This window comes from Malus domestica, chromosome 05, assembly GCF_042453785.1.
Source record: "Malus domestica chromosome 05, GDT2T_hap1".
Classification (NCBI taxonomy): domain Eukaryota; kingdom Viridiplantae; phylum Streptophyta; class Magnoliopsida; order Rosales; family Rosaceae; genus Malus; species Malus domestica.
Window position 1 is genome coordinate 39630845 of NC_091665.1, and position 139764 is coordinate 39770608.

At 38.7% G+C, this 139764-nt stretch overlaps 15 protein-coding genes, 1 long non-coding RNA gene and 1 other non-coding gene across 24 annotated transcripts in view; 8 read left to right on the forward strand and 9 right to left on the reverse strand.

The window, feature by feature from the left end:
• LOC103435619 (nuclear transcription factor Y subunit A-7-like) overlaps positions 1-1454 on the forward strand; it is a 4906-nt gene extending 3452 nt beyond the window's left edge. Inside the window, exons 4-6 of the mRNA XM_008374007.4 lie at positions 234-338; positions 462-626; positions 722-1454. Of these exons, the coding sequence (XP_008372229.3) occupies positions 234-338; positions 462-626; positions 722-907 (456 nt within the window). The 3' untranslated portion in view covers positions 908-1454. The remainder of the gene's footprint in view (positions 1-233; positions 339-461; positions 627-721) is intronic.
• Positions 1455-18267: 16813 nt separating this feature from the next.
• On the forward strand, positions 18268-24930 carry LOC103435615 (homeobox-leucine zipper protein HOX32-like). The gene is made up of 18 exons (XM_008374002.4): positions 18268-19487; positions 20790-20949; positions 21086-21201; positions 21295-21385; positions 21499-21594; positions 21677-21790; positions 21900-21983; positions 22096-22251; positions 22330-22404; positions 22492-22598; positions 22720-22909; positions 23033-23221; positions 23357-23437; positions 23530-23664; positions 23762-24087; positions 24196-24307; positions 24392-24541; positions 24637-24930. The coding sequence occupies exons 1-18, from the start codon at positions 19258-19260 to the stop codon at positions 24781-24783; spliced, it is 2559 nt and encodes an 852-aa protein (XP_008372224.1). The 5' UTR covers positions 18268-19257; the 3' UTR covers positions 24784-24930.
• A 6147-nt stretch (positions 24931-31077) lies between these two features.
• Positions 31078-33241, forward strand: LOC103435616 (kxDL motif-containing protein LO9-177-like). The gene is made up of 3 exons (XM_008374004.4): positions 31078-31305; positions 32147-32299; positions 32723-33241. The coding sequence occupies exons 1-3, from the start codon at positions 31190-31192 to the stop codon at positions 32820-32822; spliced, it is 369 nt and encodes a 122-aa protein (XP_008372226.1). The 5' UTR covers positions 31078-31189; the 3' UTR covers positions 32823-33241.
• Positions 33242-36707: 3466 nt separating this feature from the next.
• On the reverse strand, positions 36708-39969 carry LOC103435617 (DNA-damage-repair/toleration protein 111-like). Its single transcript, XM_008374005.4, has 2 exons — positions 38745-39969; positions 36708-37222 (listed from the first exon to the last, which is right to left on the reverse strand). Exons 1-2 carry the CDS (start codon positions 39588-39590, stop codon positions 36926-36928), a joined length of 1143 nt encoding a protein of 380 aa, XP_008372227.1. The 5' UTR covers positions 39591-39969; the 3' UTR covers positions 36708-36925.
• A 1733-nt stretch (positions 39970-41702) lies between these two features.
• LOC103435618 (uncharacterized) lies at positions 41703-50686 on the forward strand. Its single transcript, XM_008374006.4, has 19 exons — positions 41703-42088; positions 42965-43068; positions 43754-43840; positions 43931-44006; positions 44108-44182; positions 44317-44370; positions 45390-45449; positions 45596-45712; positions 45997-46091; positions 46184-46386; positions 46576-46673; positions 46899-47002; positions 47083-47248; positions 47377-47499; positions 47659-47741; positions 48021-48162; positions 48774-48803; positions 48946-49016; positions 49587-50686. Exons 1-19 carry the CDS (start codon positions 42050-42052, stop codon positions 50188-50190), a joined length of 2331 nt encoding a protein of 776 aa, XP_008372228.1. The 5' UTR covers positions 41703-42049; the 3' UTR covers positions 50191-50686.
• A 397-nt stretch (positions 50687-51083) lies between these two features.
• Positions 51084-63505, forward strand: LOC103435642 (30-kDa cleavage and polyadenylation specificity factor 30-like). Its single transcript, XM_008374038.4, has 7 exons — positions 51084-51709; positions 52096-52470; positions 54212-54374; positions 54483-54593; positions 54994-55062; positions 62019-62105; positions 62440-63505. Exons 1-7 carry the CDS (start codon positions 51303-51305, stop codon positions 63241-63243), a joined length of 2016 nt encoding a protein of 671 aa, XP_008372260.2. The 5' UTR covers positions 51084-51302; the 3' UTR covers positions 63244-63505.
• A 695-nt stretch (positions 63506-64200) lies between these two features.
• LOC103435605 (U3 snoRNP-associated protein-like YAO) lies at positions 64201-68096 on the forward strand. Its single transcript, XM_008373991.4, has 7 exons — positions 64201-64771; positions 65287-65629; positions 66363-66587; positions 66889-67117; positions 67232-67410; positions 67506-67571; positions 67905-68096. Exons 1-7 carry the CDS (start codon positions 64350-64352, stop codon positions 68001-68003), a joined length of 1563 nt encoding a protein of 520 aa, XP_008372213.1. The 5' UTR covers positions 64201-64349; the 3' UTR covers positions 68004-68096.
• A 176-nt stretch (positions 68097-68272) lies between these two features.
• On the reverse strand, positions 68273-70698 carry LOC103435607 (accelerated cell death 11-like). The gene is made up of 4 exons (XM_008373992.4): positions 70390-70698; positions 70098-70270; positions 68928-69073; positions 68273-68505 (listed from the first exon to the last, which is right to left on the reverse strand). Exons 1-4 carry the CDS (start codon positions 70570-70572, stop codon positions 68399-68401), a joined length of 609 nt encoding a protein of 202 aa, XP_008372214.1. The 5' UTR covers positions 70573-70698; the 3' UTR covers positions 68273-68398.
• On the reverse strand, positions 68548-68880 carry LOC139196554 (uncharacterized). The gene is made up of 2 exons (XR_011581598.1): positions 68768-68880; positions 68548-68702 (listed from the first exon to the last, which is right to left on the reverse strand). It is a non-coding gene; the product is annotated as an uncharacterized lncRNA (long non-coding RNA).
• A 1873-nt stretch (positions 70699-72571) lies between the features above and the next one.
• Positions 72572-88744, forward strand: LOC103435608 (187-kDa microtubule-associated protein AIR9-like). 2 transcript variants are annotated; one of them, XM_008373993.4, is made up of 39 exons: positions 72572-72842; positions 73020-73098; positions 73320-74181; positions 74351-74422; positions 74580-74645; positions 74791-74862; positions 74932-74997; positions 75129-75191; positions 75286-75351; positions 75589-75688; positions 75842-75943; positions 76385-76617; positions 76711-76825; positions 76970-77090; positions 77624-77799; positions 77976-78111; positions 78294-78394; positions 78496-78543; positions 82197-82381; positions 82481-82598; positions 82927-83054; positions 83324-83492; positions 83734-83852; positions 84095-84263; positions 84402-84486; positions 84599-84672; positions 84750-84869; positions 85050-85245; positions 85336-85457; positions 85813-86020; positions 86196-86269; positions 86408-86546; positions 86812-86993; positions 87197-87352; positions 87431-87562; positions 87680-87738; positions 87844-87876; positions 87978-88109; positions 88335-88744. In XM_008373993.4, the coding sequence occupies exons 3-39, from the start codon at positions 73354-73356 to the stop codon at positions 88509-88511; spliced, it is 5142 nt and encodes a 1713-aa protein (XP_008372215.1). In that variant the 5' UTR covers positions 72572-72842; positions 73020-73098; positions 73320-73353; the 3' UTR covers positions 88512-88744. The 2 variants fall into 2 exon arrangements, with proteins under 2 accessions (XP_008372215.1, XP_008372216.1); XM_008373994.4 differs by lacking the exon at positions 73020-73098 and having other exon boundaries at positions 72624-72842.
• A 530-nt stretch (positions 88745-89274) lies between these two features.
• On the reverse strand, positions 89275-92220 carry LOC103435609 (cationic amino acid transporter 1-like). Its single transcript, XM_008373996.4, has 2 exons — positions 91878-92220; positions 89275-91196 (listed from the first exon to the last, which is right to left on the reverse strand). The coding sequence occupies exon 2, from the start codon at positions 91178-91180 to the stop codon at positions 89381-89383; it is 1800 nt and encodes a 599-aa protein (XP_008372218.2). The 5' UTR covers positions 91181-91196; positions 91878-92220; the 3' UTR covers positions 89275-89380.
• A 576-nt stretch (positions 92221-92796) lies between these two features.
• LOC103435610 (cationic amino acid transporter 1-like) lies at positions 92797-96793 on the reverse strand. 2 transcript variants are annotated; one of them, XM_008373997.4, is made up of 3 exons: positions 96634-96793; positions 96063-96477; positions 92797-94600 (listed from the first exon to the last, which is right to left on the reverse strand). In XM_008373997.4, the coding sequence occupies exons 2-3, from the start codon at positions 96475-96477 to the stop codon at positions 93171-93173; spliced, it is 1845 nt and encodes a 614-aa protein (XP_008372219.1). In that variant the 5' UTR covers positions 96634-96793; the 3' UTR covers positions 92797-93170. The 2 variants fall into 2 exon arrangements, with proteins under 2 accessions (XP_008372219.1, XP_017187942.1); XM_017332453.3 differs by having other exon boundaries at positions 96063-96492; positions 96634-96773.
• A 2797-nt stretch (positions 96794-99590) lies between these two features.
• Positions 99591-106042, reverse strand: LOC103435611 (cationic amino acid transporter 1-like). Of its 2 annotated transcripts, none has more exons than XM_070822751.1 (3): positions 105788-106042; positions 104214-104628; positions 99591-101147 (listed from the first exon to the last, which is right to left on the reverse strand). In XM_070822751.1, the coding sequence occupies exons 2-3, from the start codon at positions 104626-104628 to the stop codon at positions 99718-99720; spliced, it is 1845 nt and encodes a 614-aa protein (XP_070678852.1). In that variant the 5' UTR covers positions 105788-106042; the 3' UTR covers positions 99591-99717. The 2 variants fall into 2 exon arrangements, with proteins under 2 accessions (XP_070678852.1, XP_017188070.1); XM_017332581.3 differs by lacking the exon at positions 105788-106042 and adding an exon at positions 104729-105237.
• A 4308-nt stretch (positions 106043-110350) lies between these two features.
• Positions 110351-120817, reverse strand: LOC103435612 (cation-chloride cotransporter 1-like). The gene is made up of 13 exons (XM_008373999.4): positions 120382-120817; positions 118637-118783; positions 117865-117943; positions 117458-117549; positions 116974-117088; positions 116299-116399; positions 116065-116126; positions 115018-115236; positions 114212-114326; positions 113702-113896; positions 112362-112762; positions 111840-112001; positions 110351-111660 (listed from the first exon to the last, which is right to left on the reverse strand). The coding sequence occupies exons 1-13, from the start codon at positions 120561-120563 to the stop codon at positions 110570-110572; spliced, it is 2961 nt and encodes a 986-aa protein (XP_008372221.1). The 5' UTR covers positions 120564-120817; the 3' UTR covers positions 110351-110569.
• Positions 120818-123002: 2185 nt separating this feature from the next.
• On the reverse strand, positions 123003-126891 carry BZIP22 (BTB/POZ domain-containing protein At1g30440-like). The gene is given in 4 exon segments (NM_001293930.1): positions 123003-123775; positions 123981-125207; positions 125455-125524; positions 126306-126891. Coding segments are annotated over 4 exon segments (1905 nt in total). The 5' UTR covers positions 126365-126891; the 3' UTR covers positions 123003-123226.
• Positions 126892-133346: 6455 nt separating this feature from the next.
• On the reverse strand, positions 133347-133449 carry LOC114825282 (U6 spliceosomal RNA). Its single transcript, XR_003773924.1, has one exon. It is a non-coding gene; the product is annotated as a U6 spliceosomal RNA (small nuclear RNA).
• A 1821-nt stretch (positions 133450-135270) lies between these two features.
• The window catches only part of LOC103435614 (protein ALTERED PHOSPHATE STARVATION RESPONSE 1-like), a 4497-nt gene continuing 3 nt past the window's right edge, over positions 135271-139764 (forward strand). The window contains exons 1-7 of one of the 5 annotated variants that reach the window (XM_070822756.1): positions 135419-135520; positions 135645-135743; positions 135854-136760; positions 137078-137262; positions 137375-137598; positions 138132-138556; positions 138905-139764. The exon at positions 138905-139764 is cut by the window's right edge and continues 3 nt beyond it. In XM_070822756.1, coding sequence (XP_070678857.1) covers positions 135983-136760; positions 137078-137262; positions 137375-137598; positions 138132-138556; positions 138905-138924 — 1632 coding nt within the window. In that variant the 5' untranslated portion in view covers positions 135419-135520; positions 135645-135743; positions 135854-135982 and the 3' untranslated portion in view covers positions 138925-139764. Of the gene's footprint in view, positions 135744-135853; positions 136761-137077; positions 137263-137374; positions 137599-138131; positions 138557-138904 lie in introns of all 5 variants that reach the window. The other 4 variants (XM_070822752.1, XM_070822754.1, XM_070822753.1 and 1 more) reach the window with 4 other exon arrangements.

Below are 139764 nucleotides of genomic sequence, written 5' to 3' on the forward strand. Positions count from 1 at the left end.
TTAGTGTATAAATAATTGACTGTGACTACTTTCACTATTTGTTTGAAACTATTGACCTTGTTTGAACAAATTGGTTGCTGTAAGTGCTTCTGTAACTGAATAAACAGCATATCAATGTTCTGGTTCTGCCTAGTTAGATATACAACTTAGAGAGCAAAACAGAGAAATTATCATCTGTACCAAATTGTATTTCAAATATTTTGATACATTATGCTTCGCTTGTCTAATTGAAGGCACCAGGAGCTTACCCCTATCCAGACCCTTACTACAGAAGCATCTTTGCTCCCTATGAAACACAGCCATATCCTTCACAGCCCTATGGGGCCGCACAACCAACGGTATATCTTCCCCGTCTTTTAGATACCATTTCTTGATAATAGTACTTGAATATGGCAAGATGAGACCACATTTTGCTTATGAGCCTGAAATTTATTGTTATTACCGTGTGTGTTTCATTTCAGGTTCATCTTCAGTTGATGGGAATCCAGCAAGCAGGTGTTCCACTGCCGTCAGATGCAGTTGAGGAACCTGTGTTTGTAAATGCAAAACAATATCATGGTATCTTGCGACGTAGGCAGTCTCGTGCTAAAGCAGAATCTGAAAATAAAGCTCTTAAGAATCGTAAGGTAGTATTGTGGATTGCAAATCCTTGCATCTTGTGTTCAATGAAACGTTTAGTTAGGCTTCATTTATTCATTGGCACTTCAAACTACTCTTGCAGCCATACTTGCATGAATCTCGACACCAGCATGCATTGAGAAGAGCTAGAGGATGCGGGGGTCGCTTTCTTAATGCAAAGAAAAATGAGAACGAACAGGATGAAATGACATCGGGTGACAAATCCCAGTCAAATATCAACTTGAACTCTGATAAAAATGAGCTTGCTTCCTCTGATCGAACGTCCTAAATACTTCAGAAGCAATTGCAACACCCAAGGGGCCACAGGAAGCATTTATTCTTCAACAACCGCCCGGACGGAGGTCCCAATACCAGCTTCGTTAGTCTCGGTAGTGCTTCACTGTGGCTGGACACTTGAAGGTTCATTAGCAATAGCATATGTATAGGTTCTAAAGTATTAGGCTTGTAGGGATGTTGCGAAAGACGAAGTAGGCAGAGTCTTATTGAAGTAGAGTGATATAACCTTGTCGACAACGGGTTTCGTTTTAACCCGATGCACTTTGTTTCCCGAGAGGGTGACGGTTAAGAATGCTGTGTGGTGTACGCTTGAACTTAAACCTGTTTGTGAGGTTGGAAACTCGTAGGACAAAATATAGAGTTGTGTTGTTTGGTTTGGTAATGCTTCATTAGATCGGCAGAGAGATTAGGTTGGCTGCTGATTGTGTCTTAGTAGTAGAGTATTGGTAGTAGTTATATGACTTGTATTCGTTTGTTATCGATTCGGACAATAAGTTTAATGGTTAATGAAATTGGGTGCATCCTTTTTCCTTTGTGAAGATGAAGGGTTTACTAAACGGGAATTGAATTCTGCACTCGTTTTCACCTTCTGGACTCCTCCCTGTCGTTAAGCGATTTTAACTGACAATCGAGCGACAGAATTAAGGGGAGGAGTGCAGAAGGTGAAAAGGTTAGTGCGTAAGTTGTTCCCCTTGCTAAGAATGATCAAGCTATGAGCACGAGCAGGTTGGCACTCAGGGGGTGTTCGGGCGGGGAAGAACGGTGCAATATGAGATGGTGATCGATCTCTATTCTAAAATTAAAGGGAAGGGGCTGGGCTGGGCTGCCTATTCATTCAATACTCGACCGCCCGGTGCCATTGGTGCGGGTTGTAAGACCATATTCAATGGAGAGAGCTAAAGGTTCAAAAGTTAAAAAATGGTCTAATTTGTTCAAACTTTCATCTTCAACCGATGGTTGTGCTATAATTCTATGGAGCCCACCAGGTGTCATTATTTGGTCAAAGGGACATCAGGCTGGCCAAATATAGCCTCTTTCTTAGCCCCTTTTTAGGGCCCCAACTCCTCACTTGAAATAATTGATTCAAATTGAACGTCTAATGTTAAAAACATTCAACGATAGTTTAGTTAAATTAACAAATAAATTTGAAGTATAAATTTAAAACTAATAAAGTATTGAGGGGGCTATGTTTAGCCCCTTTTGGTTGGAGATGATATATGTGACAGCCCGTCCCTAAAAATTGTAGTTTTTATAATTTTTAAAGTGTTAAATTACAAAAATGTCCTAGAAGTGAAGGTGTTGACTTTCATTGACCAACGCGTAGTGAAACGTACTAAATATTCTTTTAATGTATTCCTGAAGTATTCGACGATACAAACTCGTAAATGCAAGCAGAAGTGAATTTGGAGTTACAATTAAAGTTTTATGGAGCTACGAACCGAATGTATTTTGAAGAAATAATTTATTCTAAGAATATTATATTATTTTGTACTAAATGATTGGGCCACATGGGTGTGGCTAAGAAGGGGGAATCGGGAAGAAGAAGAATCAAAGGAGAAGGAGAGGGCTACTGCCCAATCAGAAAGAAGAAATAGATGAGACTAACCAACCAGAGAGGAGAGAAATGAGGGAAATGAGGGAAGGTGAGTAGAAGGGGAAGTCGGGTCTTCTCCTTAACCTGCGCGACCTGGCCAAGCTTCAAGGCCAAATTCGTTCATTTTCTTGCCAATTTTTGGTGAATTGTCTTGAACCACTACCTAGAAACACCACCCTAGCCCTCCATCTTCCATTTCCACCCAAAATTTGAAGGAATTTGGTTGAAGTTTGATGGAAAAACCACCATGGGTGCCGCAGGAAGGATTGCTCGAGATCGACCAAACCTGAAACAATTTCATTCAATTACCACTACCAAAACACTCCCCTAGAGCAAGTTTGGAGGTCGAATCGAATCACACCCAATTCTAGGGTTTTGTACTGTTTTAGCAAAATTGGAGCTTTTCCTGTCCAAATTGGCATTGGCCGCAGGTATAAGGTTTGCTCTACTCTTTGAGAACTTCAATTCTGTAATTTTTGAGAATTTTTAGAAATAGTTGAATTTTTCGGCTAGCTGGGGCGGCTGACCACCACCTGCGACGGCGCATGGCCAAGGGGCCGTCGATGTTATTCTTAGGCTAATTAGATACCTTGAGTTCAGTTTTGGTAGTTGTATGATGTAGGTTGATTGTTGAAATCTAAATTCTCTACGTTACGTTAATAGGTCATTATATGAATCGACGATCCGACCGTTGAATCGTCACCAAACTTTAATATATTATAGTACGTAATGTTTGAGAACCATAGGAACTTACGGATTGGGAATCCGACGTACGGATCTTCTCGAATTGGATTTGTAAGTTCATAAAATAAAATGTTGACCGCCACTTGATTTTGGCAATTGGCGGAGATCCGACATTTGGATCATAGTGAAACCTTAGGATGTTATTCAAGAAGTATAATATGGATCTTTGGAAGCAACGGATCGGAAATCTGTGATGCTGATCTTCCGAATTGAATTGCGTAGGGATGCGTTTTATGTAAATTATGTATTTTATCGATCAGAACTCTGAGATGTGATTCGATAATTGGTTATAGGCGACGATGGTTCATGATGTCTCGATATGCATGTTAAGGAGTCGTAGCGCGGACCTTAGGTGAGTGGGTCTTTTCCTTTCTACTTTATATTATATATATATATATATATATAATTGACAATTCCATAAATGTTTATAAATTGATTATTGCTTATGATTACTGTGAATGCTTTGAAATACTATTGCGAACTACGAATAGCTTGATCTCGGTTTAGGGTACGTAGGCAGTCTAACGAAATGTTAGATGCAACCATATAATAAATGAGAATGAATAATCGAGACAATAGCCTAGTTTGGTAATGGGGCATTACAGTTTATGCGTTATAGACCATTTGTTTATATGTTTATATATCTGGAAATATTATGATATGTTGAATTTTAGACTTACATCTTGGTATTTCTATATGTATATTCCTTGCACATAATTATTGTGAACGCTCCAAAGTGCAAAGGTGAACGTAGGACACACAGGTAAGTTCAGGTAAATTCAGGGAAGTATATGGTATTAGTTGAATTAATGGGGTAATGGTATGACTACATTTATGTTTTAAGCAACTCCGACACTGTTGTACAGGTTGCAATAGTAGGCAACTCCGGCATTGTCGTACATGTTGCATATAAATCGTACATGTTATATTAGATACATTTAAAGCTCATAAACATGCACCTTGGTGTTAGTGCTTCCGCCCGTGGCCAGGGCACAATCCTTCACGTAATGTTCACCTCCCGCACCATACGCTTACCTTGAATTCAACGTAGGTGCACAGGCTTGTCGTACAGACCACTATAGATGGTTCCGACTCGTAGGTGACTCTTCACGTGATCGTAGCACTTGAGCGTATTCGTTTACACCCAGTTTTTTCGTACAGACCACTACAATGGTTTCGACTTTTGTGGCGTAAAGCCGTATAGGTCACTATAAGTGACTCCGGCTAAATTGATTGATGAGATATGAATAAGCCGTATAGGTCACTATAGGTGACTCCGGCTAGATTAACTGATGAGATATAAATATGCCGTATAGGTCACTATAGGTGACTCCAGCTAGATTGATTGATGACATATGAATATGTCGTACATGTCACTACAGGTGACTCTAACTTATATGCTAGTAATGATTAATGATATATTAATGAGATATGGATAAGTCGTACAGGTCACTAAAGGTGACTCTCGACTTATGAGCTAGCATAAGTGATGAGATATGGATAAGTCGTACAGGTCACTAGAGGTGGCTCTCGACTTATGAGCTAACATATGTGATGAGATATGGATAAGTCGTACAGGTCACTAGAGGTGACTCCCAATTTATGAGCTAGCATATGTGATGAGATATGGATAAGTTGTACAAGTCACTAGAGGTGACTCCCGGCTTATGAGCTAGCATATGTGATGAGATATGGATAAGTCGTACATGTCACTAAAGGTGACTCCCGACTTATGAGCTAGCATATGTAATGAGATATGTGATGAGCTAGCATATGTGTGAAATATGTGATGAGCTAGCATGTGTGATGAAATAGGTGATGAACTAGTATATGTGATGAGATATGGGTAAGTCATACAGGTCACCCTAGGTGACTTTGACTTGCGTACTAGTATGAGTTATTAATCGCATGATTATTTGATACTACTGATGAGATGATATGTTGTGATATATTATGATTTTTCTGGAAATTATATAGGTGTTACAGTGAGGAGTTATAATGTTTTATATGGTTTCTTTTAAAATCTTATTTACAGGGCCACTTACCCTTGTCTTGTCTTCACCCTCCAGGTTTTATCAGCTGAGCTTTCTTATCGTCGAAGATTCATGGCAATTCTTAGTATTGGAGATTATTTCGAGGGTACGATTCTTAATTCACTATTTTGTACTTACTTATGCTCTAACGTCACGTGTGAAGTGGGTTTATTCTCACTCACCAGTGCACTATGGTATTTAGGCACTCTTAGGTTTAAATTTATTCCCAATTTTTCCACATCGTCAGACTTTATGGCTTCATCACCTACCAGGTGTCGGCCAGCACAGCTCGATTCGGAGTCCTAGTGGACATTCCGGGTCGGGGTGTGTCAATATATGAGTATGGCCTGGTACTATTTATTTAAAAAAAAATATTTTGCAGGGTTATAATTTTAGATGGGGCTATGTTTAGCTCTTTCAGTTGGATATGGCATTTTCAGGGCCAAAGGACCATGTTTAGCCCTATAGTGTCGCAACTCGGCCCCAACCCCCACCACATCTAGGGCTCGACTTTGCCGTAGCACGATATTGTCCGTTTTGGACACCAACCACGCCATCACGGTTTTGTTTTTGGGAACTCACACGAGAACTTCCTAGTGGGTCACCCATCCTGTGATTGCTCTTGCGCGAACTCGCTTAACTTCGAAGTTCCGATGGAACCTGAAGCCAATGAGCTCTCAAAAGGCCTCGTGCTATAGGGAGGGAAGTATGTACATATAAGACTTCAAGAATTCACTCACCTGGGTGATGTAGAATGTTACATATAGCCCTACAAGAAATTATTTTTTAACGAACAATGCTAGCCATATTTTATACCATCTCCAACCGAATGAGCCAAATGACCATAGGACAAAACATAGCCCTTTGACAAAAAACTCATCTCCAACCAAAATGGGCTACTTTTTAGCCCGCTCAATAATTTATTATTTTAATTAAATTAATATGGTTAATTGAATTAAACTACCATATTAAAATAAGATTTTCCGACATATTTTGAGTGTCACTTGTCTCTAAGGTTTTCAGACATAATTGAATTAAACTACCATATTGAAATAAAATAAGATAAGATAGTATGAAATGGTGAAAAGAATGTGAGAAATAGTGTAAAAATGGCTTAGGTATTTATAGGAAAAAAAATTAGAAATTTTTTTATTTTAAAAAATTTCATCTAAACAGCTTTGTAATTTATCGTAAGATTAAATTATGTTAATGCCAAATTCACCTAACAAATGGCGCTAGAACAAACCTCTTCATAAAATTAAGCTTTGCTATTTTATCGGAAAATGGAATGGAGCTGCTTTGGGAATTTCAGGCTGGAAAATGGAATATAATCAATAAATGGCGCTGGCTAGGCTACTGTATGGGGCTGACTGGCTGGCTCATTTTGGCCACCCCCGCTGGCTTGGTGTTTGATTTTTGGTCAAGTGGGGCCTATAAGCCTTTTGGCCTAGCCTTCGGTTGGAGATAGTTTTTGTGTCAAAACGAGCTATATTTTGGCCTATGGCCCTTTTGTCACATCCCGACCTGGGCCCCCACCACATCCTGAGCTCAATTTTACCGTAGCACGATATTGTCCGCTTTGAGCCCCGACCACACCCTCACGGTTTTGTTTTTAGGAACTCACACGAGAACTTCTCAGTGGGTCACCCATCCTGGGATTGCTCCTGTGCGAACTCGCTTAACTTCGGAGTTTCAATGAAACCCGAAGCCAATGAGCTCCCAAAAAGCCTCATGCTAGGTAGAGATGAGAATATACATATAAGGCTTACATGATCCACTCCCTTGCCGGTCCGGGCCCCCATCACATCCTGGGCTCGACTCTACCGTAGCATGATATTGTCCACTTTGGACATCGATCATGCCCTCATGGTTTTGTTTCTGGGAACTCACACGAGAACTTCCCAATGGGTCACCCATCATGGGATTGCTCTTGCACGAACTCGCTTAACTTCGGAGTTCCGATGAAACCTGAATCCAGTGAGCTCCCAAAATGCCTCGTGCTAAGTAGAGCTAGGAATATACTTATAAGATCTACTCATCTAGGCGATGTGAAATGTTACAATCCACCCCCCTTAGGGGCCCAACGTCCTTGTCGGCACACTTTCGACCAGGGATTGGCTCTAATACCAAATTGTCACATCCCGGCCCGGGCCACCACCACATCTTGGGCTTGACTCCACCGTAGCACGATATTGTCCGATTTGGGCCCCGACTACGCTCTCATGATTTTGTTTATGGGAACTCACACGAGCAGAACTTCCTAATAGGTCACCCATCATGGGAATGCTCTGGCCCATTCTCGCTTAACTTCATAGTTCATACGGAACCCGAAACCAGTGAGCTCCTAAAAATCCTCGTGCTAGATAAAGATAGGAATATGCATACAAGGCTTACATGATCCACTCCCCTGGGTGATGTGAGATTTTACACCTTTGGCCTAGTCGATTAGAGATAGCCTAAGGAGTCAATCAATCTTTGACCTCTCAGTGTCCCTCCTAGACCATCTCCAACCGAGCCGGTCATAGGGCCATATGTCAAAGGATAACTCTTTTTTGACACAAAACCCATCTTCAATTTAGGTCTGGGCCAAAAAATCTTGGGACCCACCATACCAAAATCTAGCCATATGGGCATCGGGCTGGCCATCTTTAGTCAGCCAGGCAGCCCTTTTAGTTGGGCTCAAATGGATTTTTATTTTTTACCTTTTTAAGACGAAATTAAAAAAAAATTAAAATTCTAATTTTTTTCCTATACCTAAGACATTTCTACATCATTTCTCACATCTTTTTCACTCTTCCATACCATCTTACGTCATTTTATTTCAATTCTTCACATTTTATTCACATCAATCACTCTTTTCATACACACACATCTCTTACCTCTTTCAATAATATTTCCTTTAATTTTTTTCAATAATTTTCAACTAGTCACATCTACAAGTGGCACTTCAATGATGTACGAATGTTTATTCATTTAGCGACAAGTGGCACTCAAATATGTTCGGAAACCTTATTTTAATATGGTAGTTTAATTCAATCAACCAATAAAATTAAAGAATAAACTTAAAATAATAAATTATTGAGGCGACTAAAAAATGGCCCCTTTCAATTAGAGATGGTGTATAAATATGGTCTAACACTATTTATTAAAAAATAATTTCTTGCAGGGCTATAATCAAGACGGGGGCTAAACATAGCCCATCCAGTTGGAGATGACCTTAAGTTATCTCTAATGGAAAGGGCCAAAGGTTCAAAAGTCAAAATTTGGTCTGATTTGTTCATAAACTCATTTTTAAATGATGATTGAGCTATTATTCTATGGAGTCTACTAGACCATTATTTAGCCAAATGCAGCCCCCTCTTAGCTCATTTTTAGGGGTTCAGCTCATCAGTTGCAATAATTGATTCATATTCAACGCTAGATTTGAAAACATCCAAAGGTCGTTTAATTACCTTAACCAATAAATTTAAAACTGATAAATTATTTAGAGGGCTATGTTTAGTGTCACATCCCGCCTCGAGCCCCCACCACATTCCGGGCTCAACTTCATCGTAGCACGATATTGTCCTCTTTGGGCCCCAACCACGCCCTCACGGTTTGGTTTATGGGAACTCACATGAGAACTTCCCAATGGGTCACCCATTATGGGATTACTCTCGCGTGAACTTGCTTAACTTCGGAGTTCTGATGGAACCCGAAACCAATAAGCTCCTAAAAGGCCTCGTGCTAGGTAGAGATGGGAATATACATATAAGGCTTATAGGATCCACTCCCCTAGGTGATGTGGGATGTAACAATCCACCCCCCTTAGGGGCTCGACGTCTTCGTCAGCACATTTTCGGCCAGGGATTGGCTCTGATACCAAATTGTCACATCTCGCCCCGGGCCCCTACCACATCCCTAGCTCGACTCTGCCGTAGCACGATATTATCTACTTTGGGCCCCGACCACGCCCTCACGGTTTTGTTTCTGGGAACTCACACGAGAACTTCCCAGTGGGTCATCAATCATGGGATTGCTCTCGTGCGAACTCCCTTAACTTCGGAGTTCCAATGGAACCCGAAGCCAATGAGCTCCCAAAAGGTCTCGTGCTAGGTAAAGATGAGAATATACATATAAGGCTTACATAATCCACTCCCCTACACGATATGGGATGTAACATTTAGCCCCTTCGGTGGGAGATGATATATAAGTATAGTCTAACACTGGTCATTTAAAAAATAATTTTTTGGAGAGCTATAATTCTAGACGGGACTGTTTAGCTATTTCAGTTGGAAATGATCTTAGAGTGAGTTGTAAGGAGTCGTGGTCTCAAGTCAAGTTTGTTGGTCTTTGTTTTTTTTATTAACGGGGAACAATGTATTAAAAGGTGGAGGTGTAGGCGAGGCGTTCCATAGATAGCCCCGCCTAGGCGTTAGGCGGCCTCACAAGACCTAAATAATTTAATATATATCGTATATATATATTTATATATTGAGATTAGAATACTAAAAAACTTGAATTTTGAAACAAATTATGGTTGTTTGGAGAAATTTGAAACAAATTGAGGTATGAGATTGGAGTACAATTGAAATATAGGATTGGGATTGAGAATTTAGGGTTTAAGGAATTAGGGAATTGGGGAATCGTGGAATTGGGGATGGGGTGAAATATAGCAAAGAGAATTGGGTATTGGTTGGTTACAGAGAAAATGGGATATTGGGTGGTGAAAATAATAGAGAATTGGCAGAGAAGAAGGACTGCGGTGATTATTAAAATAAAAAAAAGACTTAGCTAAAACAACATTGTTTTGGGCCAAGTCATTTAAAAAGAATAAAAAAACTTGTCCAAAACAACGTCATTTTGGGCCAAGTCTTTATAAAAAATAATAAAACCCTTTTTCTTCCTCGTGCGGTTGTTTTCTTCGTGAAAACGCCGCTGCAACATAGTTACAGAGCATAGAGTTTTCCAAAAAATTTTAGATTTCAAGCAAGATTTTGGATCACGGGAGTGCCCAGTCAACACCTTAGGCATGCCCCGATGAAACCTAGGTAAGTTTCCGCCCAATCCAAGAAAACAAAGGCGAAATTGCTGAAACCTCGCCTCCAAGGCTGCCTAAGCGCGCCCCGATGCACGTCTTTTAAAACACTAACGAGGAATGAGAGATTCGACTTTGAAATCTTTTCTAATATCAGAAAAATAGGTATTATTTGACTAAGAGCTAGCAGATGAGTCAGATGGGGTATAAAACGCATCAATGATGTTGGCTTCTCTTCTCTTCTCTTCTCTAAATTCAACGCATCACTATTACCTTCTTTTTAGTTTTCTACTTTCATATTACGTTATCTGATTCAAAAATGTTTCTTCCATGAAATCATTTCGCTTCTTGTCTGAAAACCCTAACGTTGCTTGAATTTGTCTTTTGTGGACTGCATGAATATTTTTTTTCAACTCATATATCAAGTTTAGGGTTGTTGGGAATGGACAACCAGCAAATGTGGAAATGGACCTGTAGTCATATGTATTGTTATAGAAGAGTGGTGCAATCAGTCGTGCATAGGCGCGAAAGCTTATTTTGGCTGTTTTTGCTTTGTGAATTTTACTCCAACCCTTCGTTAAATTTTGAAATGTTTAACCTAGAAATATGTTTTCTTCTCTAACCGTTTTGGGTTAAATTTATAGTCTGAGATTATTAAAGAATGAATTTAAGATTCTTAAAGTAACTTTAAAAAAAATTGTGTAGACTATAATTTAATTTTATGAACATTTTAACTTTAAAATATTTATATTTCGATAAATATTGAAAAATCACTAAACCGACACTAGAAAACTCGTAGTACAATATGAAAGAATATAAAACACATGAATTTTTTTTAATTTAGTTGTTAGATTTAAATTCTGACCATTAGTTTTTTATTTTTTTTTTGCGTTAGATTTGATCATATTAAATCTTAACTATTGAATTCAATAAACTTATAAATATAAAACTAAAAAACATACGCATATATCTGGGCCAACCCACTAACTCAGAAGGAATTCTGGGCTAAATTTGTCCCAAAAATAAGTTTTGGGTTAAAACTCATATTTGACTCCAAGGGTTTAAGCAAGTTAAAATAAATTTAAAACATTAAATTTGAATTTTACTTCAAAGGTTGGAGTAAGTCTTACAAGTATGAATGACCATAGTCAATCTGCACTCGCGTGTATGACTTATCTTACTATTTTTTTGTTCACATAATATATAGATAATCGAAGATGTTACTTCTGTTCAAACAGCTTATAACTTTGTTATGATATATAAACCACACCAGAACAATCCATGAATCATTTCCTTGGGAAACGCATGACAAGTTCCATTGTAATGTTTGGTGGAAAGTAAAATCATGGGTGCCAAAAATAAGGGGCAGCGGGCAGCTTATCTATCGAAACGGTAATTGAAGTCTCATATTATTACTAATTATGTACCACTATGAGATGACTATGTAGTTAGAGGAGAATTTCAAACAATATTTTGAGTACGATTTTTTTGTATTGGCGAATTACACGATAATGGTAAGAGAAATGTTGAAATGCCTTTGTGACTCGTGATTCTTCCCGGCTTTTGAAAGTGTGAACTGCCATGACGGAAGTCATCAACTGGTTTCCTTTAAAAAATAAAAAATAAACTAATTATGAGTTAATTGGTTAGCATACATCACTTCAATGTAGTTAACACGTCCAATCTTTGCTATTTTTTGCATTTGGCAATATTTGTAGTTGGAGGGGTTATCCACTTGTGCTTTCTTAGCCATACATCTATTTCTCTAATTCTATGAATAATATAATAAGACGATAAGAAAAGAAAAAAACTTTGTCCATATGTGTATTGCAACTGCAGTTTAAATTTCTCGAAGGATTAATTAAGCTTGTAAGTAGCTTGTACTTTAATTGTTCAAGAATACTTAGACCATCTTCAATCGAAAAATGATCAGATGGCTCGTTTTAGCCATCTAGTCATCCAAGAAATTAATATTTTAATGAACAGTGTATGACCATATTTCTTACCGTCTCCAACTAAGGGCCAGGCCAAGCATAGCCCTGTCATAAAAAACCATCTCCAACCGAGGGTCATAGGGTCAAACATAATTTATTATTTTAATTGAATTAATATGTTTACTTAAATTAAATTACCTCAATAATTTTATGTTATGGATTGTCAATAATTTTCATGTTGTTAAATGTTTTTAAAAATGTTGTTTAAGTTTCATGTTGTTAAATTTTTTTTATGTTGTTTAATGTTACTTAATATTATTTAATGTTGTTTAATATTGTTTAATGTTGTTTCATGTTACTTAATATTATATAAAACAAAAAACAAATATGACGTCAACATGTGGCCCGGCCTGACCTGGCTGGCTGGCTCATTTGGGCTGGCCGGTTGGCCCTTTGGCCCTTTTTTGTCTAGTGGGGCCCACAAGCCATTTGGCCTGGCCTTCGGTTGAAGACGATTTTCGTGCTATTTTCGGCCATCTGGACCATTCGGTTGGAGATGGTCTTACGTCCCTCATGTGCACTTGAGATCCTAGATACAGTTATATACTTTCATCTTAATTTCACATGCATATAAACAAAATAAGGAACAATTAAACTTCAGAAAAAGGTTCATATATATATGGATTAGCGTATGGATATACACACGGTTTTACACATATTTTGACACTTATTTTGTAGGGTTATTTTGTAATATACTTCAACAATCCGAACCGTCTATATTTTAGTACCTCATTCATAGATCATCCTTACAAAAATTTTAGACAAATCCAAAACCATTAAAACATTCATTTCTGGTAAAGAAATGGATACGATTCTACAAAGAAACACTAAAATCTAATCCATATGAATGGTCATATGATTTGGATTTGGGTGATTTTTGGTAGACATGCATAATCTTTGAGGTAAAACCTAAAAGATAGACAGTTGAATCGTTGAAAAACATTACGAAGTAGACCTCATTAAAACATGTGTCAAAAGCGTGTGCCTCCGACTATTAACATACATATATACTGCTCCAAGCTAATCAACCCAAAGAAGTTTCCGAAAATCTCAAAAACCACATATAGTGACAATTTAAAGACTGCATGGTGATCATTTTTGTCATGTTGGTACGCAGCTAATGATCATAAATGCCACTAGTATAGAGTCTCTCATTCTCACTCTCATCTCATGACTGAAACCCTTTTTGTTGTCTTTCCTTTTCTAAGGTTTTGACAAAAATATAAAATTCACATACTTTAATCCCACTCCTAATCATATCAAGTATATATTTATGTATAAAATTATATGATATTGTGCCATAATTATTAGCAAATTAATCATAATAAACTTTCCCCTCATCACATGAGAGCATATCCTATCAAGTTGGGTTCCTTCTCTCTATCGATCCATGTCAACCTTTACACCTCTTTAACTTCATGCATATGGACCCTCAACCTACACCTTCACACAAAAGAGAGAGAGAGAGAGAGATGTAAAATGGAAGCAAAGGGGTCGATCTTGTTTGTGAGTCTATTACACTCTTTTGATGCATGACAAAAAATGGGGTCATCCTCTCCACTCCTCCACCAAAGGAGAAAAAGGAGAACGAAAAAAAAAGGAGAAAGAAACTTTTGGGTCCCTTCAGATAGAGATGGGGCTGCTGGAAAGGGACCTCCAGTACCTTTAATATGTTGATTTTGCAATATCACGCAATGTGATACAGGAGCATGGCTCAGTGGGGGTTTCTGTGTGTCCCAAACCCTAAAAGCTTATTTGTTATATATATTGTATGCTCCTCTTCCCAAAAGGAAAAAAAGGAAAGCTAATTAAAAGAGAAAAAGGGAGAAGCAAAGGGCTTCATCATGATCATAATATAGAGCGCGCTAACTAAGGGAGACAGGAAGACACCAACTGAGTCTGTGTTGCTAGCCATTGACTCCTCTTTCAACTTCATCATAAACCCATTAAAGCTATACATCGACACATGTATGTACAGATTTATATGAGAGAGAGAGAGAGAGAGAGAGAGAGAGAGAGAGAGAGAGAGAGAGAGAGAGAGGAGAGGGAACTTAATTTGAAGGAGTATGTAGGGTTTGCAAGCTTTGGATGCTTTCAAAATATGACCCTTTATGTAAAATGTCAACCTGCGTGAAATCTAAAAGTCAATTACTTTTCTCATCCATCATCTCTCTCTCTTTTCTCTCTCACTCTATTGGATTCTTGCGAGTGAAGAGATAGATGTGGGAGACACCTTCAATTGTCGTCAAAAGGGTGTGTCATGGTTGGTGCTGATCGTCCTCTTAACCACAAAAGTGAAATTTAGGGTTTAGGTTCTTGCTTTGTAAATTAAATTGTTTCAGATAGGTCATAGTTGGTAGAATGTGAGCGTTCAACTCAAATTTAATGTTGGTTGACGTTAACCATAAAAGTGTGTTTAAGGGTTTAGGTTTTAGTTTTGAAAGTTTAAATTGCTTTAGATAGATAAGTACTAGAATGTGAGCATCCAACTCAAATTCAATGGTCATGAGACTCAAAACCCTAGCTACTATATATTATTCTCATGCCCGATTGGCAATTATAGTCTATAGTCTGGAGACGACTGTGAGCATGGATAATTAGTTAAGTTGGGTTAAGGTGCTAACACTTCTTATGAAACTATGACGTAGAGTGGTTACATCAGACAAAAATATGACCTCTATAGATAGGAGGTGGATTGTCTACCCTCCCATTTCCATACTTTTCCCATCCCTTCCTACTTGTGCTGTCATGTTTAAGTCACGTCAACATTTTATATTGATTTTTTTTATAAAAATAATAAAACAAAAAGTAATAAGAATATAAAATGTTGACGTGGTTTAACCGTGACCACACAAAACATGAGGGGATGAGAAAAAATATGGAAATGGGAGGGCAGACAATCCACCTCCCTATATATATGCACTTAGCCAGTACTAGGGTTCTTATAGATAATCAGGAATTGGATCCTCTCCTGAGCTCAGGATGGGGATCCTCTTGAACAACCTATTCGGGCCATTGAAATTTGACCCAACGGCTCCAAACAGATGACTCCTCTAAATGTTATAATAATTGCAATTGCTGAATCAATTTTGAACTGTCCGGATAAGCTGCTCATAAGGATCCCCATGTGATGTGATGTGAGGATCGAGAGTTAGATCTCTATGTCCAGAGCCGTCGGAATTGGAAATCTAGACCACTCAATTTATATCATGTGGCCCTTAATAATCCATCAATCTCACACAAAATCAAGCCCTTAAAAAGCTCAAATTTCCAAGTTCCGGAAACAGAGATTCAGACAGGATCTCAATTTGTGATGTGAACCCCTGCCACTTGTTAATTAATTTAATAAGAGGCCTCTTCATGCATGCTATAAAGTATATAAACTTTGGTTTAAATTTTTGTATACACTTTTGACAAAAATAAAAATTTGTATAAACTGGCATCCATCATTGAAGCTTGATAATCAAGTGTGTTTAAAGTTTTCTTATTTCCTTTTTCAGGTGGAGAAACTAAAACCATATCAATTAACCCTATTATATATATATATATATATATATATATATATATATATATAAACTATTATTGACTACCCTTCAATTTCATTAAACAATGCATAGATTTAAGGAAACTTTAACGAAAAGCTCTTGATACTGTTCACTTTAACGGAAAACCACATTTTTACACTAAAAAATCAATCATGGTACTATTCACTTTGCCATTTATTTTGTCCTTATCGTTAAAACTCAAAGTTTTCAAATCATTTTCATTAGTTTTCCTTAGATTTAATAGGTAAAATACGTGGTATATGGTAACTGTATAAAACTCTATCGAAAATGATTCAGACTTAAAACCTCTTTTGACAGTAATAAAATATCATTAGATACCGAGAGCTAGTTGGTCTCTTTTCACACTTTTAACTTACGATGCATGCACATTCACAATACGTGCCACATTTCTAGTGAGTTAATAAGTTAACTAGGGTATTATTGGCATGAAGAAATATGTATAAGTTGAATTTGAGGACAGCAAACCCCACTTGTAAATACAAACAAATATAATGATGATTTGAAATTGGTTAAGTTGAATTATCTTCTCAAATTTACCCCATTACGTCCATCCCGTGAGTTTTTTTCCCCTTTCCCTTGACATAACACTTGCATATCTGGCTTTCTCTACAAGTAAGTACCACCAACTACATATGTCCAAAACTAGATTACTTTGAAACTTATCCAGAGTTTTGGTTTGCATCACAATTTACCCTCATTAAGAACTAAGTTTGTATAGTTAATCAATTGTAGCAAATAAATAGAAATTTTTATCATATTTTTATCGATTCCGACTCTCTGTTTTTATATAATTCAAGGACTAAACCGTCTTTTTATTTTGTGCAAAAATGAATGATCTTTAAATAATGAATAATAATATAAACTTTCCAATCACAAACACAAAGTTATGTGAATAGACAACAAACTGCTTTTGCGTAAAAACTCCTCCATCATTTTTGTGTAACCAAGCATCTCTTTTTTGTCAAAATATGTAGTAAGTCCATGATAATGCAGACTAATTCGATTCAAACTGATTTGATCCTCCATGACACTTTCCAATATTTCTTCATAAATGACTTATTTTTTATTTGTTACTACATCCTTCTTGATTTTATTTGGTAGATGTTACGTGTGACTATTAAATGAACATACGCACACCTTCAGGGCTTTACTATATCTAATTATATAATGATGGATGGAGTGGTATATCATCGAAACAAGTCATTTTCTTTGCATCTTTAACGTGTTACATATACGTTATTCTGTAATGTATGTACTAGTGTTTACGCATCTATCACGTGTATTTCCTTACATGACACACATATATATTGCATACTACAAATTAGTTAAGTTTTTTTTAGATGCAGAGTATTATTGACACAATGTTCGTTAGGCCTCAATAACACAAAATAAACACTTGCATTTGCTTATGAGTTATGAGTCAAGCTGTTTAAATTCTAAGTAATACAGCTTGATGCACCAAGTGTAATAATATAATTAGTTAGGACCTTAAAGAAAAAATTTGTACAATATTACATGTGTACAAGACTATGTTCTCGGCAAACTGAAACATCTCTCGCCTAAATGATGGCCACAATTCCCTGTGAGTGGCCAATTTTTCCTTCATTCTTTACGATTTAAAAACAAAAACAAAACAAAAAACAAAAAAAAGTTTCAAAACCCTAGAATTTGGGCCTATTATTGAATTTACCTCTCAAGTTCCGGGTTAAACCGCCCAAGTAGCAAGGAACCCATATAACCAAGTAATGCAAGCGTTACTCTACTTTTGTCCATTTTCTCTCTCCCTTCACGCTTCCCATGCAACTCCCACTCCCCACAGTTTCCTTCTCACCCATGCATACATGCATCCATATGTTACACACATAACAACATCCATCCATATGCATGCATCCCATGCACATACATAATGTAGCTCTCATCATGGCCAAGCAAAAACATGCCACATTCAATTTACCGTTCATTCCAATATTATTAAAGCTATTAAGTATTAAGTATTTGTTATCAGAACTGCTATACTTATGACCATAATGTACTTCGGAAGCTCTTACTTCATGCTTCTCCAAAATGTAAAATCACTTTTAATTTTTCTGTCTCAAGATGTTTGTAGTGTTAAAACTCTTCTAAATGCAAATTTCAATCTGTTAAACATTGTCATAAGCACTTATGTGGTTGAGCGATGCTTTCAGTACTTCTAAGAACACCCCAACTAAACCCTCGTTACCTACCGTTGATTAAGTAGATTCTGAGATGAACAAGTTTTAAGATTAGACCACTTGAAATCAAATCAAAACATTAAACATTAACTAGATCTGTAAAAACGTCTTCTCTCTCTCTATCTCTCTCTCTCATCTCATCGGTGGTTGCCTTGGGTTTCCCTCCTCACTCTCACGGCCTGCAGGCTCATATCATATCATATCAGCAGTCAGCTCAGCAGCAGCAGCGCTGCCTTCCTCATTTATTTATTCTTTTCCCTTTTTTTCTTTCCTTTTCGAAATTGTTCACATCACACACAGTTACAGAGAATAAGAGAGAGAAAGGAAAGATTTCATATTTTTAATCAAGAAATACAAAATTAAAACAATTGGAAAAATAAATTTAGAAAAGCAGAGAGAGAGAGAGAAAAGGACAGAGTCGTAGACAGTTCACAGCTGCCGTTTGATTTGGCATTGAAGTGTTTGTTTTCTTGTGGCTTGCTTGCTTTGCTTTCTCTGTCGCAACATACAAACCCACAAACAAAGAAAAACACACATTCTCTCTCTTCCCCTTATCTATCCCTTTCTGCTATTTCTATTTCTGTGGGTTTCTCATTTTTCCTTTTTATTTTTTGAAAACAAAAAAACATAAATTCTCTCTCTCTCTCTCTCTCTCTCTCTCTCTCTCTAGAGAAAACTCTCGAGATTGGAGCCCCAAACCATAAGCAGGGCCACCCTTTAACCACTGTTGAACAAGCTAGGAGCTTTTTCTAACTTGGGTTTTTCAGTTTTTGAGTTCTTGAGAGAGAAAAACCAAAAGAGTTTTAGAGCGAGAGAGTGTGTGAGGGGAGAGAGAGAGAGAGAGAGAGGCATCTGATGAAGGTGAGAGGAGGCTCTCTTGGCGGAGAGAGCCTGCCCAGCTGCACTAACACCACCACCATCACCAAAGAAGAAGAAGACGAAGAACAACACCTAACCCAAAACCAATCATCTTTCTGAACCCACAAAACCAAACATTTCCCACCATTTTTTTTCTTCCCCCTCTACCAAAACAGCGAGCTCAAAGTCCGCATCTTTTCTGAGTTTCCTCCGTTTTCACCTGTTTCCCGAGATTTCCCACTTTTCGATTTGTGGTCTTTTCTGTTTTTCTTCACAAATCTTCCCTGTTTTTAGCCTCTGGATTTGTTGTGGTGTGTCCGTACATGGCACTGCTAATGCATCGAGACTCGCCGGGAAGCAGCAGCGGCGGGAGGCAGCAGATGGATTCGAGCAAGTACGTTCGGTATACGCCGGAGCAGGTGGAGGCATTGGAGAGAGTCTACTCAGAGTGCCCAAAGCCCAGCTCTCTGAAAAGGCAGCAGCTCATCAGAGAGTGCCCCATTCTCTCCAACATTGAGCCCAAACAGATCAAAGTCTGGTTCCAGAACCGCAGGTAATATTAACCATTTAATTTTTAAATTTTTTAAGAGCTGGGAAAATGGTAATTTGATTCTCTGGCCTCCTCTGTCATCTATTTTCTGCCATTTTTTCTCTCCCGTTTTTGTCATAATTTTTGGTGGAGAGATGGATCTCAAATTTAGTTCACATCTTTTCTGGAAAGTGATGGACTTTTATTAATTTGAATTGTTTGTGTAAAGGTGTAGTTTTGAAGAGAAAATGTGGGTTCTTTTTATCATTTCTAAAATGCTCTAACCGTTCTGTCTTTGGAAAAAGCTGAGTTCTTTATTTACAAGTACGACAACAAAGCTTTATCACACTCAGTTCTGGCTGTATAAATTCTAAAATGCCTTCGTTTTTGCGCTAAAGAATCCAAAAGAATCCATATATACATATATATATACACATACATATTGTTTCTCTGGTCTGCAAGACTGCAAATCTCAAGCTTCTGTCTTTTATTTTTTGGTAAAAAATTATTCGTATAGTGCAGTTTATGTCACAAGGAAATTTTTTTTTTTCTCTCTCTCTCTCTCTTGTTTATTTTAAGATAAATGAGAATTATCTGAACGACGATCTTCTTCCCAAAAAGGGTTCTGCGCTTCCTTACTTTAGTTAGCGATTTAATGGAAGTAAACGATAACAGTTGTTAAAAAGTGAAACTTTCACTTGGATTTTTGCATATTTAATCTTTTGCAGAAAAGTAAATGTAAAATTTATAACCTGCTTTTGCGTCCTTTGGACTTTTAATGAAGGATAATGACATCTCAATCCACTTTTTTTTATTTCTTGTTTTATTTTAGGGTTTTTTATTAGAGTTTTAACGAAATACTCTTTAATTTTAACGAAAAACTAAGTTCTTACCTTTTTCTGTACTATTCACTACACTTTTATTTGTTCTTTTTCATTAAAATTAGAGTTTTTTTTTTACTTTTCTTTGGTTTTCTTTTTTATTTATTATGTTCTTTCTTTTCCCATGATTCTTTTGAGCCAAGTGACACCTTTTTTGCTTAATTAATGCCATTTCTGGAGTTTGGAATTTTCTTCCTTTTCCCATGATTTTTATTCGATGTTTTATTGCGTAAATTATTTCCCATGAATTAATTTGCGCTTACCAAACGTAGCCTTTTACTTATCACGCAAGTGACATAATAAATCGGTTAGTTTCAGCATTCAAAATTGCCGATCTTTTTTGTACGTACATTAGTATTTGAGTTGCCGAATAAGGTTTTACGACCATCAACTGATAGATTAATCTCTAAAACTTGCATTTTGCGTGTTGTTCTTACTTGTGTAGATGCCGAGAGAAGCAGCGGAAGGAATCTTCTCGGCTCCAGACAGTGAACAGAAAGTTGTCTGCAATGAACAAGCTGTTAATGGAAGAAAATGACCGCTTACAGAAGCAAGTTTCTCATTTGGTTTATGAGAATGGATTTATGAAGCAGCAACTGCATACCGTAATTCCCCCCGCCTTCACTAAGTGCCTCTTCTGTTCTACGAAATGTTGCATGTTTTCAAACGAAATTTACTTTAAAAACTTATAAGGTTTTTGAGATCATGCATATTCTAAGCTGTTTTGATAATTCTATGCAGGCATCGGGAACGACCACAGACAATAGCTGCGAGTCTGTGGTCATGAGTGGTCAGCACCAACAACAGCAAAACCCAACTCCCCAGCACCCCAAAAGGGAAGCTAACAACCCAGCTGGGTGAGTCGTTAGTGTCTGTGGAACAATTAATTGAAGCTATTTAGTTTATGATTAAGTAAGCGAGCTTACAGTATTATTATTTTTATGTTTCAGTCTTCTTGCAATAGCAGAAGAGACCCTGGCAGAGTTCCTTTCTAAGGCTACTGGAACTGCTGTCGACTGGGTCCAGATGATTGGGATGAAGGTAGCTTCGTTTCTTTGAAAGCAATGGGCAAGCATGAGTCTATATTTTACAGTCTACTACTTTATATCTGCTGGACCACTTCGAAATGTAACTTTCCCTTCAATATTTTGTAGCCTGGTCCGGATTCTATTGGCATCGTCGCTGTCTCCCGCAACTGCAGTGGAGTAGCAGCACGAGCTTGCGGTCTTGTGAGCCTAGAGCCCACAAAGGTATGAATTGTCAGATGGCGCTTGAGAAATTTGTGTTTATGCATCTTTCTCTCGTGGTGTAAAATGTTCACTTCCATTATAGGTCGCCGAAATCCTCAAAGATCGTAAGTCTTGGTTTCGCGATTGTCGATGCCTTGAGGTATTAAGTCTAATCCCTGCGGGGAATGGTGGAACAATTGAGCTCGTATACATGCAGGTACGCTGTTTTAATCAATTGGTGTTCTATCACTATGCGTCCAGGCATCAAATATTGTGGCGATAATGTTGTTTTGTTTTCTAAATCTTTAAATTTTCTTTTGAACCAGACTTATGCACCCACAACATTGGCTGCGGCACGTGACTTTTGGACTCTAAGATATACTACAAGTTTGGAAGACGGCAGTCTTGTGGTAATTCAATCAGTGATTCCTTTCTTATCCTGAGATTTGGCTTACTATCTCTGGTTGTTCTTGGTGGAAAAATTATTGTAGTTGTCTCACCATCTCAAAATTACGTGTACAGGTATGCGAGAGGTCGTTGACTTCTTCTACTGGTGGCCCAACGGGGCCAACATCTGCAAGTTTTGTCAGAGCTGAGATGCTTCCGAGCGGCTATCTTATCCGACCTTGTGAGGGTGGTGGCTCCATTATCAACATTGTTGATCATGTTGATTTAGATGTGAGAGTATATCATTACTATTTCTATCTCAAATCTTTAGTTATTTGATTTCCTTATTAAGTGCCTTTTATGTCTTAGGCCTGGAGCGTCCCTGAAGTTCTCAGGTCACTGTATGAATCTTCCAAAATCCTTGCTCAGAAGACGACCATTTCTGTAAGAACTTTTGTGCAAATGTCACTATACATTGTAGTTTATTCTTCCTATCCGTTCACAACTTATCTTTGTTATTTTATTTTGTAGGCCTTGCGACACATACGACAGATATCTCAAGAGTCTAGTGGAGAAATTCAGCATGGTGGAGGTCGCCAACCTGCTGTGCTGAGGACATTTTGTCAGAGGCTGTGCAGGTATGCCCTCCGAAATCTAGAGTACCAAAAGGGTGGTTGCAATTTGAAGTGCATATGTAACCTTGGCCGCTGGAGTAACATATTTCTTGATTTACTGAGAATATTTGGAATTGGATTTCAGTGGGTTTAACGATGCTGTTAATGGGTTTGCTGATGACGGTTGGACACTTATGGGTAGTGATGGTGTGGAAGATGTAACCATTGCGATTAACTCATCTCCAAACAAAGTGCTTGGTTCGCAGTATAACACATCTATTTTCTCACCTTTTGGAGGAGGAGTGTTGTGTGCTAAGGCATCAATGCTGCTGCAGGTAATTCCCTATCAACTTAACCCAATTGCGGCTCAGTTCTTCCTTAGTTTTGTATATTTGTCCTTTCCCTTTTCAGTAATCTGGTTTCTATCATTGACTGATATCTTTCATTTGGTTAATCAGAGTGTTCCTCCTGCTCTGCTTGTTCGTTTTCTGAGGGAGCACCGCTCAGAGTGGGCTGACTATGGGGTTGATGCATACTCTGCTGCATGTCTCAAAGCTAGTCCATATGCAGTTCCTCTTGCAAGAGGTGGTGGCTTTCCTACCACTCAGAATATTTTACCACTCGCACAAACTGTGGAGCATGAGGAGGTATTTACTTTATCATCCTCTCCAAATTCATTTCAGTGACTGCATTTTCCATGTGTTAAACTCAATGCTGTTACTGTGTATTCACCGTGTTTAAAGTCAATTTTGTAGTAATTCGTGCCATTCACTCTTATGTAGTTTTTAGAGGTAGTTCGGCTAGAGGGTCCTGCTTTCTCTCCTGAAGATGTTGCTTTGGCACAGGATATGTACTTATTACAGGTTAGTGTACTGATTCTGCATATCGATTGGATCCATCTTGTGTTTGCTGTTGCTGTCAATTAACACAATTTTCCTATAATATACTGTTACAGTTGTGCAGTGGAGTTGATGAGAATGCAGTTGGTGCCTGTGCTCAGCTTGTCTTCGCACCTATCGATGAATCATTTGCTGATGATGCTCCTTTGTTGCCCTCCGGTTTTCATGTCATACCTTTGGATCCCAAGGCAGTTAAGTGACGTCACTAATCTTACTTACATCGCGGTATTTCTTGTATCCATCTGTTTTGATTATATCTGATTTCTTTTACTTGTTTCTTTACTGCAGGATGGACCTACTGCATCTCGGACATTAGATTTGGCCTCTACCCTTGAAATAGGAACCAGTGGTGCTCGCGCCGTGAATGACCCTGATGGGAATGGTTACAACCTTAGGTCAGTTCTAACCATAGCCTTCCAATTTACCTTTGAGAACCACTTGCGAGACAATGTGGCTGCTATGGCTCGCCAGTACGTGCGTAGTGTTGTAAGCTCTGTTCAGAGGGTAGCTATGGCTATTGCCCCTTCCAGGCTCAGCTCCCAAGTAGGGCCAAAGACCCTTCCTGGATCTCCCGAAGCTCATACTTTGGCACGATGGATTTTCCGAAGCTACAGGTGTCACTTATATTTCATCTCTTTACTTTAGTGTTCTATTTGCATATCTGTGTTAGCAATGTGTGGTCCTGTTTAGTTGCATAAAGCTGAACACATACGGTATTTCAGGATCCACACTGGGGGAGAGCTATTTCGTGTCGATATCTCATCTGGTGATGCTGTTTTGAAACAACTTTGGCGCCATTCGGATGCCATCATGTGCTGCTCTGTGAAAACAAATGTAATTCCTTCTCTCTTAGACTGTAGCCTAGTAACTACATGCTGAGCTCCCTATTCAACATGTTTGTTGGAAATTCAATTGCAGGCATCTCCAGTGTTCACCTTTGCAAACCAGGCTGGCCTTGACATGCTTGAAACTACCCTTGTTGCCCTCCAAGATATCACGCTTGACAAGATTCTAGACGAAGCTGGACGGAAACTTCTCTGCTCGGAGTTCTCCAAAATCATGCAACAGGTAATAGTTCCCCAAACCAGGCTCTTATTGTTTTTCTATCTTGAATCGTTTGTTCATACAACTTTCTAACGTGCTCTTTTCTTCCGAATTTTTAGGGCTTTGCATATCTGCCAGCCGGAATATGTGCATCCAGCATGGGTAGGCCGGTGTCCTACGAGCAAGCTGTTGCATGGAAAGTTGTTAACGACGATGATTCCAATCACTGCCTGGCATTGATGTTCGTGAACTGGTCCTTCGTGTGATTGTGACGATAGATCTCAACGAACACTTTAAGTTATCTGTTAAAGTTATGTAGTTCCTTCTTATAAGTGTACTTTTAGACCTCTGGAAGCCTGTATGTTTATATTTTGGATCAATATGGATATGGTTATGCAGTCTACTTCAACGTATCACAATGGTTTGTGAATGCCGAATCTCTCACAAAAGCATGCGATCCCTGTAATGTTTTGGTCGCGCTCGGTGTGAGTGTGATGGCTGCTCAAGTCAGTCAACACTACCGAGTTTCTCCCAACGTCATTGCTCAAGTCAGTCACATGGATCATTCTAACTAATATGAATAATATAACGATTAACTCGGCCAAATTGAAAATCACATCGACCATTTTAGCCATTTCGAACGTAGGAAAGCACGCACTAATTTCTTAGCATGTACATTGCCAAAAATGTCCGAAACCTTGAAGAAGAAAGTCCTGGTGCTCTTTTTTTATCTGGCACTGCAGACTGCAGTAAATTTCCAGTGAGATTTATTCACTCCCAGTCTCTTTTAAAATTGCAACAAAATACAACAGTTCACCAAAAGTGGAGGGTAAGATTGAATTATGGAATTTACCCAAGGGATCATGTAAAAATATTCCACAGTAGTCAATAACAGCGTGCTTTACAAATTGGTCCACTGACATGTTTTTATTTTAATTTTATCCTCAGAGAGTCTCTGCATTTTGCAGTGGTCTGTAAATACACGTGGAGAAAATAATTGAATTAAGGCAATTGAATGCAAAGGACAAGAGGGAGAAGAAGATGAAGATCCTACCCTATTTGCCAAAACTGCAGGAGACCTGCTAAATCCGTGAAATCTTCAGAATAATAAAGATATGGTGAGGCAAACCAACTCTCTCTCCCTCTCTCTCTCTCTCTCTCTCTCTCTGTGAAAGTAAGCTCAAACAAGACAAACATCTAACCATGGTGTACAAAAGTTGGATCATAACTTAGCTACAATTAGCTTAAACAGAATAAAACCCTACATGATGAAGATCATCTTTTTTCTATTTTTTTTTCATTTGATTACAATTTGTTTATAACATCTATTTAGGCATTTAACCTACAAAGACGACAAAACTAATTCAACCGTGTCATTCATTATCTAGAGAAATTACATTATTCAATTAGACAGCCTGGCCAACCAATTGCCGATAAGTTAATCTTACAGATGATTGATCGTATGTATTGAAAGTTGTACCTAAGCTAGACGAAACAATACCTACATACAATGAAGCATATTCCTATGTGAGATTGCTTGAATATCTACATGGTCACACTGCCATACCTAAGTTTTTGTATTTTATCTATTTTTTGTTCGTTTTTTGTGACTGATTTTTTAGAGCTCAAGTTTATACCATTTGATGTGATCCGACATGTGTCCACCCCTAACAAATAACTATTAAATACACATAAACGTGAAATTATGCTTTTAATTTGGATTTGGGACTCCTTAAATGTGAGATTAAACGTTTCATGGTATATATTTGAAATGGTTGCAAGAAAACCAACCAAGTACACGTCACCTGATGGATTCTGTGTAATTAGTGTGATGCTGTGGAGTATCCGAGTATGTCATGCTGCCGTACGACGTTGCATGCTGGTGAAGTCATTGGTCCCAGTCCTCTCTCACATTTTTTGTTGCACTTGCAACAGTTTAACATTAATTTTGTGTCAACATTATAAGACACTGCATAAAAAATATAAGGCGGCCGAGAGTTTATAAAAAGTTTTACTTTTGAAAATGTCTCCTAATATTTTTCACTTTGTATACACAACAACCAGTAAACCAACCGAACCGTAATGATTTGTATATGTAGTTTGTTTTATATTTCCACGCACATTGAGATTGTGATGAAAGTGCACCTAGCAAAGTTTGTAATAAAATATTGAAACATATAATTGAATTAAGGAGACTAGTTAGTAATCTTTCCATTGAATTGTTGTCCGATTGTAGATTTAAACTATTGATCTGAAGATTTTGTTAACTTTTTGGGTGAAACTGAAAGAAAAGAAACTAAAATGGAGCAAAAAAAAGAGAATAGCTTCTTGTATATCTATTCGATGTTATCTTAGTGCGAAACCGAAACCAAAATACCGGTCATATGATTTTTTATTTTTTTATTTTTTATTTTTGCAGGGAAAAGGTGAAATAATAATGTAAACTCACAACGATAACCTAATCACAACACTAGGTAAACAATGAATCTAAACTTTCTCATGGTGTTGAAAATACGCATAATTAAAAGCAAAAATAGGTTTTCTCCCTCTTACAAACATGACTTAGATTCTAACATCACAAACATTCTTTTTCACTAAACTAAAATCCTAAAGTTATGTTTTACTCCATAAATGGAAATTGCAAGAATCGTTATTTCTGTTGGGGGTTTTGAATCTTTGAGATAAGCGGGCCAAAAAGAATCTCACTTTGCTCAATGGCCACACCACACAAGTTTATAAATAGTCAAGGGAGTGGGATCGAGGGAGGGGGAATACAATCATATCTCGATTTTTTTTATGAGGATCTCGAAAATTACTTTATTGTGTTCGTTTATTTGTTATCAAGCCAATAAAAATTATTTTAAATTATTTTATAAAAAATTAAACACAAATCATATATAACAAAATTTAACAACATAATAAACAGACATGAAGAAGTGATCTTTGGAATTCTCGCAGAGGATTCTCATCCGATGGAGGGGAGGGATGACCTCACACTTGCCATTCAACACCAGCCATGTCCCAATCACAATCAGTATACTTCTGAAACGAAGCCAGACCCATTTCTCCCCTTCAATTAAAAGACGTGCCCAAAAGCCTAAACCCCATGCCCTCCTGCCTCCCCTCAGCTTTTCTGCTCTGCCTTGTCTGCTATACGGTATATGCTTGTGCTAATATGTTATGGACCACCTACTCTTTACTGTGTAGCCTAATGATGAACCCTAAAATTAATCTGGTAATTATTATCAATTACGTGCTTGGTTTGGTTAGGTTTGGTGGCTAAACCATTGACATAAATACGTACACTAGTCCTGATTTTGTCTCTCTTTGATTGGAAATTTGGATTCAAGTCATGTCCATCAACATCTTATCGTTCTGTGTTTTATATCACAAGGCTGCCCAACAGCTTCCCAACAAAACGGACTTTAAAGGGTGAATTAAATATTAATGTGTTTGTTGATGATTATGAAAATTAATATGCTTATTTTTTATAAGTGAAACATTGTAAGATTTATAAATTTATCTAAAAAAAGTAATTTAAATAGCATATCTGGACTTTAAATTGACTATGCATCTATAAATAGTCAACACATATCCCACCAAAAATATAACAATCAAAGCTAATAACATAAGACGGCAATCTTGTTATATGAGTTTTATTTCGAGAACTTGCATGTAGTGAACATATAATTTAGAGGTGTGATATCCACACATCTCATTTTACTTCTCACACATCATTTTAAAATTCGACCGTCAGATCAGATGAATTGAAGAATATCAGTGAATAGAAATTAACAAGGATGTGAGTAGTAATTTGGGATGTGTGGATAGCACATCCCATAATTTATTATGTATTTTTCTTTACATGATTAGAAAGAGGGTGTTATAATGTGTTATTCTACTAATTATTTCCCATGTTACCTAAACATGCTTCTAATTTCAATAATATAACATGAATTATCACTTTGTTTTCTTTTAGATATATAAGATTTTTTTTTCCTACTAGTACAAGTTAATTACTACGTACGTTTTTGATAATACACTATATACGTTCTTTTCATCCTAATTTTACTTGGCAATTCATCCGAAGTACATATAATAACATGATGCATGCCATGCAATGCATGCATAGTCCTAATAACGGCATTGTTTCCAGCATGCAGATACATACATCAACATGTTCAAACATGGACATTACATGCCTGTTCATGAGCATAAAACAGTTACATGGTTTGAGGAGGGGCCTCTTCTACTCTTCTGCCCGGAGGCTGAGATGTCCTCCTTTGCCTTTTCAGCATTTGAAATTCGAGGTGTTTTTAAAGCTGAGCACGAAAGGCGGTAGGCACTGTGAAAATTTCGAGTCTCGTGCTCTATATTTTTTGCGTATTTGTTAACAAATTAAACGATGACAGGTAAATTAAACTAATGGGGTTTATTTATGGGAAAATGATATGAATCTCTCTATCTTGTGGTGCAGAGTAAATTAAAGCAGGTGTTCCCGCATGGAGACACCCACCCTACCTCTCCACTTTTGTCAATACTGCTTTAATCTCATGCTTCTATTTTTTTATGATTTTCATTTTTCATTTTTTTAAAATCTAATAAGAAAATTATCCCTTTTTCAGGTGGGTAGAGTCAGAGCTTTCAACTTGGGCGTGCCCTTTGAATCCTTTTTATGGCACTGTTGGTTTCTCCAACAACGGAAAAAAGACCAGTGCAAAAGAAATGCAGAGAAATATTAAAGTGCAAAGATCTCTAGCTTTTCGAAAACACTAACCCTAGCTAGGGTTTGAGTTAGTTTATTGGGTTTTGCTTTGCTTGTCTGACTGTGGAAAATTTTTGATGACATCTTTAACCAAATCTAATGATCTGCAGGCTTCTTAAATTTATTTAGTAGCCAGCTAGGGTTTGAGTCCGATAGACAATCATGGTCTGAGAGAGGCATTATTCAGAGAGTCTTAATTAGTGGTTATCAGGGTGAATACTGAATAGTTTGAGTGTTTGACTGGTGGGGCGGTGGGGGGGTACCGGTGAAGCTTTCATGTTTCTGTGAATTGTTTTTTTTTTTTTTTTTGGAGGATTAGGGTTTTAGGGGACTGTGACAGTACGAGGGACTTTTGCTGTTTGGTGGGAGATGCAGTGCAGGGCAGGATGGTTATGATGTTTGGTGGGTTTTGGGTCTCCTTTGGCAATATATGTATGTTTAATTTGTTTGTTTGAAGAGGAAGGGGATATTGTGGATGGTTGGAGTTTTGCAGGGTGGGTTTTAAGAAATATAAGTCATGAATTGTTTCTATCTCACAAATCTTTACTTGGGTTTGTGTTGGACCAAACAAACAAGTGTGCAAATTTTGGATTCATACTTCTCACAACTTTGAAATTTATTATGCCAGCAAAAGCATGTAAACATGTTGACCTAGTAAATTTTCTTTTATTTATTTAGGTTTTTTTAGAACTTATTTATTTAGTTTGTAGTGGGAAATAATGAACATATTTATATGATATTTTTTCAATTCTTCTTCCATAATATCAAGGAGATAAAGGATTGGGGTCAAAAGTAACTTTCTAGCATGAACGCAAAAGGGTTAGTGATCAGAAGTAATGCCCTAAACAAAACCGAAAGGTTGTTTTTTTCGTATCATTCATGTAGTCATGGACATGCCCTAAGGTCAGCTAAATGATAAAAAAATGCTAATTATAATTTATACTCATACAACGAAATTTGTTATGAATCTTAAGGAAGCTTACACGCAAGAGCAAAAATACCCAAAAAATGATATTCAGGACTATGAAATTACATTTTTTCAGACGGAAGCCTAAATTCTAAACTCGAAACTCTAAACCCTAAACCGAAATCGATCGGTGACACAACAGGACTATGAAATATTTTTCAGGAGTTGAAGAGTAAGAGGGGTGTATTCAATTAGGATTCTGAGAGAGTTTCAGGGAATTAATAATTCCAGGGGTATTCAATTAGGATTTTAAGTGATTCTCTGAAATTCTAGGTGTATTCAATTAGAATTTCAAAATAGTTTATTAAAATCCTTAGAAATCTAGGTGTATTCAATTAAGATTTTAAAGAAGTTTATAACATTCCAGGTGTATTCAATTAGAAATTGATTTTAAAGAATTTGAGAAAGTTAAAGAATTAGAGGGAATTGGAGAGATTTCGTAGTGTATTTTAAGTATCCACAAATCTCACATCTTCCCATGAGATTTCGAGAGAATTGAATCAAAATTTTATATGGAATCTCTACAAATCAATTAAACTCCATAAAAATCCATGGATTTATAAATCCATTAAAATCTCTCACATTCTCAATTGAATACACCCCCTAAGTTTGTTTTGATCACCCAACAATCCTTGGACTTTCTCACAAAAGGACTCAAGGCCAACCATTTTTTTTTGTGTGGATAAACCACAAAGGTTGAGCCTTCAAGTTTTCAACCTAATGTAATGCCAATTTATCGTGGGCCTGTGTAAGCTCTCACTTGGGACCGGCCCATGTAAATTAACTCCTGGAATTCCTGCTTATTTGGGTTATTTGACTCGCCTTATTTGGGTTGTGGGCCTGTAGCCCGACCCAAAGGAGACAGTGGCTCTGTGGCTCTCTTCCGACCACCTCCCACTCTGACGAGTCCTGAGAGAGTGATAGGTTGGTGGAAGAGAAGATGGAACAGACGGAGAAAGAAACGATCAGGGAAGCGTCAGAGGAGATATCGAATGACTTCAAAACACTAATCGATGCTCAGGACTTGGATTCCCTCAAACAATTGCAGCACATCATGTAAGAAAACTCTCTCTCTCTCTCTCTCTCTCCTCTGACTGAGCAATTTTTAATTAAATTCTTGTTTACCATTGTTCATTTAATTTTAAATTCGATTGTTTGTTGCATATTTTCATATGTGTAATTGGGTTTCTGTGAAATGCTGTTTGGAGAGTTAGAGGGAGAGAAAGGAAGAAACTTTATTCATAGGTTTGGATGAACTGTTTCTAAGAATTTGTTTTGCTAACAAGGACATTAAATCATGGGTTTGTGTGAAAATTAAAACCCTACTTGGTCATCTGTTGAATTGAATAGAGGAACTTGAGTGGGAGGAAAGGGGAAGTGGAAATCGACCACAGCATTATCCCACTAAGACGAGTCGATTGTATGAATCCTAGAACGCCTCTGCATTACTCCAAATCTTTTTTTAGCTCCAAGCACTCCATGTCTTTTTGTAAAGTCTCTATCAAAGTCTTTCTAGGTCTTCTTCTACCATTTTGCTGTGACATTCGTTTCACATGTCTAAACTACCTTAACCAATTTTCTCGTATCTTCAATTGCGGCCGCTCTTACTTTATATCCTTATTCTTAATCCTGCCTGTATCGTATGCCCAAATTGTAGAAACCTTGGAATTGGATTTTCTATTTCGAACAATTTCATTTGCATGTATATTATGCAGAAATGTTATCGTTTCCTATATTTCCCCTCCGCTGCGGAAACGGTAATAACACCGTGCGATGCTTATACTGAATGGATATTTAATAGTTATACCTTTTGTATTTCATGATCCGTGATTCAGCTCTTATTTTTGTCTTTGCCTTTGGGTGCTTACTTGCCTGGCATTTAAATCTACTGGTGCAGATTGGGGAGGTTGCAAGATGGAAATGCAGTCCTGTCACATTTTAATGAGTTTTCAGAGAACAGTTTTGCTGAGGTTTCTGCAGATTTCTCGAGAAACACACGCCGTTTAAAGTCTATGAAGACTGATCTTGAACACATATTTCAGAAGTTAAGGTATGATCAGTTCTTTCTTTTGGTTCGGGATCTGATTATTTAAAGTGCTTACTGAATCTTTGCAAAGTACGGATAAGGTAGCGGACAATAGATGCCCCCGACCCAACCCCCCGATTCTCGCAAGGCACCTTTTACTAAATCTTTTGATATTACTAAAAGCAAAGTCACACACACACACGGAAGCGAAAATAGAAAACGGGATGAGCCTTGCGAGTTTAACTGAACATTTATTTTGGTGTCTGGAGTGGTGTTTACTTCCGGTCAATGCAATTTTCCAGTTGATGCAGTTATGTATTAGCTTCCTGATGCTTAGGAAGTTGCATATTTTGTGCTAAGTTGTTGATGTCAAATGTAGTTTAGTTTGTGATATATTTGATTACTTCTTTGATCCGAGTGTTGATTCATTGCGGTGATTTATAACAGGAGCATGAAGTCAAGAATTTTGGCTACCTATCCAGATGCATTTCCAGATGACTCGAAACAAGTACTCGATCGAAGGCCGGACCTTGAAACGCCTCTGTGAAACTAAAGTTCATGCTGTCTTGAAAGAACACGTTAATGGTTTGTTATGGAAGTGTTCCGGGATTAAGCCTGTGAGCCAGTGCGTTGGAGATCTCCATGGTCTGTTTTGCAGAGCTTTTCCTTGGAGGCGTTTGGCGCACATAGAACAATCGTCTAATTCCGTCCTTGTATGCTTTTCCTGTTTTCCATGTATTGATCTGAAGTTAATACACAGGATACAACATACTTGAAAATCCCTTTATTGTATACCTTTCGTCTCTATGTAGATTGTGTATGAGAGACAGAGTTGCTCGGCTCGATGAGCAGCAATGTACTCGAGCTGTCATCAAGCCGAGTACCTCAGGACCACTTATATGGATTTTCATTATAAAAAACTAAAGTGAGAATTTATATCAATCTTAAAGATCATTTTGCTGAAAAGTCTTGTGAATTTCAAAAGATCAGTAGTTGTTGAGAGAGTGTGTATCGTACGATGCCTCCCAAAATTGGACAAGAATTGTATGCCTTCTCACTTTCTGTGCCTTTTTATTTTGTGTGGTCACGGTTAAATCACATCAATATTTTATATTGTTTTTTAAAGATAATAAGATAAAAATAAATATTAATATAAAATGTTGACGTGGTTTAATCGTGACCACACAAAACAAAAGAACACAGAAAGACACCAGAAGTGAAAGGACAGACAATCCTTATCCCCCAAAATTTGTCATCTCTGTGCATGGTCAAATCACACTTTCCGAACCGCCTCCTCCTACTGTCAGTCCTACATTTCGTTCGTCTACTCCTTTTATGTCCTATATTTTCGGTGTTTGAACCGTTAATTTCTTCTTTAAAGTAAATAAAAAACTCAACGATTAAAACACTTGTTGTGTTCCATGCCCTGAAAGCGCTCTAAATTTTTTGATATTTTCTGTCCTGTCTGCACAACTTTAAAAGCATTATTTTGGCCAAACGAAACGAAAAATCCCCATCGCCATAAAAGGAAACACAATCCCCTCGTTAAAAAAGAAACTTGTTCATTTGTTGTTCTGCTTGTTTGAGCAGCAGCAGCTAGAAAGATGTCGTCGACATTTGATTTTGATTTCTTCAGTATCCAGGTCTCCTCCTCCTCCCTCATATCTTCCCCTTTCATTTTTTTCTTCAATGCATATAAATTGAAATACTTTTTTCGTTGTTGTGTTTTCTTTGCAGACGCATGTTTTGAAAGTGCACGTTAACTGTGAAGGATGTGAGCAGAAAGTGAAAAAAATCCTCCGGAAGATCCAAGGTTCTATATATCTTCAACATGCACCATATTTTTGTTGTTTTTCTTATACCGGAAGGGGGATTTAGAACCCCCTTTTTTTTTTCTTTTTTCTTTTGAAAATAGAGATAACTAGTGGCAAGCTACGATTATCCATCATTTTTAGGAACCGGAAAGACTCACAAGCATTTCAACCTTCTCTGACTACAAGTCTGGCTTCCACTGGAACCCCCTATTAGATCTCAGTTTTTTGGACTGCAGAAAATATGTTTAATACATATTTACTATATTGTGAGACCGGGGAAGAATCGAACTCTGAACTTCGAGTGGATAGTTTAAAACTTTTAATCATTTTAGCCGCTAGTCCCTTGCTTACTTTTGGACAAGATGGTTTTGTTAGTAACTGTAGAGGGAAACACGCAAGAGGAGGCCTTTAGTTAACCCTAACTAGCAATGATAGGAAACACTCTTAATTAATCTAAAGGAAAATTAGGTTCACATCCTTATTTTTGTTACTCCATTGATTAAAATCCTATTCATTTTCAATTTTTTATCAAGGTCCTTGGGTATTAATAACATCATTAATTATTTGAATAATAAAATATTTTTATTTTTAAATATATTCCTTTAATGTTAAAAATGTTACAATTAGTATATTTATATTTATGGTTAAATTTTTTTATCATATAATTTTATTTTTAGTTTGTACCTATTTTTAATTTGCAAATATTTTTTAATTTGTACCAATTTTCTTTTCATTTTTAATTTGTATCCATATATTAGTTCCTTTTTGTGCCCATATTTTTTAAAGTTTTATTTGTGTTTGTACCCATGTGTATACCGTCACGTGACAATGTATATTTAATCAATAATAGAAAAATTACATATGGTATATTTATGTTTTATGCCTAAACTTTGTATCATATATTTATATTTTTAGTTTGTACCCACTTTTAATTTGCAACATTTTTTTTTTAAATTTGTAGTATTTTCTTTTTAGTTTTATTTTGTACCCATGCACTAATTTCTTTTAGCACCTATATTTTTAAAAATTCATTTGTATTCATAAATTTTAATCTTTTATTTGTACCCTAATTTATTTCTAATGTACCCATTCTTCTTTATTAATGTACCACTTTGTTATATGTGAAATGTACCAATTTTTTTGTAAAATGTACCAATTTTTTCAACACTATGGATACATTCTTTTACCATTTATTATTTCTTATTTTTACATATTTTTTATCCATTTATTCAATCAAAATGTTTGAATTTTTTTATTGTAACCGTTTCTAATAGTATTATAATGAGGGATTTTAAATTTATAGGATTATAAATCTCATAAAATATCAAATAATTAATGTCAAAACTATAAAAATATAAATATTAATAGTAATATAATGAGGTGTACAAAATCAAGGGACCTTGATCAAACTTTGAATAATATTAAGGTTTTAATCAAAGAATGTTAAGGATTATGGACCGCATCCAAAATATCCCTTAATCTAATTTGTGGGAATGGAAATTCAAAATTGTATCCAAGTAAAAGATCACTCTACGTTAGTCAACTGATCTAACTTACATATGTAGCACGAACTATTTCATCGTATTTTTTTCGAGTTGTAGACATTAACTATTTACTTATCATAATACCCTACTTACTTTTTAAATTATAATTAAATTCAGGTGTTTATAGTGTAAACGTAGAGGCAGAAGAAGAGAAGATCACTGTGATAGGAAACGTGGAATTTGCTACTTTAATTAGAAAGTTGGCGAGAGCTGGCAAACATGCAGAGCCTTGGTCTCCAAGTTCCGACCAACAAATGATCAACACCAACAGAGATCCCAGAAGAAACAAGCACCACCGCCAACCACCACCAAATATGATCGGCAGTGAAGGACTAAATTGTGAATTCGACCCCATTTTTGTGGGTGGAAATGGAAATGCAATTGGAGCTGATGGCAATGTTTTTTCTGTGATGGGCAATAATGCAAGTTTTCGTGGCAATGGAGGACTTGGATTTGCAGAATTTCCCGACTCACACTCACACCACCACCACACTAATTATGCATCTCCTCCTCCTTTCATGGTTCCTACCAACACTGAAGCTTTCTATGGTGTTCAATTTGCACCAACATGGAACCCCCAAAGCGAGCACTACGGTGGTAACAGCGACACCAACGCCGAGGTGTAGTGTGGTGAGTGTTCAACCACAGATTCTCCAAGTCGCTTCGCCGCCTTCACCACCACCACCACCACCACCACCAACCCCAGCAGCAATATGAGCATCTACTCGTCATTGTGAATGTATGAAGGTGGCCACCACCAACTGCAGGAAGCCAAGGACTCTAACATTACCACGCCGGTTGCTTCGCCTCCGCTTCACCGCGCCTTAGAACATACCGTATCTTCCTTAATTCATATATTATATAGTTTAGTTCATCCCATGAGTTGGGATTTGAAAGAGTAAATGAATTTCTGCAATCTGATTTTCCTCTAATATATGAATTTACAGTATCAATTACTTGTTTCCTTGTTCGTTTTGGATGGCAAGTAAGCTTAAAACCCTAAAACAGTTAAAAAATGGCGTTGAAACAGCACGGGAAAAAAAAAGCCTTGTGGCACAAGGAATTGGTCAAGCATTCTAAGAGCAATAACCACCTTTTATGTGATTGTACACTTACAGTGTTAAATAAGCTTGATCCAATCACAAAAATAAAGCTACTACCAGAGTTTGAATTCCACTAACACTGCTAGCAACACACGCCGTTAGTGGCAATGTCGAAATCAAAGCCTAGATTATCTTTCTCAGTAACTCTACGTATGCGGGAAAATAAGCTTGCATTTGAAACTCTGTAATTCAAGTAAAACCTGGGATTTCTCCTGGCATTGGAGCCAACTCGTTGTTACCGAACCTCTCCTCATCATAGAACGTGGCACGAACCACTCTGCCTCCAAAGTACCGACCATCAAGGTCAACCAATGATTTAGTCGTTTCCTCAGGCCTCTCAAACTGGATAAAGATCCTCACTGCCTCGTTCTCTGGAAAATTTGGCTCTGTTATCTCGAATATAAGCACCCGGGTCACTGTCCCATACTTTGCACACTCTGATGCTACTTCATCTTCCAATTCATCATCCACCTCTCCAGGGCCCACCTTCAACAACAAAGCACATCAGCTTGAATTGCAATTAACTATCTATACGAACAAGAAATCAATATAATAAATGGGTTGTCAAATAAGTTCAAAAAACACCGATTTCTTCTCCATATCAAATAGTCACTGTGTTAGTCTGTTTTCACAGATCAATAACCTTCACAGAATAAAGCCCAGGTTAAGTTTGTTCATCAAATTCATTAGCTTCCCAAAGAATCCTCCGGCTTTTATAGAAGGAACAAGATTGGTGTTTACCATTAAACGCAACTTAACCAGTTGTACACCGATTTGACTAATACAGGTGCTTAGTTCAATCAATTTTTGTTCTTGCCCCCATACTCAACTACCCCTAAAACACTTGAAAGAACTTGGGTCCAAGATCTTCTGCAATTTTGTTCAAGTCTTGAAAAGTTTAAAGGTAAATTCGTTCAGGGGTAAAATAATAATTAAAATTTCGGTAAAACATGGCCGTAGTCAGCAACAAAATGAGCGCTAATAGAAGAACAATATTCTTGATGGTACCTAACGAACCTAACAAAAGAAACTTAAGCTCAGTTTATTTTTCAGTTGTTTCGGTCCAATGGCCAGTCCTAATAAAAGGTCGATAGGTTGACAATTTTAATCCTAGAAAGAAAATGTGCATTAAAAAGAAACTAAAGTTAAGGAGAAGTCATGGAACTACAATATTGTTCTGTTCAATGATCTAAAGATGTAAAGGCTAGACAGATTTCAGCAGTGGAGGTTAAACTTAATGTCCAGCTCAGGGAAAAGGACATAAAAGATAGAATAGTTCAGATTATATAGGAAGACCTAAAAGGACTCATGACTTTCTTTGAAGTAAAAAGATTGACAGGGTTTTACAGCTAAAAAACGTTGTGCTATAATTGTATATATGGTTTGGTTCCACAAACCATCAGCCCCTTGAACAATGATACACAGGATATACGGGCAAGATATACAGGAAAAGATATTGCAACCCTCTGGAGAGTTTACAGACACAACATCAGTACTCTACAAAGTTAACCTAACAATACGCTCTAAAATCTACTCAAGCCCTGCAAAGCTTCAAGGTAACAGGTAATGCCATTCTTCGTTAAACTAGCTAATATTGTATTAGCTAAGGAATCCTAAGCATAAAATTGTACATGAAAATGAAGAAAACATTATGCACCACATATGTTTTAGATACAAGTACAATTTCATATGTCATGTTTCCAGTGAAGCCCATTCATCAATCTTCCAAACAAATCACAACGATCCAAGTCAACGTCTTACACAAGCAAAAACCTTCCAATCATACATGTGGTTTTACGTCGCCTCTTTTTCACACATCGTCTTCCACCCAGTTATAATTTTTCTAAAAGTGATGCCCTCAAGCCCATGAAACTTTGATACGAGCCCATAAATCTTTGGCCATGCTAGCAGTAAATATATCCCAACAGCTGATTTGATTGTATAGTTTCTCAATCTAGCAATTAGCAACAAATTAGGATGAGTGAAGTTCCAAGAAGTATACGCATACCATGTTTCTAAGCAGCAAAACCCTGGTGGGTGGCCCGTTAAGGCTGACACTCTTCGCCTTCTTCTCCGGCTTTGTTTCACTAGCATTCACAATCACCCCAGCTCGCCTATCCGTTTTCTTGGCCATCAAGGGAGTGGTAATCCCCTGCTCCTGCCTACCAAGCCCTTGACCCTGCTTCCACCCCATCTTCGCCATCATTCTTTGTGCCGCGGTCATTTGACCGCCAGCCCCAAGCCCCAACCCTCCACTGTCCGACTTCCCAATAGTAAAACCATCTGGATTACTCGGTGGAGATGGGGACCTAGGAACTGAGGGCGTTGCTGCCCCGCTCATCGCCGCACGCCTCCTCCAGGCTTCCTCACCCGAAATGTTTCTTGATTCTCCAAAATCCCTCTCCCTCTCCCTTTCTCTCTCCTCCCTCTCTCTCCTCTCCTTCTCCTCCTCCTCCTGCCGCCTCCTATCGAGTTCCCGCCTCATCTCGGCCTCCATAGCCTTCTTCTTCCTCTCCCTCTTGTACTCCTCATAGTCATTGGGCCTCGCCGGATCATACTCCTCCAGCACCGTCGACGTCACCCCAACCAGCTCAGGTCGCGCCACGTCATCGTGTATCACCGCCGGCGACAATGCAACCACCGGTGACGCTGTAATTTTCGGCTGCACGGAATTCGATGATTTAGGCTTGCTCTGTGCCTTTAGAATCGTCTGCGGCGGGGCGAAAATCGACGCTGGCTTCCGGAGTGTCTGCGGCGCCATTTTCGTGCTGCTCGACCACACCGTGCTGTTGCTGGCCTTCTCTTCCTCCGCGGAAGAGGGCGGAGGGAGGTCTCCGTACAACCCACCTAGCATTTAGACGACTACCCACTTTCTCTCTTCAAATACAGAGCTCTGAAAACCCCAGAGAGAATTGAAAGCTTGCTGCTTGATGTGAATTTTGGGCGTTCTGATGGGGATTTGGTGGAAAATAAGAAAAGGGTTTGGGGGGGGGGGGAATCGGTGAAATTTGCGTTTTGGGGTTTGGATTTGGTGTGAGATTTATAGATTGATTGGGATTATGAACAGAAAGAAGGGAAGGAAGGGAAGGAAGCGTACCAACAAATGAATGGCGGATGCAGGATGTGCAGCTAGATGACTCTGCGTCTGTTTCCCGGCTTCAGAAACTGAACTGAGGGAAGGTATCGGTTACTAAATCTTTTGGCAAAATTGCACTAAGCAGTCCCTGTAGTTCACTCGGATTATCATTTCCCCTTGTCGTTTTATTTTGGACAAAAACTATTTACTACTCTCATGTTTCGTGGTTTTCAAGATTGAGTACATCACGTTTTTTTCGTCCTAGTCATACTTAAAGTGTAAATTTTGACTAACATATGTATGAGACTGTTCTAAAATTTACACTTTATGTATGACTTTAAGACGAAAAAAATTTTATGTTGCATTTCTCTTATAGTTTCGTTGATGCAATTGTTTTTCTTTTGGTAAATTTAGCCCAATAGATGGTTGATTTAGTCAAATCAGTCCTAAATCACACACCGTTTTCCATATAAAAAAAGATCCGAGCCTAAAACTTACATGCCAAAGGCCATTAGAGATGGTCCTATATTTGAATTTTACATTGATGATGAGTATCTAAAAATGTAGTTCAACGGTTAAAAATATTGGCATATGTTTAAAAGTGTTTTTAAAATTATTAAAAGCACTTTTAAAAAAGTATTTTTGATTCTAAAAACACTTGAAATGCTTCATCACCAATTATGTGGTGAAGGGAAACATTCAACCCTTCAAGGGCTTTTATGGAGAGTTCAATCATAAAGTGCAGGTGAAGTGACCTTCGCGAGGGAGCTTTGATTAAAGGTAGATGGACAAAGCAACATGCAAGTAAGGTAGAGTAAGTATCACAAGGCACCAACGTCATAAGAGTCTTCGATGCTTAAGTTAGTAAAGTATGTTTAGGGCATCAAGTTAGGCGAGTTTAATAGTAATATAAGTGTTGAACAACAATTAAGTTAGAGTAGAGCCTTTTATAGAGACAAAGTTGGAGGAACTTTTATGATTTGGCTAATGTGGGATTGAATGTAGTTAATGTGGCGTCCTCACTCGTCACATATAGCAAATGAGCGACCGTCACATGTTATGGCCTCAACTCGTGGGATTAGTTCAGTGTGCTTTTAGCATGGGTGTCTCAACAAAGACCTTTTAGCAAGTTCATGATGCTCTATAGTTGACCAGTATTCAATAATTTTAAAATTGACGTTATATGATACAAAACAAAACTATAAAATTCAAAATTCAAGCTTTAGCCATCGCATCTTAATCTTTATTGTTTTGCTCACATTCACAACTAAAGTTTGACTTTGATGACGTGACTATGATGATTGATAAAAACAAAGAAAAAGATAAGAGTATTGAAAAAGAAAACTAACAAAACAAGAGATGGAAGGCATTACACATGCACAAATTAGTCAATAAACGCTCCCCTAAGCAAGTTGACAACAACGCTCCAACCTTAAATTATAACGACATATTATTGAGAGATTTTTTAATGTGCCAAAACAGAGCCACCACAGCAAGTTTCATAACACAAGTCCTTAAAGATTTAAAATATTTTTAATTATTTATATTATAACATTTGGTACAGTGAGTCGTGTTTTCAATGTCATCACAAAGTTGGAATAGCAATCCAAATATATATTTGTTTCCAATGTTTTTATTTTTATTTGTAAATAAATAGCCATCCAAATGATTGTTAAAAAAAAAAAAAATTTTTAACGAAAAGTTTCCGGTACTGTTTATTTTAACGAAAAATCACATTTTTACACTAAAAAAATCAATACTAGTACTAGTCTCTTTACCCTTTATTTTATCCTTACCGTTAAAACTCAAAATTTTCAAACTTTTTTTATCAGTTTTATAAAAAAAAAAGAAAGCATAGATTATGAAACACGAAAAAGGAAAATAATATTTGAGAGCCATATAATAATTCAACCCTCCATCCCATAATTCCATTTCATTTCCAAACGACACACACTCTCTCTCTCTCTCTCTCACCCCCGACCGCGATTGCAGGCTTCGTCGGGTTCTTCCATATCTGTGCGGCCCTCGATTTAGATCCAAATCGAATCCGCGGATTCCAATTTCTAGGGTTTTCGCATCCCATGCTCGGATCACTTTCGGCGTTTTGGGCGGTTCGGCGATTGGTGAATCCTCGCTTTGGGGATTTTGTGAGGGCGCGCTAGGGTTCGTTTCCTGGGGGTTCTCAGATCCAAGTTCAATTCGCCGCGCGGAGGCCATTTTCGCTACTCAATTCAACCATGTTCTGGCGTATGGCGGGGTTGTCCACGGCGTCTCCGGTGAGTTGTCCGACGTCGTTTTTGTTTTCTCTTGTTTTGTTTTGACATTTGGTGTGCGGGGCGCGGTATAGGATTATTTGTGATATGTTCGGATTGAAACTTGGTGAAGTTTTGGGTATTTTTTGTGTTGCTCTGTTTGCTTGGTGAAGAAAATGTGGGATTGGAAATTGAAATTTGGAATATTTGGATCTTAAGGAGAGTTGTTCTGTTGTGTGCAAACTGCTGGGGGGTTGGCAATTGAGACTATGTTTGAAATTGGGCATGTTGTCTTTGGTTTCGGATCCGGAATTGGGATCAGTGGTGTAGTGGGAGCTGTGAACTTTCTAATATATCACTTTGTGGCAGTCGGAAAACGCCATTGAAAAGATTATTTATTTTAATCTTACGGTTGGAAAGTAGTGGCTGCGTCTTTAGAACATAGTGGTTTTTAGTGTAGTAGACATGGATTTTTGTTAAGTCAGACCGTGGCAACACATTACATGCCAGTTAGTAATTCGATAAGGGGTGTTTGAGGGTTGTGCAAGGTTTGGAGACTTTTCAAAATCCTACGATGCACTGCTTTAACCATTTTTGGGTGTGTGGTTTTCAAAATTGGATATGATTATATGCAGGCTTATAAGTAGGTTGTATTAATTTGTTTGCATGATGTGATTCCCTTGAATCATTCAATTATATCTGCGCTGATTTACATTGTGTCTTATGCCCTACCCTAGAAGGCTGGGACGGTCTCCAGCTGTCACCTACGCTTGTTGGTTTACTATGAACTTGCTTTATGTGGTCCATACCACGGGTTTTCACTAATATGAAAGCTAGCTCTTTGTTTGTTTCCTAGCCTAATTTATGTGTTTGCGTCTCTTATTTTATGCTATGGTTCAGGTGGAGACAATTTTGGACAAGGATAATTTCACGTTGGAAGAGCTACTTGATGAAGATGAAATTATTCAAGAATGCAAAGCTCTTAATGGCCGCCTAATCAATTTGTAATGCTCCTTTCATTTTCTTACTGCCACTATATTTTTGACCTTTATTTTCTTTTCCTTGCTCCTTATTTATTCGTTGTACCTCAAGGAGTGAGTTAATAGAGGGCTTCTGTCTTTCTGCTTAGTGTCTTTGGGTAAGGGCTGCTTGTTATGCATTTGTCAGAATGATTTTATGTTTTGTCATGTGCATGTATCAAAAGACCAACATGTTGACAGATGAAAGCAGGAATTCAACACTTCCTTTTAAGAGCTATTCTCAAAATGATTCCTTATAATGGTTTGGGGTTTAGAGATGTGGGACTCTGATGTTGGCATATAGATGCAAATTCTTTGGCTTTGAATCAGAAATTTGGACTTGAACTACCTGATTTCCATGCCTCAATGGTTTGAGATGTCTACCTCGGAAATTTCGTTTTGATTTTGATTTATTTTTTAATTTTTTAATTTTTTTATGTAGATGGAATGTTTTTATTTTCCAAGCTTTGATTTGCATCCAATTTGAGCAAATCTTTTATTTCTCAGACCAAAAAATATAAGATAATTTGTCTTAAATATTTTTCGTATAATATTGTTTGCACTTTTTAGTTTTGTTGTTTTCCTTTTATGCATAAGCTTCTGTAAAATTCCTTTTCATTTTTCAAGATATGTTAATAAATTAAATTATTTGTGGTGCCCTACATTGCAGTTTGCGAGAAAGAGCCCAGGTTGAGCAACTCATCCGATACATAGTTGAAGAAGCTCCTGAGGATGCTGAAAAGAGACGAACTTTCAAGTGCGTTGCATTGAATGCACATGTAAACATGAGCATTACTGGTTTACTCTACCCATGTGATTGATCAAGTCAATTTGTTGTGTGATGCAGATTTCCTTTTATTGCATGTGAGATTTTTACTTGTGAAGTTGATATCATACTCAAAACATTGGTAGAGGATGAGGAGGTAAGAAACTGTAACTATACAATCTGAATGACTGGTTGATAGTTTTGAAGAATGTGTAACATATTCAACTTTTGATTAACTTGGTTATGTCATGTTGCCAGTTGATGAACTTGTTGTTCTCCTTTTTGGAACCAAATAATTCTCACAGCACACTCTTGGCTGGGTACTTTAGCAAGGTATTTCCTTGTTGAACTAAATGCTATCTTCATTTGTTGACATGAGAGTAGTTTTACCAAGGTAAATTATATATGTTTACTTGCTGTTTAATTCCTTTTTCCTAGGTTTTACATTTTTAATTTCTTTATCATAGGTTGTTGTTTGTCTGCTGTTGCGCAAGACAGTTCCTTTCCTGCAGTATATTCAGGTAAGTCCATTATTGTTATTTTCAAAATCCTTTTTGCTTAGGCGTTAACTTTCTGAAATTTTGTTGTGATATTGGCCAATGGGTGTCTGAAATGCATATTCTGGTGGATTAAAAGGGGAAAATTTGGGTTATATAAGTTTCTTTGTAATTTCATAAAGTGGTGTCTGGTTGTGTGAAGAACTTTTAAATGCGACAGTCTGTTTGGCTTTTTGAGCCTTTGTCTGCTTGATAATTCTGTTGGTGTGTATGTCCCAGTGTATTAAAAGCGTGAGGCGTGGGCGAGCGTCCGGGGGGAAGCCCGGCCTAGGCGTGAGGCGAAGCCTCACGGGACCTAAATTTTTTAATATATAAACTGAGCGTACACATATATTATATTAAAAATAAGAAGATTATTAATCAATAATCATCCTGAGCACACACATATATTATAAATATATATACACACACATATATATACATATATTATATTATATATGCATAAAATAGAGGATGAAAAGCACAATGAGCACACATAACAATGCATGCAAACAACACACACATCCATTATATAAAAAATAAAAATCAGAAAAAAGGCATAGAGACAAAAGTGCAAGGAAGAGGTATGAGGCAGTTAAAATCCTATCTAAAATTTGGGTTTGGGAGTAAAGAAAAAAAAAAAAAAAAAACTCAGAGGCGCGCCTAGGCGGCTCTGGCGAAGCCTTTCGCCCACTCCAGCAAAACTGAGGCGTTAGCCATGGCACCCAGCCTCAAGGGCGCCCTAGGCGCGCCTCAAGGCGAGTTTTTTTAAAACATATGTCCTTATAATTACTAGATGCATGACTTCATAGATTCATGTTCTCCTCAAATAGATTGAACCTAATATCCTCACTAACCATGATACATGTATATTTCATTCTCTATTGAATACTTGCTATCACTTCATATGTCATGTTTAAGATAGTAAGAGCTTTAAGGTTTTCATGAGTTAATTTATTTGCTTTAGTTTCGAGCTGATCCACTGTTTTTATGTGCACATTCAGGGTCATCAAGATATTGTTAAGAAGCTAGTTGACCTGATTGGAATTACATCTATCATGGAGGTTGGTTGTAGACTGTTGTTTGTTTCTCTCCATATTTGAGCTTCTTTAATGCACTGCTTTATAAACTTAGATGCAAAAGAAGCACTTTAAGATTGTTAGCCTTACAGTTGGAGAATAGTTGAAAACCCAATTTATATGTTTTATAGGTTTTGATACGTCTGGTTGGTGCTGACGAACACATGTATTCTAATCATACGGAGGCAATGCACTGGATACAAGATACAAATGTGCTCGAGATGATTGTGGACAAGTTCAGCTCTTCAGTATGTGATTAATTTTACATTTAAGCTATATTCATGCGGTTGAATGACTAGACAATGGGGGTTTCTTAATCATTATTCATTATTATTTTTTATATACATGTTTGAACAGAGAGTTTGTGTAAAGTCTGAATTTTTTAATTGCCTGTTGTAAAAAAAAAAAAATTTACTCTATGTATTTGTTTTTGCTCTGCACATTTTACTATATTATTATAGATGTTCTGTTTGATGTGCTTAAAGAATGTTGAGTGTTAATGAGCAAACTCTAGTGATCCTGATTTCTACAGGATTCTCCTGAAGTGCATGCTAATGCAGCGGAGACACTTTGTGCTATAACACGGTTTGCTCCGCCTGGACTTTCTTCTAAAATCTCCAGCCCAAGGTAAGATTTGTTTCGCATAATTATTGATTATTGTTATACATGCATTTTCTTTGTAGCTTCTTCATTAAAGTTCATTTGTGTATTTTGTGCAGTTTTATAGGAAGATTGTTTTGGCATGCTTTGGAGGACTCACGGCCAAAATCTGTTCTTGTTAACTCGTTGTCAGTATGCATCTCTTTGCTAGACCCTAGGAGGCAAACTTTGGGAACATATCATATGTATGGCCGTCAGATGACTCATGGATCCACAGTTACTGCTAATCCTGAGACTGTTGTGGGCATGCTGGAGAGCCTAGGTAAAGTTATCTCCTTTTGACTATGGTATTTGCTTTTAGTTAAGTGTGAGCTGATATATGGCTGCTTTGCCTACACATTCATATGACCGTGCAGAGTTTCTATGCTCCTTTTTAATGGCAATGGGAATTTGAAGAGACTTTTTTGTTTCTTTTCTTAAGGATTAAGTATTATCTCTTTTAATTGTTTAGGTGATTTGCTGAAGCTGTTGGATGTTTCATCGGTGGATAACACGCTGTTAACTACATATGGCAAGTTGCAGCCGCCTCTTGGAAAACATCGGTTAAAGGTGAATATTTTAATGGTCTTTTCAAGTGGTCCTTGCTCACTTTTAAGAATTGAGTTCTTTCTCCACAAAAGTCTTCCTGTGTGATTGGACTGTTTGTTATGGAACATTATTAGTTAAATGTAATAATCAATTAATATGTTTACAAGCCCCTTGAAACTTTCATAGTTTGTTTAAGGGTGATGTTTGTAGTTTAATTCTGTTTACTCTGAACATGGTACTCTTCAGGTTGTAGAGTTCATTTCAGTATTACTTACGGTTGGTAGTGAAGCTGCTGAGAAGGAATTGATTCGTCTTGGTGCTGTACAGAGAATTTTAGACTTGTTTTTTAAGTAAGTACAAAAGTTTTCATGTTTATAAAAAGACTGATTTGATACAAGTGCCTTATGCCGTGATTCTGTTGCCACTCCAGGTACCCATATAACAACTTTGTACATCACCACATAGAGAACATAATTGTGTCGTGTTTGGAAAGCAAGAATATTCCTCTTGTTGAACATCTTCTTCGTGAGTGTGACCTTGTTGGAAAAATACTTCAAGCAGAAAAGAATTTTACATTGGCAGCTGACGCGGACAAGGTGGTGCTGCATTGTTTTGTATATTACTAATATCTTGCATCCAGATAATTTATGTACTTATTATTTTATTTCAGTTAGTAGTTTATTGAAACCTATTTAAACATTGTCTTGTTTCATTTTTCTTTCAGCCAACTGTTCCTGCTGAGGGTAGATCCCCACCCAGAATAGGGAACATTGGACATTTAACACGCATATCCAACAAACTCATTCAGCTTGGAAATAACAATAGCGAGATTCAGACGCTGCTGCAGGTTTTTTATCTTTATTTTTTGTATTTTTTAGCCTTTTTAGTTTATGAAAATAAGTATTCTGTTATCTATGCTGAATGGAAGAAACATAACGCTACCAATATTATGGTGCCTACTGTTTTCACTGTCAAAGTCATTTTTAGAGTTGTAATTATCTTGCAGGAAAACATTGAGTGGGCGGAGTGGCAGGCAAGTGTCCTGTCAAAGCGTAATACAGTCGAGAACGTCTATCAATGGGCCTGTGGGTACGTGCTTTTCCTCACAAAAGCAGTTGGTTTCTTCATGTCACATTTACCATTGATTTGCGGTGCAAGTTCTAAAGCTGTAGTAAATCACATATGGTTACTAGTGGACAGCAAACATGATAGATGTGGTTTTATTCTAGTAAAATATTGCTTTTGTTTTTGCTCCTTGATACGATAGTGATTTATCAATGTGACCCTTTTCATTGCTTTATTACCTCTCCACTGTCCTATGGGCCTCATGTTTTTGGCTATTTAATTATGGTTCATCAACTGTAACAGGCGGCCAACTGCATTACATGATCGAAATAGGGATAGTGATGATGATGACTATCAAGATAGAGATTACGATGTTGCAGCCCTTGCAAATAACCTAAGCCAGGCTTTCCGATATGGAATATACAACAATGACGAGTTAGATGAGGTACCCCCTGATACCTGTGCTTATTTTATCATCCTATATCTACACACTTTACATTGTAAGAGACAACTCAAAGGGGGAAAAACCAATGTCCAGGAGAAAATAACCTAGCATTTTATGGTAGAAAATAGGCCTGTGTGTTCAAAATTTTAGATTAGAAAGTACCCTTTGAGTGGGTGAAAAGTATAAATGAAGAGGGTAGCAAATAGACCTGTTTAAATCTTCAGGAGTAATTTACACTAACTATCGTCATATGCACATAGCTAGGAAGTATCACATAGAACAAATTTCCCTTTTTAAGACTAGACAATTTGGTGCCATTATATTTAGTTTTATAACGTCTCTGTTACTGCATTTAATGTTTAGGAAAGCTATTAGTCTATCCAAATTTCCCCTGGAGCGTTTAGATGATAAAGTTGTCAGTTAATATTTTCAGTACTTGGAATTTTTGTTTCTTATCGCAACAGCTATGAAATTGAGTGGTGTCTCATTACATGGTCCTAGAGGAAATGGAAAAGATGACAATGTCCAAAAATGTTCCAAACACTTTTGTCATTATTACTTTAATGTTGCTGTGATGATGATTATTGATATCAAGAATCTATGCTTTCCAGGGCCATGGCTCACTTGAACGGGATGATGAGGTATCAAATATGCTGCAATTTTACTCCATTCATTGAGCATGAATTTTTTTTTCTTATGTTTTGATGATATCAGTGTTGACTACTGTTTGTTTCTATATAAAAAGGTTTTGCAACGATTGCTTACTATATAATTTTGGTGCAGGATGTCTACTTTGATGATGAATCTGCTGAAGTTGTTATATCTTCACTGCGTTTGGGAGATGACCAGGAAAGGTAGGTGGAAAGTCCTTTAATCTTTACTCTTTAGATTCTATTAGGATATTTGGCAAGACAATCCTACAGCATGAAGCTGTATGCAGGGTTTGATTGCCACAACTAAATCAATGCATGTAGGCTATTCCTGGCCATAATGGGAATATTTTTGCTCACCACTCTCAAGTGATGGTGACGCTCACCATCCTATTCATCACCGTTAGATGATTCGAATTTTGAGATGTGTAGTGGATAGACACAAGTGTCAAAATTGAAACTCATCCAACGGTGATAAATAGGATGGTGAGCATTACCATCACTTGAGGGTGGTGAGCAAAAATGCACCCACCATAATATCATGAAATATTGAGATTTTATGGCTTATAATGCCGACTTTCGAAGCAAACAATTTTCTTTTCATGTTTTCTTGGTTTATAGTTCTTCGCATGGGTTATGTGATAGAGGGCCTAAGCTTCTGAATGGATTTTTGGACTCTTACTAGTAGTGTTATTGTGCATATCTAGCTTTCCTGATTATGTATGTAATACAAGTGCTTTGAACTGCTTGACATGGTTGCCTTTCTGATTGCAGTGGTTCTCTGTTTACAAATTCCAACTGGTTTGCGTTTGAGGATGACAGGGCTGCCACTGATCGCTCAACTGGTTCTCTTGCTTCTCCATCACCAAATACGGTGGAGTCTAGTGCTATCAGTGGTGGCAGTGATGATGATGTCATTGTTGGTGAAGATGATGACTTGGTTGACACCGCAACATCTTCTCCAGAACCAGGAACAAAACCAGAAGATTCAGAAGTTGCCGTCCCCAACAATTCGCCAGAAGTGGGACCCGTTGAAACTGAAAAACCACCAGAGTGGGTTGAATGGAGGGAGAGTTCAGACTCTGGGGAACCATCTGATGTCCTACCAAATGGTGAGCATCAAACGGAATCTGCAGATACAGCTAAATGTTCTCCGTCCACTTCTGAGCCGCTGATAAAAGATGATAAAGTTGTTACTGAGCCTCAAGCTGAATCAACAGTTGAGGGAACTTCAAAGCCGCCTGAGCTGTCAGAATCAGGCAACGAGAAGCCAAGTTCTGAGTCGACCACTTCTGATGCTGCAGCTGCCGACGTGGGAACAAAAGGCAGTCAAGAAGCGGCTGCAAGTGATAAAGAGAAAGACAAGGAAGGGAACTAATGTATATTCTTGATGATCAGTTAACTGGGCTAACTCATTACGCCACGACAGTGATTGGGTGGGAAGTTGAATCTAGACACTTGGTTGGGCAAGGCGACTGTATCTATAGGGCCTTGCGCACATCATCGGAGTCAGTGTTGTTGAATAGGGCTGATGATATTTTTTCCCCACCTGTAAGAACTGATCTTGCCCTCGCTCTCGCTCTCTACTCTAGCCCCCCCTCACGCCCTTTCTCCAGTTAAACATTGAGGAAAAGGGAAGGCGGTAGGTTCTCGTTTGCAGACCCTCGTAGCGAAGTAACTTTCATGTTTCATTAATTTGTCTACAGTTTAGGTGTTACAGAATTTGGATTTGTCACGCTCTCGCCCGCTGTATTTTTAGCAAGAACTTGTCAATATATATAGTTGCCCTCTCCCTCTCCCTCTCCCACTCCCTTTCTCCCCCCTCTTCTCTGAATATGAAATTGATTTTGGAAATAAGTTCATTGATTGTCTGATGCTGTTTCTCGTTTTTGATCTGATGGCTTGCATTTCCGGCGTTACATTTGTACGCCGATGTACTGTTAGCGTTCGGACGCGGCATTTCCCGTCATAATATTTTGTTATTTCAGGCTATGACTGGAGGAGCATGAATTTACTGTCTTGTTTGTGTTTACTGTGACTAGCAAAGTTCTTTAGCAGACGAAATGTAAATGTGACTTTTACGTTTTAAATTTGCATAACTATGTTAATTTCAAGTAAAAAAATATCACTAAATCGTAATGATAGTGTCGATGGATTGTTGAACTTAAATGAAAAACAAAATGTAAGTAGCATCTCCCGCACGAGAGGCCTTTCTCGTTTGGGCCAGACTGCTACTTTCTTTCCAACCCGAATTGGACGCAACGAGAACCCAAACCCGGATGCCCGCCGAAATGTTTGACCCCGACCGCCCTAAACTAAACCTTCCTCCTCTGCGCTTCCTGGAGTTGGCGCACTTTGTTGCTCCCTCGCATCTCTCTCTCCTCTCTCATCACAATCTGTTAGACCCTAATTATCTGATCAAACCCCCAAATCCCAAATCTCCCAAACATCCACCCACCCTCACACCCAGACGAATACTAAGCTCGCCCAATGGAGGACTCGGACGGAGTCCTCAACTTCGACTTCGAGGGCGGCCTCGATGCCGCCGCCACCGTCTCGGCCACTGCGGGCCCCGCCAACACGGGCCCAGCATCTAATTATTCCGTGATGCAATCAGACTCCGCCGTCACCGGGGCCGGCGGGGCGGGCTCCAACCAGGCTGCTGTGGCGCAGCAGCCCAATCAGAATGCGAACCGGATGGGTGGGCGGAGCTATCGCCAGACGGTGTGTCGTCACTGGCTGCGCAGCCTTTGTATGAAGGGCGAGGCCTGTGGGTTCCTCCACCAATACGACAAGTCGCGCATGCCCGTGTGCCGCTTCTTCCGGTTGTATGGTGAGTGCCGCGAGCAGGACTGCGTGTACAAGCACACTAACGAGGACATCAAAGAGTGCAATATGTATGTGTTTGCTTTTCTCTGCCAATTTCCTGATTCATCTTTTTTGGTTTTTAGTTGAATTTTGTTGTTTCAACTTGGTGGTGATTCTGATCTTGAACTTAATGGATAGGTTAAAATTGTACTGATTTGAGTTCAATTGTTGTATTGTGATATTGATGTTGTGGATTCTTTAGGAATTGTTGATATTGGTATTCTACGATCATATGATTTCGACGATTCGAGGTTATTAGGTGGAGGGTAGAAGAAACAAAATTATCTAAAGTTGTTGCTTCTCCTCATTATTTGAACTTCTTTATCCCGAATATTGGAGTCTAGTTTCGACGTGAATAAAACCATGAATTTATCAAAGTTTTATTTGTTCTTATGGAAGGGTTTTGTCATTGTAGGTACAAGTTGGGTTTTTGTCCAAATGGTCCTGATTGCCGGTATAGACACGCAAAGCTGCCGGGACCTCCACCTCCAGTGGAAGAAGTCCTTCAGAAGATCCAGCATTTGAATTCTTACAATTACAACAACTCAAATAAGTTCTATCAACAAAGGAATGCTGGTTTTCCCCAACAAGGAGAGAAATACCAACCTGCACAAGGACCCAACAATTTTGTGGGAAAACCTACTACAGCAGAGTCTGGGAATGTTCAGCAGCAGCAACAGCTTCAACAAACCCAACAACAGGTTGGCCCCGCACAGACACAAAATCTTCCTTCTGGCCTAGCTAATCAGGCAAATAGAAGTGCGTTGCCTTTGCCTCAAGGAACATCTAGGTTTGTTCAGAGTCCCAAGGTTTTTTATTAGGTTTTGTAAATCAGTTTCTGTATTCTTTTATGGACATTTTTATAAGAGAGAAATTTTTTGGTAAATAATTTCCCAAAAAAGTGCTGTCCACTTCTATCAGCTGTAACTAGCTTCCTTTAAAACTACACTAGCTAACTTTATAAATAATTCCTCTGTATAATTTATATTTGACCATTTTATGTACGGGGTTTGCTTTTTCATATGTACTTTACTTTCTTTTTATGATCTGTACATGGGGTTGCTTTCTCCCAATAAGTTCTTGACCTATTTATACTTTGTTATTGGAAGATGTATGATATCGTCTTCTATTCTTCCATTCTACAGCAGTAAGGAAATATGTGGCAAGACTTACTTTTGTGGGCGCGATAGTGTAATAAGAAGCAGCTGAAATTGTTTTTGGCGTTACATAACTTAGTAAATTTCACTCTTATTTGGTGCTAGGAAAAAAGTTTATATCTTTATCTTTGGGATGTGGTATTTGTTGCATATGGCTGTAGCATGTTAATTTTAACTTGCTTGAAACACTCTGGGAGACTCCCAATGGAAAGAAAGTCTAAGACAGTTCTGAACGCTTAAGTAGGGTTTAAGTTTGACATGTCTGGCTTATTTCAAGTTTACAACTGAAAAAATTAGTTGTCTTGTCAGCAGGTAGGGAGGGAAGAGGGTAATAAAGAACTGGGTACTCAAAGCAAATGTATATTGATTTTTGAGTTGCAATAAGAAGCAAAAAACTCTCTGTAAGACACTTGGGGTGTGCAATGGTGCCTAAATAGATTCTAGATGTATGTCTCAGGGTATATTAGGACCATATTTCTTAAGTTGCACCGTGGCTGAATAAGATGTTGTATCTTGATCTTCCAGAACTAGAAGTCCAACCTACCAATGATTTTGTTGATGAGGAAGTTCCATAGAAAAATAATTGGATGAGTTTTGTGCAGAGTTTGGGGGTGGGTCCTCTGTTGTGGGTAAACTGGAATCTTGACTCTACGAACCCGAGGAAGGGCTGCGCAACAATAGTAGGGGTGTTAAGTCCAAAGCTTTTTGTTGTGCTAGCAGGAATGAAAGTGCATGAATGCCATCCCATAATGAATGGTTTGGTGGTGTGTTGAGTTGTAGGGTCCAAATACATGTTCTGTCAAAGAGCATTCAGATTCGGGAACATACTCTGACCTGGCTATGCAGATAAGTTCCCTGGGAACATGAGTCAAATATGTACCAGCCGTCAAACTGCATTTGGTATTGTTGAGGGCTAAGGTGCAACAAGTATAGGTTGTGAATCTCAAAAAGCTTGTTTGATAGTAATCTTGATTGTTTGTTCCACAATGTAGATTTGGACCATCTAGATAAAGTTAGAAAAGTTCAAATATGTAAATGGTGTCATATCAGTTTAAGCTGCTTGATATTTGCTACCAAAGTGTTTGCACAGTGCTTACTATTCACCGTTAGTTTTGGAGTTATGCTGTATGATGGCTGTATAGGTTCAAATATAAAAGTGCCCAGCCAACCTGCTTTCTGCATTTTTACAAATGTTAAATTGTGATAATCATCTTCCCATCAAATTTCGTAATGTAGTAGTCAATTGTCATATCATTCTTCCTACCTAATGAAATCTCTTGACTGTTTCTCTATCCATATTTTACTCTTCTTCCCAATTAGTGCACCCGTTTATTGAATTGGATATACTTATTTACTTCAAACATCAAACCTTAGGTATTTTATTGTTAAAAGTTGCAACCGTGAAAATTTGGAATTATCTGTACAACAAGGAGTATGGGCAACCCAAAGGAGCAATGAATCCAAACTTAATGAAGCTTTTGACTCTGCTGAAAATGTGATTTTAATTTTCTCAGTCAACCGGACTCGACATTTCCAGGTAGGATTGCAAATTGCATCCCATTGTGTTTCACATTGTTTACTATTTTTAGTTATGTCAAGTTATCTACTGGGGGTGCTAGAATTAAATTCACCTATTCTTTGCTAGGGTTGTGCAAAGATGATGTCCAGAATTGGTGGGTCAGTTGGTGGAGGGAACTGGAAATATGCACACGGAACTGCGCATTACGGGCGAAATTTCTCTGTCAAATGGTTAAAGGTATATTTTTGTTATACAAACAAACAGACAGGATCCTACAAAGTTTCTTGTTAGAATTATCAAGTCTGTTTATTATTACTGTTGTTCTCACTCTTACTGATTGGCATGCTAATGAGTATGCCTTGGTTTTTCGGCTCCTTATTGGCTATAGTGACAGTATTTTTTTATTTGCTTGAGGCTTGTATCTTAATAGTTAATTCATTCTTTCGTTTATATGTTCTCACATTGTTGGTTTGAATCAAGATTGGAGTTGTTTGTACTTGTATCGGCTTTTAAGTTATTTGGACTTCATTCTTTCATTTCATAACATTTAAACCTAAACTCCCATCTGTGTGCCCACTTTGAGTCAAGTTGCAGTTGGGATAAAATGTGATGTCTAATTGCAGTTTCTTTGATGCAGCTATGTGAACTGTCCTTTCACAAAACTCGTCATTTGAGGAATCCCTACAATGAGAACCTACCAGTGAAGGTACAATCAGGAGCCCTAAAACTATAGAAATCGCAGTTGATCATTCGTAATATAAACACTATTTGATTTTTGTCTGTTCTGTCTTGATTGATTTGAAATCACCCAATTTATATTTCTGTCAGGATTTTCAATATGTATCGGTAGGCTGCAGGTTTGTCATGCTAATCCATGATTCAACCAGCCAAAACGTGTTTGTACATTTATAAAAGACATACTTTACTAATTAGAATGGAAGTTACAATCCAGGGGACTCGGAGTCTACTGAACGGCCTTGAGTACCAAGCTTAAATTGATAACCGAAAACCTCAAAAATAGTATAATATAACCTGTATGACTAAATGTACAATCCATGGAGGCAAGAGACACGGGTTTCGGACAACCAATTCGGGTTCATGCCAGGGCGCTCAACCATGGAGGCAATCTATCTCTTACGAAGATTGATGGAAAGATATAGAGATGGGAAAAAGGATTTACACATGGTCTTTATAGATTTGGAAAAAGCGTATGATAGGGTCCCAAGAGACATTCTTTGGAGGATTTTAGAGAAGAAAGGAGTACGAGTAGCATATATCCAAGCTATAAAGGATATGTATGAAGGAGCAAAGACTGCCGTAAGAACTCATGAAGGACAAACCGAAAGCTTTCCCATAACTGTAGGATTACATCAAGGCTCATCCTTAAGTCCTTACCTTTTTGCGTTGGTAATGGATGAGTTAACAAGACATATTCAAGATGATATTCCTTGGTGTATGCTTTTCGCAGACGATATAGTGTTGATAGATGAAACTCAAGAAGGGGTAAATGCAAAGCTTAACCTTTGGAGAGAAGTGTTGGAATCTAAAGGTCTTCGCCTAAGCCGATCAAAGACAGAATATATGGAGTGCAAATTCAGTGCAAATGGAGGCCAAAACGAGTTAGGGGTGAGGATCGGAGATCAAGAAATACCAAAGAGCGACCGTTTTCGTTACCTAGGATCTATCTTGCAAAAGAACGGAGAATTAGATGGAGATCTCAACCATAGAATACAAGCTGGATGGATGAAGTGGAAGAGTGCATCCGGCGTGTTGTGTGACCGCCGTATGCCACTGAAGCTCAAGGGAAAATTTTATAGGACGGCAATAAGGCCGGCGATGCTGTATGGCACAGAATGTTGGGCGGTGAAACATCAACACGTACACAAAATGAGTGTAGCGGAGATGAGGATGCTTCGTTGGATGTGTGGGCACACGAGAAAGGATAAGATTAGGAATGAGGATATCCGGGGTAAAGTAGGAGTAGCCGAAATTGAAGGAAAGATGAGAGAAAATCGGTTACGGTGGTTTGGACATGTGCAAAGAAGGCCTACTGACGCTCCGATTAGAAGATGCGACTATGGGACAGAGGTTCAGGGCCGAAGGGGTAGAGGAAGACCTAGGAAAACTTTGGAAGAGACTCTAAGAAAAGACTTAGAGTACTTGGATCTAACGAAGGACATGACACAGGATCGAGCACAATGGCGTTCTAAGATTCATATAGCCGATCCCACTCAGTGACTTGGATTTTCCAAGTCTCCAACCGAGAAGTTTTCCTCACTCGGGAAATTAAGGGAACACTACCCCAACCTACATGCTCCACTCAGAAAGCTTCAACATACAAGCTTCAACAAAAGAAAATTCAAAGACCTTAGCGAAGAAGGCTTTGGTGTATTTAACACAATACGTTGAAATGAAGGAAAGCTTATTTATTGATATCCCCGATAAGCTACAAATATGTACATATACATGAGTCAAAATAAACACACAAGAGGGAGCCTTCACAAAGGTTGCTTAGGAGAAGTCTCAGCAGTCGGTAGAGCCCCAGAAAGAGAAGGCACCGGAGGGGGATCATTTGGAGCCTCAGTACTGGACACAACCCTAGAAGGAGGAGGCATCAGAGGTTGATCATTCGGAGCTTCATTACGCGGTACAGCCCCAGAAGACGAAGGCAATAAATGCCTTTGGAACAAACCCACAAATCTCTGATGATCAAGTAAAACCTGACCATCAGTTTCCTTCATTTGGTCAAGCTTCCTCTTCATGTTTGTAGCATAGTCATGTGCGAGCCGGTGCAACTGTTTATTCTCATGCTTGAGCCCTCTAATCTCCTGTTTGAGACTCATCACTTCAGCCGCCAATGATTCAACTTGGTGGGTTCGAGCAAATAGGCGTTGGGCCATATTAGACACAGAACCTGCACACTGAACACTGAGAGCCAGCGAATCCTTAACAGCTAACTCATCAGACCGTTTGGAAAGTAGTATGTTATCTTTGGGAGTGAGAAGGTTCCTGGCCACCACCGCAGCGGTCATATCATTCTTCATCACGGAATCCCCAACGGTAAGAGGACCAGTAGGGGAGACGAAGGATGGGCGCCATATGTTGTCTGGAGAAGGCGGGGCTGCCTCTTCAACAAGGTTCAAGTCAAAACGACGGTCGGAGGGGCCAGACATTTTCAAAGGTGTTGAAGAGAGAAGAGGTCGGACAAATCAAGATCTTAGAAGTGCAAGAATGAAGCTTCTACTGGTGGAGATTCAAGTGTGCTTTGGAACTTAATGCCAGCCCCTATAAAAATCTGCACTCGACGGAGCTTCAGAAATCGAAGAGGCGCCTGCTCAGAAATCGAAGAGGCGTTTGCTTTCTCAAAAGTTGGGCTGCTCAAAGACCACGAAGGCCGATCTCAGAAATCGAAGAGGCGCTCGCTTTCTCAAAAGCTGGGCTCCCCAGAGACCACGAGGGCCGATCTCAGAAATCGAAGAGGCACCTACTTTTCCAGCCTTGTCAGCACCTGTCACACGCACACTCAGCTTTGCGGAAATTATGGGCATTCTGTCGAAGACTTCTGGGGAAGTAGAAAACACATGAATCTTACTGTTCAATCACCCACTTCCCACACGCAACAATAGCTCATGGGTACCACATATAATTTTGCCAAAGTTCTCTGCCAAAGTTGAGCACATGAAGCTTGCAGCTCCCACTACATCGCTATGACCAAGAAGGGTAAAAGAATAGCAAAGAAACAGCACTAACAAAGTTTAGACCCATAAATTTTGAAGGTCTAGCTACCATATTATTACCCACAAGGGTAAAGGAACAGTACCACTGCTGGATAATTGGAAAGTCCCTGTGTGTCAACCTCTGTGCTTCGTGGCAAGGTAGACTAGCAAACATGCCCAACCTTTACTCACAGTCGAGAAAACACTCCCAATAAGATTGCTTGCTCCAAAATCGAAGAGGCACCGTCCTCCGAATCTCGAGAGCCAGACTCCCAACATGACTACTTTCTTAAAAATCGAAGAGAGGGTAAAGGAACAGTACCATTGCTGGATAATTGGAAAGTCCCTGTGTGTCAACCTCTGTGCTTCGTGGCAAGGTAGACTAGCAAACATGCCCAACCTTTACTCACATTCGAGAAAACACTCCCAACAAGATTGCTTGCTCCAAAATCGAAGAGGCACCGTCCTCCGAATCTCGAGAGCCAGACTCTCAACATGATTACTTTCTCAAAAATCGAAGAGATACTACTCCCCGAATCTTCGAGAGCCAAACCCCCAGCATGATTGCTTTCTCAAAAATCGATGAGGCATCGTTCTCCGAATCAATCGAAGAGGGGCTCGCTTTCTCAAAAGCTGGGTTGCTCAGAGACCACGAGGGCCGATCTCAGAAATCGAAGAGGCACCTACTTTTCTAGCCTTGTCAGCACCTGTCACACGCACACTCAGCTTTGCAGAAATTATGGGCATTCTGTCGAAGACTTCTGGTGAAGTAGAAAGCACATGAATCTTACTGTTCAATCACCCACTTCCCACACGCAACAATAGCTCATGGGTACCACAGATAACTTTGCCAAAGTTCTCTGCCAAAGTTGAGCACGTGAAGCTTGCAGCTCCCACTACATCGCTCTGACCAAGAAAGGTAAAAGAATAGCAAAGAAACAGCACTAACAAAGTTTAGACACATAAATTTTGAAGGTCTAGCTACCATATTATTACCCACAAGGGTAAAGGAACAGTACCACTGCTGGATAATTGGAAAGTCCCTGTGTGTCAACCTCTGTGCTTCGTGGCAAGGTAGACTAGCAAACATGCCCAACCTTTACTCACATTCGAGAAAACACTCCCAACAAGATTGCTTGCTCCAAAATCGAAGAGGCACCGTCCTTCGAATCTCGAGAGCCAGACTCCCAACATGACTACTTTCTCAAAAGCGAAGAGAGGGTAAAGGAACAGTACCATTGCTGGATAATTGGAAAGTCCCTGTGTGTCAACCTTTGTGCTTCGTGGCAAGGTAGACTAGCAAACATGCCCAACCTTTACTCACATTCGAGACAACACTCCCAACAGGATTGCTTGCTCCAAAATCGAAGAGGCACCGCCCTCCGAATCTCGAGAGCCAGACTCCCAACATGATTACTTCCTCAAAAATCGAAGAGACACTGCTCTCCGAATCTCGAGAGCCAGACCCCCAGCATGATTGCTTTCTCAAAAATCGAAGAGGCATCGTTCTCCGAATCTCGAGAGCCAGATACCACAGACCACTTTTTCAAAGTGCTCTGACAGAGTTAAAACATGTGAAACTGGCAGCTCCCACTACCGTGCTATGACCAAGCAGGGTAAAGGAATAGCATTACTACTTGTTGTTAGGGAGACTCCTATATATGTCGACCTCCATCCCCAACGGACAGGCAGACCTGCAAAAATGCTCAACCCTTCATCATATCTGAGAGGGCACTCCCAACGAAGCCTTTCGAAATATTCAGCTTTCTTTCCCCCCGATAATACCTCTGCAAACAAGCTATACTAGAGCAAGAATATCTCATATCATCAGGGTTAAAAGCAAGAGTATCCCATATCATGCTTTTTCCCTGTCTTTTCCTTTGGCCTTGTTTTTACCTGCAAGACAAGGAGAAAGAGAGCAATCAGTCAGCACTTGGAATCAAGCTTCCAGCCAGGAACTGACTGCCTGGAACCCCTTACCTGATTACTTACCTGGCATTGCTCTCGAGTACTCATCTTCAACATCTTATGTTTCTAGGGAAGATTCCGCATCTGCTTGAGGAACAGATAGGGCAAGTGCGAAGGATACAAGGAAGCATGTGGAGACAAGCGTAACAACACACGTGCCGATACATCCATTACTCTGTCAAAAGAAAAAGTATCCTATATTAGCAGGGTGGAACGTACTCTAGATTTGATGGACTTGTTTTGACCCTCAAATTCTTCAGTCGGCCTTATACTCTGGAGGAAACCAGAAAACCCTCCAGCTCAGTTCAAGAATAAGCCTGTGGAAAGTTACTTCTTCAAAAGCAAAAGTATCTCATATCATCTCTTCTCATTTTTCTTCTCTTTATCCTTCATGCTGCTGCAAGATGGGGAGAAGGTGAACAATCAGTCGGAGCTCTGATTGCTTACCTTGTCTGTCACCTCTTTCAGCAGACCCCCTAGCTCGGCGACTTGGGGGACTCCTACTACATGGTTTGTATCGTGCTTGACCAAGCCTGAAACTACAAGTAAGCTTCAAGTGAAATTGATACATTACCTTGTGCATCTCCACCAGTTGAAGATACCACCCCTGGATGGAGGAAGAGTACTTCCAGAGAAGATGCCACATCTACCTATGAGACAGATAAGGCAAGTCAAGACGACACCACACTCCGATACTTAGAAGTTTCGTGATTACGAGATCATTCTCCCACAATATTTCATAATGTCATTTGTACTAAATCATTCACTTGTACTCACTAAAGGAGAGCTTGAACCTATGTACTTGTGTAAACTCTTCACAATTAATGAGAACTCTTCTATTCCGTGGACGTAGCCAATCTGGGTGAACCACGTACATCTTGTGTTTGCTTTCCTATCTCTATCCATTTATATACTTATCCACACTAATGACCGGAGCAATCTAGCGAAGATCACAAAAAGCGACCGTTTTCGCTACCTAGGATCTATCTTGCAAGAGAACAGAGAATTAGATGAAGATCTCAACCATGGAATACGAGCTGGATGGATGAAGTGTAAGAGTGCATCCGGCGTGTTGTGTGACCGTCGTAGGCCACTGAAGCTCAAGGGAAAATTTTATAGGACGGCAATAAGGCCAGCAATGTTGTATGGCACAGAATGTTGGGCGGTGAAGCATCAACACGTACACAAAATGGGTGTAGCGGAGATGAGGATGCTTCGTGGGATGTGTGGGCACACGAGAAAGGATAAGATTGGGAATGAGGATATCCGAGGTAAAGTAGGAGTAGCCGAAATTGTAGGAAAGATGAGAGAAAATCGGCTCCGGTGATTTGGACATGTGCAAAGAAGGCCGACTGACGCTCCGGTTCGAAGATGTGACTACGGGACAGAGGTTCAGGGCCGAAGGGGTAGAGGAAGACCTAGGAAAACTTTGGAAGAGACTCTAAGAAAAGACTTAGAGTACTTGGATCTAACGGAGGACATGACACAAAACCGAGCGCAATGGCGTTCTAGGATTCATATAGCCGACCCCACTTAGTGGGAAAAGGCTTTGTTGTTGTTGTTGTTGTTGTTGTTGTATGTATTTTGTAGGTCCTTTTGTGGTTTATCTCTGTGTGTGTGTGTGTGGTATTAACAAATAAGTCGGCATTGTTTAGAATCATATTGAAGAGTCATTGTATAATGCCATTATGTATCTTGGCTGGGTGCTTCTTAAAAATATAAGTGTTGATGTGAAAAATGTTAAGTGTTGATGCATCACTAGGAGCTTAAATAGAACTAATCTGATAGAATATTATGTTAATAACTTCTTTACGTGCGCCTATTTTTTATTAGCTGTTTGACCATGCATTTTTACCTGCAGTCATTACTATTGTCGACATGTATGCTTGCTGATGTGCTACTACTTTCTGTAGACATACCTTAAGAGTCAAGACGGGAACAAACTTTTGAGCTTATTGTTATGCTTGTACTCTTGCAGATAAGTAGAGATTGTCAAGAGCTAGAGCAATCCGTCGGTGAGCAGTTGGCTTCCTTGCTTTATCTTGAGCCAGATAGTGAACTTATGGTATGTTCAAAGTTTACGGAAACTAGTTAAATTTTGGGAAATTAAATAGAAATTAAAGAAAAAGGGTTTAAAAGGAAAGAAATGAAAAAGAGTTGGATAAAGCAATAGAATTTCAAAAATATTTACAATATGTCAATCAATTATTTTAACATAGGAATTTATCTCTATATTTCTCCTTAGTTTTCACTTGCGTTGTCCTTAAAATTAGTCAATTTTACTGGGGCAGCACAAGATCTGTTTTGCACTATAACGTGTCCTTTGCTTTTCATTTAATGTTATAGAATGGCCAGAACTCGACGGAATCTGAATGTTGTTTATCGTTGCCTGCGTACAGGCAATTTCAATTGCGGCAGAATCAAAACGTGAAGAAGAAAAAGCAAAGGGAGTCAATCCAGAGAATGGTGGTGAGAATCCAGACATTGTCCCATTTGAGGACAATGAAGAGGAGGAAGAGGAAGAAAGTGAAGATGAGGAAGATAGCTTCGGTCAGGTTCCCGGAGCAGGAAATGATGGCAGAGGAAGGGGCAGGGGAGGAGTCATGTGGCCACCTCACATGCCTCTACCAAGAGGTGGCAGACCTATGCCCGGGATGCAAGGTTTTCCCCCAGGAATGATGGGTCCTGATGCAATGCCTTATGGCCCTGACGGATTTGTTATGCCAAATCCTTTTGGTATGGGCCCTCGGGGTTTCAATCCGTATGGTCCCAGGTTTTCAGGTGACTTTACAGTGCCCAACCCTGGCATGATGTTCCGTGGACGGCCACAACAACCTGGGTTTCCACCTGGTGGGTTTGGGATTATGGGTCCTGGACGAGCACCATTTATGGGAGGCCCCCATCCAGGCCGAGGTGGTCGGCCAACTGGTATATCTCCAATGTTTCCACCACCCCCGCCACTATTATCTCAAAACCCTAACTGGATGCCGAAGAGAGATCCAAGGGGAGCTTCCAGTGATCGGAGAGGACAAGATATGACAGGTTCGGCTGGGGGACCAGATGATGAGGCACTTTATGGTGCTGGAAACAACTCTAGAAATGATGACAGTGACAGTGAGGATGAGGCCCCGAGGCGGTCGAGGCATGGAGAGGGAAAGAAGAAACGGCGAGACTCGGAAGGAGATGCGACCTCCGAGCACTAGCAGCTCAGCCACTAACGACGAAACCCGTTTTCTTTCTTCGGCTTACCGGTTTCTGAGAAACGATCGGACGAGCCATTCTTGATATATGGATTCTTTTTGGTGCTGAAGGAAACTTGGATGTTTAAACAAGTTTTCCTGATTACATTCTCATACTCTGATGTTTTGTTTCTGTAATTGTATACTGCTAAAGGTGATTAATCGGTTTGTGAAAACTCAGAACTTGATATTCAGAGAGAGCTGGAAGTGTTTTTGGGTTCAAAAACGCACTTGAATCGCTTTTTGAAAGAGGCAAGCGATTTTATTAGAAGTATTTTTTAGCAGAAGTATCTTTAAAAGAAACAGTTTCAAACGAGCCACATCTCAAATTTTTGGTGCTCTTCCGGGATAACCTTCGCTGGACCCATTATGAGATCCATAAACGTCGACGTACGCTTGAATGACCGTTTATACATAATTCAATCTTTTCACTTGTGATATTGCACTCTCTTAACCAACTGACATGTTCGAAGTCTACTACTCAACCTTTAAAATAAAAAAATGGGCAAGTTAATTGATATCGTGGTGATACAAATTATTTGATTAGTGCATTTCAAGGGTAAATTTGGAAATTTAAAGAAAATTGCATAATCCGTATCCTTGCCTCCCGGGTCCTAACCCAACGAAACAAAACATTGGAAATGGATCTTCGCCAGATCCTTTGTCCTGGGATCCTGGGATCCAGTGATTATGATCGTTTATCGTAAATCGTACGATCAATTTTCATTAGGTATGATTAATCTTTAATTTTAAATTTTAAAATAATTTTTTACTGTACGATATACAATAAATAATCACGATCACGAGATTCTTAAGATCTCTAAGAAAATGATCCTGCCAGAATGCTTTTCCCAAAACATTGGGCCTAGAAATTAGAATCCGGATCATGATAAATGGATATGTTGGGTAAACCCACGACCCGAATTTCTAACACCATAACAAAGATGTCCCTCACCGTCTTCTTCGCCGCTTAAACCTTAAACCCTAAACCAAAACGCAAAACCCTAGCAATTCAGCGCGAGCAGCACCATTTCCGATTTCCCCTCGCATTCCGTGCATTGGTTCCGACCATGAAGAACAAGAAGAGAGGCGGCGGCTCAGCTCCCAAGGGACCTAAAAAGGGCAAGGCTTTCTCTCTCGACGATGACCCCTTCTTCGGCACCGAATCCAAGAAGCGCCGGAAAGTCCAGCTCGATGAGATTGAGAGCGAATCCGACGCCGACGTTGGGTCGGACGGCGAGGGCGGCGGAGAGGAGGCCGAGGAGGAGGAGATGGAGGCTGTAGTGGAAACGGCAGACGAGAAGAGGAATAGGCTTGCGCATGAGTTTTTGGAGAACACTCGGGAACTGCTGAGGAGGGCGAAGGAAGATGAGGATGATGATAGTGGTGAAGAAGATGTGAAGGAAGGTGAGATGGACTCGCTTGTTGGCAAGATGTTGCAGCAGCAGCAGCTCGAGGACAGCGGCCGAGCTCGCCGTGCCATTGCTTCTAGGTAATCACTGCTTTTTTACCTTCTTTTCTTTTGCTTTTCAGTTGAAATTGCTTTTATTAGAAGCTTTTTATCTGCTTTTGGTGTTTTCGGTTCCTTGTTATTCAGCACTTCTAGTTTCTGTGTCAATTTTCATTCGGTTTGTGCCGAAATTTGGTTCGTCCGTGTTTATTATTTTGATAGTTTTCTTAGTGACTAGATTGTAGGTCTTGTTATTGTTTCAAAACTTGACCAAATTGTAGCGGCACTTGATCGCTATTCAGATTCAAAGTTGTGAGCCTTATGCATTTCGTTCTTGGTTTAATGGTACTTTGATCATATTCTATCATGTTACCATCAGCTTTCTTGCTTAAGCATTTTCTTGGTTGACACTTCAAGCTTGATGGGTATCTTGGAAGTAGTTTTTTTTGTTACATATAGTGGAGAAAAGTATGCTCTCTTATCGATTATTTAATGGGAAAATATGCTACTTTGTGGTACCTTGTTTCCAATTCTCATTTTCAACTCTCTCATTTTAGGGTTAAAAAGCCAGAACCAACTGATGAATTTCGGATATTAGTGAAGCATCGACAACCTGTTACTGCTGTGGCTTTGTCTGAGGTTGACCTCAGGGGCTTTTCAGCTTCTAAGGATGGCGCCATTCTACATTGGGATGTAGATAGTGGGAAAAGTGAAAAGTATCTATGGCCTAGTGATGCAGTATTAAAGTCCCACGGGGTCAAGGATCCACAAGGTCGAGCTAAAAAGCATAGTAAACATGTTTTAGCACTAGCAGTTAGTTCTGATGGTCGGTATTTGGCAAGTGGAGGATTAGATCGCCATGTTCATTTGTGGGATACTCGTACACGAGAGCATATTCTGGTAAATACGATTGATTTCTTACTTTTAGAATAATATATTAATATTTGGAAAAATGTTAGAGTTTAAACTTAGTTCAATTGGCCAGGATAGAGGAATGCAGTTGAGTCTTTGACCTCTCATATTATAAGGACAGTTCAGTAAAAGTAAAATCTCTAGTGCATTGTGGCTTATATGCAAATCATGTGTGAATGGCCTAATTTATTTTGGCAAAATCAGCATTATCTGTAAGCTGACTCATCTGCCGTCCATATATTGGGATGCATTGCCATGTTCAAGACACTGATGAGGATTTATATATAATTTATGATATACAGGCCTGTGGAAGTATTGTTTGTATGACAGTAAAATATGTGATCTTATTATGTACATACACTCTGCACTTCTCTCTCCAAATTTTGTTAGAAGCTGCATTTACTTTGGGGGAGAGTTAAATATTGGGCATCTTTTTGGGCTTCGGTTACTAAAGAGTTTAATAATTGCTCTCTATCTCAAATACTGTGGGATTTGTTAGCAGCAGTTAAGTGAGCTTGGTCTAGAATTGGCTACTGTAGCCAATTCCTATTAGGATTTTCCTTTCTAATTTGTTGGTGGACTTCTTATCCACTTCTGTGTTTTTCTCTTTTCTTTAATAAAATTGTTTCTTCTCAAAAAAAAAAAAAAAAAAAAAAAAAAAAAAAAAATCTGAAAAGGTTTTATGTTCTGTTCTTAATCAAAATTTGTTTTTTGTTAACAGGCTTTTCCAGGTCACAGGGGACCTGTTTCATGTTTAACTTTCAGGCAAGGGTCGTCAGAACTGTTTTCTGGTTCATATGATAGAACAGTTAAGATATGGAATGTAGAAGATAGAGCTTACATAAACACATTATTTGGTCATCAAGGTGAAGTTTTAAGTATTGATTGCCTACGGAAAGAAAGGGTGTTGACTGTTGGACATGATCGAAGTATGCAGTTATTTAAGGTAAGAAGTAAATACTTTATTTTGTTTTGGGGAATGCTTATAAATAAAACTTAAGTCAAATCACATTGGTGGAAGCTACCTGCACTTATTATTCTTTTCCCTCTCATTTCTAGAAGCCCCATACTTAATAGGAACCTCAAGCTTCCTGTAATTACTTCGGATCCCATTGCCATTGAATTGCAGTAACCCATTTGCCAAAATTTTAGGATAGACTTCCTTTTTCTTTCAATAATATGTTCTGAGTTACTTTGGTGTAGTTTTTGTTATTTTGACATGATCGTTTATTACCTGAAAAACACAGGTCCCAGAGGAGTCTCGTTTAGTATTCCGTGCCCCTGCATCTTCTTTGGAATGTTGTTGTTTTATTAGCAATGACGAATTCTTATCCGGCTCTGATGATGGAAGTGTTGAGCTTTGGGACATGCTGCGGAAGAAGCCTGTTTGCATAGCTAAGAATGCTCATCCTCTGTTGGCTGCACAGAAAAATGCTGAACCAAAGGATGGTGATAGAATCCCAAATGGTCACATAGGTAAATTTATACAAAACATTTTCAGTTTCTTCTGGCTTCAAGTTGTACGCCGTTAACACTTTTCTTCCCAGTCAGTTGTGTTCTAACGGGATGGTATTGAATTCTGTTGTACAGAAAATGGTAACCACACTTCTGAAAGCTACGATTGTTCATCAACAAATTCTTGGGTTAGTTCAGTCGCTGTTTGTAGCGGCAGTGACCTCGCTGCATCAGGAGCTGGTAACGGCTCTGTTCGATTATGGGCTATTAAAAGTGAAAGCAAAGTGATTCAGCCGTTACACAACATCCCATTGGTATGCCAAATCAACTATTAAAAGACCTTGTTTGCTTCTTGTAAATCAAAATTTAACAAGTTTTTTTCACTCCTCAATATTCTTGTTCCCTGCAGGTTGGATTTGTGAATTCGTTAGCTTTTGAAAAATCTGGACAGTTTCTAGTCGCAGGAGTTGGGAAGGTGGCCTTTCTTTTCTTTTCGATTTTCCCTTCCTTCTCCTCTTATATTTGCTTTTCTCTTATTCCTTTTAATTTCATCAACCGAAAGGAATATTCGACTATAAGATTGGATACAAAAGTTGAACCATTAAGAGTAGTGAAATCATGCATAATGCTGCTAAAGCTTAAGGATTTTTGGGGCAAGGAGAACGAGACAACTTAAAATTTCTAGTTCGTTTACTATTTCATAGGGATATTTCTAATCCAGCGTCCATTTTCTTCCGTTGCGTTTCCATATTGTTCACCTTGCGGAAACAGTCTCAGCTTCTAACATCGCCGATTACCTTTGTGACAGGAACCTCGTCTAGGAAGGTGGGGACATAACCCAGCTGCTCGGAATGGAATCGCAATTTATTCCCTTAAGCTTTCATCAGAAGATACAAATACTCCCTAAGCTCTCGATTTTGACAATCATGTATTCTTGCATCTCCCAATTTTGACTACATTGAGTTGATGAGTTATGTGAAATGATGTTCTTTTGTATTCATACGACGAGGAGGCCAGCATTTCTCTTTGCTAATTAGAATCAGAAATCGAATTGTAGAAGACGCTTGTGGCGATGTTTAATCCACCGCCCTCTTCGAACACGTCATAACAGCGTCGCTGATATAATCTCGTTGGAAGATAAACACACATTCCGATCTCCGAACATAAATACGCCCATTTTGAAAGCATGTCCAATGCAGTTGTAAACGGAAACGTTTATGAGCATAGCTTACAGTTTGGTTAGAAATGACATAGCTTACAGTGTCAAGAACAAATCTCCGTCAGTACAATGCAAGTTCTGCTCTACCAATCTATGCCCAATTTCCTCGAATGGAAGAGTTTGTCGATGTACAGAATTAGAGGTGCCGAAGCAGCGATGTAACTCTGCATTTGAACTCTTGCTGAGTTCTCTGAAAGCAACAAAGTGGAAGGCAAAGAGCGGTGTTAATACGAGACCAGTCAAGTTATAACAATACAAGTAAAAGTTTCTTCGAAACAAGGAAGATAAATCGAAACCACTCCAAGGTTTTTCCTCCCCCGTCTCACAATCCATTGGCAAAGTGACATACTTGGTAGGCGGTAAGTGTTTAACATGTCGACGCTAGACCTCAAATCATCTAAAACTGTGTATAAAGATGGGCAATGTGAGTGTTTAACATGTCGACGCTAGACCTCAAATCATCTAAAACTGTGTATAAAGATGGGCAATGTGAATGATGGAAGGCTTCGTATTCAGAAGTTATCCAAATGCAACTCTTATTGCAGCCAAATCAAACGCTTTGTTGAGATAAAGAATTTAAGAAACGAATGTAGTATCTCGTAATACACTCACCATCTTCATTGAGTTTATTCAGTAGTTGTTTCTTAGTAGGAAGCGCATACATCCCTGCAGCAACAGCTTTCCTGATGACCCATCCATGGTGGGGAGCAAACACTTGTGCATAAGCCTTGGAAGCTGGATCCTTCAGAGAATTTCCCCTTTCATTCGAAAGTAAGGAAATGTCAGTACAAATAATGTTTCTTCAGCATCACCACATAATTTTGTATGAAATTCAACCTTGACCGACCGCTTGCCTGGAGTGAATTTCACTTTGGCTCTGTTTAAATGTTTACGTTAAATCAAACCTAGCAATGACCACACAGTCGCCATTTAAAGTTGAACCCAAATTTAACAGAAGCTAATAAAAGAAAATACATTCTCGCCTAAAGCATAACGCACGGTGGCTGCAGCAGCTACAAACAACAAATGAGATGCAGCAAATGGAACACATCCATGAATGATTGTACAGCTACTGCATAATGTGACACGCCCCGATCCTGATATTCCCCGAATAACAGGATAGGCACGTGCTGGCCGACACCCGAGGGTCACATAGATAAGTCTTATCTATCCCTTGTTTTCAGCATTTGCACTCAACAAATGGTTTTCGTTATTCTCGGGTGTCGGCCAGCATGTGCCTATCCTGGTATTCGGGGACTATCGGGATCGGGGCGTGTCATAATGTTAGTACAATTTAAACACATAATGTTACTTCAGCATCCAAACGTATCAATAACCACACGGTTAAATGTGTATGTTAAATCAAACGCATCAATAACCACACGGTCGCCATTAAAGTTCAAGCCAATTTAACAGAAACAAATCAACGCAAACACATTCTCGCCTTAAGCATAACGCCCGGTGACTGCAGCAAATGGAACACATCCATGAATGATTGTACAACTACTGCAGCTGCTTAGCGTTATGTTTCAAGCAAGAATATATTCGTCATCGTATTCTTTCTAAGCTTAAATTGGTTTAGGTAGTGTTCACTTGATGCAAAAATTGAAGGAATGTCTTACAGTTGCAGTCCATACGTGCAAAAGTTCGTAAATTTATGGTGCGAAATGTAATCTTTTACGGATTTTTTGTTCGCAAACAATCCCTATTAAGTTTGATATAATCCCAATTGACTTTGTACTGAAAAGCTTATTAATTTAAGTGGATAATATTAATACGTACTTGGTGACTATAATTTGCTCGAAGAGCACTCTAACCATGTCGATCCCACGCTTCACTCTCAACAAATTCCTCGAATGACTGCCGCCTTTTCTCACGCAACCCGCTTCGATATCGCGATCGAGCAGAACCTGCAATGTCGATATTGAATTCGACGCCTCCGACAGATCATGGACCTGTTACAATCCAGAAACTGATCAAATTGAAGCGGAAATGTTTCAGATTTTGATTTGAGCTCGTTTCTGTGATTTTCTCGGCAACCAAACAGAAAAAAATGGAAAATGAAACCCCGTACCTTGGCGACGTAGTCCATCTCGGCGAACTTAAAGGCGATGCCCAAGCAGCCGAACAGAGGCGAAACGAGCGAGCACGCGCGAGAGAAGGGAGCGACCTCGACTTCCGCCGCTTGGGAGTTTACGGCTGCCTCCAGCTCTTTGAATGCCTCCGCTATCTTCCTCAGCGGCTTCTCGTCCGTCATTGCAGCTCTCTCTCTCTCCTCTCTTTCTCTCTCTACAAGTATTCTCAGTGTTAGTATTTTGCTTTTGTGCCGGGAAATGTTCGTTTGCTTTGCTGCATACCAACGCAGTGAAGGCGAAGAAATGAATAAAATAATTTGGGGGTGTTTGAACACGTGTAAGTCTATGCTCCACTTCGGGATTAGAATATCCTTACGTCGGATTAGGATGAACATTTATCCGTGTTTTGTCATTTTACAATTTTACCCATCAGTGACCCGTCCAATAACCCCGTAACGAATGGTGAATTTAGTCAATTAACGTAGCTGTATAGTAGTGACAACGATATCATACCGGTAATAATTGCTTCTCATTTCGGTTGGGAATAACTGCTAAAAAGTCTCCAATTTGTTGGCCAAGAAGATATATTTATGGGGAACTGGGTCCTATGAATCCAAAAAGATCTGAGCCCACTAATAAATGTATTTGAGTCATTAAAATTTGATTAAAACAGTTATAATTATTATAACTTATAAAGAACTCTCTGCTTGTAACCGTTTGATCAAATTTCGATGATTCGGATGCATTGATTAGTGTGCTCAGATCCATTGGATCCGGAGGGGATCCAGAACTAAAAGAACATATATACATAACAACACACACAGATAGATAGATATATATATATATATATATATATATATATATATATGCCATATGGTAAATCTGAATCACATACTAAAAAAAAAAAATCTAAATTCACTGAATGACAATATAAATATTTATGCGGCCATACTGTCTTAGAACCATTCCAATTATAAAATAAGTCCAAATTCACCGAAAGACAATACAACTATCTATGTAGCCATATTATCTTCGGACAATTCCAATTAAATAAAATCAGTTCAAATTCACCGAATGACAATACAAATATTTATGTGACTCTTAGAACCATTCCAATTAAATAGACAAAGATTAAAAGAGAATATAAACAACGTTGGACCGGAAAAAGAAAAAAATAATAGAGATGAGAATGTTTGTTCTTTTGGGTTAGAAAATGTTGTCACTTTTTATTTATCCAAATTTGGTAAATAAATTAAAGTAGTAAACTGTACTTTAGATATCACAAATCCCTTTTCTTGTTGTTTTACGATCTGATGGTATTTCTCTTCACTTAAAAGTGAGAGGTCTTAGGTTCAAATCTCGTAGATGGCAAATTCGATACCAAGTTAGATTGCTCAGTGTGTGGCTTAGCCGAACTCCCATTCCGTTAGTGTAAAAATATCGATGTACTAAAAAAAAAAATCCCTTTCCTTTGGGAGTGTTATGAACACTTTTTTTTTTTACTTTTCACACGCTCTCTTACTATTTTTTTTCCGCCAAACCGAATGAATGCAGTATGCTTTCTTAATTTTTTTTCGTCAAATCAAATGACAAAAATTAACAATAAATTTAGGGAACTTTAACGAAACCCTTCCGTTAGTGTAAAAATATCGATGTACTAAAAAAAAAATCCCTTTCCTTTTGGAGTGCTATGAACACATTTTTTTTTTACTTTTCACACGCTCTCTTACTATTTTTTTCCGCCAAACCGAATGAATGCTGGATGCTTTCTTAATTTTTTTTTGTCAAATTAAATGAATGAAAGATAATCAAATGACAAAAATTAATAATAAATTTAGGGAACTTTAACGAAAAGTTTTTGTTACTATTCACTTTAACGAAAAAACATATTTTTACACTAAAAAGTCAATACTTGTAATATTCATTTTACCATTTATTTTGTCTTTATCGTTAAAACTCAAAGTTTTCAAATATTTTTTATTAATTTTCTTAAAAATCTATAACAAATAAAAAAAGGTGCGTAGATAATATTGTTATTCCTTTTTCACTTTTCTTCTTTTGTCACGGTCACACATGGGACCTGGGGAATGGGATTCCACTTCCATGGCACGCTGCACAGTGCACAGTGTTTCAAATCCTAATTTTTTCCGCCATTTCTTTTAACATTTGCAAATTTTATATGGAACCCAACTTTTTTCAAACATATTTTAATCCCCACATGGCCGTGCCCATAGCTTTTCCAATTTCTTATTAGCTCACCAAACAGCACAGTTACTCACTCACTCTCTCACTCTCTCGCTCTCTCACTCCATTACTTTTGTGCTTTTCTTTTTGGTGCCTTCCAAGCCTCCAAGCCTGCTTTGAGCATCTTCTGCCAAATAATCAAACCCTAGAAATGCTTTACAGTTTCCGTTTCAGTTCTGTAACCCCCCAGATCTGACACATTGTCCAGGTAATTGTTTATTTCATTATCCTTATCTCTCTCTTTGTTTATTTTGTCTGTTTTTTTTTTTTGTGTGTTTGAATTTGTCCTTTTGAGTTCACATTTGTTGTTTTTGAGCTTGTTTTCTCAAAAGGGTTTGGCTTAAATCGAATTGGGTTTTGCTAAATTGTCTGCATTTTGTGGTAGATCCAAGTATGGTCCTTTGTTTGCAAGGACAGAGGTTTTGGTCCTGAAAAAGCTTCAATCTTTATCAAGTTCTTGACTTGTAAGTACCTCCTGCTTTTATTTTATGAAATGGGTTTTCAATTTTTTTTCACATGGAGTTTAGTTGAATTGAGATGAGGAATGGAGTTGAAGTTTTTAGCTTTGTTGAGTAAAGGGTGTGAATTTTTACAAAACTGCACTTTTTCCTTTCAGTTTCCTCTGCTTTTTCTTGGAAACCAAACATAAACTTACTCGGTTTTTTTCACTGTTGGTGGAATGTAGCTTTTGGTTTTGGACGCATCTGTGGTGAACCAAAATGGAGGACAATTTAGTTGTGGGGGGCGAAGAGACGGTTGAAAAGGCCCCAATTTCGGAGAAACAGGCCTCTGTTCGTTCATCAGAAACTGCAAAAGGAGTTACCAAAACTGTGAAAACCGGCAGTGCAGTGACATCAAAGGTCTCGGTTCCAACTGTTAGAAAGAAAGTAGACCCCAAAAGTGGTGTGGATCCTAGTTCAAGGGCTACCAAGTCTAGTGCAAATGGGTCTACCCGAAGTTTGAATTCAGTTCCGATAAGGCGAAACAGCACTGGAGGTTTGCCGCAGAAGCCATCAGTCTCCACCACAAGACAGCAAAACAATGCCACTACGACTGCAGTAAAAAAGACTGTGGACCCTGTCAGGCGGTCTCTCCCAGAGCTTAGAAGGAGTTCATTGCCTTCAGCTGCTGCTACTAAATCTTCGACTAGAATCAGTGTTTCAGAAGTTAGAAAGTCGGTTTCAGGATCGCCATTGGAGAGGAGTCTGAATAAATCATCCGGGTCAAATGTGAGTGTAACTAAACAAGAGACTGTCAGGAAGCCTGCTGTCAAACCTGCATTGTCCGCTTCATCTTCCTCTTCAAGAAGGGCGACTTCCTCATTGGATAGTAGTGCTAGCAGTGGAGTCAGGAAGTCGGTCTCAAAGCTTTCTTCCCCATTAGCTCGAACACCTACAGTTACTAGTAGGCTGAAAACCGGTTCTTTGTCCTCTTCTCTTGATAGAAGTTCTAGTTTATCTGGGCGTAGGAAAACTGCAACTCATGAAAGCCGGGATTCTCGGTTCATTGTCCTTCCACAAGTGGAAATCAAAGCCAGTGATGATCTGGTAAGCATCATTCCTCTTCAATCTCTCAAACGCTTACTTTATATGATTTGCATCTGTCTATGTCATGGTATTGGAGATGACTACTGATGCAATATTATCATATCATTGGTAACAGTCCTTCCCTTCTGTATGTATTAATTTTTCTGCCTTACATTACTTTTTGTGCCAGAGGTTAGATCTTAGGGGTCACAGAGTTCGCAGCCTCAAGGCTAATGGGTTGAACTTGTCACCAAATTTAGAGGTAAACTGATTTTCTTATTATATGAATAGCTGTCTATTTAAATGAGTTTTGCCATCTACCTAACTAGATACCTTGTCAATTATTTTGTTAGTTTCCATAAACTTTTTTCTTTGTAAGTGATTATAGTTGTTCCTTTAAATAACACTCCTTTTGGCAGTTCGTTTATCTCAGAGACAATCTCTTGTCTACATTGGAGGGAGTGGAAATACTGGCACGAGTAAAGGTTGGTTAATCGGAAAATTTTAAGCAATCCACCAAATTGCTAAGTCAACTATTTATTATTATGCACAGGATAAGCATGAAAACCATCTATGCAGATTTGAAACTAAATAGCTTAGTAATTATTGATAGTACTTCCTTATTTCCAGGTTCTTGATTTGAGTTTCAATGATTTCAAAGGGCCTGGATTTGAACCTCTTGAAACTTGCAAAGTCTTACAGGTTTGTGTTTCATATATGCATATCTTCATCTTCAGGTAGTCTAGGGTTCTTAAATTTTGATCTGTGCAGCAACTTTATCTTGCTGGAAATCAACTCACGTCACTTGCAAGCCTTCCTCAGCTCCCTAATTTGGAGGTCAGGGTTCATGAATAGTTTTCTGTTGCCGATGTGCTATGGCAGTTTGCAATTTGTTATAACCTCCTGAATTGGTCCCAAGTGGTAAAAATTTGTATTTATCTAACATTTGTTTCTTTTTCCTTGTATAGTTTCTCTCTGTCGCTCAAAATAAATTGAAGTCTCTTACAATGGCAAGCCAACCTAGACTACAGGTTTGTTGTTGTTTAGGAGCTTGGAACTTGTTGCTTCTTCCCCCCACTCCCAGTGTTTGAACCAAATACTTACTTTTTCAATAATTTCAAACAGGTATTAGCTGCCAGCAAGAACAAAATTTCAACTCTAAAAGGTTTCCCCTATTTACCGGTCCTTGAGGTTAGTTTCAAAATATGTAGGCATTTGCCCTCAAGTTGTCTTGTGTTGGTCTTTATCTTTATCACTGTAGCTGAACATCTGGCACATTTAACTTCATAAACTCATGGAGACTGGCGGTTGGGATTGAATTTACATCTCGCATGTCCATGGACAGGATTTATGCATCTCTTAATAACTTAATTCATCTGACCGAGGTTGTAAACTCACATAATTGTACTTTCTTGTTTCATGCCACAGCATTTACGAGTGGAGGAAAATCCCATACTTAAAATGCCTCACCTAGAAGCAGCTTCCATTTTGCTTGTTGGTCCTACATTAAAAAAGTTCAATGACAGAGGTATCTTGTAGAATGATTGTGATTTGGTTTCTACATCAGTTACCATGTTCACCTGTTTCCTGCTCTTATATTTCTTCTTCCCTCCCCCCTCTCTCTCTATCTCTGGTTTTTACAATAGCGTGTTCTTACAAGTTTATTTGAAAATTTTGCCAGATCTTTCCCGAGAAGAGCTTACAATTGCAAAGCGCTATCCGGCACACACCTCTTTGTGCATTAGAGATGGTTGGGAGTTTTGCCGTCCAGATCATGCAGCAGGTGTGTAGTTTGATTTCTTTCATTCTTTTAGGTTGCAAATTCAGTTCTTGTGAAATCTTTGGTGCAGAGCTTATGTTTGGTTTTGAAAGGACAGGTCACTGTTGGAACTTGGAAGTAAAGGGATTGAATGGATAACTTACTGTCTTTCATAATTCCTTTTGGATATACAAGTTGCTTTTGGCAAAGGGACTGCAAATCTGATGGTTTATCATGCATTATGTATTATCTAATAGTAGAGTATTCAAATGCATGAACAAAGTTTGTGATGAGCTATTATTATATGCCCTTGAATGAACTTATAAAATTTATATGTATATGTCTGTGGATCTATGTGTTTAGGGATAGGCTTGCTGCTGTCAGAATATTTTAGGATGGTTAATCCTGTTTTGCATTTGTAGTTGATAGCCTAATTAAACTTATGAAATTATGTTTCTTGAACAGACTCTACTTTTCGTTTTCTTGTTGAGCAATGGAAGGATCATTTGCCTCCCGGCTTCCTGGTCAAGAAGGTCTCTGTTGAGAAACCATTTGAAGAAGATACTTGTCGCTGCCAGTTCACTTTTGTACAAGAGAACACTTTGGCAACTGATCCACAATTAATCTTGAAATACCAATGGTTTGTAGGAGAAAGAACTCCTTCGAATTTCACCATTATTCCTGATGCCACTGGAGAGGTAACTGATTCTTTCAGTAAGTCCACTGTTTTGAACTTTTGGGCTGCAATTGATTCTTCGTGCAATCTAATTTTGAGCTGATGATGAACATAGGTCTACTGGCCTAAGCATGAAGATATCGGTAGAATTTTAAAAGTGGAGTGTACTCCTGTATTAGGAGAAACGGAGTACCCTTCTATTTTTGCTATATCTTCTCCTGTTAAACGAGGTAAATGCAAATGGAATAATTTGACAATATCTTTGTGTGTTAAAATTTCATCTTGAAGCATACCTCTGCTTATTTGGATAGTTTTTATATTGTGCAAGTAATTTTTGTCATGCTACTGATTATCTTACTTTCTCACTTGCAAAGGAAGCAGAATCCCAAAGGTTGTGAATCTTGATGTTCATGGAAATCTAGTGGAGGGAAATATTGTTAAAGGTCATGCAGAAGTTGCGTGGTGTGGTGGCACTCCAGGGAAAGGTGTTTCTAGGTGAGACTACCTATTTAAACGATTTACATACATGTTATACGTTGACAATTCTAGATGTTTGGTGCTTGATATACATTGTTGTCCATTCCAAAATAGCTTAAGATTGGGTATAAGTGATAATCTAACACGGTAAAAAAACTCTAGTTTCAAGAGGTTTGTGGTCCAAACCTCTGATCCTCCCACCCACCAGTGATTTTATTAGCTTTTAATAGCGCAGGAGTGGGTTGCACACAAATGTTTCTCTTTTTATCTCCCATGCACTGGTTGAGGTTTCAAATCAAGGATGTTGAAGCTTTGATTTGCATAGTTGGCCTATTCCTTAGCTTGAGCTTGTGGTGTACAATGGTAGCCTAGCATATATCTACGCATATTATTTACGTGCATATGTTTCTTACAAGCTAAGGTACCAGATATATGCTTGTCTGCACATTTGTATGTAATGTACTAGATATATGTACACTTGTATGCTTTATTCTCTTTCCTCTTGGTACAGAAAAATCATATAATGCACATACATGTTTCATATTTTTCAGTTGGTTGAGGAGAAAATGGAATAGCAGTCCTGTGGTTATTGCGGGAGCTGAAGATGAGGAGTACAAATTGACCATAGATGATATTGACTCAAGTTTGGTTTTCATGTATACACCAGTGACAGAAGAAGGTGCCAAAGGAGAACCTCATTATGAATACACTGATTTTGTAAAATCAGGTATGTAAGCCTTCCAACTTTTGTGAAGATCTTGTCTATAACTTTTGTGGTATGACTATGTTAACTGTTAAGTATACGATTTTAGGGCGTTTTTCTCTCTTTTACTCACTGCATTTCTTTTTTTGGCCCAGAAGATTATGATTAGGATATTAATTGTTCATGTTTCATGGTGGCAGCCCCTCCATCAGTCAATAATGTACACATTGTTGGAGATGTTGTTGAAGGCAGTACTATCAGAGGAGTTGGTGATTACTTTGGAGGAAGAGAGGGTCCCAGCAAGTTTGAATGGTTATGTGAGGATAAAGACACTGGGTTAGTATGCTCATATCTTGCGATGCTCCATGGAAAGTTTTTAGTTATTGTATTTCTTCATGTGGAAGTTCCTCATAGTTTTGTTCCCTTGATCTTTTTTGAATTTTGCCTTTTTTTTTGGTTGAAATTTTGCATACTTGAGCCTCCCTCCAATTATTTTCTTTAATGGCTTTTCTTGTCAGAGACCTTGTTTTGTTATCAACGGGTACACCTGAGTATACTTTGACCAAGGAAGATGTTGGCCATCGCTTGGTTTTTGTGTATATACCCATCAATTTTGAAGGTTAATACGTTGAACTTTCCTTGGGAACATTTTATAGATAGTAACAGTGTTGCTAACAAATGGATTGTCATTTAAAATTGTGTTGGTGTTTTTTTTTCCAGGTCAAGAAGGGGAATCTGTTTCGATAAGGTCCCAAGTTGTGAAGCCAGGTATATTGAATAATGTCAATAGTCTTGAAGCTTGATTTGGTTTACTTTTCTAAGGGAAAAAAACATTCTTTAAATTGATGTCATTTTCCTTGTGGAAGTCTTCAACAAAAGAAAATTCAAAGAACTTAGCGAAGAAGGCTTTGGTGTATTTAACACAATACGTTGAAATGAAGGAAAGCTTATTTATTGATATCCCCGATAAGTTACAAATATGTACATATACTTGAGTCAAAATAAACAAACAAGAGGGAGCCTTCACAAAGGTTGCTTAGGAGAAGTCTCAGCAGTCGGTAGAGCCCCAGAAAGAGAAGGCACCGGAGGGGGATCATTTGGAGCCTCAGTACTGGACAAAACCCTAGAAGGAGGAGGCATCAGAGGTTGATCATTTGGAGCTTCATTACGCGGTACAACCCCAGAAGACGAAGGCAATAAATGCCTTTGGAACAAACCCACAAATCTCTGATGATCAAGTAAAACCTGACCATCAGATTCCTTCATCTGGTCAAGCTTCCTCTTCATGTTTGTAGCATAGTCATGTGCGAGCCGGTGCAACTGTTTATTCTCATGCTTGAGCCCTCTAATCTCCTGTTTGAGACTCATCACTTCAGCCGCCAATGATTCAACTTGGCGGGTTCGAGTAAATAGGCGCTGGGCCATATTAGACACAGAACCTGCACACTGAACACTGAGAGCCAGAGAATCCTTAACAGCCAACTCATCAGACCGTTTGGAAAGTAGTCTGTTATCTTTGGGAGTGAGAAGGTTCCTGGCCACTACTGCAGCGGTCATATCATTCTTCATCACGGAATCCCCAACGGTAAGAGGACCAGTAGGGGAGACGAAGGATGGGCGCCATATATTGTCTGGAGAAGGCGGGGCTGCCTCTTCAACAAGGTTCAAGTCAAAACGACGGTCGGAGGGGCCAGACATTTTCAAAGGTGTTGAAGAGAGAAGAGGTCGGACAAATCAAGATCTTAGAACTGCAAGAATGGAGCTTCTACTGGTGGATATTCAAGTGTGCTTTGGAACTTAATGTCAGCCCCTATAAAAATCTGCACTCGACGAAGCTTCAGAAATCGAAGAGGCGCCTGCTCAGAAATCGAAGAGGCGTTTGCTTTCTCAAAAGCTGGGCTGCTCAGAGACCACGAGGGTCGATCTCAGAAATCGAAGAGGCGTTTGCTTTCTCAAAAGCTGGGCTGCTCAAAGACCACGAAGGCCGACCTCAGAAATCGAAGAGGCTTGCTTTCTCAAAAGCTGGGCTGCTCAGAGACCACGAGGGCCGATCTCAGAAATCGAAGAGGCACCTACTTTTGCAGCCTTGTCAGCACCTGTCACACGCACACTCAGCTTTGCGGAAATTATGGGCATTCTGTCGAAGATTTCTGGCGAAGTAGAAAGCACATGAATCGTACTGTTCAATCACCCACTTCCCACACGCAACAGTAGCTCATGGGTACCACAGATAACTTTGCCAAAGTTCTCTGACAAAGTTGAGACACGTGAAGCTTGCAGCTCCCACTACATCGCTCTGACCAAGAAGGGTAAAAGAATTGCAAAGAAACAACACTAACAAAGTTTAGACACATAAATTTTGAAGGTCTAGCTACCATATTATTACACACAAGGGTAAAGGAACAGTACCACTGCTGGATAATTGGAAAGTCCCGGTGTGTCAACCTCTGTGCTTCGTGGCAAGGTAGACTAGCAAACATGCCCAACCTTTACTCACATTCGAGAAAACACTCCCAACAAGATTGCTTGCTCCAAAATCGAAGAGGCACCGCCTTCCGAATCTCGAGAGCCAGACTCCCAACATGATTACTTTCTCAAAAATCGAAGAGAGGGTAAAGGAACAGTACCACTGCTGGATAATTGGAAAGTCCCTGTGTGTCAACCTTTGTGCTTCGTGGCAAGGTAGACTAGCAAACATGCCCAACCTTTACTCACATTCGAGAAAACACTCACTTACCTGGCATTGCTCTCGAGTACTCATCTTCAACATCTTATGCTTCCAGGGAAGATACCGCATCTGCCTGAGGAACAGATAGGGCAAGTGAGAAGGATACAAGGAAGCATGTGGAGACAAGCGTAACAGCACACGTGCCGATACATCCACTACTCTGTCAAAAGCAAAAGTATCCCATATCAGCAGGGTCGAACGTACTCTAGATTTGATGGACTTGTTTTGACCCTCAAATTCTTCAGTCGGCCTTATACTCTGGAGGAAACCAGAAAACCCTCCAGCCCAGTTCAAGAATAAGCCTGTGGAAAGTTACTTCTTCAAAAGCAAAAGTATCTCATATCATCTCTTCTCATTTTTCTTCTCTTTATCCTTCATGCTGCCTGCAAGATAGGGAGAATGTGAACAATCAGCCGGAGCTCTGATTGCTTACCTTGTCTGTCACCTCTTTCAGCAGATCCCCTAGCTCGGCGACTTGGGGGACTCCTACTACATGGTTTGTATCGCGCTTGACCAAGCATGAAACTACAAGTAAGCTTCAAGTGAAATTGATACATTACCTTGTGCATCTCCACCAGTTACAGATACCACCCCTGGATGGAGGAAGAGTACTTCCAGAGAAGATGCCACATCTACCTATGAGACAGATAAGGCAAGTCAAGACGATACCACACTCCGGTACTTAGAAGTTTCGTGGCTACGAGATCATTCTCCCACAATATTTCCTAATGTCATTTGTACTAAATCATTCACTTGTACTCACTAAAGGAGAGCTTGAACCTATGTACTTGTGTAAACCCTTCACAATTAATGAGAACTCCTCTATTCCGTGGACGTAGCCAATCTGGGTGAACCACGTACATCTTGTGTTTGCTTTCCTATCTCTATCCATTTATATACTTATCCACACTAATGACCGGAGCAATCTAGCGAAGATCACAAAAAGTGACCGTTTTCGCTACCTAGGATCTATCTTGCAAGAGAACGGAGAATTAGATGGAGATCTCAACCATAGAATACAAGCTGGATGGATGAAGTGTAAGAGTGCATCCGGCGTGTTGTGTGACCGTCGTAGGCCACTGAAGCTCAAGGGAAAATTTTATAGGACGGCAATAAGGCCAGCGATGTTGTATGGCACAGAATGTTGGGCGGTGAAGCATCAACACGTACACAAAATGGGTGTAGTGGAGATGAGGATGCTTCGTGGGATGTATGGGCACACGAGAAAGGATAAGATTGGGAATGAGGATATCCGAGGTAAAGTAGGAGTAGCCAAAATTGAAGAAAATATGAGAGAAAATCGGTTCCGGTGGTTTGGACATGTGCAAAGAAGGCCTACTGACGCTCCGGTTCGAAAATGTGACTACGGGACAGAGGTTCAGGGCCGAAGGGGTAGAGGAAGACCTAGGAAAACTTTGGAAGAGACCCTAAGAAAAGACTTGAGTACTTGGATCTAACGGAGGACATGACACAAAACCGAGCGCAATGGCGTTCTAGGATTCATATAGCCGACCCCACTTAGTGGGAAAAGGCTTTGTTGTTGTTGTTGTTGTTGTTGTTGCGCATATCTGTTGTGATGATTACTGTTGGAATTTTAACCTGTTCTATGCTTCTGTTTGGTTTTATGATGTTGGCATGTTGTCACTGACTTCCTCTTGTTTTGCTATTTTTCTTTTGCTCTGTCAAATTCCAGCGCCTCCAAAGGTAATAGATTTGAAGATAGTTGGTGATCTAAGGGAGAACAGTAAGGTTACTGCAACCGGTACTGTCACTGGAGGAACTGAAGGGTCTAGCAGAGTACAGTGGTTTAAAACAAGTTCGTCTACTTTGGATGGTGAGAAAGGCCTTGAATCTTTAAGCACATCTAAGATTGCAAAGGTATGCGATCTCATATTATTTGAATGTATGAATTCAGAAATCCTAATTGAAGGCTTTCATTTATGTGATGCAAATTGTATTGATGGTACCTTTGTTTAGGCTTTTCGCGTACCCTTAGGAGCTGTTGGCTATTACATTGTTGTAAAATTTACTCCTATGACTCCAGATGGTGAATCTGGTGAACCAGCATATGCCATATCAGATAGAGCAGTTGAGAGTAAGTATTTGTGTATTTAAAGTATTTGAAATGCAGGCCACTATACAGTAATATCAACCTAATACAAGTGTTTTGCCACCACTGATATAGGAGTGGTGGAAGGTGTATCCTTCCCTCTTATGGTGTTTCACCATTGTGATGGAAACTGAGATAATTATTTTAATATATTCCCAAAAATTTTGGTGGACTTCTATATGCATTTTTTAAAATACTTTACAAACACCGTTGATTTCCAACGGCTAGATTTGAAGCTTCCATCTTTTGAATGTCCCATTCTTGATGCGTAATTGAGGTTGTGTATAGCTGACTGTTGTCCCGTTTCTTGCAGCTCTGCCTCCAAGCCTAAATTTCTTATCAATTACTGGTGATTACACCGAAGGTGGAATGTTGACGGCATCATATGGTTACATTGGTGGTCATGAAGGAAAAAGTACCTGTAGTTGGTATCTTCACGAGGTATATGCACCTTTATCAAATTTTTGCAAGTCATGAATTAATGCTTGATCTATTGGAGGTCTAATACCTATCTTACATATTTTAAACTGATTTATTTACCGAAAATAAGAGAATATTCAGTGTTATTCTGGGTTGTATTAGGTTTCTTATGCCATGATAATTAGTCTCTAGGGTCCACCCGTGATCCCTTGATTTAGTGCTGTGCAGAATGCTAGGTAATGTAAAGAGGACCAATGCTTATAGTTACTTGTTTACCTCGTAATTGACAGGTTGAAACTGACTCCGGATCTCTAATACCTGAGGTCACGGGGCTTCTTCAGTATCGTATTGCAAAAGATGCAATTGGTAAATTCATTTCATTCAAATGCACCCCAGTGCGTGATGATGGGATTGTGGGTGAGCCAAGAACATGCATGGGCCAGGAACGTGTTCGCCCTGGTAATTTGTTCTCTCGTTTCTTGATATTTATTGTGCCGAGTATTTGCATGTTTGTTTTTGCAAAGTGGACAAAAAACATAGTACATTGATCTTCAGTTGGTCTCAATTGAATATCGATGCCAATGGCTTATGCTATAATTTTCATTGTGGACTTGTGCAAACTATGATGGTAAGCTCTGCATGCTGACTTATATATTTTGTGCTTGAATCATTCTTATAAAGCATGCTGTTTCATAATCAGGGAACCCTAGATTGCTTTCTCTACAAATCGTTGGGAATGCCACTGAGGGAACTGCACTTAGTGTAGAAAAGAAATATTGGGGTGGTGAAGAGGGAAATTCAGTTTTCTACTGGTTCCGGGTAATTTCATTGAACCTTCTGCTGTTTGTAAGATATCATATGTTCTCAACTTGCAAAATGCTGGTTGATAACACAGAGCATTCCTAGTTTACTAGAAATTTACATTTTATAATATCAGAAAGTCATAATTCCTTGAAAAACCACTTTAGTTATGACCTTGATTGCTTTGATTGCTTTTCTTTAGAAATAGAAAATTGTCAACTGGTACAACATTTGATTAAAGAAATGTGATGCATTGGCAGACTAATTCAGATGGAACACAAACCGAAATCAGGGGTGCAACAACTGCTTCCTACACACTCTCAATTGATGATATTGGCTTCTTTGTCTCAGTATCTTGTGAGCCTGTCAGAAGTGACTGGGCACGTGGTCCTACTGTTCTATCCGAACACATTGGACCTGTAATACCTGGTAATGAGTTAATTTCTTGTAATCTTTATTCATAATGGTAGGATTCTATTGAAGATTTCTAGTTTTTTTCCCCTTGTGCACTTTGGCTTGTGTACTGGGTTGTCACTAAACCATTATGAATTTGTACTTGGAGTGCAGGGCCCCCAACTTGTCGGTCTTTGGAGTTTCTTGGTTCAATGATAGAAGGGCAACGTCTGAGCTTTACTGCTTCTTATAGTGGAGGGTCAGACTTCCTTTTATTCCTATTATATTATTATTTTCTTTTCCTTTTAGATAAACCTGGAACTTTAGTGTTGTGACTGTTCACACAATGGAAGTCCTTGTTTGTAATTCAGGGAGCAAGGCGATTGCTCGCATGAATGGTTTAGAGTTAAACGTAATGGTGTCAAGGAGAAGTTGAGTGCTCAGGGTGAGTTCTAATTAGATGAGACAGATTTCACATTCATGTGAAATTACAAATTTAAATGGTATTTTTTCTCTTGGCAGATTTTGTGGATTTGACTCTTGATGATGTGGGTACATGTGTTGAACTTGTTTACACTCCCATGCGCAAAGATGGGATGAGAGGAAATCCTAAGAGCATACAATCTGATGTGATTGCTCCTGGTTAGTTAATTATTTTGAAGAGTTCTGCAAATTTTTCTTTGTAGTTTGGAAGGTCATATGCTAAAGTCATTTAGGATTATGGTTGATGTATCTCATTTTGTCCATTTCTTCCGTTTTCATATCCATTTAATAAATTCTAATTTGAACTTGACCAATTCAATTTATTGCTTTTTGCAACAGCGGATCCAGTAGGACTGGAGCTTGTTATTCCCGATTGCTGTGAGAATGAGAATTTATTCCCCCAAAAAACATATTTTGGTGGAGAAGAAGGTGTTGGGGAATATATTTGGTACAGAACAAAGAATAAGCTGCATGGATCTGCATTGCAGGACATATATAATGCATGTGAAGATTTGGTTATTTGTGGTAAAACATTGTAAGTTCTGATACTAAGGTGGTTTCTAATGTTTTGAAGTCTGTATTTTCATTTTTGAAAAGATGTCTGAATGGTTTGCAAATGTGGCAGAACATACACACCAGTACTTGAAGATGTGGGTGCATATTTGGCCTTACATTGGGTCCCCACTCGTTCTGATGGCAAATGTGGACAGGCACTAATTGCCATTTGCAACTTTCCAGTTGCACCAGGTACAAACTTCTTCATTTTCATGGTCATAAGTTCATTTTCTTTGCTTGTCAATGTTATTCACATGAGGACATATCATTAAGGCTGCTTCATTTTTTCTGATTGGAAACTGGTAAACACAGTACACTTCCAAGTTTCATACATTTCATCTGGTGTTCGATTTTTGAGGAAGTCGTGTACTTGAGCAACTGTTTCAGTTCATTTTAGCCAAGACCAATTTTATAGCTAATTGATAGTTCCATGTCCTGTATCTGCTATATGATCTTACTGATCTTTGGTCTGAGTCATACGAAGGCATTCATATATCCATTTCTTTTAGATCTTGTTCGTTGACTGTTTGGTGAATTAATGTTGCAGCTCTTCCTGTGGTTTCTAATGTTCGTGCGAAGGAGTTATCACAAAGCATTTATTCTGGAGAAGGAGAGTATTTTGGTGGATATGAAGGATCGAGCCTGTTTAGCTGGTATAGAGAAACCAATGAAGGAACTATTGTTCTTATTAATGGAGCCAACACTAACACTTATGAAGTCACTGATGCAGACTACAACTGCCGTCTATTGTTTGGGTAAAAGTTTTGTCTGACTATTTAACCTTTCCTACATCTAACAAACATACATGTAAATCTATTCCTTGTAAACTCAGTAATTGCTTTCTCGTAAATTATATGTAGTCTTGTGGATGAATATGTAGAGAATCTAGAGATGTATATTCTAATAAACTTTTCCATATGCATCTCATAGATACACACCAGTTCGATCAGATTCGGTGGTTGGAGAACTGAAGTTGTCTGAGCCAACTGATATTATTCTTCCAGGTAGAAGGTCATCATATCAACACTTCCGGCCTTTGATATATTTTATGGACTTGCATTTTCTTTGGTTTGGTAGAAAGCAGTAAAAACGATTTGTTATTATCTTAAATAAAATTTTAATTTCAATTTGGATCCCTCCAGAGCTTCCAAGACTAGAGATGCTTGCTCTCACGGGAAAGGCAATCGAAGGTGATGTTCTTACAGTTGTTCAAGTGATCCCAGAGAGTGAGACTCAACAGATTGTTTGGAGCAAGTACAAGAAAGATGTCAGATATCAATGGTATGATGTTATATTTTAGTAATATACGGCATGATTCCATTCAAATGGGAATTTAACTTTTTATTACAGTTGGGTCCTAGTTTCATGTAACATTTTGTTCTGATTAGCAGATGGTTATTTGGCATGTAGCGATTTCTAATGTCGTATGACTTCATAGTCTGGAGATGCATTCAATTTGTTGGAATTTTCTTGGATTTTTTTTGTCTCAAGTTTATTAGCTTGTACTATTTCATTTTGTTCATTACATGACAGAGGGATGCTGCAGGTATTTTTCTTCAAAAGAGGGGGATGAAAAAACCTTCGAAATATTACCTCCACAGCAATCTTGCTCCTACAAGATGCGTCTAGAAGATGTTGGGCGCTGTCTAAAATGCGAATGCGTTGTGACTGATGTTTTTGGAAGATCAACTGAGCCTGTCTATGCTGAAACCGGACCCATATTACCAGGTATTCCCTTTCGAACACTTCAATTAGGCCTCGGGTTTGGTGATTTTCTCGGGTTCCTGAAGCTTGTAAACTGGACATCAATAAGAAATGATTTCAAGCCAATGTATTGATGAGTTGAAATGCAAAACGGGTGGAAGTTGCCCCCGACTCCATATCTGCTCCTAATTTTTATTTGATCATATATTACTTCTGTTTTTCTGTAGGAATCCCTAGAATAGATAAGCTGGAGATTGAAGGGAGGGGTTTCCACACCAACTTATACGCCGTACGTGGAATTTATAGTGGAGGGAAGGAAGGAAAAAGTAGAATCCAGTGGCTCAGATCAATGGTTGGCAGTCCTGATCTTATCTCTATAGCAGGTATTGGAATTTTCTTAATAACATTATCATAGATGTATCTTTCCACTGGGCAATATTAAATGAAAATTTTCCTTGCAGGGGAGGTAGGGCGAATGTACGAGTCTAATGTTGACGACGTAGGGTACAGGCTTGTTGCCATTTACACTCCTGTAAGGGAGGATGGAGTGGAGGGGCATCCTGTTTCTGCATCAACGGAGCCGATTGCAGTTGGTAATTAAGAATCCCATCCCTCCCCTTTTTTCTTCCGGTTTCCTTTTCGATCTATCTCTTATTACTTTTAAGTTATAATACATTGCGATTTTAAAACTGGCATTGATTTTCGTGCAGAACCTGATGTTCTTAAAGAAGTGAAGCAGAAGCTTGATCTTGGAACTGTGAAATTTGAGGTTACGGAAATTCTAAAATTCTTAATATTGTCTTCTGCGTGTAGTAAATCGTATAGTATTTGTTGCGAAAATCATTTCTAACCACATTTCACTTGTTCGGTACAGACATTGTGTGACAAGGACCAATCTACGAAAAAGGTTGTCATTTGATATTGTCTGCATACAATCGTAACTAATCTGTTCCCCCATTAGAAATGATATAAAGTTTCGAGTATTGTTTTTCGTTGTTCTTATCGCAGGCTCCTGCAGTGGGAAGTCTTGAGAGAAGAATCCTCGAAGTCAACAGAAAAAGAGTCAAGGTGGTAAAGCCCGGTTCTAAGACTTCCTTCCCAACCACTGAAATTCGTGGAAGTTATGCGCCTCCCTTTCATGTAAGTCCATGTGCATGCTTCAAATCGAGCTTTCTTTTCCAGTTGTCCGATGTTTGCAATGTTCAACAGATCGAAGAAGTTTCAAATTTAGCGTGGTTATGTTGTTGATCTAAAGCCTATCCTACATAATTCAGCCATATGGCCGGATTTCCTTTCGTTTTTCTTCCTGGTTTTGAGTGGCATTTCTATGTACTACAAACTTAAGAAGGTGGAGGATTTTGGCAGGTGGAGCTGTTCCGAAACGACCAACACCGTCTGAAAATCGTCGTGGACGGCGAGAATAATGTCGACCTGATGGTGCAGTCGAGGCACCTTCGGGATGTAACCGTGCTGGTGATCAGAGGGCTTGCTCAGAAATTCAACAGTACATCACTCAATACCCTCCTCAAGATAGAGGCTTAAACAACCTATGTAATTGGTAATTAAGGTGATTATTATTAATACTGTTATTAATATTAAAATTCAAATTCAAATTAAAATTAATATAAATATTATTATTATTTATTATTTTGCTATGTATGGTAGTGAGAAGGGAAAGGTGTGCAGTGGTCAAGAATTGTATGTAAATTACAACATTGAGGATACTGTTGGAATTATACAATTAGTTAATGATTAAATTATTTGTTCTTCAAGAAGCATTGAGGATAGAGTTAACAATTGCATTTTCTAAAAGAGATTATTACTCATGGTTATTGGTCGGTTTTGCAAAAATTCTACAGAAATCGTCATAAAACTTACCGTGGAACTTTATCTGCCACATAAGATTCTTAAAATTCATAGCTGGTGTGTTACCGCATTGACGAAAAGTAATGATACCTATTACCTATGTATCGTAGTGTGGGTTTGATTTTCATCGATTTTCTTGTTATTAATATTTTTAACTCATTAACGCTATTGTTTGTTAAGAAAAACAAATCTTAAAAATCATGTTAAGACTTTGTAAAAATCCCCTAGTTTTCAATAATCTTTTTGAGCTTAAAAGTTAGATTAAAATATAGTTATGTCCTTGGTAAGATCCGTTCCAAATTGCATGAATTTTTCTTGTGCACCCAAAAAATCTTGCGAAATTCGGCCAATTTTACTTACTTTTTTTAGACCTAGAAGTGCATATTTAGAGCGCATATAAAATTTGACAAAACAAAAATTGGATATGAACATTGGAAACTAGCAATGCTCAACTTTGTATCCTGAATTAAATAGGTAAAAAAAATAAAAATAGTGAATTGAATTTAGGACTTGTACAGAGATGCAGAAAGAAGAGACTCAGATTTTCAGTTAAATTCAATGATTCTGCTAGTCCCAGCCTCCATATTAGCATCAACTGCCTTTCTTTCAAGCTCCCTAGCTGCGTCGTACGAAGCGTGCAGCACCACGAACAAATAGTACACGAGCAAAATCAACGTCCAAACGCCGAATCTTATGTACGATGCACCATCGATGGATCCCAAGATGAAGATGTTGATGGCAATGCTGGCTGATGGCAACCAAGGGACTAATGGCACCCCCCAAAGTTTAGGTTTCTTTGCTTGTTTGAGAGTCAACTGTAGGCCTAATGTGGCAACAAACCAAATTGTGACTGTCACAGTGTAGGCAATCCAACCGTTGCTAACTGCCCAAAAAATAGAAGAACCAACTGATGATCCTACGATCAGTACCAAGAACACAGCGAGTTTGTTTCTGTCGGGAGTTGAGGTTTCACCAGAAGCGTAGTATCGCCTTACAATAAGTGCTAGGGCAACAAGTGTAAAGATAAACAGGGTTGATATTGAGAGAAGGTCTGTCAGGACATCAAGGCTTGTGAAGAATGCAACAAGGGAGTTTAGAACCGTCATAAAAACCGTGGCATTCACAGGCGTGCCAGTTTTCGGATGGATGGATGCCAGGAATGGAGGTGCCATGTGGGTGCGTCCAATGTGAGTGAAATAACGAGCTTGGGCAAGAAGGTTGGCAAGCAGGACGGTTGTCATGCCTTTAAGTGCTCCGAGTGCAACAATGTACTTGGCCCAATTCATACCCGCGGCTTGGAATGCAACGGTGAATGATGCATCAGGATCAATTTGGCTGTATGGCTGCATCAGGCACAATGTGGCTGCAAGAAGGCAATAAGTTGTTATGATAGTCAACATTGAGCCAATCAGCCCAATCGGGATATCTCTGCCAGGGTTTTTCGTCTCCTCCCCCAACGTTGCTACACCGTCAAATCCCACGTACGCAAAGAAGAGAACAGCTGAAGCTTTCAAGATTCCGTGGATACCAAATGGTGCAAAGTTTGTAGTGAAATTAGTAGGGTCAGCCTTAGTCATGCCGGCGACAAGGATGAAAATCAAGACCACCAGATGGGTGATAGACATAACCCAATTGAATCTAGACGAAGCCTTCATGCTCAAGGCAGCACCAAAACAAACCAAAATGGAGATAAAAACCGCGATTGGGTCTAAATGGTTGAAGTTATCGGCAAGGGATGATGCGGTGATGCGAAAATCGTTGGGGCTGTGGTTGCACAATGTAGCAAAGTACGAGGTCCATGACCTTGCCACACTAGCTCCTGAAATTATATACTCAAAGAGGAGGTTTCCGGCAGCAATATAAGCCACAAAATCACCAAGCTCCACCCTAAGATAAGAAAATGAGCCTCCCGCCACAGGGAGTTCCACTGCAAACTCAGTGTAGCACAAAACTGATAGCATTGCTGAAACGCCGGATATGAAGTAAGAGATTACTATAGCAGGGCCAGCATGATTTCTTGCTTCCTGACCTGTGAGAACAAAAATCCCCGACCCCATGACCGCTCCAATGCCGAACCAAATGAGATCCCACCAGTTTAGGGTTTTCTTCATCTGATTCTGACTACGTGCACGAATTTCTTCGACCTCCTGGTGGTCCAGGGACCGCGCAAGAAGCCGGTCTTTGAGCCTTGTTTTCGTGCTGGACAGCGCATGAACATAGTTTCCCCAGCTCTTGAACGACTCCTCCGGCAAGAAATCATCTTTGCTGCATATGCAACTTCCTCTCTTGATCACATTGCCTTGTGCACCACCACCACCACCACCTCTAGTGACGACGGTCACCATTTTTCTTCCGGCTTCCCTAAAATCGAACGGATTTTCAAGTTTCGACAAAAAAAATCTGTGACAATATAACTGGAACAATGTTGCCTTTCAACCAAGAAATGGAAAATCTTGATGCAGGGATTAATTTTTTATTTTTTATTTGAAGAAAATAAAAAGTCTAAAACATTGGTACCACTTTGTTCGGTGCTAGGGTTACTTCTCACCATGTAAATAGAGATATTTGGGAGAAGATCGGATCCTCAGATAACAGATCAGATTTTTTTGACTGCTAAAATAGAACCATTCAACTTAATTAACAAAATTCAATCCTCATCAAACGTTTAGCCAAAACGAAAAATAAAATATTTTATTTTTGTTCACTCATCATGTATAAAAGTGTTATTATTCTTAAGAAATGGCATCAGCGAAAACCCTACTATGCTTTTGACCAAAAAAAGAAAAAGAAAATTCTACTATGCTTCGGTGTATGACATGCACCGCAGTAATGAATGGTTGTATGGGCGGTTAAGTATCTAACAGTCAAGAATCTCGATGGATATTAAAAAATTAATATATTCAAAATCCTTAGCGTAATTCAAAACCAGATTTGTGAAAATAAGCATAACTATTAGTTTCTGATATGTGACTACATCAGCAAAGAACATTGCAATTTACACCAATAACTTTAAATTGTAACCAGCAAAAGTTAAAAACGTACCCTTTTGGAAGCTTGTATTTCTATACAAAGAAATACTAGGAGAAGATTCAAACACACGACTTCGAGTGCAGAACTTCAAACGGAGGAAAAACTCTCTTACCTACTTAAGCTACTAGCCCTCGCAGATTTGAAGAGTGTTTTAGATGAGAGAAGAAGGCAAACCCAGAAATTTAACATAAAAACAGAAATAAAAAAACAAAAAGTATGGGCACAGAGAAAAGGGAGGCTAGCTAGGGATTGGTTGTACTACACTTACTTGTATTACCATATTTGTATTGGTCAGTGGACCGAGTTCAATTTCAATACCAAGGCCGAAAGGGGGAAAAGAAGGGCCATATGTAATGTATATCCATGTGGAAAACTTCTGAATATCTTCCATCACAAGAAAGAGAAATTTTAGTGTACCGGAAACACGGCCTAGTACACTAAGTGTTATAATAAAAGTGGTTGAAATTTTTTTTTTTTAAGTATTCAACCACTTATGTTATGATACTTTGTGTATTGGACTGTGTTGCCTACATATGTGACACACTGAAAAATTACTCTACAAGAAAGGTTCAGTATTTAATGGTCCATTAAATTAAATAATACTCTCCCATTAAACTTGGTATAATAGTTATTTACTTCGTAACAAAATCTTACTACTAACCAGTGTTGTATAAGGACTAAAAGACTTGGACCTCATCTAAATTATGAAGAGGAGAATTCGAACACGAACACCCCTCTACCTATTTTGTTGATGGGAATGCCATTCCGAACATGGCCATTCTCAACCGTGCGAGAATGTTTGGGTGCATTGTATCACTACAATGGCCTCCCCAATCCCATCATAAACTTTGGCTAATTTAGAGTTAAATTGTCTACGTATCCTCTTGAAAATAAATAAACCCCTCTAAGTACTTGTAAGAAAAAAAGTTAATTGAGAAAGAAAGTTGTTGTGGTGATAATAATAAAAGTACTACTTCAAAACGTATTTATAGACAACATTTAATTATAAATCACATCTCTAGAAGCAAGCTGATAACAAACGTGGAGGATCCTTTTCCTGGGATCCCGTGATCATGACCGTTCATCGTGCGGTCAGTTTTCGTTATGTACTATTTATATTTAATTTTAAATTTTAAATTTCAAATGATTTCTGACCGCACGATGTACGATAAACGGTCATAATCACGGGATCTCGGCATCCCCAGGAAAAGGATCCTCCGGATCCTTTTCCAAACTAAACAGCACTAATCACACACAAAAACAATTAAATCTTCACACAATCACACAGACACAACAAACCCTTGCTTAACTAGCAGGAGTTTCAGAGGCATTGCTACCACTTCCGCCGTCTAAGCCGGAGTCCCTCGTGGCAACCCTTGCAGCTTCAACCTTCCTCAACTCATTGTTTCTGCCGCCCTCCAGCCTCTTCGCTTCTGAGTCCTTTACCGTGTCATAAGACGCGTGCAATCCGAAGATGAAGTAGTAAACCAAGATGATCAGAGTCCACACTCCAAACCTTATGAATGAGGCGTGATCGATTGACCCGAGCAGGAAAATGTTGATGGCAATTGAAAGAGATGGCAACCATGGCACCAATGGCACTCCCCAGAGCTTCGGACTCCTTGCTTGGGGGACAAGTAACCAAATCCCTAAAGTACCCAAGAACCAAAGCGGCGCGGTTACCACGTAGGCAATCCAATCATCTGTTCTGCTCCAATAGACAGAGGTGGCAATTGAAGAGCTAATTATGATGAAAAGGCAGGCAATGAACTTGTTCCTGTTGGCCTGAGTTGTGACGCCGCTGACATAGTAGCGGCGAACAAGGAGAGCGATGGCAACAAGGCTGAAGATGAACAAAGTGGAGATGGAGACAAGGTTGGCCAGAACGTCGAGGCTCGTGAAGAAGGCAATGACTGCCGTGGCTGCGAGTAAGGTGACCGTGGCATTGACAGGAGTGCCGGTTTTGGAATCAACTTGTGCAAACCATGGTGGCACCATGTGGGTTCGGGCAATGTGAGTGAGGTACCGCGCCTGTCCAACTGCCCCGCCAAGCAGCGCGCTTGTCATGCCTTCCAATGCGCCCGCTGCCACAAGGTACTTAGCCCATCCCATCCCAACAGCTTGAAACGCAACCGGAAATGCAGCTTGTTCGTCGATTTGGTTATATGGCTGCATAAGGCCTAATGTGAGTGCAAGCAAGCAATAGAGCACTGTAACAATCACCATTGAGCCGACAAGACCAATTGGGATGTCCTTTGCGGGATTCTTGGTCTCCTCCGCCATGGTTGAAACGGCATCAAATCCAACGTACGCGAAGAACACAACAGCCGACGCTTGGAACACGCCGCGCGGGCCAAAAGGGGCGAAATCGATGTAGTTTTTGGTATCAGCTTTGGTGAGGCCGGCGATGATGATGAAGACAATGACAATTATATGGAAAATCGAGGCAATGTAGTTGAGACGAGAAGAGCCCTTTATGCTGAGGACTGCAAGGCAGCAGATGCAAATAAGGACAGCGACAGCAATGGGATCGAGGTACTTGTAGTCCTCTGGGAAACCGTGGGCTATGATGCGGAAATCATTGGTGTCGCTGCGGTTGCAGAGGGTGGTGAAGTAGGATGTCCAGGAACGAGCAACGGCTGCGCCACTAATGACGTACTCGAGGAGGATGTTGCCTGCTGCAATGAAGGCCACGAAGTCCCCAAGCTCCACCCTAAGGTAGGCAAATGAGCCACCTGAAAAATCAAATTCAATCTAATTATATTAGGTGGGAACCTAATTAAGTTGATCTAACTTTAAATGTTGTGAAATTGTGGCGACACAAACCAACAAATTACTACTTTAATTACTTCGAAATATTATATTAGACATAGCAAAATATAATCAATAGTTAAGGATTCGAACTCGAGACGTTGATACTTTTAGCCAGCTTAGTTGCAACGGGGTTCTTTCTAATTGTTATTTCTTAACCATCAATTAAATGAAGAAAGAAAAGTCAGGGCAATGCTTGAATATATATATATTTTTTTTGGGGACAAAAGCAATGCTTCAATTGAATGCATGTGTTAAGTTAATATATCCAAAATTTGAAATAAAACAATTTGTTTGTAGCTAATCAACCGGATAATACTAGAATTAAGTATAAATCTTGAATACATGAAAAAAAAGTCTAAAATCTTGGATAGGTGGTGGGGACAGAGTTGAAGAGATTTGCGTGGAGGTCTACACTATTGACTTCGAATTTTTTAAGTAAACGTAAGCTCCCTGCCAGATTTCCACCAGTCACCATCTAAACAACTCCCCCACGGTTCCACCTCCATGATTCCATATTAACTTAGACTTTGTATAAAACGTTGTGTAACTAAGCGAAAATCATACTGTACATCTCAAGTTCATATCAATACTGGATTATATAATGGGAGTTTTATCGAAAAGTCCGTAGCATTGTTCACTTTAACGAAAAATCACATTTTTACATTAAAAAGTCACACTTGGTACTATTCATTTTACCATTTATTTTGTCCTTATCGTTAAAACTCAAAGTCTTCAAACCATTTTCATTAGTTTTCCTTAAAATAATTGTGGAAGGGATGTGACGGAAAGAAAAAGGGGAACAATATCGCGAACTTTTCGTTAAAACTCTCTTATTTTAAACCGTTCATGGTTGAAACAAGACGATAATGTGCAGGCAAAGGCTAGGGAGGGGATTTTTATTTATTTTTTTTATAAAAATAGGAATTAGTTGTGGGGTTCACATCACATTAAACTTTAACGATCCGAATCGTTTATTTTTTAAGTTGTATCTCATAGATCATCCTTGCAAAATATTAGCCAAATCGGAAATATTTAAGACGTCTAATTGGATTCAAAGAAAAGAACGAATATTTTGTTATATAAGAAATAATGAAATTTGATATTGATAATTAAATAGGTAAATGATTTCGAATTGAATTAAATTTTTACAAAAATGATCTATGAATTAAGATTTATGAAATATAATGTATACAAGCCCTTTATGCAAAAGAATTCCATTTTTTGAAAAAAAACAAGGATTAGTTGTGGAGAGAGCCCCACACATAATTCCTATTTTTTTTTTTTAAATGAGGATCCCTTTGATAAAGTGTATATATATACACACATATATAAAACAATAATATTTAAAAAATGCTCGAATATTTAGTAAGTGTGTAGCCGTACCTGCAACAGGAATCTCGACGGCGAACTCGGTGTAACAGAAAACAGAGAGCATGGCGGAGACGCCCGAGACGACGTACGACAGCACGATGGCGGCGCCTGCGTGCCTTCTCGCCTCCAGTCCTGTGAGCGCGAATATTCCGGCGCCGATGACAACGCCAATTCCGAACCAGATGAGGTCCCACCAGTTGAGCTTCTTCTTCATCTCGTGATGACTCCGCGCCTTCACCTCCACCAGCTCCGTGCTGTCCGCCGACCGGGAAAGGACGCGATCCACGAACCGGAACGGAGTCTTCTTCAGCGCATTGACGTAATTGCCCCAGCTCTGAAACGACTCCTCGGGGAGAAAATCGTCCTTTCGGTACGTGCAGCCTCTCCGCCGTATCCCCTCATCGTCTCCTCCGCCGCCCGCTCCCATCTGTAAAAATTCAAACTAAAAAATTTCAGAAAAATCGAATTATCAGAGAAAATAAATAAATAAAATCACACTATGATCCAGAGAGACTAAATTCAATCCCTTAATTAGTTTCTGTTTGGCTGCCGAGAAAGATGAGGAAAATGATTAGATCCGTACCGTACGTCTGATTTTGGCTTATAAATTATTCTAGAGAGAGAGTGAGCGTCCGTTTTTCTCCGATGACCGGCGGGGAGAGAGAGAGAGAGAGAGAGAGACGCGGGAAAGCTCGTTCAGCTGAGCAAGCAGTTATATAGGCCCACTTGGTTTACCGCTCATTACTCATGTGTTTAGAGCTGTTACACACTGTGACACTGGTCAACGATGGAATCTGAACCGTTGATTTTTGTGTGTCAGAGATTCACTCCATTAACTGTTTTTAGTAACATACTACAAACTATTTCCAACCGTTAGATTCATCTCAGGCTTCATCGACGGTCACTTGTTATTTGAGACGATTGTGAGCTGTTGGCTTGGTGAATCTCCGGCTGAGATTCACTTTATTTATGTGCTTATGACCAATTGAGGTTATGTTTTTAAGGCGATTGTAAGCCGTTTATCATTTTTTTATCCCTTTTTTCATCTATCTACATGTTTTTTTTTTAACAACTTGAAAATTACAAAAAAAAATAATTTTCTTTTTCTGACAATTAAACACTGTTATAGGTACATTTTAGCATGCATTTCTCTATTTTAATCATTTAGGTCATCATATAATTCTAATAATTGAAATAATAGTTTACGAATGATATTTTTCTACTACACCCAAGCAAGTCTTTAATTATAATTCATATGATTACAAAGTAAAGCTTCTAAAAACAAACATTTTTCTACACTAATACCAGTACTTTCTGTTAACCGCAAGATAGATCATAAGCTTCAAGTTAGCTCTTTGATCTTTCTCCTTGTTGGCTTCTTGTGCTTCAAACCTTTTGTATACGAAAAGTTTAGCAACAAATACAAAAACGCGTTATAACCGTTAAAAATATTATAAATTTTACATATATTAAATTAAATGGGTAAATAGATATTTATTATAACCGTGGGTAATACCCATAATCAATGGATACCCGTTATAACCGCAGGTAATACCCATAACCGCCCATTTAAATTTCACGGATAAACGGTTATACCCATAATCGTTTGTTCATCTAAACGGTTACACAAACTCATGGGTATTTTGCCCATCCCTAGTTAGTAATATTGTGGTTCAACCTTTGGCTACGACTGAAGAAGAATATCACTATAACGTAATATTCAGTGGCTACAACTTTGCTTGTTTGTCTAATATATTTTTTTTTCTTTTTTTGGAAGTTTGGTTTTATTTGGAATTATTTCACATGGAAATGTGAAGCTGGAAATTTTTTAAAATTTTTTATTTTTAATTTGATATTTTTCAAATAATTGTATAGAGAGTGATGCAGACGGGTAGGGACGTGAATTTGGACAAGATTCGGTAGTTTTTAAAACGATGTCCTAATTGGACGGCTGTGATGCTACTCCTAAAAAAAAGGAATTCCCATAGTTGTCGTCACGTGGATAGTGATTACTGAGAACCCCACAAATTTTTATTTTGTCAAACGATGAATTTTGTTAGATTAGATATTAGATTAGCCACTCACGAGATTCAAACTCAGGCCGTCATGCAAGTATTCAACATCTTTTCACCACTGTGGTAAAGGGTCACTTGTAGTAAGAATGTCACATCCCGGTCCGGGTCCCCACCACATTCCGGGCTCGACTCCACTATAGCACGATATTGTTCGCTTTGGGCCCCGACCACACCCTCACGGTTTTGTTTCTGGGAACTCACACGAGAACTTCCCAGTGGGTCACCCATCATGGGAATGCTCTCGCGCGAACTCGCTTAACTTCAGAGTTCCAATGGGTGATCCATTGGGAAGTTCTCGTGTGAGTTTCCAAAAACGACACCGTGAAAGCGTGATCGGGGCTCAAAACGGACAATATCGTGTTATGGTTGAGTCAAGCTCGAGATGTGGTGGGGGCCCGAGCCGAGATGTGACAGTCGATCCCTGAAATTGACGAAAGCTTCTTCTTGTTAATATGTGCATGTTCACTTAGGATGAATACCACGTCTTAAGGGTTGCATTGTTTTTCAGAGGGTTTTCACAAAACTTAATGAGCATGCATGTTTAGATTTGATCTGAATGCCACAAATAGATTGCATGTTTGATATACGCTTTATATTGGGGGTCCAAGTAGGCATATATTAGGAAAATCTAGCCTTCAAAATATGCATGTATAGGTCATAAGTAATTAGGAGAACTACTTAGGATTGTTAAGACGACGGCGAAACCCCAGTGCTTTCTGAATTTGATTTCTACTCTTTAAAAATAAATTCGTTTTTATTAAATTAGATCATAAATCAATCTTCCCAAAACTTTAGTTTTAAATAATTAATTGAGATTTGGTTTAATACGAATGATTTAATAATCCCTGTGAAGAACGACTTTGCTAGAGCCATCTATACTACAATATCCTTGTTACTCTTGCAAGTATTATAAATGTTTTTAACTCCTTTGCACGTGGTAAAAATCCTATCCACAATTAACATCGTCTTTTTTGAGGCCATTTAAGTAGCTTTTAATTGCCACATAGTATTACGGATTAGTGTGGTATTTCTCAACAATTCTCTACCTATTTTGTTGATGCGAATCCCTTTGCGAATACAGGCCATTCTCAAGTGTGCGAGAATATTTGGGTGCATTGTATTGCTACAGTAGCCTCCCTGGTCAGATCATAAATTTTGGCCCGATGGAGTTAGATTGTCTACGTATAAAAAGGTCGTACCCAGTGCACAAGGCTCCCGCTTTACGCAGGGTCTGGGAGAGGTGAATGTCGGCTAGCCTTACCCCCATTTATGGAGAGGCTGCTCCCAAGTCTCGAACCCGAGACCTACCGCTCATGGGCGAAGGCACTTGCCATCGCACCAAGTGCGACCTCTAGATTGTCTACGTATCATTTTGAAAATAAATAAACCCCTCTAGGTACATTGTAAGAAATAAAGTGAATTGAGAAAGAAAGTTGTGGTGTATCAATAAAAGTAAAATACTACGTACTTCAAAACAGATTTATAGACAACATTTAATTGTAAATCACATCTCTAATAAGCAAGCTGATAAAACTAAACAGCACTAATCACACACAAACAATTAAATCTTCACACACAAAACATACCCTTTCTTAACTAGCAGGAGGTGCAGAGGCATTGCTACCATTTCCAGCGTCTAAGCCGGCGTCCCTCGTGGCCACCCTTGCAGCTTGAACCTTCTTCAACTCATCGTTTGTGCCGCCCTCCAGCCTCTTCGCTTCGGAGTCCTTTGCCGTGTCATAAGACGCGTGCAATCCGAAGATGAAGTAGTAAACCAAGATGATCAGAGTCCACACTCCAAACCTTATGAACGAGGCGTGATCGATTGACCCGAGCAGGAAAATGTTGATGGCAATTGAAAGAGATGGCAACCATGGCACCAGTGGCACTCCCCAGAGCTTCGGACTCCTTGCTTGGGGGACAAGTAACCAAATCCCTAAAGTACCCAAGAACCAAAGCGGCGCGGTTACCACGTAGGCAGTCCAATCATCTGTTCTACTCCAATAGACAGAGGTGGCAATTGAAGAGCTAATTATGATGAAAAGGAAGGCAATGAACTTGTTTCTGTTGGCCCGAGTTGTGACGCCGCTGACATAGTAGCGGCGAACAAGGAGAGCGATGGCAACAAGGCTGAAGATGAACAGAGTGGAGATGGAGAGAAGGTTGGCCAGAATGTCAAGGCTTGTGAAGAAGGCAATGATTGCGGTGGCTGCAAGCATGGTGACCGTGGCATTGACAGGAGTGCCGGTTTTGTAATCAACTTGCGCAAACCATGGGGGCACCATGTGGGTTCGGGCAATGTGAGTGAGGTACCGCGCCTGTCCAACTGCCCCAACAAGCAGCACGCTTGTCATGCCTTTCAATGCACCCGCTGCCACAACGTACTTAGCCCATCCCATCCCAACATCTTCAAACGCAACCGAAAATGGAGCTTGTTTGTCGATTTGGCCATACGGCCGCATAAGGCATAATGTCACTGCAAGCAAGCAATAGAGGACTGTGGTAATCACCATTGAGCCGACAAGACCAATTGGGATGTCCCTTGCAGGATTTTTGGTCTCCTCCGCCATGGTTGAAACAGCATCAAATCCAATGTACGCAAAGAATAGAACAGCTGAAGCTTGAAATACACCGCGAGGGCCAAAGGGGAAGAAATCGCGGTAGTTATTGATATCTGCTTTGGTGAGGCCAGCGATGATGATGAAGAGAATGACAATGATGTGGACAATCGAGGCAATGTAGTTGAGACGAGAAGAGCCCTTTGTGCTGAGGACTGCGAGGCAGCAGATGCCGATAATGACAGCGACAGCAATGGGATCGAGGTACTTGTAGTCCTCTGGGAAACCGTGGGCTATGATGCGGAAATCATTGGTGTCGCTGCGATTGCAGAGGGTGGTGAAATAGGATGTCCAAGAACGAGCAACGGCTGCGCCACCTATGACGTACTCGAGGAGGATGTTGCCTGCTGCAATGAAGGCCACGAAGTCCCCAAGCTCCACCCTTAGGTAGGCAAATGAGCCACCTGAAAAATCAAATTCAATCGAAGTATGTTAGGCGGGAACCTAATTAACTTTTAACTTTTAATCTTGTGAAAGTGTAGCAACACAAATCAACAAATTACTATTTTAATTACTTCAGAATATTAGATTAGATGCAGCAAGATGGAATCAACAACTATTATTTTTTATAGAAGCGATACTGGAGCTGAGAAAGTAAGGGATTCAAACTCGAGACTTCGATACTTTTAACTGAGATGTGACGAGCTCATTACTAATTGTTATTTACTATGAAGTAAATCATCAATTGAATGAAAAAAAAAATGCAATGGCAATGCTTGAATTGAACGCATGTGTGAAAATTCATATAACCAGAATTTGAAATAAAACAATTTGTTAGTACATAATCAACCAGATAATACTATAATTAAGTATAAATCTTGAACGATTGACAAAAAAAGAGGTCAAAATCTTGGACAGGTGGTGGGGGCAGAGTTGAAGACACACGCAGGCCTCCACCATTGACTTTACATTTCAGAAAGTAAACAAGAAATCTGGAAGAAACGATGAAAAAATAAATCTAGCAAGAAACAGCAGCATGTGGCCAAGCAAACGTGAGCTTCCTGCCAGATTTCCCCCAGTCACCATCTATTCTCTTATCCACACATTTGCTCACACACGTTTTTCGAATTTATGCGCAAATAAAAAGAATCGAAGAAGATTAATAATAATAACTTGATAAGAATGTGTGTAAGATAAAAATAAATGCGTGAATAACATTTTTGCCCTTCAAATTCCTCAGTCTCCTCTTATTTGAACAATCTCAACTAAGTTATATATATACATATATAGATATATATATATAAAGGTGATAAGAGACTAAAAAAGAATGAAATTTGGAGGAAGAAAATCATCAACGTAATTAAAAGGAATTCCTTAGGGAGGCAGATTCTCTGACCTCCCACTTTTCGTACTCTTCTGTTTTATGTGATCATGATTAAGCTTCGTCAACATTTTATATATTTTTTTATAGAGATAATAAGACAAAAATAAATAGTAATATAAAATTTTGACGTGGCTTAACCAGTATTCTAAAAATCGGCCTAGACGACGCCTAGGCGTTGGGCGGTGACCGGCCGAGGGGATTAACGCAAAATCGGGACAGGGATTAGGCGGCCGCCGAGACAGCCTGGGCGGCCTAAGCCGGCGACTGAGTGGCCTAGGCGGCCCAGGAATTTCAATTTTGTTATGTTTTCAAGAATGCAGATCAGCTGCATTTTTCTGGGTTTCTTCTGGTTCTCGCTCGGCTTGGCGAAAGAGGAAAGACGAAGACGAAGACGTTCTTTCTTCCTTTCACACCACGTGACCTCACACTCTTCTTATTTAATTTTTTTTCTTAGTTTCTCTCCAATCAAATTTGGACAGCTAGCATCAAATTGCTTGTTTTGTGTAAAAAGCCATAGGCTGTCAGTTCGGTTCCTTGTTTTTTCGGACTTGGATCCTCTCCTGAGCCCAAGGAGAGGATCCTCCTGACCAAAGGATTTGGGCCGTTGGATTTATGAATCCAACGGTTATAATTATTATAACTTTAAAGGGATCCCCCCATTTATAGCCGTTAGATTTTCATCCAACGGTCCAAGTCATTTGCTCAGGAGGATCCTCTCCTTGGGCTCAGGAGAGGATCCAAGTCCTGTTTTTTCTCCTAAAAAATGATGGATGTGTCAGGTTGAAGATGTCACCATGAAGTCTTGTTGCAGATTGCAAAGTTCCCATGCGTCCACATCCACATATTTGACATAAATTAATGGTAATGATGGGTGTGCCCTTTCCACATCCACATATTTAACACCCTTATTTCTCTTTAAATTTAACATAAATTAATATGATCTCTAAAAAATATTATTATGAACCACCATATTGACATCAGAATTTTCTGTTTATTATGAACCATACAACCCAATATTATTACTTTTATTTTTTAAAAATTAAATATAATCACTCAAAATGTTTTAAGTTATATGGCATATATGCTTAATGTATTTTTAAATTTTGGATTTGTTAGATATTTTTTTTTGTATTTTATCATTCTTTTATTATTTTATTTATGAATTTCATATAAGTATAATTTTTTGGAAATGTTAATATGTACTTATTTACAAGATATACAAAAAATTTACCTAAATCCGCCTAAGCGCCGCCTAGCCGCTAGGCGCTAGCTCATCGCCCGATTAGCGCCTAGTATTTTTTAGAATTTTGGACTTAACTGTGACCACACAAATAGAAGAATACGGAAGGGCACAGGAAGTAGGAGGGCAGAGACACTGCCTCCATTCCTTAGACGTAATCATTTGACAATTTAGACTTTTTTTGTACATGTAACTAAAGTATCTTTAGAATATTCAAAAGAAATTCCTAAACGTAATCATTTGATAATTTGATATGTTGCATCTTCACCTACAATCATTCTTAGTAATTTACTTTTTTTAATACATCAATATATTTTTATATTAAAAGGGAGAAAGAGTTTGGCTAAGATACACAATTGACAATCTAATTTGATATGAAATTTGTCATCTACGAGATTCAAATTTAATATTTCTCATTTTCAAGTAAAGAGAAATACCATAAGATTATAGTATTCAGTGACATCATTCCTAGTAATTAAAGTTGTATAAAACCTCAAGTCATACATCCTATGGAATCATTCAATTGTCAAATGTTAATCAAAAGCATGTTTATGATTTAGTTAATCAAAGGCATGTATATGAAATAATTCAATTGGAAAGTATTAATCAAAGGCATGTTTAGCTTTTTATTTAACAAAAATATATGTTTTCTAAATAAATAAAATATTTAGTTAAAATAAACAGTACTTTTAAAATAAAATAATGGTGTATTATTATTAAATTATATATCGACCCCTTTTTTTGGTTGTCAATCAAATCCTTGTTCTTAGAAATCATATTAAAAAATTGCTACAAATATTTTAAACGCTTATGGTTGAAACAAGATGATAATACGCAGGCAAAGGCTAATTTAAATAAAAATATTTAAAAATGCTCGAATATTTAGTAAGTGTGTTGTTGCCATACCTGCAACAGGAATCTCAACGGCGAACTCGGTGTAACAGAAAACAGAGAGCAAGGCGGAGACGCCCGAGACGACGTACGACAGCACGACGGCGGGGCCCGCGTGCTCTCTCGCCTCCAGTCCCGTGAGCACGAATATTCCCGCGCCGATGACAGCGCCGAGTCCGAACCAGATGAGGTCCCACCAGCTGAGCGTCTTCTTCATCTCGTGATGACTCCGCGCCTTCACCTCAACCAGCTCCGTGTTGTCCGCCGACCGGGTCAGGACCCGATCCACGAACCGGCCCGGCGTCTGCTTCAGCGCATCGACGTAATTGCCCCAGCTCTGGAACGACTCCTCGGGGAGAAAATCGTCCTTTCGGTACGTGCAGCCTCTCCGCCGTATCCCCTCATCGTCTCCTCCGCCGCCCGTTCCCATCTGTAAAAATTCAAACACAATATTTTCAGAAAAATGGAATTTATCAAAGAAAATAAATAAATAAAACCACAATATGATCCAGAGAGACTAAACTCAGTACCTGGCCTCGTTTGGCAGCTCGGACTGTACTGACTATTTCTGTCGGATAGGATAAATAGTCATCGGATAGTACTGACTAAATTAGTCGGGCGTTTGGTGCAGTATCGGACTAATGATCGTATTATTTATACTGTGTTTGGTATTATATCGAATAGAAGGAATCAAATTTAAAATAAAATTTAAAAAAAAAAACTGAAATCATCTCTTTTGTTCCAGATCTCTCTGCGGCACCCCCCCCCAAACTCACTCCCTCCCTTTCTATCCCTTATTCTTCTTCACCGTCTGCTCCCTTGAACTAAACCCCACCACAAAGGTAGCAACAAGAAACCCAACAAAACCCACCTTTCAAATTCTCATCTTTTTTTTCCCAATCCTTCTCTTTTTTTAGCTACAAATCAACCCAGCAAAAAAACACACCACAAACCAAGAAAATTCACACAAAGGAATTTGTTTTCTATTTGTCCTAAAAAACAATTGGAAGGAAATTCACGGAGGACACCTTTTTTTCAACAAACCAAGAACACTCATCAGAGAGAAAAATGGGGCTGACTGATTTTGGGCATTAGGTTGGGGAAAAGCATTGACAAAATTCGATTTGGAGGAGGGGAAGAGCTGAGTGACGCCTCCAGTTGGCGAATTCCTTAGCTTCCATCCGCCCCTTTCTGTATATCCCTGTGGAATATGTTATTTTGCTACTGGTCTCTTTTTGTCTCTCTCTCACTCTCTTCTTTGTTCCTCTGTGTGCTTTCCGTCGGACGAGACGAGAAATTAGTCGGAGAATGACTGCAGAGGAGTGGCGCCTAGGGTGGAAAACTCGTCGAGGAACTGCTCGAAGGCCCACTTTGAGAAGTCGTTAACGGCGGCTTCGTGAAGTTGGAGAGGACAACGCCCCGACTAATTATCCGGAGCTTGTGGGCTGTTTTAATAGTACGGTGTCAACCGTATAAAATTTGATGGGCCGGATAATTAAGCGGGTGCTTATTTAGTACGAGAGTGCACCAAACAACTGCTCCCGTATTATTTATCCTATCCGATGCTTTATACGGCGTGCCAAACGAGGCCTTAGTTTCTGTTTGGTTGCCGAGAAAGCTGAGGAAAATGATTCGATCCGTAACCGTACGTCTGAATTTGGCTTTTATGTACGAACAAAAAGCGATTATTCCATTATCTGCATATTTATATATTATTTTAGAGAGAGAGAGAGAGAGAGAGAGAGAGAGAGAGAGAGTGAGCTTCCGTTTTTCTCCGATGGCCGGCGGAGAGAGAGACGCGGGAAACTTGTTCAGTAGAGGTAGTAGTTATATAGACGCACTGTTTCAATCACAATAAAAAATTATTCCTCATTACTCTTGTGTTAAGAGCTGTTACACACTGGCCAACGATGGAATCTGAACCGTTGATTTTTTGTGGTAGAGATTCACTTCATCAACTGTTTTTAGTACTATACTACAAACGATTTCCAACCGTTAGATTCATTGAATCTCAGGCTTCATCGACGGTCACTTGTTATTTGATAAGATTGAATCTCCGGGTGAGATTCACTTTATTTTACGTACGTGAGTAACCGGCGTTATGGTTTAAGGTGATTGCGAGCTGTTTGTTTGATAAATTTTAGATGAGATTCAATTATTCATGCGTGAATAACTGACGCTAATATTTTTTACTTTAGACACAATGAAAGTGAATAGGTATAACCGGAAACAGCTTTGCTTGTTTGACTTATAAAATTTTTTTGTTTTGGAAATTCGGTTTTATCTGGAATTATATCACACGGAAATGTAAAGTTGGAAATTTTTTAAATATTTAATTTTCTAAATTTGATAATTTTCAGATAATTGCAAGTAGAGTGATTGAGAAGGGAATTGAATCTGGACAAGATTCGGTGGATTAAAATGATGTCCTAATCGGACGGCTGTGATGCTATTCCTTAGAAAAGGGGCTTCGTACCGTTATCCTCACGCGGATAGTGATTAGGGAGAAGACCACAATTAATGTTGTCCTTTTTGGGATTTAGTGCGAAAATGCAATTTAAGTAGCTCTTAATTGGCAGTTTTTTGTTTGAGGAAACAATACTACAAGGGACTCGTTAAGTTCATACCTATAGATTAATAGTTAAAGATTAGGAGCTAAATTTTAAGTTTTTAGACTCTTATATTAGAGATAGCTTATTTAAATGCATGGAGTAGATTAACGAATAATTAATATATGAATCAATTCATAATTTCAAATGTTGCATGGAGTAGATTAAATGTCACTTAATACTACAGTCTAGTGGTATTCTTCTTCACTTGTAAGTGAGAGGTCTTAGGTTCAATTCTCGTCAAAGACGAATTTGAACCACATTACTGCTAGCCCATTGTGAGATTAAGCATATCCCCTTTCTCTTTCAGTGTATATAATATTGTTTGTTAAAAAAAATATTAACATGTATCATATTTTGAGCTTATGCATTTCTTGTCATGCACACTCCTTTCAATTGCTGTGAGCATGGGAATGAGTAGGTTTCATGGTCAGCCGCAGTCTGAACTTCGGTGTACAGTTTGACTTGCCTAATTCTCTATAACTTAAATCATATTTTCTTTCTATAAATATTATCGCGTAGTCGTAAAAAAAAAAAAAATATATATATATATATATAAATATGCGCACTTCTACATCAGTAGCAAAACTATTGATTTAAAGTATACAAATGGATTAGTTTAATGTGTCAAACTATGATTTTTGTAGTAAGGAATAAAAACTAGGACTTGAATCAAGGAATGATGCATGGTTTTGGATGGGGGAAGATATCCTATTCGGATCTCTCCCACCAATCAATTAATCCGGGTCCTTGAAAATTGATCCAATGGCTAAAATTATTATAACTTTTTAAGGAGCCTCCTGTTTGTAGTCGTTGAATCAAATTATAAGGTTCCAGATTAATTGATTGGTGGGCTTTGGAGGGAGAGTTTGAAACATTTTTTTGTACATTTTTGTCAAATTTTCTTTTATTTCTCTTACCATTATAACAAACTATCATATTATGTTCATCAAAATATAATTTTTCGTGCAAAATCTATTATAATTCGTATTTAAACACTTCTAATCAACGATTTAAAACCTAATTAACAAAACAAATTTTTTGTTTTTTTGTTTGTTTATGTCTTACCTACAGGTGATTTTAACATCTCTAATTTAAAAAAAAAAATTAAAAAAACATACAATGAATATACATTTTAACATCTCTATATTTTTCACTTATTTTTTTACTTTTCGGCATAAATATTCTACCAAATGTACACTTGTTGCTCAATAAATCGTAAATCCGCTTCCAAATGCATTATAAAGGCTTCATTAATGCTCACATAAATATTTCGAGAAAATAGAAAATTTGCATTTATTTTCACCTTCGCCTCACTTGCGAAGTTTTGAAAATTAAAAGTGAGACTTTCCGTTCAGATTCTTGAGTGCAAAACCCCATTTGACTATGTTTTGGGTCTCATTATTGTATTCTTTACTTATTTTTTTAGTTTTCGGCTTAAATATTCTACTATACATTTGTTTTTCAAGAAACCGTAAACTTGCTTCCAAATTCCTTAAAAAGTTTAACTTAATGCTCAGGAAAAATATTTTGCAAAATAAAAAATTTACATTTTTGTAAAAAAATATGGGTGTTGAGCGGGCTAAACGCACGCCAAACGAGGTAGACATAGCTCACGTAGAACAGGTGAACCATGACACGCAAAATAAGACGGGCTCCGCTCATAGAAAATTGGGCGGGCTTTTGGCATGCAAAACGATGCGAGCTCCGCTAAGGAAAAACGAGACGAGATACGTTAACGAATTAAAGCCAACCTTGTGCACGAAAAACGAGGCTGGCTATGTGCACGCCTAAAAGATGCGGGCTCCGTGGACAAAAAAATGGGGAGGGCTTATGGCCGGAAAAACAATGCGGACTCCTCACATGCAGAACGAGGCAAACCCAAGCACATAAGACGAGGTGGGCTCCGCACACGCAGAACAAGGCGAACTCCCGAGTGCTCAAAAAATGAGTCGAGCTCCACGCATAGAAAACGAGGCGGGATACATCGTGTAAATCGAGGCCAACTGAACGCTAAAAAAAGAGACGATCTTCTAGCATGCAAAATGAGGCGATCCCGCACACAGAAAATTAGGTGGCTTCTGGGACAAGAAACGAGGTGAGGTTAAAAACATTCGTGTGCACCGGGAGCTGAAACGTGTCGAACTCAGGGTGTTATTTTTACGACCTGCTTCTATTCACTCGTTACTGTTCATGCACTACTATTAAACATTCCTAAATTTAAAGGTATTTGAACCTTTTTTTTTATTTTTTTATTTTGCTTTTATCTAATTCTAAACTACAAATTAATAGAGTTCTCTGAGGGTGAAAATGACTATTTAACAAAACAATTTTTTTGCTGTTTTTTTGTTAAGTCTCACCTACAGGTGATTTTAACATCTCTAATTTAAAAATAAAAATTATACACTGAATATACATTTTAACATCTCTATATTTTTAACTTATTTTTTTTACTTTTCGGCATAAATATTCTACTAAATGTACACTTGTTGCTCAATAATTTTTCAATCCGCTTCCAAATACATTATAAAGATTTCATTGATGCTCACGGAAAATATTTCGAGAAAATAAAAAAATTGCATTTTTTACAAAAAGATGTGGATTAACACTCATAATTTTTAGTCGGTTCTACAAATTCGTACATAAATCACCGTTCAATCTATTTATTTTCACATTCCCCTCACTACGAAGTTTTGAAAATTAAGGTGAACTTTGTGTTGAGATTCTTGAGTGCAAAGTCCCATTTGACCATGTTTTGGGCCTTAGTACTGTATTTTTCACTTATTTTTTTAGTTTTCGACTTAAATATTCTACTAAATATACATTTGTTGCTCAATAAACCGCAAACCTGCTTCCAAATTCCTTAAAAAACTTAACCTAATGCTCAAGAAAAATATTTTGCGGAAATAAAAAATTTACATTTTTGTCAAAAACATGGGTGTTAGGCAGGCTCGACGCACGCAAAACGAGTCGGATGTAGCTTACACAGAAAGAGAAGAACCATAGCACGCAAAACAAGGCGGGCTCTGCTCATGAAAAACAAGGCGAGATACATCACATAAATCAAGGCCAGCACTGCGCACGAAAAATTAGGCTAGCTCCGTGCACGCCAAAACGACCTAGGCTCTGTGGACACAAAAAAGGGTTGACTTCTGGCAAGCAAAACAATGCGGACTTCTCACATGCAAAACGAGATGAACCCAACGCACAAGACAAGGCCAGCTCTGTGCACGCAGAACAAGGTAAACTCCCGGGTGCTCAGAAAACAAGTCAGGCTCCAAGCACGAAAAAAGAGACAGGATACGCCACGCAAACCGAGGCTTGCTAAACGCAAAACTCATAGATTCATGTTTGTATAGTGTCTATATTTGGGTAAGATATCGGTGGATACAATGTCTTTTAAGCCGGAATCAGCATTGATATTTGATTGTTATATCGTCGCTTACCCGGGTCGTGCGCATCCCATGGCAGAGCAAATGCAATGCACATCATTGTACCTATGCATTGCTTACCATGGTAAGCTTTTTAACTGGAAGTTTCACATCCCAAAAAATAGCTATATTTCAGAACTTTACAAGAACAAATTAAGGGAACCAGTAAGATGCTGCTCTAGCCACAAGGACGGTAAAAAGAATGAATGTAACGCTTTAAACTACAAAAGTAAGAAAATCAAATGGAAAAGTGAAAAAATATATATGAACAACGTAGTGTCGGAAAATGCGGCAATTACCATTCCAGGACGGATGCAGTCTTCCACTGAAACTATGTGAATAGAGTTACAACGTCTCTACGGTATCCTCTCACAATTAGAAGTCTCGGCACATTCTCCACCAACAAATCCATGTACTCCATGTAGAAATATGCCGGGTGGTTGGCCGGCGGTGGAGGTAAGCTCACAAGCACAACCGCAGCCATTCTCGAGTATCTGAGTATTGTCGAGTTCAGCTTCAGCGTAGTGTAAAGAAACTTCTCCACCTGCTGCTCATCCACGAAAACTTGCCTCCCGTCAGCCATCAGAGGGGTCCCTTGTTTCTCAGCTGTTGCCTTCATGTTAGCCATGTAATCAGCTATCCGCTGCTGAGCACCAGTGTACGCTTCCATGGATTCATCTTGAGGAGAAGCACCGTCTGCTTGCACGTCCCATGATTTCATTGTTACAACAATCACTTCAGCATGCATCCGAAGATCATACAGAAACTTCTTGACATCAGCCTTGAGCCCCTCCGCATCAGTATCCTCCTCCGCGATGCAGAAAACCTGGATTTTGCAACTCTCAAAGCTTTCCTTCGTGAGGAGGAGTTGAGAGAGAAGAAGCATGAGACCCCCATCTCTCACTATCCAATACAAGTCAATGGTACCATACTGCCTCTGATACTCATTAGGCCACTCGTCAAGACCCTTGACAATAACAACAGCCTTGTTCGCAACAATGCAATCGTTAATTATTTCAACGAAAGTGGCTGGAATTTCCGTTAAGTTTTCACGACGCCATATCTCAGGATACCGCATCACCACAATGTTTGGCTTGAGGTTTCCAAGACCCATTGTCTGGACAATGCCCCGAAATCCTTCACACACACTGGGGGCCACGACAATCTCAGCTACACCTTCACAATTCTTGTAGTCAAGGTAGGTAGCAAGCTGTTTGCATGCAGTCTTAGCATCTTCAGCACATTCACGGTAATCACCGTCCATAATAGCGAAAAAGATGGACATTCCCCTGCCCTTCTTCTTCATACAGTTGGCAAAGTCAGCAAGTTTGGGATGGCAGGGTACATTGTCAGGCAGCTTCCCCCATGGCCGGCAGAATATCAATGGGATGGGGTACCAATTCTTTGGGTGCACCTGGTTTGCTGCATGCATAGTGAAAAGATGAATAAGAAAAAGTTGAAGTATACTTGCACGCAAGCACAAACCATTAGATTAGCATGCACTTCCTCCAAACCATCGGGATGCCCCCAGCAACCACACCACACACGCTCCCACATTAAAATTTTCACCTAGAAAGGTAAAACTTTAGATGTACACGTACCTCCTAGAGATCGTAGACTGCGGAGAGCCAGTTGGAAATATGCACTCTTGAAACCATCACCCCAATCCCCAGCCTTGCCTTTGATGCTCACATAATAATAAATAAGGCTTGCCAGGGCTAGAGACACAATAGTGAATGTCCAGGAGATCAAGAACATGATCACTGTATACAAAAAGAAAACACAGATGATTAATATAACGTTAAAAAGAAATCGAATTTAACCTACTTACATCACGCATAAGCATGCACATATGGCTACAATAACTTGCAGTACGACAGTAACAGAATCACGCCACCGTCAGATGCTAATCCATTTAATCAATCCTAACAGTGACGAGTATACAGGATCCATTAGTTTAACAATCCCCAAAGCTAGGTGGGCTGGAAATTTCCAACTAAATTTCAAGAGCTGACAATTGATTTCCCTACCTATGCTTTTACTGTCTTTCTTAGCACGTCTATAAAGATAGATCATAATGTTAAAAATCAGAGTACAAAATAAATATAATAGGTATAGTATACCTATACAAAGTGAGGCTCCAAGAAGAGAGAGGCTCCAGTGGTGAAATTTCCACCGAGGACGCCAACTGGGAGCATCTAGAAGATCCAGAAGGAAGCAAGATAAGTTCACACCCGCATAACACAGAAGGAAAAACATAGTTATAGTTGGTGTGATAAGATCCAGGTTCCCAATAACGACACACCCGATACAGAGGAGCGCTGTAAACAAGGTAGCAATGTGAGGCTCATTCCCCTCTGAAACCCGGAAGTAGTTAAGAACAGGTAAAATGTCATCATTGGCTATTGCTGCAAGGAGACGGGGGGCACCAGTCAGGCTTTGAAGAGCAGCACCTAAGGTTGAAAGAATTATTCCAATGTAAATGAATACTGGGAAAGGCCAAGCTATTGTAGCCGAAAGTAGCCTGCAGAGAAACTCCAGTTTCAGCAGAAACAAACGATGAATAAAGTACATTAATTTGCCAATGCAAAATTCTAATCGACACATACGCAGGAAAATAATTAACTAGACAGAAACTCCCAACTTTTAGAACTCAATTGACACAATATAGATAAAAGGTCGTACCCAGTGCACAAGGCTCCCGCTTTACGCAGGGTCTGGGAGAGGTGAATGTCGGCTAGCCTTACCCCCATTTATGGAGAGGCTGCTCCCAAGTCTCGAACCCGAGACCTACCGCTCATGGGCGAAGGCACTTGCCATCGCACCAAGTGCGACCTCTCAATTGACACAATATAGATAATATAATAAAATAGTGGCCATGGACGAAACTCCAAATCGATGGATTTACCTGTTCTAAACCCTGTCTAAACCCTGAAGAGTTAAGAACAAACAAACAAAAACAAAAGGAACTTCCAGACCAGAGACTAGTTAGACATCATCTCAAACAGATCTTCTCGGTTCTTACCTTCTAACAAGTACAAACCTAGGAATTACATTATCCTTTTATTAGGTGTCGAAAAATTCAGCACAAAGAAAGATGTTTTTCTAGGTTTTTAAGAAAGAACAGCCACTGACGAAAGAGGGGGAACTTAGAAAGTTAAGTAAAAGATTTCTATCACCTGTCTCCGTCCTTATGTTGAAGAACCGCCAGTCTCTCTTTCCAAATTTGGATTTTTTGTTAAAAGTTGATGAGCAAAAATGAATATTGCAAAAAAGATGATTCCTAGATGTCTAGTTTGCCACATGATTAACAGAGGTGGTCATTGCCACACATAAATGAGAATGGAAAGGCAAAAAATAAATAAATTATACAACCTCAGGCAACTTTAAATTAATATAGTTAAAATGAGAAAGAAAAGATAGGTTAGTGCCTCAAGGAAGGACTATTAGAGAATTTGTATACCTGTCAGTCAAAAGCTTCTCCCTGGTTGCAAGGGCTCCAAATAGTAACACAGAGACCAGATACATTGCCGTAGTTGTAAGAGTTGCAGCCAGTGTTCCGATAGGAATTGAACGCTGAGTATCTTTCAGTGAGGCTGACCGATTTGAACCTGCCATAATTCCTGTCACAGCAGGGAAAAAAAGGCCGACCATTGCACTGGAAACAAAAATTAATAGCAAAGTTAAAAAAAGCAAAAGAAAAATTATATCCGCCCAAAATTCATAACCAACAAATCAAATAAATTGCCATACAAACATACAGCTAGTATATAAAATAATAGCCTTTCACCAAAAAGGAAAATAATAGTAGACAATTACAAGTTTAAAGAAATAGATTGATGAAACCGTGATTTTAAAAGAATGTCCTCAATAATCATAAAAAGAATACAAATATTTGCATATTTATAAGTTTAACTCACACCAGCAAAATAGTCAAACTCCTAAAGTTCAAAAGATTAATGCCACGACTAACTTGAAATTCCAGGATACTTTTCCATCAGGATCAGGGATTCCATTGTTATTGGTCCTCTGATAATCTGAGCTCCAGTTTTCCTTAAAAGAGTTCAAACTCAAGCCCGTGACCCCATCTGTAACAAATATTACAAGAAATATTATCCATTTACCCCCACCAAAACCAAAGCCAACAAGTATAAAAGAATACATTTGATGGGGAACATATATGTAAAAAGTCCAGTTACCATAATATAATGCGATAGTCGACTTGAACTAATCTGCACACCTATGTAAAAGTAAGCTAATCTTTAAGAAACTGGTCCAGGCATGCAGCCTTTGACCACTAAAATGAAAAAAATAAAAAATAATAACAGTATCCAACTAGATCCGAGTACCAACATCCAAAGATATTTCTTTAAGTATATTTGTTCTTGAATGGGGGCAGCGTTGCTTAGATTATTGACTTTGTTTCGTGCTTTCAGCTGAGGTACTAGCTTACTTGTATTTTCTTTTATTTCTAAACCTAAGTTTTTGTTTTTAGTAAAACTATTATTGTTGTTAATATTGCTATCATTATTATTGCAAATAATATTATCTCTAGCATTGTACTAGTAATAACAATAAACAACAAGCTGACAACAACACAACACTGAAGGTTCACAATATTACTTATGTATGAAATCAAGCCTACGTATTTTGACCCCAAAATTAAATACACCATTAATAATAGTAGACCAATTACATAGACAAAATATCAAGTACATGCAAAAACATATATACATATTGATAAGTGCCAGTTTCTGAAAGAAAGTTAAAGCCACTAACCTACAGGGTGATTCTTCCTCGCCAAAGCAATCCCGATATATATGCAGAACAGCGAGAATAAAACAGGTATGAGGAAAGCAGGTGCAACCCGATTGATCATTTTCACACCACCAAACACAATAAAGCACAAAAGAATAGTCACAACTATCCCATAGATTTGTAGGTCATGTGAACTCGGAGTTTGTATTGGAATTGATGTTCCATTAACTCTTGTGGTCTCTGTGTTGACAACATGAAAAAAGAAAAAGAAATTACATACAATTTCAAATATTAGAAACAAGTTCTTTGTTTTTATTTTCTTTAACCTGAAATTTTTTTGGCAATTTATTCCAATTCCCAGCAAAACATTTCAAAGAAAAAAGGTTGTACTATTTTTTTTTGTTGACAAGAAACGATAGAACTCTTATTAAAACAGCAGAAAGATTTACAAACAAGTGGATAAGAAGTCCACCATCTAAAAAAAACTAGCTCAGACCTCTCAAGTAGGCTACTTTACAAGAACCTAAAGTTGGACCAAATTCATTTTACAGCTGCTAACACATCCATCATTATATATGAAAGAGAATAATCCTTGAACTCATTAGAAACTAATGCCCAGAGATCTGCCCAGTATCTACCTCTATCCCAAAGTTCATCTACTTTCACTCCCTTATAATCCTCAAAAATTGTTCCCTTTGCTCCAACCAAATGTTCCAAAGGACTGCCAACACCGAACAGCCCCACAAAGCTCAAAATTCTTGACCATCAACCTCGGTTTGAAATCTTTTCCTATTTTAGGTTTAACTTTATTTTTTAAATTAAAAAAAATGTAATTCACAACTGGATTGAGGTTTTTTTCTTCTTTGTTTAAGATATAAAAATCCTTAGAAAAAAAAGCTCAAATTCTAACAATCCTAGAGATAAAAGCATTACAAGTGCTAGAACTTTTCCTAAAAACAAGTACAGATTTTACCACTGCCACAAGCCATACAAGAATTTCAAATTTAGTCAGCCTAAAAAAAATTCATAGGAAAGATATTATTGTGAACCGGAACATTGCTAAATTACCTCTAAAAATCCCAGCTGCTGGTACAGCTTTCAAGAAGGTTTCAACAGCTCCCAATACATAACTAAAATAACAAGAACATGAAACCTAAGGTCAGTACTCAACAACCATCCAGCACCATGCATAAAGCAATCAAAAGAATAGAACACTTTATTCAAGACTCAACTCCACCGGCCTCAGGACGTCAACCATCATGTCATTATGTCATCACAATTAACTTAACAGTGAACACTTACAGAGATCCGGCAACAGCATTTCCTAGAAAGAAACATAATCCAATGCTAACTCCAACTTCTGGACCAAGGGCACGACCAATTAGATAGTAAGGTCCACCACCCTAGAAGTAAAATGAATACAAAGAAGAATTCATTATCACTTCTTTACAAAACCTATTTGGTGAAAAATAAATTAACTCATAAAATACAGCGTCAGAGTACTCAAAGGAAAGAACCATAATTCAACATGCATTACCTGATATGTGAATATAACACAATTCAATAACATATAAAGCACAGGGTTAGCGATTCTTTGAAAGTAAGAATAACTGTTATGATTGAATCCAAATTGTAGACGCACAATCATGTAGCAATCTAAAATGGTATCACAATCCAGTTTCCAACTGTTAAGAGTCGCTAAAATATTGCTCTGGTATTTTATGTGAATATAACACAATTCAATAACATATAAAGCACAGGGTTAGCGATTCTTTGAAAGTAAGAATAACTGTTATGATTGAATCCAAATTGTAGACGCACAATCATGTAGCAATCTAAAATGGTATCACAATCCAGTTTCCAACTGTTAAGAGTCGCTAAAATATTGCTCTGGTATTTTATGACAGGGTGACAACATTCTTAAAATACCCCGTCTAATATTTCTCTAATCTGTCTTATCATATAAATATTGTGTACCTTCATAGCACCATTGGTTGCGATTGCACTCAATGATATTGAAGTCAGGAAAGTACACAAGCCACAGAAGAAAACCAATAATAGTGACTCAGCTATGCCAGCCATACCAACAATCCTGTCATTTTTACATGTTAAGATATAATATCAGTAGCTTTTTTATATAAAATTATAAAAAAATTAATTAAAAACATATATATCCATAAGAACATGACTGGTCTAGAAGGAAAGGAAGCATGATGAACTCAATCATTTGAAAAGCCATAAAAAAGAAAGATACAGAAATAAAAGCAATAATCATCAGATTTGTTTCGCATGCATTTCCCAGTTCTATTAAGCCTAACAAAGAGCTTTAGAATGAGGAAGAAGCGTGCCAGAGAAAAGGTCATTTTTATATATTGTCCATGCATCTTGCAAACAGCTTGAGAAATAGAATAAAATAGTTGCATATCAAAGAAAGATGAACCTCAAGCAAATTAAGAATTACCAAGAAAAGCGGATATAGTAGATAATTCCCAATATGTTTTGAAGGCACGGCACAAATACACCCATCATTGTTCCCAATTTGAGATCACTTGGCTGCATGGTGATGCACATCAAAAGATACAGAAAAACATCAGAAATTCGAAACTGCAGTTCCAACTTTCAAGAAAGCATAACAATATGAGACTTCAACAACTCAAAAGGGGTAAAAGGAATACGCTACAAGTAACTATACATCTAAGCCAACATCCTTATGATTTCTTAACCACACCTACTTTCAAAGTAATGTCAAAATGACAAAAATAGTTGCACCGTTTTATCTTGTAATTTCCTCTATTGAATCCAAGCAAGCAACGAGATAAAGAAGGGACTTATGCAAGATACAGCAGGATTGTCAATAAAGTACCATACCTTTGGTCGCCCCTGAGTGATAGCAATATCTTCACCATCTCTAGGACTTGATGGTGCTGCAGTCTGCTCATCTGTCATACTGTAGCAAGCATGAAACAAATAATTACCAGCCAATCAGCAACAAAAGTTATACCAAACATAAGTAAATAGCTTTCGTATCAAGAAAATTCTCCAAAATCAAACATGGGGGGAGAAAACTGCCAAAATATTCTCTCATCCTTACATCGTTTCTCAGAAAGAGATTACACAGAAAACAGAAACCACACATCAAAAACCCTAACTTTAAGAGAGAAAATAAACTAATTGTACGTGTGCCTGCATCCCTCTGAATGCCTAGACGTGTATATGTGTGTGTGTGTGTGTGTATTGGTCAATTAAAATTATGTTCCAAGGGCACCAGAGACAGGGGTACATAAACAATAAGACAAATATCGTAAAACCTAGGATACAGATATGGCAAAGCAAAGGACAAGACAGCAAACAAAATAATATATTCAAAGTGCTTCCTCTTTTTTCATCAATGTTTTCTTTTCACGTGAGCCCTTAACATTTTAAAACTACCCGCGGAGACGTGATTTTCCTAACAATTTCAAAATCATTGTTCCTATTCACCATGTATATGCCATATTCAAGTGTCAAATTGGATACAGATTTGGAGTATCAAAAGCATGTGAATCAGATACTACATACCTGAAACTTTTTTAGAGTATCTGCGTTTAAGGGTAACAGAACATGATAAAAAAAAACATACCAATGAACATATCGAACATACCTCTTCAGACCAAGAATGTTGACGAGAGAATCAAAACCAAATAGTTCCAATTTTGATTCTTTTTGGGGCCCATTGGCTTGCACATGAGTAGAAGGCCCTTCTTGTACGTTAGAACCCATGTTTTCTTGGGTGCTCACTTTTATTTTCCTGTCCCCCAATAGACATGTACAGAGATTATAAGCAAGAATAAATAAAATTATATTCCACATGTTGCTCGATCTTTTTTGCATGCAATGAACAGAAACCCGCCTTTCAACATATAGGCACAAAATAAACCAAACTTACCTGAATAGGAATATCAAATTACAAGTATCTTTATAGCTATCAAAAACATTTTGACAAGGAAACTCGGATTTTTTTGTTCCAAGGAATTATTGCAACAACCCATGAATAAGATATCTCCGAATTTTCATGGACTGATGTTATGCCAAACCATAGATTGGGTTACCCATGAATAATAATAAAAAATGTATAACTGAAAAATGCATGTACTCTTTGTCAGGAAACATGTTTATCATTAAGCCAAAAACACTGCAAAAAAGGATGGACAAGACGTCCATCAAATTACAAATTTGCTTACTTTCAACTCAAAACTCCAAACCAAAATGATTGCATTTAAAGGAATATCCTGAAATGCTTGGATATAGATGACCAAAACAAAAATCAAACCTAATTTAGTCCCACACTCACCCCATTTCCTCCACCCTGACATCAACTAACCTCTTATTTCATTCCAACCAAACAATCCACATAAAAAACCAATACCACACAATGCCAAATGATAATCGCATTGTGTTGGCCCCAGTCCCCAACTGATCTTCACCAGCAAGGAACAACAGTTTCAAAGCTAAACCTAAACCACCCCGACAGTTTCATCAGCCTAACCCAAATTTGTGTTGTAATAGGTTCAGCACTCTCCTATATCGCTTTGCAAAAACACAGCACACCACTGTGGAGATCTAAACAGACATAAGCTCAAATAGACTTCTTTTCTGGAGCATGTCATAAGTACTAATGTTTCATGAACCAATAGAAAACAAAAACTGCACTTTTGATTGGGCACACCGACCTTTCACATCATCTATATGGCTCAAAACCTTGATCAGTATGCAGATAACAAAATTAATGATTTACCCGACTGCAATCTTTTATCGAATTGAACAAGATTTGAGGAGACAATACTCTCGGAATTCACAATCATTCAAGTTCACTCAAAAATTTATATCCCCTACAAGCAAAAACCAAAGAACATAACTACTATACATGCCACTTGGAATTAACTTTCATATGATTAGTGACTTAGGCAGCGCTTTAGTGTACATTCGAATTCAGAATCCAAGCATCTTAAGAATTCCCATTATTTGAATTCAATAGCTCATTCTACATAACAGTCAACATCCTGGCAAATTGCACTTGTGGGTTTAACTCATTTTTTTATTTCGACAAGATTCATCATAAAGAAAGCTTAAAGCATCAAAGTGCACTTGTGGGTTTAATTCATTTTCGATTTCCAACGAGAATTCATTATATACAAAGCTTAAAGCATGAAATTTTACTTGTGGGTTTAACTCATTTCCAATTTCCGACAAGACTCCATCATACACAAAGCTTAAAGCATCAAATGAACTTGTGGGTTTAACTCATTTTCCACAATAAACCCAATAAACGCAAAGCATAACGCAACAAAATTCATTCTTTAACCACCATTCAAATCCCTAAGTCTCAGATAAAGAAAGCGCACATACTTGAGTGAAGCTTGGTGGACGGGGAGAGAAGACGAGGAAGAGGAGGAGGAGGAGGAGGAGGAAGGATCCATGGACGACATCTCGAGCACGGCGCGATCGTCGTCGACGACGGGGCGATACTTGCGACCCCTCTGGCCACGGAACTCCTCTTCCGCACCGGCTTCCACGTCGGCATTGTCCATTTCCGCGCCCTGTTTGGATCGATCAGATACAAAACTATTCCCACAGAAACTGGATTTAGATCTGTGCGAGAAACGGATAGAAATAAAGGATTTTTATATAATATTTGCGGGAAATTAAGAAACGATGATGTTATTGAATACTGAATGTTCAAAAGAAACGCAAAGAAAAAGAGAGAGGCGTCTTTGAATTGAAGAAACCTGGAGACGAAATCAAATGAGAAAAAAAGTTGAGAAATGAGGACGTTAAATTTTTTGGCACGGCGGTAACAGCACGCGCCTTTTAAACTCGTTTTCGCTTTCTGTAAAAACCCATTTTTTGTTGGATTTTTAACATTTTTTTTTTAGGAATATTCTCATCTCTCGGGCTTTTGGGAGCTCACTAACTTCGAGTTCCATTGGAACTTCGAAGTTAAGCGAGTTCACGGTAGAGCAATTCCATGATGGGTGACCCACTGGAAAGTTCTCGTGTGAGATCCCTTAAACAAAACCGTGAGGGCGTGGTCGGGGTCCAAAGCAGACAATATCATACTACAGTAGAGTCGAGCTCGGGATATGGTGGGGTCCGGGCGGGGATGTGACAATTTGGTATCAAAGCAAATCCCTGGTCGGAAGTGTGCCGACGAGGACATTGGGCCCCTGAAAGGGAGGATTGTAACATCTCACATCATCCAGGGGAGTGGATCATCTAAGCTTTATATGTATATTCTCATCTCTACCTAGCACAAGGCCTTTTGGGAACTCATTAGTTTCGAGTTCCATCGAAACTCCGAAGTTAAGCAAGTTCGCACAAGAGCAATCTCATGATGGATGACCCACTGAGAAATTCTCGTGTGAGTTCCTAGAAATAAAATAATGAGGACATGGTTGGAGACCAAAGCGAACAATATCGTGCTACGGTAGAGTCGAGCCCGGGATATGGTAGGATGGAACCCGAAGCCAGTGAGCTCCTAAAATGCCTCGTGCTAGGTAGAGATGAGAATATGCATATAAGGTTTAGATGATCCACTCCCCTGGACGATGTGGGATGTTACAATTCACCCCCTTAGAAGCTCGACATCCTTGTCGGCACACTTTCGACCAGGGATTGGCTCTGATACACACTTCCAACCAGGGATTGGCTCTGATACCAAATTGTCACATCCCGGCCCGAGCCCCCACCATATCCCGAGCTCAACTTCATCGTAACACGATATTGTCTGCTTTGGGTCCCGACCACGCCCCCACGATTTTGTTTCTGTGACTTCCGACCAGGGATTGGCTCTAATATCAAATTGTCACATCCCGGTCCGAGTCCCCACCATATTCCGGACCGAGCCCCCACCATATCCTGAGCTCAACTTCATCGTAACACGATATTGTCTGCTTTGGGTCCCGACCACGCCCCCACGATTTTGTTTCTGTGACTTCCGACCATGGATTGGCTCTAATATCAAATTGTCACATCCCGGTCCGAGTCCCCACCATATTCCGGGCTCGACTCAACTATAGCACGATATTGTCCGCTTTGGGCCCCAACCATGCCGTCACGATTTTGTTTCTGGAAACTCACATGATAACTTCTCAGTGGGTCACCCATCATGGGATTGCGCTTTCGCGAAAGCGCTTAACTTCGGAGTTCCGATGGAACCCAAAGCCAGTGAGCTCTCAAAAGGCCTCGTGCTAGGTAGAGATGAGAATATACATATAAGGCTTAGAGGATCCACTCTCCTGGGCAATGTGGGATGTTCAATGAATGGATTCTCTTCTTTTTTTAAAATTTTTTTTAATGATTTAAAGAATGAATCAAACCATCAATTTTCACATTGTGTAGTCTACAAAATATGATTTAAAAATATATATTCCCCATTTATGGAGAACATTAATGCCTCTAACTGTTTTTCGGAAATACTATACTATAAAATAAATGTTACCAAAATTGCTGAGCATATGGAATGAATGATGGTTTCGTGGTATTTTTCTTTATTTATGAGAGGAATGTCTTAGATTTGATATTTGTAAATGGTGAGTTCAAACCAAATTGTTATGGATGCCTCCCATTGTGTAACTTAGTTTAAATTCTCCACCCTCAATGTAAACTTATCCTTGTATTAATAAAAAATAAAAAATACAAATAAAAACAAAGTGCATGTCTTATTAACCGTGTTACTAATACAGTATTAGTCAATAAGTTACAATAACGATAACAAATACACTGGATTTGCAATATAAAACAAGGTCATGGGTTCACGATGACATGACTCATTTTTTGTTCTTATCATATAGACAGTGAATTTCATATGTTTTTTTCTTAAAAAATGAACCAACTGGTGTTTTCGTCACAGTATTCCACCCTTTCAGGGCCAACAAGGCTCACAAAAACATTTCAATCTCTCCTGACAACCAACCAAATATAAGAAACATTTAAATCTCAAAAGGTTAAAGAGGGTTGCAACAAAAACATTGCCAAGGGTCGTTTGAATTTTTCATGAATTTTGTTGAGAATATAACTAAGAAACAAGTTACAAGGTAACTTCGTTGTCCATCTCCACTACACATAATTAACATAGAATTATACAGCAAGGGACTAAACAGGTGTATTAGCACAAGAGAAGCAAAAGTGGGAACTGAGTTTACGAACCGAAATCGAAGAAATATCCAGCGTAACACAGAAAGAACTTCCAAAACTATTCATCTTTAACAGAGCCTTTCTTTTGCTTTCCATGCCTCTCCTTTAGTTTCTCGACTTGCTCACTCGCATTATGCTGACTGGTGACCGATCCCTCTTGAGCGCTGCACATCTGGGACTTAATCTTGAACCCGAATTTCTTTGATACGTTTCCCCACGTGCTAGAACCTTTTACGCGACCCAACTTCTCGATCTCTTGTCTCATGTTCGAACACTCCTTCTCAAGCTCAGATACCCGCATCCTCATATTATCCATCCCAACCTTTAAAACCTGATTTTCCCTCACGGTTGTGGCCCAGCCTCCCTCGGTAGACCCAGCAAACCCGCTTCTTAACTGTCTTGATCCATCAAGATTTTCTGAAACCAGAAAGCAGTCCGCAATAGATGTCCTAAGCTGAAGCTGCTCAAAGAAGAGAACTTGAACAACTATTCTAAGGGGTAGCCGCTCGTTCTGTGCAGCATGAGTGCAAGCTTCCAAGGAAAGCTTCTGGCAGTCCATCAACCGGCAGAGCTGTTCCCTGTCGGACTCTGCCAACCATGGGTGTGACTGCAAGTTGTAAGCCATTGAAAACAATAAACACAGAAAGTTACACGATTGTGATTCTAGAAACATTGAGGTTGAGAGAATATTTGTAGAGGATGTGATGTGGTTATTTTCTACATGGCATGATGGGTAAACTGTCAATTCAACGGTCTTATAACGAAAAAAAAAACAAAATATATATGAACCATTGATCGATTCTTCTAATTACCTTCAAAAAAATATCTATTGCGCGGTAAAGACCATCATCCAAGGGTCTGGCATATTCTGGAACAGCAGCAGCAAGAGCCTGAAACTTAGGGAGCTTCAAGTTGACATCAGGGGCGACCTCTGCAAGGTATCCATCAATGAGCTTGGCTACCATTGTGATTGGGGTCAGTGAAGGGCCTGAAGACCCGATCAATTGTTCATCATCGACCGAACATGGAGACACTCCTCCTGTAATTTGTTCCATGGCAAGGAAATGGTCTAGAATTCGTTGCACGCAGTCAACATTGTATAGAGTCTCCATAGAATAAGAGAAGTTTGGCATCAAAAGATCTTCCAACGTAGCTTGATCAAGCTGCATGCCAATTCTTTTCTCAAAATTTGATGTGCAAGAAGGGTTCGCTCGAAGAATCATGGCTGTTCGAAGTAGACCAAACAAAAATTTAGTTGGAACTACACGCTTCTGAAATGGAAGTAACCGATCGACCTCTTCAAGTAAGAGCTTCTGGTCTTCTTCTGATGGTGGGGACCCCAAGGACACTGGTTTAAGATTAGTACTATAATCATTGCCTTGACGCCGATTGAGCCCAGGAAGGTACTTTTTTGCATAAAAAGTGATTGAGGCTGCAATAATCTCCTGTTTGATGCCACGAGATTCCATGACCGAAATCAGCCTCTGGTAGAGAGGCAAGCTTAAGGTTGATGCATCCTCGTACCACCAATCTGAACTTGATTTCTTTGGTCTGGCCCCCGTACTTATTCCATTCCACAGGACGCTCCCACCAGGACTTTGCATGGGGCCGCCATGCTCCTTGACAGGCCACCCAAACAAATTAGGATCAGTGGATGCTTTTGTGGCAAGTGATTCCATGCACCTTTTTGGAATGTTGAGTTCTTCAGCATAAGGGAGAATGTCATCACAAGTTTGAAGTGCCTTTAGAGAGTCCTTCCAATTTCGAAGAACTACTTGATTGAGAAAGGCTTCACTTTGTGTGATTAAGTTGTCCTCCCCGTACTCTTCAGTCATTTCTAGATGCTCAGCAGCACATCGTAGATATACAACATTTGAGGCAGTTAGCTCAAATTTCACCCCGTAGCAGAACTTGGCTACCAATTCAAATGTTTTAGCCCCACCAGGAATATCTGGGATGGTTATGACACGTCCTTCTTCTCCTTCAGATGCTTCGGAAATCAGTCTTTCCATAACCCCACTTTTGGAGAGCAAAGGAAACTGCATCGAAAGGCCATTCAAAGGTGAGCGTAGCTTTCAAATTTTAATCTATGCATGCATATGGGGTTGACACAAAATTATGATTGACAACTCGAGTGTAGAGCCATAGAACCTCATAAAAGGAGTCAAAAGCCATTCTCTAACAAGGGTAACCAACGAATTGTCCCAAGTTGTAAAGACAGTAAATCAAGTGATAGTTATACCTAAGAAAAGGAAGTAAAAGGAAACATGGAACAGAGAAGTTTACCTTATGCAGATGAAATGACATCTCTCCAACTTCAACAACAATGTCACTAGGAAGCCCAGTGGTGCAGAACCTATAATTGTTACAAATACATATGTCCGTCAACCAAAAAGAGAGAATAAGGGGAACTAATTTACACGTAAAGGAGTAATTCATTGTATCAGCAGTCAAAAAGCCGAGCGAGTCATGATTCTTGAAATCAATCATGAAGCATAGACCTCATAATGCAAAAGGGTAATCAAATACATGGCTTCCATTTCACAACATGGATACAAATCCATCATAGATAATCATTACCTAGTACAAAAAAGAATTCGGTCCAACATCATTTTGTACTGTTAATCAAAAGTATAAGGTTTGAAAATAGAAAAATGATTACTAGCACAAGGCAATCTACACAGAGAATTCAACCGCCCATTTATTATGCAGGAACATGCAACTACTAGATCCTGATCATCCAAAGAGCATATATAATCGTAGTTATAACCAAACAGCATATGCTAAAGCAAGAATTCATCCATTCTTAACAAGCAGCGAAAATGTTTGTATCAACCGCCTTTCTTTTAAGAATTCTTCGAGCCAAAATCGCAGCAGAGCAATGGAAAAAGAATACTCTGAAGTAACAACTCTCCAAATTTTACTAAATCCCAGCTAACACATAACAAATTTTACTTTCCATACAAATCCAAGGTTTGCAGACTGAACATAAACCATGTAAAAAATAAACACATAATTAAACCATTTTAATTATGATACAAATTCTGAACAATTCAGAGCATATATACATATACATACATATATATACACACAATCTGTCATATAGAGTATCAAATTTAAGATGTCAGGATGCATACCAGGCCTGTCCTTGTTTATGGAATGCATCAGTTTTAGATCCCAATTTCACGCAAGCCATTTTTCCTCCCAGTGAAAGCAGTACAGAACAACTTCAAGATCAACTTCCCAACAGAGATAAGCCAATCAGGTATGCAGAAACAAACCCCTCAAGGCAAAATGCACAAGTAACTGCCCAAATCAGGGCAGTTTCATAAGCAGAAACAGAAACCCACTTAGCACTTTCCCTCAAAAACACTGTAAAAGCCCAAATCAGCCAAGAATTCCCTGAAAAAAGCCAAAAGCAGAACCCCAAGAACGCTTAAACAGCTCCACAATGCAGCTTTCTTTGCAGAAACCACTGAATTTTCTGGAAAAGCTGACCCAAAAAACCAGTAGATATAACAGAAGAAAGGGAGTTCCTTCACAAACCCAGTTCTGAATATGAAAATTCCTCCAAAACAACTCCACCACAGAATACCCACCTCCAAAAAAACCCCAAATCAGAACCCAAAAACCCCACCAAAAAAATAAATAAATAAAAACTCAAACTTTCTAATTCAGACCGCGAATTTAGGTCAACCCCTCCACACTGCATCCCCAGAAAACTCCAAAAGGAGATGCTATAGTAATTTAACTTAAAAGAAATTTCCAAAATTTAAAACCCACAAGACACAAGGGACCAAAACCACTGACACCTTATTAAAGTAAAAGGAGTCCTCCCGATGAATGTGTGATGTAAAATAATGTCTGCAAATGTAAAACCGGAAGACCCATTTGCCCAAAAGACAGCGAGGCGCTTGGAAACCCTAACATGCAATGGCCCATAATTAATGGCAGCACAGCAGCTCTCCCTCTCTCTGGCTCCGAAGCAAGGAAGACCTTCTCCTCTCTCACGCACACGTGTGGGGTCCTCTGTCTTGCGACACACTCATTGCACTTTAATAACTTGGTTTAGGAGAAAGAGAATCTTTAGCCCAAACAATGATTTTGGTTTTGTAGTTGAAGCAAATTTCTGCTTTTCGTCTTTGTATTTTCAATTTTCGCGATTTAGGGTTTTTTTAATAATGTGAGAAAGAAAAAAAAAACCCATATGAGGGTAAATTTTGTTTTTTATATATAATAATATTTGGCTCGTCTGGAAGTACTTTAAAATAATTAAAAGTGCTTTTATTAAAATTGATTTTGGATTCTAATAACAGTTTAAGTGTTTTTTTGTAGAAAGCACTAGATATGTGTTTCTTGCAAAAAAACACTTTAAATACTTTTCTACGATCGACTTGAATTTGTACTAAAAATTGGTTTCGGAAATATTTTTACCAAGAGTAGTTATAGTCATTTTTTTAGAAATGTGGTAGATTCATTAGAATAAAGAGGAAATGACATTGCAAGAAGTCAATTAAAAGAAGGCCAAATTGGATTATTCATCCCCGTGGTCATAGGAAACTTGCATGATGACACCCGTGGTGAAAAAACTAGGAATTAAACCTCTGTGGTCAAGAATATTAGCAAATTTAGTCCAAAAGTAAGATTTCTGTTAAATGATTGTTAAAAGTATGGGTAAAACTGTATTTTCAGTCCAATTGACATTTAAAATAAATAATTTTTTTATAACAATTAACAAAAAAAATAATGCTTAATTTTTTAAATAAAAAAAAGCCCCAATTCAATGTCAATTGGAACTGAAAATACAGTTTTACCCTAACTTTTAACCGTTCTTTAATAGAAATCTTACTTTTAGACTAAATTTGCTAACATTCTAGACCACAGGGGTTTAATTCCTAGTTTTTTCACCACGGGGGTCATCATGCAAGTGTCATATGACCATGGGGATGAACAATCCAATTTAGCCTTAAAAGAAAGCAAAGACTCCTCCACTAAGTAAATCTAAGATTAGATTCAGAGGGGTGTCAAGCCAAGTACAGCACTTATTAACAATAAGACCGAGGCGAGCAAGTTTGTGGGCGATTTCGTTAGCTTGGTGGCGAATATGGGTAAAAGAAACTCCAATGACTGATAGAATCATGGCCTTAATATTCTCTATAATATGTCCAATCGTAGATAGATTAGTAGAAGGTCAGTGATTCCACAATCTGAAGCTAATCATACTCAAACATAATATTTTGATAACCCATGCCGAATCACACTCAAATAGAAATTGGTATTGAATTGAAATATACGTCAACTATAAATTTCAAAATTAAAACTATGAGTATTTCGTGTTCAAATTAATTCTTTTTTCTTAATATAACCGAGTCTGCTGATAATAGTAATACCGATTGTAATTAAAAAAACTTCAACTAATGTATAGACACTAAACTTTTTTAACTATAATTTTTTAGGGTTTTTTTTCTAGTTTATTGACAAGAAAGAATAGAAGCAACAACTATATGTTTGATCCAGCAAGGCCATGTGGGTGTGCGTTACTAACGCCTATATGAAAATAATTAAATTATTCAGCCCAAAACCAAAAGAATAATATTAATTAAATATAAATATAGTATTAGTACGTCGACATTTTAACTGAGATTTTGACTGATTTCCGAGAATAAATATTGATAGGGGTTTGATTAGAAAGATAGTCAATTTATTGTCCCGTGCAGATGCATTGCATAAATTTAGAACCGGGACCAATACGTTGTCGTTTACTTACCTACCCCTCCTTCCCTGCATTGACGGAGACGTATGCTCCGTAAAGTCGGTGATGACGATGCGAGACTTTATGGGAGATTGAAGCGTATTTATGGAATTTCAATATATAGCTCCATTATATATCAGTTATAACATAGGGAATTTTAACAAAAAATTTCTAATACGGTTCATTTTAGAGCAAGTTTACCTCTAAAAAAATGCGTCAGCACTCAGTGAACAGTGATATACCCCAATAAACAGTAATATGCCAAATGCATATTCATTCCTAAAAGAAAATAGCCTAGTCAATTTTATTAAAATATTATTATTTTTTATTATAAAATAATAAAAATAAAATTTTTATTTTTAATTTCTGACTTAAAAAAAAATTTATTATTTTCTGACATTTTTTTTTATTTTTTAAATTTTTTTTGTTGAAAAATCTGGACCGTTGATCTGAAAATCGAACGGTCCTCATTGTACCACATCAGTAGCCATTAATTTTAAATTTCAATTTTTTTTACTGTTGGAAATCCAATGGACAGAGAGGGGCCACGTGTCCCCATGCCAAAACCCCATGATGCGCCTACACAATGGGCCCCATTAGGGCTAGGCACGGGCCGGGCCAGGCCTAAATTTGGAGAAACCGGATCCTACCCGTTTTAAAATGTAACGGGGCGAGTCGGGCTGGGTAGAAGAATTTTGAGTTTAGAAACCAAACCTAACCCGGCCGGTTCAAAGTGGGTCTATGAGTCCAATTACTTTTTTTTTTTTTTTTCTGTTTTTTGGGCATATTGCTAGTTTCTTTTTTTCTTTCTCCTCTTCACAACATCTTCCTTCTTGGGGACGGCAACTTGTTCAACAGCTACCCATAACTACAGATGCTTTGGAATGGATCTACTTCCACTGAAGCGTTCCCGGATTCAATAAGGTGGAGTGCTGAAGCCTACTTGTCGACGCAGCAGCACCTTCTAGACTTCTGGTGGGTTATCAGGCGGTGCCTACAACCAAGAATACAACAGCAGCGGGGAAGGGGATGAGGCAGAAGAGTATGATGGTCTAGGTTTGGTGATTGGGGTTGATTTGCCGAAGGGCTTGAAGTTGAAATCGGAGGTCAGGAGACCCTCGAAGTCGTTCATGGTGATTGGGATTTCTAGGTCTCCCTCTCTCTCCTTCCTCATCCTTCTATTATTGGTTTTTGGCTGTATAAAAACAAATGGAAGGATCTCTGAATTCTCTCAAATGGTAGATGTGGAATTATATGAAAAGTTAAAAATGTTATCTTGTTGCAGAAGAGGACAGGTAACAGGGCAGATTGAGGGAGACAATAATAGTGAGGTGGGGGAAACTTTATTGCTTCTGTCTCTGAGTGTGGCGTGTATGTACTGCATATGTGAAATAACATTAAGGGCTGGTTTGGTATTGCTGTGCTTTGAAAAAAAGCTGCTGTGAGAATAAGCGGTTGTGCTGTGAGAATAAGCGGCTGTGAAATAAATCAGCAAAGTGTTTGGTAAACTTTTTTGTAAAAGTGCTTTTGGAAAAAAAAAAAAAACAGTCTGATAGTGGATCTTTTCATTAAATGAGCATTGTAGCTCTGTGTGCTTTGAAAAAAAAGCTAGTTTTCCAAAGCTACAAATAGCAGCTTCAGCTTTTTCCTTTGATTTCAGTTTATTCTCACAGCAGCTTCCAAAATAAGCCTTTTTTTGTTCAGTTTACCAAACACCTAAAACCCTCACAGCTTTTTTTCATAGGTGCTTTTTTTTTAAGCACCTCACTCCCAAACCACCCCTAACTCTCTCATTTTCCAACAAAAAAAACAGATGTGGCTTCTTATACACCAAGCGTCTGTCTTGGTGATTTTATATTATATTAATTTATAACTTTACAAGTTGTGCATTGTTCAAGATGGAATTGGAAGAAACAAGTTCGGACCTAGGAAACGGTCAGGGCCGGGGGCTCGTTTTCTCTAAATTTGTTACCACCCCGCCCCGTTAATTACATGGATCCGCCCCGTTTTTTGGACCCGCCCCAAACCTGGCCCGAACTGCATATACCCGTCCCGACCCGTGGGTCCAGGACCCGTTTGCCCACCCCTAGGCCCCACCTCTGCGACGTTGTCGGCCATTCGCGACCACGCGGCTGACGCAAAAAAAAAATTTAAATGGCTTGTGACATCATGCTGGTGTCATCATGATGTCACATAGGTCGAGCCTTAGCTCAGCACGTTCTAGGTTGGCCTATGGGACGACTTAGGCTGTCAGTTGGCCGATTTGACTGGGCTGGAGGGAATTGGTTGGGTGCTGAGCTATTTTGGCTGCTGGTTGCCGAGCTATCCACTCCCAGCGAACTTGCTCTTAACAAAAAAACCACATTTTTATACTAAAAAGTCAATCATTGTACTATTCACTTTATCATTTATTTTGTCCTTATCGTTAAAACTCAAAGTTTTCAAACTTTTTTCATTAGTTTTCCTTATAATGAAATTATTATTGAATTCGTAGTTGTCATTCTTAAGAATCGGACTTAAAACATTACTTTCGAGTAAGGTTAGGTGAACCAACTTTTTAGAACACCTTTGTAAATTTATGATGTGTCATTAATAGAAAATAAACATGTTAATCAACAGTTAAGTAATAATTCAATCATTAACAGCTACATTATATGATTTACAAAATATTGCTTAAATAGATTATCTGAAGCATTATTAATTACTTTGTAACTTATAAGTGAATAAAAATATTATTCTACGATAAAACTAAAATGATAGTAAACTTAACATAGAGTGTTATTATGTCCCCTTACATGTCATGTTATCACTCTTACTCAATGGTCAATATTTAGGTTGGGGGGTTAGATAATAGTAAGGTATAGTTGTACTTATTTTCACTTATAAGTGAAAGATTTTAGATTCGATTCTCGCTAAAGACGAATTTAAACCTTATTCTTGCTAGCCCATTGTGAGACTAAGCCCACTCATTTCCCCTTAGTGTAGATAATATCGTTTGTTAGAAAAATAAAAATTTAGGTTGGGGTGTATCTTCATGTCATCAATTGGGCATCTTTCATGAAAGTTAAAAAGCTCTTGTATTTTGGTTAAGTGTGGCCTCACATTGATCAACTGGGTGTGTGAGTTGTTTTAATTAGACAATACTAATGTTTATTTTCTAAAAACAAGTTGCAAAACCAAACATAAGAATAAGAAATACAAGGGTACATGAAACTTAAATAAGATAATTATACTATTTTTTTAGTAGATCGATAACATTAGTGAGTTAAATAGTTAGTTGTCAGGACAAGAGAAATCGATATGAATAAAAAAAATACATAGACATAATTATTTTCTACCACTGTAGTAATGCGCCATCTGCAAATTAATTCTACCGGTTTATTAAAGTTTCAAGTTCATTGTATTGCTTAAAAAATAATGGCTAGGATTTGAAAAATAGTGATTGCACATAAACGTAGGTGTGAAGTTTTGTGCAGAGTTCAATGCAATGCAAAACACACATAATCTTGTATAATGTAAGTTTGCACGGCGTGGGAGGGACGTTCAGATAACATGAGTATTTATTGTATCAGAATTTGCGTTGTTTACTTTGTACTTCATAATTTACTTTGCAAAACAATAAAATACAACATTTCCAACCAATCGATATGACCGTGGAAAGCGGTTTTTGCTAAAACTCGAGCAATTTCTTGAAAACTCGCTTAATCTTTGAAACTTTATTTTTGTTAGTTGATGATGAGAGAGGAGAGGAAGGAGTCAAACATGAATGTCTTACATATTCGGGAAAAAAAAATATAATTAGACTAGTAACTAATTGATATGTTGTGAATGAAATTTGATGAACGTGATATAAAATTGGTAAACATTAACGAGCCTTAAGCCGCAATAATTGATACAAAGCACACAAATGACCGTTACGATGGAGGTCTCAAGTTCGACTTACTTGAATGACGAGTTTGACATCTAATTTTATTATTAGACCTTACATGTAAGAGAAGTACTTTTATAGCATAAATGCACATTCATCGTGTCTACAATTCAACGCCATATGACAAAAGAATTGCACATGTCGTTCTAGCACCGACACAAAATGCTACAATATCGTATACTCGTGTCACGTAAGTTCGTTTAGGCTATTAACCCACCAAAACAAGGCCCTAGCATTACTAACACCGTATAACACCCTTTGCTGCCATGAAGAGTCGCCGCTGCCGACCACGGGAGGATAAACCACCACCATAGTCGCGTTATATACATCTTTTTCCTTCTCAGCTGCCTTGCAAACAGATCAAAAAGCAATGAGATACTGGAGATATAAGACACTTCCCATAGCTTCAAACCCAAAACTGCATTCAACTATGCAATTGACCCTTCGGATTCCAGGAAGCACCCTGATACACCGGGAAAACAGCGCAAAAACAGCAAAAAAAATTTGGACCATTTCTCGATTTATGCGTGTCATCCTTGCGCAGGGGCTATGCTAATCTTCTCTGTATCGTTCCAATTTTATCGGATGTCCCCGAAGGGACAAGCAGTGTTGTGGAGCAAAGGTATATAAAACATTCATGCATAGCACGACTGGCCGATGTGGGACAAGTGTTGCCTTGTTTTTAATACTTGGTTTTCCTTCTTTACCAATCAGGACTCGGGCCCCAACCCAATCTGACGCACACAGGCCTAACTGGGCTTTTCCTTCGTGGGTTCGAATTAATTTGTTAATTTTAACTTGCGTACTTCCTCTTTTCCAATAAAATAAACTGGAAAAATTGTAATTGGAGCTTTTTGAACTTTGAAAGTAACACGTCTCCGCAGCCCTCTCTTGCATGCTAAATGCGCACCTTTAGACCATCTCCAACCGATGGCTGGCCAGATGGTTTGTTTTAGTCCTTTGGTCCTCCAAGATCCTGCAAGATATTAATATTCTAAAGAACAGTACATGACTATATTTGCCTCCGTCTCCAACTGAAGGCCAGATGGCTCGTTTTAGCCCTGTCACAAAAAACCGTCTCCAACCGAGGGCCAGATGGCCATAAGGCCAAACATAATTTATTATTTAAAAACTACAACTTAAAATAAAATGAAACAAATTTTATGAAATAGAAGTTATAGGAAAAAATGGAATTTTAAAAAAATATGAAACAAATTTTGTAAAATAAAAGTTATAGGTAAAAATAGAAGTTATATGAAAAATTTTGTAAATAAAAAACAATAATAAAATTGTAAAAAATGTTGCATTTGAATTCTTTCTTAAGAAATCCTGTCGGTTATAACCGACAGGAATACATTTAACCGACAGTAATACATATATATTAAGTAATAGAATGTATTCCTGTCGGCTATAACCGATAGAAATAACAAAACATTTAAAAAAAAAAAGGCCAGCCCCATGCTGGCTGCATGCAGCCAGCTCTCTCAGATTCCGTGAGGCCCTCCCAGATTCCAGAGCCCTCTGGCCTAGCCCTAGGTTGGAGACGATTTTCGGGCTATTTTCGGCCCTCTGGACCCTTCGGTTGGAGATGACCTTACGTTCACTCCAATCATTAGAAGATATGCGCTTGGCACCATCATATAATGTTTTATTTAGTGAGTAATTATATGTTTCATCATAAAATTACATGTTGATGTGTAACTTATACATTAATGTTTTTTCTTATGAGACATCATTTAAGTGTATTGAGTGACGTATGAGCATGTTAGCCATTAAGCTTAATATATGACAAGTCACGTAAACCTAACACGGAGAAAATACATTAATATATGATGTGGGACGTTGGGATCAATACGTTAATTCCTAGTCTTTTGGTTAATACAATACTTGCGACATGCAAACTTTATAATATACTCATATCATAACACGCAAAAGATAACATCCCGAACACTTTTCTTTGTGAATTCATGCTAAAAAACCTATGGAGCATGGACCCCTCTCATTGCTAAAATGCGCCGAGGGCGACTACTGTAACACTCTCCAGTCCTCTTGTACAGTACTGTTGCAAATGGTGGAGTGGCCTCCCCAAAAAGGAATCATGGCTGTAATTCATGATCGTGAGTTGCTTCTTGGGCAAGTATTATAATAATGTTCCTGTGCTAAAATGCGCCTCCTCTCTCTCTCTCTCTCTCTCTCTCTCTCTCTCTCTCTTGTCCTTGGATGCTTCTCTTTCTCTCTTGGGTCTCGAGCTCATCTCTCTCTCCTTGCTTTCTCTCTCCTCTCTGCGTGCTTGGAGAGATGGTCTCCATTTGAAAAGCATGGAAAAGGCAACATTCATTTGTTGAAGAAGGTTCTAGTTTCTGTGACAACGTTTGGAAAGCCCAAAACCTTGCTACTAGTAATATCAGTGATTGTCGTTTTTACTCCTGTCGTTTATTCTGGGCATGGCAAATCCCTGCTCCTCTTTCTCTCTCTACCCCTTTCTCTCTCTTAACAGTTTCCATGTCGGGCCCATTCTTTATCTTGTCGTCTTGCTTTCCATTTTTTTGATAAATTATTTTATTCATTTTATGAAAGTTCAAAATTTTTATGTAACCAAATAAAAAATGCAACATTTCAAAAACACCTCTGGAACTGCTTGGCAGGAAAATCACCTCTCCTGAAAAGCTGCTGTAAAACCCATTAATTTGTATTATTTTTTCATTCCAGTTCTGTTTGGTTGTGGAGATACGGAGATTTTGGGAAGTGGGTCACTTTTTTTTACTGATATTTTTGTTTTCTTTGGGGACTTTGAAGCACTGGAAGTGTGGATGCATGCAGTGCAAGGATAGCAGATTCATTGGTGAAAGATGCCAACTTTCTCTGTGTATGCTTGAAAATTCACTGAGAAAAAAGGTACCCACTTTACCTTTCTCTTTTTCTGTTACTTCTACAACCTCTGAAGCCTTCTGGTTTTCGAAAGATTTTGAATTTGTTAGTTTTTATTTATTTATATTTATTTTCAGTGATCAGAAAAAAAGGAATGCATGTAATGGATGTTATGAAAATTGGATGTGGAAGTTTTGCTAGTGTAATTTCAGTAACTAGGCAGAAGAAATTGTGTTATTTTTGGTAGAATTTGGTAATTTGGAAAGATGGGTTGTGTTGCATCTAGGATTGATAAGGAAGAGAGGGTGAGGGTTTGCAAGGAGAGAAAGAAGCTAATGAAACATTTGGTAGGGTTTAGAGGTGAATTTGCAGAGGCTCAGTTGGATTATGTAAGATCATTGAGAAACACTGGAGCAGCACTGAGACAATTTACGGAGTCGGCGACGTTGGAGCTTGATAGTACTGCTCCATACGGCTTGGAATTTCAAGCCTCACCGCCTCTCCCTTTGCCTCCTTCCCCGCCTCCACCACCCCCTTTGAGCCCTGATTTGAGAAAGTTGTATGATAGTTACACGGAAGAAGTATGCATTGAGCTTACTAAGGATGATAGCAGCACTCCACCACCTCCTCCAGGCCCTAGCTCGTCGTGGGAGTCTTGGGACCCCTTTGGCCCTTCTTCACCGGAGCATCATAAACATGATGAAATGGTGGAACCACTTGAGGAAAAATGGGAAGAGGCCAAAATGGAATTTGAGGAAGACGAACAGGAAGAGCAAACGGTTGCTAATGCTGTGAATTCGCCACCTAATAATCTGCAGCTTGCAGAACCCATCGTGGAGGATGTATCGGTGAAGAAGCGGCATACTATGGACACTGCAGATGTGCCCATGGTACTACGGAGAAGCAAGAAGACCTTGGATGGTATAGCTACTGTGTTAGATGATTATTTTCTGAAATCATCAGATGGTTTAAAGGAAATTGCTGTTCTTATGGACATCCAAGGAGGGGACACTTTTGTGCCACTCAGTACTAACGAAAGCAAATGTAAGATGTCGATTTATGGATTTGGTTTCTTAAATGTTGTCTTCTTTTATTTCTTGACAATTTTTTTTACAGACACAAACTTTATAACAAAGTTGGAGAAAAGTACCAGTAGCATGGTAGAGAACTTCGTAAAACTAAATACACACTTCTAACTTGAAAATACATCACATTGAAGTCAAAATTTCAAACGTATTAGTTTTCTACAACACTTTGTTATCGTGCAGCTTAACGCAGTCTCTATGCCTGTGCACTTGTGTTTACTGGCTGTTTCGCTTATTAAGCTCCTCCACATATTTTCTTTGCGGTACGATTTGCAGGGAAGAGTTCCAATTCCACAAAGGTCTTTAGTGCATTCCCATGGAGCTGGTCTTCTAGGTCACTTCAATTTCCTAAAGATGTGGTTGAGTCTAGTGGTTCAAGTGAACCATGCAGGCCAGGAGCTCATTGCATCACACTGAAAAAATTATATGGTCACGAAAAGAAACTTTACAAAGAAGTTAAGGTAAGAATAGTAATTGACGGTAGTGTATCCAGTGAAGATATTCAGAATGTGTATTTAAATATCACAAGCTAGGCCTTGTCCCCCTCCGAATTTAATCATTTTTATTGTGCAGGAGGAAGAGTTTATCAAATTTGAGCATGACGGGAAAACCAAATTACTACAAAAACTAGAGGATGAAAACAATGACTCGACCAGGACTGAGAAAATTCGGCTGAGCGTTGAGAGTTTGGAGTCTGAAATCTTACGTCTTCAGCACTCAATCAGCTCTACTTGTTCTTCTATAGTGAAGCTCATAGATAATGAGCTGTATCCTCAGTTGGTCAAGCTAACTTCCGGGTATTGTTGAGATTATGAAAACCATTGTTTTTTCCTTGGTCTAGAAAAATAACATGGATGCTATTCTATTAGCTTTAGATTATGGAGGACCGTAGAATGTATAAAGTACTCTTGATCACTTGGGTAAAATTGTCCATGATGATGGAAATTATGATTTTTTTCTGTTCTCATTCATCTCATTCACCATAGTTATCAGACAGTGATGATATTGTATCCTCCTCTTGGTTCTATAAATTTCATTAGTACTCCTTCCTTCACACTTTCTTTTGCATACAGCAGGGTGTTTAGTAGTCTTTCTGGTCGATACCAACCTAGTAGCGAGTACATGGAACAAGAAGTTGTTTTATCCCTAAGCACCCTTTTAATTGAAGAAAACCTTGATTTAATTGTACTTCATTTGTCTTCAGGATTAAAATCGCGTTACCTTGAACATGGATTCTCAACTGCCCTTCTACACATTTTAATGGAATATGGTGAAACACTTCCCCACTTATTTGTATCCTGAGATGTCTTTTTGCATGGCCCTCTTGCAGGCTTTTGCACTTGTGGAGAACGATGTATGAATGTCACCGAGTTCAGCATTATATCTCCCAGCAGTTGAATACTCTTACAGATATCCAAAAGCTAGACTTGAGTAGCAACTACCACCGCCAAGCAACAATTCAACTAGAAACCGAGGTCTCTTGCTGGTACAACCACTTCTGCAAAGTCATAAAATCTCAACAAGAGTATGTTAGAACCCTCTCCAGGTGGATCCAACTTACTGACAGTCTTGTTGATGATGATCGAAAGAGTCTGTACTCATCTTCTATTTGTTGGATGTGTGAACAATGGAATCTTGCCTTTGAAAGATTACAGGATAAGGTACTTCTGTTGGCTATCACTGATTTTCCTGACAAGATTTTCAGTCTTTCACACTTGTATAACAAAATACGAGTTGGACGCTTGCTGTGCAGAGGTAAAACATGTGGTTGAATTTTGACAGAAAAACAAATGTGCTTACATTTCTTGCTGCATCTTATGAGAATTGAGAAGGTATTAAATTGAGTACTAGACGTTGAGGTATTAGGCAATCAAGATGTACTGAGATGTGGAAATTGGATGAATCAATTGTGCTTTAGATTAAGTGCAAATCCTCATAAGTATCTTGAAATTTAAGAATAATTGATTACTTTTACGAACCATTTTATTTCGTAACCTAGTTTGTGCTTGGCGTTGTACTTATAATTCTGAAACTATAAGTTACAACCTGTGCTGTTTTATGTGGGGAGCTATGATTTTTTATGCTTTTGATTTTTGCTTGCAGGAGGCAGCAGAAGCCATTAAGAGCCTTCTATCAGCCATCCGCTTGATTTTCATGCAGCAAGAAGAGGAGCACAATCTGCAGAAAAAATACGAAAAACTTGACAAAAGGCTGCAAAAGGAGTTATGTACATTAGCTGAGATGGAGGAAAAGAGAACTGCGGAAGATGGGTGTTCTAGTTTAGGCCCTAAGCATCCATTGTTGCTTAAGCGCGCCAAAACTGAAGCCTTAAAGAAGCAAGTGGACAGCGAGAAGGCTAAATATCTCAACTCGGTCCAGGTTGGTAAGGCCATGACATTGGAAAACCTGAAAACGAGCCTTCCTAATGTATTCCAAGCGTTAATGACGTCTACAAGTCGCTATGTCGAAGCCGTTGAGGCTGTTTGTGGGCACATTATAACAGCTGATGGTTTTGATTCCAATTCTGAAACTGGACTGCGCCCAACTTGATAGATTTATACTGGGGGGCTAGCAGGTTATCGGTGTAGTTGAAATTCCACTTCTGAAACTAGGAAATCAGCTATGCAGCATGTTTAGAGGAAACTGCAGCAGTGCAGAAAGAGAAAGGGACGTAAATGCCTTTGCCGGTGTCAATTTGCCGCCAAGAACAGTGAATGATGTTGGTGTCACAACAACTGGGATGCTGTTCAGTATAAAACTGTTAAACGGGCAAAACGGGGGCAGCTGGTCAGAGAAACTCTTAAGATTACGAATGAGATAGTCCTCAGAAAATGTGTTATCCACTGAATCTAGCGACGCAATTGTGCTTTAGATGTTGCTGAAAAATTAGGGAGAAAAAAACCTTTCAGGATGATTGTGTTGTGCATTACAGAATATAGTAACTGTGCTTTAGGTGTTGTGCA

Bases quoted from the DNA above. Each gene is read 5' to 3' on its own strand.
- LOC103435615 (XM_008374002.4), top strand. From the start codon at position 19,258: ATGGCACTGCTAATGCATCGAGACTCGCCGGGAAGCAGCAGCGGCGGG. The intron at 21,791-21,899 runs GTACGCTGTTTT...CTTTTGAACCAG, and splicing joins TTGAGCTCGTATACATGCAG to ACTTATGCACCCACAACATT. The intron at 22,252-22,329 runs GTGAGAGTATAT...TTTATGTCTTAG, and splicing joins TTGATCATGTTGATTTAGAT to GCCTGGAGCGTCCCTGAAGT.
- LOC103435616 (XM_008374004.4), top strand. From the start codon at position 31,190: ATGGAACAGACGGAGAAAGAAACGATCAGGGAAGCGTCAGAGGAGATA. The intron at 31,306-32,146 runs GTAAGAAAACTC...CTACTGGTGCAG, and splicing joins AAACAATTGCAGCACATCAT to ATTGGGGAGGTTGCAAGATG. The intron at 32,300-32,722 runs GTATGATCAGTT...GATTTATAACAG, and splicing joins CACATATTTCAGAAGTTAAG to GAGCATGAAGTCAAGAATTT.
- LOC103435617 (XM_008374005.4), bottom strand. From the start codon at position 39,590: ATGCTAGGTGGGTTGTACGGAGACCTCCCTCCGCCCTCTTCCGCGGAG. The intron at 37,223-38,744 runs GTATGCGTATAC...TTGTTGTTGAAG, and splicing joins TTTTGCTGCTTAGAAACATG to GTGGGCCCTGGAGAGGTGGA.
- LOC103435618 (XM_008374006.4), top strand. From the start codon at position 42,050: ATGTTCTGGCGTATGGCGGGGTTGTCCACGGCGTCTCCG. The intron at 42,089-42,964 runs GTGAGTTGTCCG...GCTATGGTTCAG, and splicing joins GGTTGTCCACGGCGTCTCCG to GTGGAGACAATTTTGGACAA. The intron at 44,007-44,107 runs GTAAGAAACTGT...TCATGTTGCCAG, and splicing joins CATTGGTAGAGGATGAGGAG to TTGATGAACTTGTTGTTCTC.
- LOC103435642 (XM_008374038.4), top strand. From the start codon at position 51,303: ATGGAGGACTCGGACGGAGTCCTCAACTTCGACTTCGAGGGCGGCCTC. The intron at 55,063-62,018 runs GTACAATCAGGA...GTACTCTTGCAG, and splicing joins ATGAGAACCTACCAGTGAAG to ATAAGTAGAGATTGTCAAGA. The intron at 62,106-62,439 runs GTATGTTCAAAG...GCCTGCGTACAG, and splicing joins AGCCAGATAGTGAACTTATG to GCAATTTCAATTGCGGCAGA.
- LOC103435605 (XM_008373991.4), top strand. From the start codon at position 64,350: ATGAAGAACAAGAAGAGAGGCGGCGGCTCAGCTCCCAAGGGACCTAAA. The intron at 64,772-65,286 runs GTAATCACTGCT...CTCTCATTTTAG, and splicing joins CGCCGTGCCATTGCTTCTAG to GGTTAAAAAGCCAGAACCAA. The intron at 67,572-67,904 runs GTGGCCTTTCTT...CCTTTGTGACAG, and splicing joins TAGTCGCAGGAGTTGGGAAG to GAACCTCGTCTAGGAAGGTG.
- LOC103435607 (XM_008373992.4), bottom strand. From the start codon at position 70,572: ATGACGGACGAGAAGCCGCTGAGGAAGATAGCGGAGGCATTCAAAGAG. The intron at 70,271-70,389 runs GTACGGGGTTTC...GGATTGTAACAG, and splicing joins AGATGGACTACGTCGCCAAG to GTCCATGATCTGTCGGAGGC. The intron at 69,074-70,097 runs GTACGTATTAAT...TTCGAATGAAAG, and splicing joins GAGCAAATTATAGTCACCAA to GGGAAATTCTCTGAAGGATC.
- LOC103435608 (XM_008373993.4), top strand. From the start codon at position 73,354: ATGGAGGACAATTTAGTTGTGGGGGGCGAAGAGACGGTTGAAAAGGCC. The intron at 74,182-74,350 runs GTAAGCATCATT...TTTTTGTGCCAG, and splicing joins TCAAAGCCAGTGATGATCTG to AGGTTAGATCTTAGGGGTCA. The intron at 77,800-77,975 runs GTATGTAAGCCT...TCATGGTGGCAG, and splicing joins CACTGATTTTGTAAAATCAG to CCCCTCCATCAGTCAATAAT.
- LOC103435609 (XM_008373996.4), bottom strand. From the start codon at position 91,180: ATGGTGACCGTCGTCACTAGAGGTGGTGGTGGTGGTGGTGCACAAGGC.
- LOC103435610 (XM_008373997.4), bottom strand. From the start codon at position 96,477: ATGGGAGCGGGCGGCGGAGGAGACGATGAGGGGATACGGCGGAGAGGC. The intron at 94,601-96,062 runs GTACGGCTACAC...TTGATTTTTCAG, and splicing joins CGTCGAGATTCCTGTTGCAG to GTGGCTCATTTGCCTACCTT.
- LOC103435611 (XM_070822751.1), bottom strand. From the start codon at position 104,628: ATGGGAACGGGCGGCGGAGGAGACGATGAGGGGATACGGCGGAGAGGC. The intron at 101,148-104,213 runs GTATGGCAACAA...TTGATTTTTCAG, and splicing joins CGTTGAGATTCCTGTTGCAG to GTGGCTCATTTGCCTACCTA.
- LOC103435612 (XM_008373999.4), bottom strand. From the start codon at position 120,563: ATGGACAATGCCGACGTGGAAGCCGGTGCGGAAGAGGAGTTCCGTGGC. The intron at 113,897-114,211 runs GTTAGTCGTGGC...TTTTGTTTCCAG, and splicing joins AAAGTATCCTGGAATTTCAA to TGCAATGGTCGGCCTTTTTT. The intron at 111,661-111,839 runs GTACGTGTACAT...CTATGCATGCAG, and splicing joins CAGTCTACGATCTCTAGGAG to CAAACCAGGTGCACCCAAAG.